At 46.9% G+C, this 142,373-nt stretch overlaps 4 protein-coding genes, 2 long non-coding RNA genes and 1 pseudogene across 12 annotated transcripts in view; 3 read left to right on the top strand and 4 right to left on the bottom strand.

Moving 5' to 3' along the window:
• LOC148653978 (uncharacterized) overlaps positions 1 to 977 on the bottom strand; it is a 4,329-nt gene extending 3,352 nt beyond the window's left edge. The window contains exon 1 of the mRNA XM_088597112.1: positions 110 to 977. Within this exon, the coding sequence (XP_088453238.1) occupies positions 110 to 252 (143 nt within the window). The 5' untranslated portion in view covers positions 253 to 977. The remainder of the gene's footprint in view (positions 1 to 109) is intronic.
• Positions 1 to 38,649, top strand: part of cysltr1 (cysteinyl leukotriene receptor 1) — a 48,259-nt gene extending 9,610 nt beyond the window's left edge. For 3 of the 4 annotated variants that reach the window (XM_088597116.1, XM_088597114.1, XM_088597115.1), the window contains 2 exons: positions 10,705 to 10,823; positions 33,993 to 38,649. In XM_088597116.1, coding sequence (XP_088453242.1) covers positions 34,015 to 35,052 — 1,038 coding nt within the window. In that variant the 5' untranslated portion in view covers positions 10,705 to 10,823; positions 33,993 to 34,014 and the 3' untranslated portion in view covers positions 35,053 to 38,649. Of the gene's footprint in view, positions 1 to 10,704; positions 10,824 to 23,039; positions 23,235 to 33,992 lie in introns of those variants that run through there. The other variant, XM_088597113.1, reaches the window with a different exon arrangement.
• Positions 38,650 to 43,741: 5,092 nt separating this feature from the next.
• Positions 43,742 to 81,725, top strand: LOC148653976 (fibronectin type-III domain-containing protein 3A-like; annotated as a pseudogene). The gene is made up of 26 exons (XR_015924895.1): positions 43,742 to 44,306; positions 54,529 to 54,652; positions 60,948 to 61,023; positions 62,032 to 62,108; positions 62,712 to 62,931; positions 64,359 to 64,598; positions 65,273 to 65,325; positions 65,482 to 65,636; positions 66,299 to 66,358; positions 66,467 to 66,605; positions 66,846 to 66,899; positions 67,330 to 67,451; positions 68,027 to 68,201; positions 68,696 to 68,782; positions 69,047 to 69,185; positions 69,420 to 69,488; positions 70,022 to 70,140; positions 70,652 to 70,757; positions 71,212 to 71,387; positions 72,090 to 72,203; positions 72,559 to 72,708; positions 73,110 to 73,393; positions 73,867 to 74,079; positions 75,055 to 75,222; positions 75,452 to 75,573; positions 76,033 to 81,725. The product of XR_015924895.1 is annotated as a fibronectin type-III domain-containing protein 3A-like (transcript).
• Positions 81,726 to 82,344: 619 nt separating this feature from the next.
• Positions 82,345 to 86,245, bottom strand: LOC148653975 (growth hormone secretagogue receptor type 1-like). Its single transcript, XM_088597518.1, has 2 exons — positions 83,863 to 86,245; positions 82,345 to 82,676 (listed from the first exon to the last, which is right to left on the bottom strand). Exons 1-2 carry the CDS (start codon positions 84,599 to 84,601, stop codon positions 82,345 to 82,347), a joined length of 1,071 nt encoding a protein of 356 aa, XP_088453644.1. The 5' UTR covers positions 84,602 to 86,245.
• Positions 86,246 to 89,269: 3,024 nt separating this feature from the next.
• Positions 89,270 to 98,690, top strand: rraga (Ras-related GTP binding A). 3 transcript variants are annotated; one of them, XM_088597109.1, is made up of 11 exons: positions 89,270 to 89,423; positions 90,395 to 90,466; positions 90,635 to 90,783; positions 91,509 to 91,608; positions 92,073 to 92,139; positions 92,834 to 93,056; positions 93,789 to 93,884; positions 95,826 to 95,948; positions 96,858 to 96,949; positions 97,150 to 97,265; positions 97,777 to 98,690. In XM_088597109.1, exons 3-11 carry the CDS (start codon positions 90,757 to 90,759, stop codon positions 97,878 to 97,880), a joined length of 948 nt encoding a protein of 315 aa, XP_088453235.1. In that variant the 5' UTR covers positions 89,270 to 89,423; positions 90,395 to 90,466; positions 90,635 to 90,756; the 3' UTR covers positions 97,881 to 98,690. The 3 variants fall into 3 exon arrangements, with proteins under 3 accessions (XP_088453235.1, XP_088453237.1, XP_088453236.1); XM_088597110.1 differs by lacking the exon at positions 89,270 to 89,423 and adding an exon at positions 90,091 to 90,230; XM_088597111.1 differs by lacking the exon at positions 90,395 to 90,466 and having other exon boundaries at positions 89,292 to 89,423.
• An 11,929-nt stretch (positions 98,691 to 110,619) lies between these two features.
• On the bottom strand, positions 110,620 to 120,645 carry LOC148653973 (uncharacterized). The gene is made up of 6 exons (XR_015924894.1): positions 120,240 to 120,645; positions 118,890 to 119,424; positions 115,006 to 115,062; positions 113,668 to 113,732; positions 112,871 to 113,112; positions 110,620 to 112,238 (listed from the first exon to the last, which is right to left on the bottom strand). It is a non-coding gene; the product is annotated as an uncharacterized LOC148653973 (long non-coding RNA).
• A 13,431-nt stretch (positions 120,646 to 134,076) lies between these two features.
• LOC148653972 (uncharacterized) lies at positions 134,077 to 136,274 on the bottom strand. Its single transcript, XR_015924893.1, has 2 exons — positions 136,152 to 136,274; positions 134,077 to 134,259 (listed from the first exon to the last, which is right to left on the bottom strand). It is a non-coding gene; the product is annotated as an uncharacterized LOC148653972 (long non-coding RNA).
• Positions 136,275 to 142,373: the final 6,099 nt, after the last annotated feature.

Raw genomic sequence — 142,373 nt, 5'->3', positions numbered from 1 at the left:
AAATCAAGATAGATTACAAAAAGAAAACACATTGGCTGGCTGTTTTCTATATTCCTGGATTTAGAAACACTAAATAAACGATCCCTTGAAAAACCAGACTTGTACTTACGCCTGGTGGTGAGAGGAGAGTTTGGCAGAAAAGTCTCTCATCAGTTCCATGGGTTTGGCAGTTTTCCCTCTGTGTTGCTGTGTGCTGTGCAGTGTTTCCAGTGAGTGAGTGCTCAGCTCGATGGCAGCCCAAGTACAGTACATCTCCAGAAAGTCCCGCAGCTCTTCAATGTGATTCCTGACTTCCTCCTTGGCTCGTAGACAGGGAGGGGATCCTGTTGGAGTGGGCTGACTGACTAACACTCAGCCCGAGGTCCCGTCTGTGATGGTTTTATTTTCATTTTTCTCTTTGTTTTTTCTCCCCACTTGGCATTGCATCACATCATCCCTCCTGGATTGCTTTTTTTGTTGTAGTAGCAGCTGTTGCTCTTATAAAACCGCACGTTACATGTCCTGCCACACGTCCTGTATGCTGGCTGGGTTATTTCCCTGTTAATTCAGACCAGTTTCATTTTTTTAATTGCCTAGCAATAACTGGGAGCAGGTTTCTCACACGTTTTAAATTCCTTTCGCTGATGAGTCATAAGATCCACCTGGAGAGAAGTCTTTCGCCAGTTAATCACTGTAGTGTTGCGGTTAAGGGCTTTGGGCCCGTAAGAGGAAGTGGGTTCCAATTCAAGGTGGGATGCCGGCGTTGTCCCCCTGGAGTGTGATGCTTCACTCAGATTGCAGCAGTGCAATGCCCATTTGTGTAAATGGGTACAGGTATAAATTTCTTTGAATAAAAGCCTGCGCCGGGGAGTTTTACCCTGCCTCTGTCTAAGACAGGATCCTTTTCCAAACAGTCCCTCTCGAATCAGAACCACAGTGTAAACGACATCAGAGTTGAAGTCTGTGGTTATTAGAAACGGAATTGAGAATTAAAATAACAGGACTGAAATTGCATGTGCAACAGGGCTCGTTGAGGCTGTCCAAAGGTGCCGCTATCCCTTAGGAAACTGGATGGTGTTGGATTCTTCCTCGGCAGGAAGCCAGGCTTTCCGCCCTGGCGGAACCGGCTGCTGGGTGTGGCTCGGAGCTGGGAGGATCCCTGGAGTCCGCGAGCCAGGTCTCGAGAAGAGGCAGAGCCGCGCGCTCATATCAGCTTGTCCACCGCGAGAGAGTGGCGCTTTCACATCCTTGTTCCGCCACGAGCGTTTCACGCGCTTCAGGCTGCGGGCCTCGCCGTGCAGCGTCGCAACGGGCCTGGGCAGTGGTGCGGCACCTTCGCTGCCAGCACCGTGGCGAGGTCTGGAGTACGTCGGTCCAAGCCCACTGGTGTTCTGCCAGTTGTGCACCACCCAGTGGGAGATCCCTGTCACAGGCTTCCAGCCTGCAACCCCAATGAGAGCCTACACTGGCTGAGGCAGACATTGAGAGCCATCTGGGGGGGGGGGCAGCCCACCTCACAAGCGCTGCAAAGGCAAAGCATTATAACTTCGTTTGCTCACATAGCAGCACAGAATGTAAACCAGGATTCGGGGATACCGCCCCTGGACTACCTGTTGGAGAGATGCGTGTACCCCAAAACCCCACTCCCCTCTCCCTCCAGTCAGCCTCCTGAGAAGGTGGGTAGTGGTGCTGTCACAGTATTGTTACACCAACCACATGTCCCCGATGTGTTTTTGCTTTCGTCATTGTTATTGTTTTCCACTCTGACGCAGAGAAAAGGAAAAGTGCATTTCTAATTTTTGCTTCAGTGCCTTCACGTTCCTACAATACCTTTCGTGAAAGTCGTGCCAGTAAAGCATATTGTAACTTGACACACAGAGACAGTGAAAGTTTGGCACTGAAAGGAAAGGTTGAGGGAACACGGTAAGGGTGGTAGGAGTTACATTTAGGGTTTTGCGAGGGATAGAGGTCGATTTGAGGTTAGGGTTTAGAATATTGTGTACAAGTTTGGTCGCCTCATACAAAATAGTATTGCAGCTCTGGAATCACCCCAGAGAGGAGCTGTTAAATGCATTCGGGGACTTAAGTGTCCTGCTCTGACACAAGAGGCTAAAGGACCACAGCCTTTTTAGTAGTCTTGAATAGAGACAGCCCTAACAGGCACTGTCAAAGTCAATGCTGTGGATTTTTTTCTGAATAAACCTGGACACGTAAAGCAGAGGACACTTGTGAAAATTACATGGAAGTGCATTTTTACAACAGGAGGCGTGTCTTTTTAAGAAGGTTTGTGGGAGTGTAGTGCCAGCTACCCAGTCATGTTGTTGAAGCTGATACCCTGGCCTTTTTCAAGAAATGACTAAAATACATATATGGATCTATTAAGTACTAACTACCTAATAGGATAGATTGACCATTCTTACGTTTGTAACTGTTCTTATGTTTTTAAGTCAATGCAAAAGTTAGCATTGGATGTGTAGGATAGATATAGTCCTGCCATAAGAAACTGGGACTTGACAGAAGTATTATACCTAGGAGCATTATACCTAGAGACGTTTTTAGCCAGGGATCGTCAGCGAACGTTCAGGGTAACCCCAAAACAAAGGGCATTTTCACCCTCAAACCCAGCAGTGTGCAGAAACAACTCCCAGATCTCTATTTTTTTATATATGTAACAAATAACAGTGGTTTTGTTTATGATATTTGTATATTTAAATTGGATCCTAGGGATGGTCCTTACTGAGCCTGACCTCTTTGAAAAGGGCTCTGTGAGAGAGAACTGCTTAAGAAACACGCATGACAAGTGTGAAACCGGGCAGGTACAAAACTTGACCGTCTTACCCTTGTACATCATGGAAGGTCTGATATACAGTAGACATTCATCTCATTGCTGCCTTTTTTACAACTGAGCGTGAAGCAGCCGTGGGGAAACTAAAGCTGGGCTGAGTTGTTTTCCATCACGTTTCCAGGGGTGGGTTTTCACCAGATGTGCCGAATGAAAAGAGAGGAGGAACTGCGCAGAGAGCAGCCTAATTTTTCCATGGAGAAGTATGGCATACACTCATACACTGCGACTCTTCCTGTTTGGCGCAGTCAGTACATTCAGACTGTATTCCACTCCCCTCTCTTTCTCATGGCTCAGTTCTATGTACAGTAGTGCTGGAAAATATTCCCTGTAAGTATTGCATCCTGGATTTTTCTTTACAGTAAGTAGTGTGTGTCATTGTTTTCCTAAGCACATGAAGGAATTCCCCATTCATGGAGCAGGCCTGAGCTAGTTCTGGACAGCATCAGCCTTCAACCTGAGTCACTAGTATTGGAAAGTCATCCTATTCGTCATGGATCCTTCCCAATTGACCAGTACCTCTTACCAGGAAACAAGCCGCATGTATTTCATTTTTCCATATTTCCATGCCAGTCGAAACATCCTCTGGGTTTTTGCTCTACGTTGTATAAGAAGCTGGACTCATTGGCAACGGAAAACCCATTGGCAAAGAACTTGTTTCCATTTTGGAGGAATGAAATAAAATCACCACGTGGGCATAAATGCTGGTTGTTAATTCAGTCCTTGAGGAAAATGAATGTCCAAAAGGAATTCTTGAAGCTGGTTGAGCACAGGATTTTAATTTTTGTGGTTTGGAGTTTCTCAGGGTCTTAAAATTGAACTCTAACATCAAGAAAATGATAGCTTAAACAAGTGATGTGAAGTGTGCAGTGTTTTACATTTTTGGGACATGAACACCGTCCTAGGCTCTTTCATGTGGGCTGTATGTCTGCGATATTTTGTTCTTTCTCAGAGTGCGCTCTGAGTTGTATACATTACAGAGCTGGGATCAGTTCTGTGCTCTGCAGCAGACCCACGAGTGTCCATGTTGTGGAGCACCGAGCAGCCTTGTCCTCAGGATCCGCATGAGATCAGCACGGCTCAGCACTTAGCATCAGTGACAGCATGGCAAGCTGGTAATAAATCACATGCTCGCAAAAGTGTGCAGCTACTGAAGGATTTATGAGTTAGCATCAAGTTCCATAACCATAGCTTAACGGAGCCTCATTTACTTAATTGGCCTTCCTGCTAAAGATCGCTTAAGGAAGTAGGCATTAGCCCAGGGGTTCCCAGCCCTGGTCCTGCAAAGCCCCCACGCCTTCTGGTTTGTGTTTCAGCTGAGCTCTCAGTTACATAGCTGAACCCTTCACTGACCTAATTATGGACCCAATTTGAGTTCTTTTGTGTTTTTCGGATTCTAAACCCGCTGGAGGTTGCCTTTTTATCAGTGGAGCAGATCTCCAGCTTTTGAGTAGAAAAACAGTTTGCAAGGGTTACAGTCAAGCAACTTGTTAACATATCTATGGGTTCAATTGAGTAAAGGGTTTACAGCCAGCTGGACCACAGCTGGGAACTCCTGCATTATTCAGAAGGGGGACTTGTAATGGATTTGGAAGGAAGTGGTAGGGCTGCCTTTACCCCTGCAGCTCATGGTCTCCTCTCCTCCCAGCTTTCAGCTTTTCTGTTTGCAGTCCGAGAATGAAGATTTCCCTCAAATACCCAGAGACACATAACACAAAAGCAGGGACGCAGACCTCAGCACACACTAACAATTCCCAGAGCAGTAGCAGGAAAGCTTCTAAAACTCGCAGAGTGGAATGTATTTTCTGGACTTTGATGACGAAAGGCCTGTTTTAAACTGTACAGCAAGGGGCAGTTTACAATACTGTGGTTCCATTATTCTTCCCTGCAGTGCTTTAATGCAGCTAGCATCTTAGCTGTGAGATCAATTCCACTGATTGTCAATTAAATTATTAAGGGGTTTTAATGGAGTAGAGATCTGGAAAAAAAAGCAATGTATTAAATGGGCTGAACGTACTTGATGGTTTCTGCAATTAAAAAAAAAAGATTCATGGCTCAGGCTACGGCAACTGTCACATTTTCTTTCTTTGGAGGACTCCTGCTGAATCAATCGGCCACATCAGCCTTCCAGATGCACAGATGCACGAGCTGTTGACACTCTCCTTCACTCTTCACCACGAGAAAGATAAACAGGGCTTTGTCTGACACACTGAAATACTGGAACACAGCTGGAGTGGCACCCAGGACACTTGCACACGCATTGCCCTCCATATCTGGTGCATAACTTAGCAACAGCACATGTAACTCTAATTGCATGCGGAGACACAAAGTGAAAAAAGAGACTACTACCCCCCCATCACAGTAAACACACCAAGAGACCCCGATCTGACAGGCCAGCTGTGGGTGTCGGTATTTCTCAGGGCCTCTTGTGAACTCTGCTCACAGGGACATACCGAGTGTTAACGAACTCTGGGTCTTGCAACCAGTTCGTTGATTTTCTCCATAAAAGGGGTCGAAAATGACAAACCAAACAAATGATGTCTAAAACAGAGCTCATGGGCAAAGTAGGAGGTCTTGGTAAATAGGCCATTTGAGGGTGTCTTATCAAGATGATCACAGAAGATAAAAGCCTTTCCTCATGGCACTCTGTCAGACCACAGCTGCTTCCTCTGGTCATAGCTTCTGTCAATTAAATCAATGAGGTTATTCCATTAACAAGAAGAAACAACTATGTCATCGCCATTGCTTGAGTATATACTGGAGATAAAGCTACTGATGGAAATGTACAGATGCTTAGTTCAAAATGATAATCACATCAGGCCCTTTTAATACGATTTTAATGTTTTTTTCTAAACCCTCAAAAGCAAAAAAAAAAGTTTCCTTTAAGGTCTGAGGTCAGGACACAGATGAATATGCAAACAAAGTAATTCTCTGGTTTGTTGTCTAGATCCAGTTGTTAAGTGCTTTCTTATCTCTTATCTTATCTAAGAGCGGTGATATATTATATTTTGAAGTGAACGACTATGCTAGTGAAATCTAAATACCTGAGCCCTTTCCTTGACCTTGAATTCAGTGGCAGTAATAACATTATAAAGCTTTCCATCTGGAAATATTCCAGAACTCTTTACCATTTCATGAGGGAAACTCATCTCACTGAAGGGCAGCCCCACCCATGCGACAGGCAGGAGTCGTTTTGAACTGGCAGCTCTTCCCTACAGTAAAACCAGGTGGAGAAGTCAGAAATGACTCCCCCCTTGAATTAAGGGAGGCCAGTAAGATTTACAAGCCCAGAGCGAAATACTGCAGTGACAGCAGGGTTGCACCCCTACTTTTATGAACAGTGTCATGAGATCTTCCCGGGTGAAGTCCTCAGGACCTCAGTTTAATGTCACATCTGAAGGACGGCACCTCCCGCAGGGCAGTGTACGCCGTCGAAAACACTGGGGCACTGGTTTGGGGATTCTGATCCCGAGGGAAGAGCGCCACCTACTGGTACCTCAACACAACGAGCAACCTGGTTTGCCCTGCAGGCCTTCGCTCACTTGGGGAAAGATCAGGCTGCAAGGTGGTAACACTGCTGTAACTAACCCCAGGTTCAGAGGGGGGCCTTCAGCCTCAGGCCTCCTAGCATTCATCACTAAACTCCCCTGTGCGCTTGCGATTCGTGTGCAAGTGACATGATGTTCCATTGCAGAAGCTTTGCGGACGATCGGTTTATGAACCTGTTCCGAAAAACACATAAAGCATTCCTCCTCGTGCATGCTGTCTCTTGGGCAGAGCTGCCTAATAGCTTTCACACCCGGGGCCCTAGATAATAGGCAGTGTCAGGGGTAGAGAAAGCAAACCGTTTTTTTTTTCTCCATTCTGCCATCTGCATCCATAATAAATAATCACATGTCAGGCAAATGTGCACAGCAGAGCCACTCCCAGATACGTGCACGGCACAGGGGGTGCTAACGCTGGTGCAGCTTCTTCTTCAACAAGCCCCAGATTCAGTCTTCTTCTTCTGTTGAGAAGGTCAAAGGACTCTCACTCAATAAAGGATCAGATGTTGGCCAGCTAGGATCGTTAAGGCGGGTTCATTTGACTGGCATTGAGTACACACTGTAGGTTGAACAGTCATGGTTTTAGTTCATGGTGGTTTTGATTTTATAATAATAATAATAATGTTTCTTTATTAGCCCTATACAATTTCTTGCATTAGGAATTCGTCTTTTCACATACCCCAGCTTTTCTCTATGGAGACACATACACACAGACAGGGAGAGAAGCTGGGGTCAGAGCGCAGGGTCTGCCATTGTACGGCGCCCCTGGAGCAGTTGGGGTTAAGGGCCTTGCCCAGGGGCCCAACGGAGTAGGATGTTTAAGCACTTCAGAAGTTTTATTTTGTAATACTTTGTACAAATTTGCTTAAAAACACATATCCTGTATATAACAATGTACACGGCCTCTGGTACAGTTCCAAGCATGTATGTAGCAGTCAGATTCTGCTTTGGAAGGCAGTCTGAGTCTTAAGGCAATGTAGTGTCTAGCCTCAAAATCCAGAGTAACCACAGTCCACACTGGTTTTCCCAAAAGCATTATACAAAGAGCGTTGAAAGATTCTTATCACTCCATTCTGGAACCAATTTACATTTACTAACCTATTACATGGAAATATAGCAGTTATCTTTTGAAGCAGATGCACTGACATTTTATAGAATAGACCTGACATGTGTTAAATTAGGACGTTATTTACATTTGTCACATGTATTGACCGACAAGGAGTCTACTGTGAACGTTACAGGCTTGTAGCGTCCACAGCTGGAAGAAACAAGCTGAACATCTGCGCTGCATGCTTTACACTAGGCTGCAGGAAAGCAAACGCCCCATCTCTGCCATGGGCTTGGCTTGGCAGTTGTATTTCCAGTAAACAAGCCGATCTGTTTCTTGTTAATTTCATCGGTAATGGTGTGCAATTAGCCAAGACCTTTCTAACTATGCAGTTACAGGAAATGTGGATGCAAAAATAAGATGTCTGAAGGTTCTCTCTTGTGTTTGTTTGTTTTTCACCATAGTGAGGTCAAAGGACTGAGGGGTGATTTAATGTCGTCCTAATTTCTTCGTTTTTAGGAAATTTTACCGGTTTGCTGTTTACACTTGATCTCCATTTACTTCCAGCGTATTTAACGTCTGAATGCCCTGTAACACCCAGATTAAACTGGCTCTCAGTAGGGATACAGATGAAAGGAGGCCATTTGACCTGTTTGGCTCGATTGGTCGCTAGCAGATCATTTAAACGTATGACATCCAGTAATTTTTTGAGAGAAATAAGGGTACTAGCTTCAGAAACGTGGCTTGGTAGCTTATTCCAGACACTCACAACAGTTTGTGTGAAGAAGTGCCTTCTGCTCTTTGTTTACAATGCCCCTTTGCAGTGAGCCTATCTGCCCGTTGCCTAATTCTGCTTCAGTGCACATCTGCAGCCTCAGTATCTTGCTCACACTGTGTTCAAAGAGATTTTGTCATTCCTAAGACTTGAAAGGGTTTAGCACACTTTGTAAGGGGTAAGTTAGAAATTTGATTTGGCAGCTTTTCCTCTTGGTTTTTAACAGTCCCAGTACTCTGCTGTTTAAGCAGACCATGGTGCTGTTTGCTGATTGCTTTTAATTATCATCTCACCCCACCACTGTTTCTAAGTTCCTTGTATTTCTGAAAAAAAGATTCTTTGTTCGTTTTATATTAGTTTTATATTATATCAGTAGTTTTTAGTTACTCATACAGTACAAAGTCATTTCTAAAATACAGTATGTCTAAGTTGAGGTTTATCTAATGCTTTGCAGTCAAGATTTTGGTCTTTAATGTGCATGTAAATGCTGATAACATCACTTCAGAGTGAAAAACTGGTATTTATTTCCTGTATATGCTCACTTATAGCCATTCTGTTTAAGGAATGAAGACCTCCCTGTGTGTGTGTGTGTGAGAGTGCACATCAGGGCTTGATTCTGGGTGTCTGTGTGTATCATTGTGTAGATTAAACTTTTTACTTCTGCCAAGTTTACATTTTCAACATATTTTTAACTCCCTGCAACAAATATGAAAGGAATGTTTGGATTTTTTTAATCTGTGCTGTCAAATATACATTATATATACAGTATGTGTTTTTTTTCTAAATCTGGTTGTTGTCTTTTGTAGGGTTTAACATTTGTGTCAGATCTCTTTGAAGTTCGAATGTTAAATATGACTGTGAAAGGATTTGTTTTTTAAAACTTAAATCTTAAATTTAACCCGAATACATAGTTGAGATAGATTTGTACGTCCTTAATATATTTCTTTATGTACATTTTCCTAGTCTCAGGTGTGATTAACTACATATTTACTGTCATGCTTATAACAGCCTTAACACACCCTGGTAAGAGACACATAACAGAGTTTTACTTTAAGTTTTATTTTTGTTTTCATTTAAGCATCTTTATTGCAATCTTGTAGGTGAGCTTGAAGGTTGAGTCTGCTAACATCAAAAGCCTTCTCTTCAAGAGTGGTCATTCCTTCTGTTTTTAACAGTGATGAAGCTTCATTTAGCATTGGGTTTCTGTCTTTTAACTAGGCCATCTGCAGTGTCTGAAGACACTTAAACATGTAGGTTATCTGCCAGAGCATCATTGCTACAGTCAGAACAGTAACAGAAATAACATTTCACGTACTCTAGATAAAGAGAGATCAACCATGTGAGAACAGTTATCATAACCTATATCTTTCAATTTCAGGGACATTTGCTGTTTTGTTCTCCATTTATGTAATCAGTTTCTGCTCAAGGTGAAATCTCCTGCTATCTTTTTGATGTCAAACGCCAGTACACCGCACCTATCACAGAAACTGATCGCAGTTCTTCTCCACATCTGTAAAAAAGCACCTCAACTCGTGAGTCAGAGAGCGCAGCCCTTTCTTGCTGTTTTTTTTTTGCCTGTGTGGTTGGATCTTATTCTTCATGTTTCTTCATGTTTCGCTTTTCTTTTGAATTCGGAGAACCATTGATGGGTCAGACCTAAATGGCACTGTTTTCAACAGCCCTTGGAAAAAAACTCACACCACCATTGTTCGGCATGCAGACTATCAACACTGTACAGGTTTGTAGCCGGGTGGATGCTGAAATTACTAAGCGGTTTCCAAAGAGCAGTTTTATCTCACCACTGCAGTTCAGGGTGTCTGCATGGCTGGGGACTGTTGTAAAAAAAAAGTGTTATTTGATTTCGCACTTTGTCCGTTCTGGTCCAAAACTGGATTCCTGCTCCATGCTGCAGGCTGGCTGATCCAGACCCTCTGGGGCGCGTGGCCTGTGTGTTACAGCCCCCCTGATGGAACAATCGCAGGACAGTCCAAGCCGAATGGACTGTCTTTCCCTGTCTGTCAGCCCATCTCCTCATTTCTCCTCATTGAGCATGCAGGTTACAGCATTCCTAAGACGTGAAAAAGATGACGCTCACTTTCTGTGCACCGGTTCAGAAATTCTGTTTTATCTGGTGTGTCGTCCATCTCTGATTTAGCAGCCCATCCCTCTCCTCAGATATGTAAACACTGTCACTCGAACCTCCTCCCCTCCTTTCTCTTGTCTTGGTCAGCTCCCATTGTCCATTATATTGTTACTTGCTTTTAATGGTGTGCTGGGCTGTTTTTTTTATTAAATTCTAAAATCCCAAGTAAATAACCGGCAAAGTTTACTTGCCTAAGTGGATGGCTTCTTGAACCTCTACAGTTCTACTGCCTCCAGGAGAGACCTCCGAAAATACGTACCACCAAACAAAATCAAGAAAACACGAACCAAATTCAGCTTAAAGCACAATCTATTTTGCAGTGCAGTTCAAAGATAAAGTGTTAATTCTGATCTTTCTTCTCTTCTGGTGCAGCCCCCAGAGAATGAGAAGCACACAGGAAAGCAGTCGTGCATCAAGTGTAGTCTGTTGGGATCCTCCGATGCTCTGGTGAAACTGTCTGGGAGAAGCATTGTGCCTTCAAGGAACAGAAGGTAACTTGTTTTGGAAAATGTTTCCTTTCTGATATCATCAAAGAATTGTGGACCTCATAAAGTGACTCCAACTCTGATGTTCTTATAGGGATGTTTTAATTATTACCAGCTAAGTAACTATGATTTTTGGCATGATTGCTGGCATTGAGGAACTGATAAAGTGGATTGAAATAGATTCTGGAAAGGGCTGTCTGCCAGGTTTGATTGGGCTGATGTTCTAGATCTTTGTATGTTTTTACTCAATTCCCACAATATTTCAAAATCTTAGAAGGGTCAAGATTTGCACTGAGCCACGGCAATCCATTGCATTTCATTGCTATTTTTGGTAAAATGTTTCGGATCCTGGCTTTCAGAGAATTGCGTTTCTGAGTCCAGAATGCCTTCCAGGGAGAATTAAACATCAGAGACACATCTGCCTTCTTGTTAAAGGGAGTTTGAAGAAAATTTGGGATCTGAAAAGATGCACTGCACCATGAGTGTTTCCATTCATTTTCAAAGAGAGAAGCTGTTCTTTGTCTGAAGCTAAAAAAAAAACAAAAAAAAACAAAGGACCAGGAGTTTTGTCACAAAAAACAGTGTTATGCGATGCTCTTCCAGACAATGAAACTGTCCTTGTTACCTCTGGGTTTTGTCAGTGACCAGTCCTGTGCAGAATGAGGCTCGTGTGAGTTTTGTGCTAAGCATGGCGATGTGATCTGTTTTATCAGACCTATAATGCAAATACCAGAAACACCAGTATCACTTTGAATGTACTTGCACAGGCACCCTGGGCCAAGAAAAACTAATGATCATTTAAAGGCAAAAAAGACAAAGTTAAAAAAGTAATGAACCACTGAGACAATGAAGTTACAGCAGACATCTGTGTAGATACTGTTCATCTACTCATAATTCAGAGTCCCGTTTTATTTAATTTTTGATTATTCAATAGTTCTGGGAAAATACACAGCATACATAAACGGAAACTGAACTTTAAGAATATTCTAACCATTAGAATGACTTGCAAGATTAATGTACTGATCTGCTATTAATTTTAAATAAATATTGTTTAAGAAGGCTCCTTAATGCGTTTGCCCACACATGGTTATGGATATGGTATTGAAAGGCTCCGCAAGAAAAAGTCTCATTTAGGTTAGTGTCCAAAGTGCTGTGTAATTGCTAGGAGCCAGCCAGGCTAAGCATTCAACCCCCTTATAATGAGACATTATTGACTTTCCTAGCAGATGTCTGAAATTGAGTTACAGTATACAGTATCCTAATGGAGCTTTATTGTTTGTCTAGATTGTTTTAACATTTTGATTTATATGGAGTATATTGCACACAGTATATTATGTATATTTATTTATTTACTCCTTAATGCACAGTGTTTTTCAGACCTTTTGGCCGGTGTCAGGAGAGCTGGGTTGAAGTAAGTGATATTATCAGGTTCAGGATTTTATTTAATTAAAACAACACAAAGCAAGGGAGAAATTCTCATGATACCTCACAATATCCCAGTAGGTACACCCCTCTCTCCACACTCAAACCCCACCTACAACCTACTGCAACTAAATAAGAAATCGTGTCCTGCTGTTTCTTGGGAGAAACCTTGCAATTGCAATCATCCAGTCCCCTACCGCCCTTTGTGTAAAGAAACTTACCTGGGACTAGAACCCAGGACCTTTTCATTACCAGCCCAGAGCTCCTAGCCAACACATCCCACTCTGTCCCCACAAGTGGCTAATTAAATAAGGCACTAGGTCCCCTTGATATTTTACTGCGTGAGTGAAGGACACAGGAATGAGTGTCTTAGGAGGCACTCTATGGAACTTATTTTCAACCAGTGTGTGTCGGCTCTTGGCTATCCATAAAATCAAGGTGTGCGCTGTAGTCCTGAGATTCACCGCCTTCACACTGCCGAAGAGACGACAGCCTCCTCTTCTGAAATACATTACAGGTCTTAATCGGGTGTTAATGTTGAAATCTGCTGGCAGCTGAAGGTGTCCTTTTTTGTACTCTGAAGCCTGTACAACCCAGATGGTGGAGAGTTTCTTTTGCCTGATAAATGAGCTTCGAACGCAGGTGCAAAGCTCCCGTCTAACAGGGCTGAAATACAGGAGTTTGACTAGGTCTCTTAAATCGCCAACTGCTTTAAGGTCTTGAAAAAATAATTGGTTAGCTAACCAATTAACCTGTTACGTTAACAATCACCTCACTTAGTTCAGTACGAGCAGAAGTGGAACAAAGGCTCTCTAGCCTTTGAGAAACTGGAGCTGTGGAGATAAAATATTTTTGTCTTTTTCTGGGCACAGCTGTCTTTTACATCATCAGCTTTGTCACGGTCAGATTTGTTACCATATTATTTAGGTTTAGCACTTCAAATGAATACGTCTATGTATGCTTTAGGATGTGGTTTTAGTGACACTCTTCTTTATCAGGTACCCTGGATTAGGGTCGGTATCTGTGGCATGGAGTAGTCTGAACTACTATCAGCTAAAATCTGAATCAGATGTGATATTGTTTCAGGGGCAGCAATGTGAAGCAGTGCACACACATATTTATAGGCATGGTATTGAACAGGTTAGTGCTGTTGCCTTGCATCTCTGGGGCCCTGAGTTCAGTTCAGAACCTCTGATGCTATCTGTATGGAGTTTCTCCTGTGTTTCCGTGGGTTTCCTCCCACAGGAAATGTACGGATGGATATTATGTCAATCTCAAAAATTGTCTTTTTATCGCTATATGCAATCTTCCCAAAGTGCCCTTGTAAAAGAGGCAGCAGTCTTGATGATTGTACTGCTGGGTAATAAAGACAAACATCATCTCTGGTGGAGCCCTTTGTGTCCAGGAGCACAAAACTGGAAGAGAACACAAGGACCACAGCTAATAATAATAATAATAATAATAATAATAATAATAATAATAATAATAATAATAATAATAATAATAATAATATGCTCCTGCACATCTTCAGTTACATCCAAATATTTGTAATTTAAGCCAGTAACAAAAACATAGCCCTGCTACCTGTTGCCTGCTGTGTTAAGATGACTGGACACTAGACACCGTGTGATTCCCCTCTTAGATGGTACACCAGTACTGTCCACTATTTTCTATTACTTTTTTGTCTTTGTCTCTGATAGATAAGTCCATCTGGCCCAATTAAACCAGCTTTGCCTCCATTTGACTGAGTCTATTCACACAAGAGCCTTAGTGCTTACACGTATGGTGCAGTTATGCAAGGCTCACAATCTAAGATCAGATAAGAAGAAAATGCTTTCATTGCATTACTGAATTTCCCATGATTTCATAGCTTCTTCGGCTGTGTAGCATGTAAACAACTGCTGTACACTTCCTCTTACAGTCTGGGGCCTGTGTCTTAGATCACATCACCAAAATCCCCCATTCATCTCAAACTTCTTAAACTATGTTTCCATATAATTAGCAAGAATAAAATCTATACTAAACACCGAAACAAATACAAATGTAAAAATAAGTAAAGCATAGGAAAAAAAAACTGTTTTCAGACTTTTTTCTAACTTCAAGTTTACAAACTTTTTTATAGTTTGTCAGGAAGATAATACTATGGCTGTTAGAATATTTAATGTAATTATTCATATGCAAATTTCCTTTTAACATCTGAAATGTTACCCTATGTGAAAGTGCATTCAATAATAATTACTGATAGTGTTGTTTAGAAGTTCTTACAAAGAAATCACTTGCAAAGAGTGCAGATGTAAGACAAGCAATGGAAGGAGAAAGAAGAAAAGGTGCTGAAAACTGACCCTGTAGAACTAAGAACTACAGTGCCTTGCGAAAGTATTCGGCCCCCTTGAACTTTTCAACCTTTTGCCACATTTCAGGCTTCAAACATAAAGATATAATTTTTTTATTTTATGTGAAGAATCACCAACAAGTGGGACACAATTGTGAAGTGGAACGAAATCTATTGGATTTTTGAAACTTTTTTAACTAATAAAAAAATGAAAAGTGGGGCGTGCAAAATTATTATTATTGAAGCCTGAAATGTGGCAAAAGGTTGAAAAGTTCAAGGGGGCCGAATACTTTCGCAAGGCACTGTATCTAGTAGAACTAAGAACTTAGAACCTGGTGAAAAGATAGCGAAAACATAGGTCATCACTATTGTTATGTTCTCATCTATGCTTAGTCATAGTCTGTGACACACTCTGAACCACAACAAGCGAAACTAGACAAACTCTTCAGGAGTCGTGTCAGCCTGGAATTCAGCCAGGTGTCTCCACAGGTAAAGATCACAGGGAGGTGCATCAGTTGACATGGGTAGTCCAGAGTGTTCCACTATGGAGCCTGTTTGGAAGGGCCCTGGAGTCAAAGGCTTTGTGCACAGTTGCATGTACATCGCTCTGTGATGGTGCTTCAAAGAGGCATTATAGGGACCAGTAGGGGGGTGCTCACCCTGCGGTCTATGTGGGTCCTAATGCCCCAGTACAGTGACATAGACACTATACTGTAAAAAGGTGATGTCCTTTGGATGAGATGTAAAACCAAGGTCCTGACTCTCTGTGGTCATGAAAAGTCACAGGACTTTTCTCAAAAAGAGTAGGGGTGTAACCCTGGTGTCCTGGCCAAATTTCCCATTGGCCCTTACCAATCATGGCCTCCTAATAATCCCCATCTCTGAACTGGCTTCATCACTCTGTTCTCCTCCCCACTGATAGCTGGTGTGTGGGAAGTGTACTGGTGTTGCATCATCCAGGTGGGGTGCACACTGGTGGTGGTGGAGGGGATCCCCGTTACCTGTAAAGCGATTTGAGTGGAGTGTCCAGAAAAGCGCTATATAAGTGTAAGAAATTATTATTGATGATTAGTTTGCACAGTCACAGCAGCACTCCCACTCCGACAACACTTTTTCACAATCAGCACTTATGTTTTGTTTGTAACGCACAATGCCATCTGCGCTGCTGAGTTCTGCTTGAGAACATCGAGCACTTCTGTGCCCCTGAGGTGTGAATGTGCATCATGGTGAGAAGCACGAAAAAAACACAGTTCACCTCCTGACGCTAGATGCAGGTCGGGAAATGCTTAACAGCACAGGATTCTGTGAGCTGTACCGCTGAGACTTACCCACCTCATGCAATACTGATGTTTCCTCCACCACAAAATGCACCACCCATACAATGCACATCACTCCGAACAAGGCCTTCTGCAAAGGATGGAAAAATATGTCTGTGATTTTCCTGTGATGTCCAAGCCTGTCTCTGGTAATTAGCCTACCCTTGTCCTACCTATAAACCAGCAGACCCCACCTCCCACACCATCCCATACCGGGAAATGTAGTATTGTATGATTTTATTGTTGTTTTTACTGGTATTGTTAGCAGATATTAAATTGAGATTGGATGATGGACAGATTAATTGATTTAATATATTATTGATCTACATTACTTTCACTACTAGCTAATGCTATTGCTAATGCTTTTACATTGCCCACTCTTTTCTGTACCTTCCTTTGATAATGACCTGAGGTATTTTTTCATACAGAGAAGTAGCTGTCCAGATGTGTTGCAGAGATAACCAGATAGATGGTTAGTTTCCAAGTGAAACTAGAACAGGAGTTTCACAGCAGCTGATAGATCCCGGTGCATAAATAGAATTGGAAAGATGCATTGTTCCTGTGTGTATGCCATGCTCTGATAAGGTAACAAGTTTGGCCTGTTCTCAATGCATAATGAAGTATTATTCGTTTCATGGGTTATGACATATTTAATTGCTTGGATCCTGAGCGCTGTTGCTTAGGTACTTTCTCAAAACAAGAAGTGATACTCTCCATTATCAAAAGTGTTTACCTGACGTTAATACACTGCTAATACTATGACTGCAAAGGGTCTTGTGCATATTAAGTTGATCCTGATACACTGTTTAAAGATGTCATTATATATGTGGTAATAATAGTATATTGGTAATAAACTAGCTATCCATCTAGAATACACTAAATGAAAAATGAAAGCATGTTTATGATAATGATTATTGAAAACTATTTTTTCAAGAGTTTTGTCCAAATAAAACCTGCAGCAGATTATTTTTGTAAACATTTAAACCTTATATACAAGGTAAACCCTTTTTTTTCGGTTACCTACATGTCTTTCTGTCTATCTAGAAATGCATGTTTTGTGTATAGACTGTGTCTATAGAGTTTATACAGAGAGTGACAGATTTCCAATTCTGTTTATGTGCTGTCCATTCTACCTCTCATTCAATCTGACAGCCACACAGCTTTCCAAACCCATTGCACTGCTGGGAAGCCAACAATTTCTTCTTTCTTCTGTCCCAAATGATTAATCATAGACTTTTCATGCATATTTCTTTGATGTATCATGACTCTAGTTCTCTCCAAAGTCTTAGCAGCATGTGACATAGTAATACAAGTAATTCTTTGCAGTTCCTAAAGCACTTTCCGTCCCAAAAGTACTTTTTAGTAGTTCTGTCAAATTCTAATAATGGCGAAACAAGACGACAAATATTAAGGTTCTTTACATTTATATAAACTCAAACACACTTATATGAGTCATATAACTCATATAAAGTATTTTCACACTGTGGTGTTATTTCACCCTGCTGAAATACGATCAGCTGTTACAACCCCCTCACTTGTGAGGAATGAGCCAGGGAGGCAGCAGCCAGGGTGACGTTCGGCTGGAGGAAGTGGTACTAGAAAAGATGTTTGCAGAGTTCTGGGATGACAGGGAATATTTATACATAGGAGAGCAAAAGTGCGAGATTACAGATTGACCTCTTCTCAAACTTTTGTTAAATAACACCATTACAAGCAGGAAGGGACTCGCTCCTCTACAATTAAAGTGCAGATTCCTCCTACATCAACATATCAATTCGGAGTGGAGAAGGTGGGCAAGGGGACAGTTTCACCTGTTCAATGTGGATGAAGTCCAGGTAGGCTGCAATGAGCAAGCTTGAATTGGAATTCACCCAAGACACATGGGTTTATACCACAACTTTAACAGATGGTGCCAGATCTTTAAAAGTGATAGATAGTCAGGAGCTCCTACAGCACAGATGACCTGATCACCAATACTGGGGTGCTGGTTTCAAAATTGTGGTTCTGAGAAAAGAGTGCCACCTACTGGTATACAGTCACCAAATCTGCCAGCAGCTTCATTTTCTTTAGAGATCTTCTGTTCATTCACACATGACCACGCCTGATTTGTCTTACATTCTGCGATCAGGTGAGATTATACTTCAGACTAGTTGGACTAGACTCTTAGATGACTCAATGTTTGTGTTGGTTTTTGTGAGTTTGCCCATGTCACTTTATAGTTCCGTCTGCAGTCTGCTACTCGTGTGTCATAATCACCTGACCTCTTCTAACCCTACAGATACCTGTCACCTGTCAACCTGGTTTATTATGTTTCATAATCCTTGTGCTAAAAGAGCAGAATCCTTGTGCTAAAGCTGTGAAACCAATAAACCATTGCGTGACTTGTCTGATTTCAGTCATTTGTCATTGTGTTTTCTGGAAAGAATCTGGTTCATTCATGTTTTAACTATAATGCATTGTGATTTCTGATTTGACGTGTTTTTTTTATCATGCAGCTCCATGGAAGGATTGCCTTTGATGTACCTTTGTGAAATAAATAACTAACTAATGTATTGGCAGTTGTATTCAATTAAATACTTATATAATAAAGAAGCATCCCCCCTCCCACCAATTAAATAATTTAATTATGTGTTATAATTGCTTATAGAGCCAGGGCCCTAAGCATCCCATTTCAGACCCCAGACAAGCACTAAACCTGCTATACCAAAGGTCCGGTCACCTCTATTGGGGAGTTTGAACACTCTCGAAGGTGACTAGGGTATCATTATATAGACATCCTGTAATGAGTATCATGTTATCCTGTGAGACCTGCTATGAGTGGTACAAATATAAACCTTCCTCCTCATAAAGTTTAAGACTATGTTTTAAATTGCTGTAATAAAATGTTCTACATTACAGATCTTGCTGCGTGGATCAGTCTGGAATGAGGAGTGTAGGGCAGATTGACTTTCACTTTTATGCTACTTTTTTTTTCAAATGTTTTTAAGATGTTGGCATCTGCAACAAATAGGACTGATCAAGACAAAAGCCTTTTTTGTTTTGGAATTCCAGGAGTGTTGTGGGAAAAACTACATGAATTCATATTATCTTCTGTATCCAGTGGCGTAGGGGGTTCAGGGAAAAATGGAAGTCTTAAGTAATTATGATCGGGATGTTTTGGCATTGCTGTAAAAGCTGGAAAATGTTGAGGATTACAATGGTCTAATGAGAGTTTTCTTAATATACTCTGCACTCCAGTGTAAAGCTTTTATTAAGGGATTGGCAATTCTGTTTTAAGTAACTTCAAACACTCTCTGTGTCTCTGAAGAAGAGGAAGATAATTGTTTTCCTTCAGAAAATATCACGATACAACTGGATACATTTCAAGTACAATCATTCAACACTGGACGTCAGTATCTGACTTTTAACTTCATGTTCCATTCAAGTTGACCTCTGTGTTGCTGGCTGTGGCTGAAACAGAGATCGGCGTTAATTTGCATTGAGTTCACTGTCCACCCCTCCATTTCCATGACCTGTGCGTTCCTAAACTCAACTCCAACAGCAGAGCATCTCTCTGACAGTCAGCACCGTCAGCACCAAGAAGTGTCTGTTTCTCCAAAAAACCATCCCCCTTTCTTGGGGAATTCCAGTGACACTAATTGCTGAGAACTTATTTGGATATACTTTTATCCAAAGCTGCTTGGATTTGCACCCATTTACATACCTGGGTATTCTACAGGAGCAATACGGATGACGCCCCTTTCTCCAGGGTACAATAGTGGCGTCTCACCTGGGATTTGAACCCGTAATCTTCCAGTGACAGGCACAGAGCCCTGATCACTGCTGCTGCTCTCGGCAGCATCATTTTTCTGTTGCCACGTGCGAGGCGTTCACTGCCACATGAAATAACATTCTCTGAACAAACAAAATATTAAAGTTTTGCTATGGAAATGTTAGCTGTGTGGGTACTGACGTTCGGGGCCCCTAGCTATGGTGCTGTGTAAAGAATAAATATTCTCAGCACAGGGTGCACTGAATGTTGGTTTAGGGTGTTTGGTTCTGCTGGATGACCTCTAGTTTGTTTGAGAGTCCGTACTGCTGGTGTTGCAGGATGCATTGGGGATTTTATTATTATTATAATAATAATAACATCACTTTATTAACCCTTTACAATTTCTCACATTAGGAATTATCTTTTCACATACCCCAGCTTGCTCTCCATGAGACACACAGACAGGGAGAGAAGCTTGGGGTCAGAGCACAGGGTCAGCTATTGTACAGAGCCCCTGGAGCAGTTGGGGTTAAGGGCCTTGCTCAGGGGCCCAACAGAGAAGGATTCCTCTGCCGGCCGTGGAATATGAACCAGCAACCTTCCAGTCACAGGCACAGATCCTTAGCCACAGAGCCACCACTCCGCCCAAATACCGTTACCACATGTGCAGTTTAGGGCGGACAGGCAAACTGTGGAGGAGGCCAGGGAGAAAAATGCCTTGTTACACAGAAACCTGACACAGGAGGATCTAGTTGACACCCTGAAACACTTAAAAAAACCTGCTCGGAAAGTTCGGGGGCTTGATTTATGTGACTGAATGTGACGCAGCTAATTGAAACATGTTTCTGACTTGCCCTGAGGGTTTTCTTTTTTAAAAAAGACTGTTAAGGTAAAATATTTTTTAATTGTCACAGCCATATGGCCGCCCTGAGAAATGGGCTGTGACACAGTGCTGGAAACAAAGCTGTGCATCAATCAGAATAACTCGTTCTGCAAAGTTAATTATTAGATGGATGTAATGGTGCATCGTTGGCCTTTGGCTTAGCCCCTTGAGCTACTCCTGTCCTCCGAGGAACAGAGAATGCTTCCCTTGCCTGAGAGCTTGCAGGTGGGCAGTGTGCTCCCAGCTTCCCCCATCATCCCATCACGTCAAGCCAGAGATGCAGATGGTGGCTCTGGAGGGGAGTTCAAACCTGCACCAAGACTGATGGTGACACTGGAAATCCCCACCTCACCCATTCAGTGAACACTGCTGCTTATGGGCTATTACACTGCAGAGGACACAGTTCTACAGGCTTTTAATGTGAGTTTAATGTGTTAGCATGGTAGAGTGGTTCCCCTGAGGTGAGTTGGAATGGGCACCTTGCTGAGCCAGCGTTTCGTATGTTCCTCAGTAGGGCTTGTGCGCTCCGGGGCCGGCTGCTTATCCAGACAGGACTCTGCAGGAAAGCCTTTGGAATCAGCTTGCCGAGCTCTGCGCAGGAGGGAAAGCAGCCTGTTGTGGTTTTAATTCCTGGCACTTTGCATGTGCTTTTAACAGCAGCACATGCAAATGAATCCTAAACGGTGCCAAGCCACAATGTAATCGCTCCGGTTTCAGGGTCTGTCCCTGTCTCTGTGCTTCCTCATTCCAGCCACGCTTCGGCAATCAAGTACAGGCCACAGTGTTTCGTCTACTGAAAGTAAGATCAATGTCATTCATCCAGCATCAAAAAGCTGCTTATTCCTGTTACGGGTTATGACAATTCAGAGCCTATCCTGAAAGCAAAGGGCACACAGCAGGACACACACAGACAAGCACACAGGGATTATTTACTGAAACTGGAAAACCTACTAAGCACATAAGAGGTGAGGGAAAACTCATGTAGATGTGAGGTGAACATACAAACTCCACACAGAAGGTACCCTAGTCTGCAACCCAGGACCCACTAGCGGTGAGGCAGTAATGCTAATAATTCCACCCCATCATCCAAGACAGTCACTTAAAGGCTATAAACTGTTATGCGAGTCTGCCAAGGAGCATCTTATTGTGGTATTGCAGCATGACCCTGATCCTACTGTACTGTAAAGGCGTTGGCCTGTTACTGTGAAGCAGTTTGCTGCATCTTGGGAGACCCCAGCTCCAAGCGTACCCTGAGCCTGGGTGTGCTCATCGTTGGCTAATCGTGAAATTGCCCCGTATGTGGGATGGAGACTTCCTTCTTAGGAATTTGTGGCTGCTTGGTGAGTTTTGTTAAATATTGCATTTACTGAAATGCTGTGACGCACCATGTGTGAACTCTTCTCCTTCTGTGTGAAACAAGTTTGGTTGCAGTGCCTACAATGTGTTAACCACAAAAACTAAGTGATATGTTTAGAATTTTTTTTTCATGCACAGTTTCTTTTTTTGGGGGGACAGTAAATAGTAAATAGAAACAAAGTGGGGAAACTCATAAACATTTCCAGAATGCTTTTTAATTCGTGGCGTAGTTTATTTTTACAACCAGCTTGGGCACGCAGAATGCAAACGTTTTCAATATTAAATTGTTTTTTCTCCTTTATCAGATGGAGTTGGCCATCTAATCTTGACAAGTTAGTTTAATTTGAATAGGACCTGTTGGAAGCAAGTTGTTTCCTTTCTCTTATGTCAAAGTTCTCTTCTAAGACACAACAGACCCTGTGTATCAGTGTTGTTGATCTTTGGGGCCGGCACTGTGCTGTCACAATCAGATTGCACACTGCAGACGGCAGTTCTGTCAAAGTTTACAAAGTTTTCAAATGGCTTAGTTTAAGGGGAAGAGGAACCACCCTGCTGTGTTTGTCTATCTAAGTTAGAGAAAGCGAAAAGCCTTTTAAAGGTGGACTGAGTTTATTTCAAACATCATCGAAGTATTGTTAAAATGCTACTATCTTGAAGAGCTGCGCCTTTTATCATCCTGTGTCAGAATGTGTTGTTTTCAATCTGCAAGATCTGCAAAACGTTTAGCTGCTGGGTGAAAGAAACGTTGAAAGAGTGTCGTTAACCCAGATTTTATTGTTATCTGTTTCTAAATCTTTGTTCACAGACTGGGGTTCACGGGCGTTTTACAGTCCCCATCCTGTCATTAAACAGACGGTAATTCTGCTGTACAGGCGTCCCCATACCAGAGATGCTTAGTGAAATTAAAAAAAAATACTAGAAATCAGATAAATGCTTAATAGATACAAATGATGTGTTTCGCCACAGGTCCTTCCTACAATATGTAATGAAATACATCTTGACGAAACTTGCACTGGGTGGGAGCGAGGCAGAGGTTCTGACCAGCGCCGCTTTCACGGGGGGGGGGGGGGGGGGCTCGTGTCTCTCGCGCTGCGCGCCCCGAGACCCACCCGTGAGCGCCTCACAGATCCACACACACACACGCGCGCGCGCGCCTTCTTAATATTCAGGAGGTGGGTGTCGTCGTGGGTGTCCATGTGTACTGTAGCTATTACGCCGGGCTCTTGAATTTAATTGCGTCTATCTGCTCTGGTCGTACGGACAGTAGAGGGAATCGCGTTTCCTTAAAAGCTTTTCCTCATCCCCTAAGCAACACACACTTGCCGGCGCGTGGATACTAATTGGACCCTAACGTGAGGTAAGCTTGTGCAGTTGTGGTGGTTTAAATAAAAGTTTGCAGCTTTATTTTCCCGGTGTGTACCTTCGTGGTTGTTCATTGTATGGTAGACTAGATACTGTACGTGCTGTAAGTGCCCCAGAGGCACTAATGAAAGCTTGAACCCCGATTAAAGTCAGCCTGGGGGTATGCTGTACCTCGTAGTGTATACTGCGCTCTGGCTGCCGGCGGGACGTGCATTTTGACTCCGGCAGATACAGGAGGCGTCAGAACTGTTCAGCTCGAGTGCCTTAACATGCCATTGTGCTCGAATGATTGTGAAACCACGATATTAAAGTTGCATCAGGGGTGTATAGTATATATACTTTTTTTAGTAGTTAAGAAGGTGTACGTACTGCGTGTCTTTGCAGTAATGAAGCGCATTGTATCGTCGCATACAGCTCAACATTGCAAAACACGCCGGAGGTAGCGCTACCATTTCTAAATGAAAAGGCACAACCGTTAAGAAATGGCACACGATGCAGTCGCTTTGGCACTCTAGGTACCTCTTGTATTCCAGCTCCACCACAAACGTACTGTACGGTATGGAAGTGTGGAAAGTGTAAATCAACAATGATCGGTTTCTTTTAGCGGGGATAATAAACAGAACAGTGCTGTCGTGGGCACCAAATGAAGAGGGGGCATCTCGGAGCTTATTTGTGTTAGCTTTGTATGTCTAAAACGAGTGTGTCTGTACATTTTCCGACACCGCATGAAGCTTTCTAGGTAAATGTCCGAGTATCTGAATTTGACGGCACCCATCGGTAGTGAGCTGTATGCTTGTTAATCTATAGGTTTATTATTTTCCTAAGTGCAGTTCGATTCTAAGCGAGAACGCTTAGTTTAAAACTCCACTGTCAGTTTCTCACTACAGTATCTGTCCTGCGGGCGCCGTGTTCACAAGTGTGAGTTACTTATAGAAATAAAGATGGTGTCATTTGTAATAAAAAAAAATCTATCCTGAAATGAGAACTGCTGCTATGGAATTGTAGTATCTCGGAATCAGTCCCTGTAATGAAAGTTTGTGATTTTGTAAAGACCAGTCCATGTCAGAAATATTAAACATACGTACTGACGATAAGTGTGTCTGTGCCCACGTGTATATTTCACATTATGTGACATACAGAATAAATGATATGCATATTGTCCTTCACAAAGTAAACTGAACGAAGTTGCAAGACGTGCACCATGATCTGTTAATGAAAAGCTGTAATTTACCGTAATTTATCTGCGTCACATTGTCAGGGTAGAAAACTCTGAGGGACAACACGCAATTGACATGATTCTGTAACTCAGAGATCAGTCTTAAAGACTTTTTTACCCGCCACTGGATGTAGCTGAATTAAAAGTTATTTTATTTCTTGCATCACTATCATTACATATGACCTAAAATAATTATTGCTTAGTTAGTTCTCCAACGGACTGCTGTCTGTACTGGTCATGCGACTATACACGTTTTGATCCCTGCGTTTTGTTTCGTTTTATGCCATCAGTAGCCCATACTGTGTTCTCAAAAGCCCAGCACATTCATTTCTGTGCCTCAGTCTGTCTCGCACAGATTCTTGAATTCTTGAATAAAGAGAGCAATAGTTACAGGTAAACTCTGCTCCAACAGCACTCTCCTAACAAGAAACCTTTGCCCAGAATAAAAAAAAATGATGCACAAGGTGAACTATTAATAATGATCAAACCATATGATTTATTTATAGATCAGTATGCAGCCTCACTCGCTTTTATTAAGCTGCTCTCATATCTGCTGTTAGGAATAGTAGTTTCATAGCTCTGTTATATTTCTGCTGAATTCTTTTTTTGCTGCAGTCACATAGGGGGGGTTCTAATTAAAACGTGATGCTGTATTCGCATGGTACTCTAAATTCAGCTGCACTGATCATTACGTTCTGCTATTGCCCCGCCACAGAGTTTTGCACATCTGTCTTTGGACACCATTTGGCACGTTAGTGAGGTGCGAACTCTGTTGCATAGGGGCTGGTTATGCCAGCACCAGTAGCAGGTGTGGCATCAGTGCATCAGCAGACATGGAAACACATGTTATTGGTTCAGTTGTGGTAGGAGTACTAAATGCTGTTATTCAACAACAGCAACATATAAATGGCTGCACACAACTCTGCGCACCTCCCTCCATCTTCACCCTTACAGCTGCTCCCTGTCTCATTCCTTGTAAGCGAGGGGCCCTGTCACAGCGCTGACTTTTGTCCAGCACTGTCATTTCCTCAGCTATGAAGTTAAGCATGGGCTGTGCTATCCCTTTATCTCTGTTGGCTTCTTTCATCGTTATTAGAATTACACCGAACTAGTGAATGATAATCCTGCTCTCCCAGTTTGGGAGTGCTACTTTGCATTTACATTTAATCATTATGATTCACATTTAATTCTCCAGAAAAATTGAGGCGTTATCAATCGAGTTAATCAAAAGCCTGACTGATAAATCATTTGCCTAATTATGAAGAATGCCATCGATCTGAGGTGCCTCAAATGGGGCTTGTCCTCTTTAGTAAAAGTCTCAAGCTCTTGTGGCAGTTCTTTTTTTAAACTGGGATGAAATACCAAAGTTTCACCTCTTCATTCTGTTTCTGACAAACCCGTTTCTGAAGAAGTTTCAAGTTTGGTAGCTGCTATTGATATTACGAAACAGCCTTTTAATAAAATGCATGTGGGAAATGTTTTCAGTGTTTTTGCACTGTCATTGTGAAAGGCAATGAGAGGGTGCCACTGGGGCTCATTGTATTCATTTAGAAGCTCATCCAGCTGGTTCGTGAAGGATCTGAGGGAATCCGTTGTAGCAACATAGTCTGGGGTTTGTTCCAGACCCCCACCATCCTTTATATAAAGAACCACTTCCTGCTTTCAGGCCCAAATGCACTCCTTCGTAGTTTCCACTCGAGTCCCGAGGTACAGTACAGAACCCAGGTAGTTCTCTGGGTTGACATTGTCAATCTCTTTCAGGAATTTACATGCAATCTCATCTCCTGGTGCAATGTTGGATGACTTCCCATTTGTCCTCCAGAGAGGGTCCTTAAAAAATGAAGAAGCCTGGTACTATTCAATAGAAATCTTTGTGGGGCTGGCTGACGAAAAGGGAAGGGTGTACATCCTTCTGGAGTCATGCCTTTGAAGATTGTGATCTCATTAGCTAGGGGAAACATGCTGTTTCTTGGGGAAGGGCATGAAGCACTAATTCAGCACAGCGTGGATTATAAAAAACTTAGCAGGTGATATTAACTCACAACATTGAGCATATAACTTACAACATTGAACAAGGCACTATAATGTTCTCATAGCATCAGTCCCTCTATAAAAACAGTCCCCGATCACTCAACAAGGCTGAGTCAGAGCATGTATCCATTTGAAACGCAGGCACTTGTTTGCTTAGCTCTACATACAGTAGGTAAAGTTTACTGAGGGGGAGTTTTCGATGAACTTGACTGATAACGCCTCAATTTATCTGGATACAAAAAACATAATTGTGTATTGGAAGCAATGTACTCCTTGTGGGACATAGGCTGATAATGAGCCCTTCACTGTGGTGTGGTGTCATTGCTTGAGACGGATATCAAACCCCAACATAATGATCCCCCCAAAAAAATCTCTGAATCTAGTTTAGACAAGTAAAAGGGTCTGTGGGACTTTTCTGTCAGCAGTGTTTTGCTAGTGAGAAATGTAATATTGTACAAGGAGGAATGACACACTTCTAGAGACAGATACTTTATTGATCTCGGGAGGGAAATTGCAATTATAGAATCCTGTGGTAGTGAATAAGCCTGTGTTAGAATATAAATATCGTGGCAGGGTGCTGATCCTTGAGGGCTGTAGCATCTTCAGGTTTAATATCATCTGAGTTCATAGATATTTAAAAGAATGAGTCATTAGCTTAATGGAACCCATTTAAAGAGAACACATTTGTAACTGTGGAAATATCCTTGTTTGTGCACCAATTTACATTTAACCCCAGTTGGTGCCTTGTTTTCACTCATACTTTTACTGTAGCTTATCCCATATAACAGGTTTCTTATTTGCGTATTTAAACTAATTTAAGGGGCACACACACTGACTCAGAACATTTCCTTTTCAGAAATGAGTCAGAAGCCAAAATAACAAGTTAGCGTGGACAGGCGAAGTGCTCAAGCACCCCCCAGTCTGGAGTGATGAATTTGTAATTAAGACATGAGGGGAGTGTCTTGGCACCTAGAGAGCGTCAGCGGTGTTAGTGTGGGATTGTATTACTGAAAGGTACATCAGTAGGATATCCTGTGTTTGGAGAAAAGGCTGGATAAATTGGTGAAACAGTGGGTGTGCTTGAGAAATGCAAATACTCTTTAACCAAGGATCAATTATGGAAGAGTTTTGTTTGTGTTTCTGTTAACAGATGTACCCTGCGGGTTGTTTTCTTTTAAGGAGATGATGGAGTTATTGACCTCCATCGTCTAGCCGTGGTAGGTGTCATTTGTGAATTTCCATCCCCTTCTGGAGAGAAGGAAACAGGATGGATCTCCATGCTGCCTTTATCCCCCGCCTGTTGTCTTTCCCTGATCCCCGAGGGAGCCTCCATTTGCACGACGGGATGTTCCTGTGCCCTCCGGCATCCTTGCTTGTTCTCGGAGGGTTTTCAAAGGCCTGTCAAAATAAGCCCTTGTTTCAATAATTCAGACGGCATGCCGATCAAAACAAAACCGCATCCTGGAGCCAATCTCTGATGCAGCGTATATTGTACTGGCGGCAGAGCCCTGACGTTTCTCAGACTGAAGGGCCGTTATCAAGGTGATAAAATAGGCTCAGCCGCGGGAGAGCATGCCGACGTGAGCAGACCTCCTTCACGTTTAGCCCTTTCAAAGGGGAACGTTGATGTGGCGTGTTGATGACCGTGACTTTAGTGTACTGGATAAAAATACACCAGGAAAGGGAAGCGGAGGAGCACCTTCCTCACCTCCCTCTGAAGTCTTTCTGTTCTTTAGCACAAGCAACAGTGCTAGCTGGCATTATGCTTTGAGCGTGTCTGTTTTCTTTCAGGAAAATAGCCATTTTCACTGTATGAAATTAAAGGACTATCCAAGCTGGTGCTGGGAAATCCTATTCAGATATTTGACAGGGAATTTTATCGGTGTGTGTCCTACCACACAAATAACAGTTCATGTGAAATGATGACGGACCAATGTGTGACCACGTTTGCCACAAGGGTTCTAGAGCTGAACCTACACCGTGAACAGGGGTTCATTTGGTTTGCCAAGAGTGTCAGCTAAACTCCTTCATGGAACAGTTCGACTCTCTGTGACTAATCTGTGGAGGTTTTTTGAAACTTCTGAAACATCTCCCTTCTCGTCCATTTTGTCTCACGTCCTACAGTCCGGTTTTTGTTAGCGTAGCATAGTCCACTGCAAGGAAGGTACAAAACACAGTCTAGAAAAAGTTGCACCTTGCATTTTCCAGCCTTACGTCCAGTTCGATTAGTGTCATTGAGCCAGGGAAACGGATTGGTCCTCATTCCCGTGGTGCAATGTGGTGGGTTGACTCTGTTTTGCTTCATGATTTCAAAAACGCGAATCAGATTCCCCAAGAGACCTTCAGGGTTTCTAGCTAAAGGAGCTAAATTATCTGAAAATTTCTCTGCAAGAGATTTGTATTTTTTACCACAATGACCGCCCTAAAGAACAAACTGCGGGAGATTCATAGGATAATCTTTTGCTAAAATAATAACGGTATATTTCTCCACATGTTTATCATCATTACAAAAAGAGAGCAATAAATCTAGAAATGATTAGATATTTGATTCCTGTTTCAAGGAATGTACGAGTTTCAAGGAGACGTTGCAGTGGCTGATGAATTGAACGGCTTTGCTTTTTTTAATGATCTATATTTATTTGTATTGCAAAATGAAGGAAATGAAAGAGCACTTCCTCTTTATAGGGTTACACCCCACTTCACACCAGTCAAACAGCTGTGTCCCTGTTTCCTGTCCCTGGATATGTCTGTTCTCAGCCAATGGTTAATAAAGTGAAACAGTCCGGTCTGGCCTTATTTAGCTTTGGGCAGCAGACCTGTGATATCGTGAAGCCTGGACGGAGAGGAGATCGCCTGCTCAGCCCCAGATTATTGTCCTCGTCGTGCACCTACAGTGTGCTTTCGGAAGAATCACCATCAAAGCTGTGTGGTGATGGAGCCCATGATGGCCGCTATTCCACTGAGCTGCTAGACCGTCACCAGGGCTGGCAGGGGGCCTCCAGGGTAGGCCTAGCCCAGACCGTGACTCCTGTGACTGGTGAGAGAGGCGTTGATCCTCCAGTCTGAAACAGCGTTCCTGCTGGGCACTGTGGGACCTGCGGCCTGTTGTGTGACCTGTGGCCGTGTCTGCGCGTCTCCTTCTCTCCTGAGCACTTACGGGGGTCGCTTCCAGAGAAACAGGTCTGAAACGGTTGACGACTCACGATTGGGTACCTCCATCTCAATAGCATGTGAGTCTGGGGTGATGCTTAAATCCTTTACTTATTTGTGTGCCAAATTATACACAAAGGATACAATACTATCCTTTAATGTATTGATCCCAAAAAAAGAGCTAACGCATCCAATAATCAATGCTAACAGAAGGGGTTAAAATGTACCCCTTTACGTATAAAATATATTTTAATTCATGTAGAGCCAGGATCACTAGTAGAAAAGTACCAGTAAATGCCGAAAGTAATTCAGCTGGTCTTGTATCAGCACACAGTAAACTGAAGAAGTACGTTTGGTTGTTCATGCAACACGGCACAGTTCAGTGCAGCTCTGCAGGAAGTTTATTCACAGGCGGCCATCTGAAGAACACAGCAGGCGCAGTGCCTACTCTGCTCTGCCATGGAATCATGTTCAGGGCCCGTTTACAATCCAAGCGCAGCCCCGGCCAACCCCTTCTGTTACCTGAGATGTCACTTTCAGCACAAGGACACAGCGCGTGTTTAAACACAGAATGTGGAAGGGCACGCACGGAATAGCAGCATTTTTAAACAGCAGCACAGAACTCTCATTCTGAGGGCCAGCTGTCTAGGACTGTCACACCCTCTTTCTAGTCAGCTAAACAAGAACTTGGTGCTGTCCGAGTCAAACAAAAGGGTGTTCTACCTACTTTATCTGTCTGATCTGTCTGCATTCTTTACATAAAGGATCTGTATCTTAATTGATACAGGATCGGTCTCCCCAGGTCAGCACGTATTTGTGGTAGCTGTGTGAGAGCAAAACATATCCTTGATCTGAACTAAGAAGAAGAGTCTGTGAGTCAGACACGTAGGTTGTGGGGAAAGGCCAATCTCAAAATTCCCCTTCTTTAAAACCGCAATTTTGACTGTCAGTAATGATTAGAGGACTGATGCATGGCTTAATTTATTTATTTAATTTAGTTTCCGACCTTTTCACGGAATAAAAGGTTCAATTATACTTTTTCTATGTAATTCTGTCCCCTTAAATGTATTTTTTTGTAGCTGTAAAGAAAACAAGGAGAAGCTGGTTAATGCTGAAGGAAGCTTTTGACCTTGTTGTAATCCTTCATAAAATTTCAAGTGTGCTCCAAAATAAACCAGATTAAAATGTGTAATTATATTAAAGCCTATTTGTAGAATCCCCCCCCACCCCGTGTTAATATAGTACTTGTGTACACAAATGCTTGAAATCCTGACTTCAGCAGCAGTTCAAACACTGCCTGAAAAGAGTTGTGTTTATTTTTAATTTTGTGGCATGCAGATCAAAAACACTGCTAAGTGGCGTGTAGTACAGTTACAGTGCATGCCCAGGTGAATCTGAGTGCATCTTGGCAGACAGGATTAGAGTTAGCTTTATGCTATATAACAGTACCAAATGCACACAGATATATGATGAAGAATGAATCTCTGGCAGCAGTCATACCACAAACCACAGGTTTCTTGGGCAGGTGCTGACACCAGGAGCAGACAGAGTCCATTGCCGGTTCAGTGCACAGGCTAGCGCGCTCAGATGGCAGCCTGAACGAAGGCTTTTGAAGGTTAACCTCAAGATAGGAAGTGTGCCTGTGCAGCAGATAGATCATTCAGTTTCCTTCTGCTTTAAGGGTTCCACTGAAGTGTGATCTGAACAGTCTTCATTTGGAGATAGTCTGTGAAAGAGGGAAGATGGGAGGCATTGGTTGTTTCTACAGGACAGAGTTATCTGATAGTAGCAGACCATGCAGTGCACAAGTTTTCTCCAGGGCTTTATTTTCTAGAGGATTAAACCAATACATAAGTAAAGAGTCAGATGTATGGTAAATCTGCCATCTCAGTTGTGGTACGTGCGAAATTTCTGCAAACGTGATTTTTGGCTTTGCTTCAGTTCAAGGTCACGCAGTACGTAAACGTATGGAACAGAATTCCTTTTCCGTCATGAGAGAGGTTAATTAATAAACTCAGTCGCACACCACGTGTTCCTTGAACAGGAAAACAGATGCTGCAGTAGGACCTTTATATGCACTTGAAAGAGAAACACAAAACAATGCTTCCATAAGTAAACGGGTCTCAGTTTGAACTTCTTGAGCTCTAGTAACAGCTTTGCAGGCCTAAATATTCCCAATGCTTTGAGCTGGAGCAAAGTGGTTTACTATACCTGTGAATGCAAAAGCCATCCTAGTGTGAGATCCCACAAGTCACTAGAGCCCTTTTAAGTGCAATACAATTAACTTTTGGCACTATTTAGCCTGAAAACTGGCAATCTGTAGCAGGACACTCTTCTGTCACAAACCACCAGGGACCCCCCAGTCCTACTGAGAGAAACTACAGTGAAAACTCAGTAATAAACAGGAAGGAAATAGATGCCTGTAAGTAAGACGTGTGGTTTTGAAAAAAATGTAATCACTTGGGACTTGCTAGGGAAGGTGAAACAAAGTTAAACAGGCCGTTATTCAAATTAATCTCCAAGTTAGAATTATAGACAAAATTAAAAGCTATGGTAATATGGAGCAAGACAGAGCCAGGCTAATATTGGATAAACTGTGGTGACAAAATCTGTCCGCTCTGACAAGAGGTCTGCCCCAGAATGTAATCCCACTGATCTCGGAGATGCTCCAGCAGCTGGGAAATGGGGGCCAACTCTGCAAGCATGGGAACAGCAAGGCTCTGTATTAGTTCTGTATATGTTCAACTCCTGACCGAACATTTCAAGATGTTTCATCTGTCGCACTGAAGGCTGAAGGACCTTGTGTTTCCTATGCTTGTAGTTTAACATTGCTGGCTAGCATCCTTTTCTCCAGACAACAACCTTGGCCATCTCCTTCAAGGCTGATTTGTACTTGCCTTATGGTCAGAAATGAAAATTTGCACTATGATGTAATGGGCAGGGGTCCATAATTACAAAATAAGAAGATCAATGTTGAAATTGTGTCCCGACACCAGCTTGCTATGCAAGCAAATTCTAAATATTAACAATAATGACAACCCCTATAGTCAATACTAATACTGAGCCATACAGGACAGGGGTCTAATTGGCTTTTCCACCATAGCTTGTTAATGAAGTAATAACCAGGCAGTAATTTAAATAAGACAGACAAATATCTATTACAGTAAGTTACACTAATTTACAAAACTAATATTTGCCTTAGTATATATAGATTATTAAAAATCTGAGTACCAGAGCCCTGCCTTACGACAGACATAGAAAATAAAGATTTCTACCTAAAATTGAGATACAAAACATCTTAAAAGGGTATGGAGAAAACCTACATCCAATTAAAAACATAGATCCTGCTCAGGACTTATATCTTAAACATATGCTAAATGAATGGAAACTCATTGCTGTGAAGTGAAAACGAACCCATTGGAGATGTCTGATTGCTTGTGGGTTCCAGGATAAGACTTCCTTCTATAGGAGACCTCAAGTCCTTTTTTGAGACTTCTGTGCCTCTTACTTGAATAGATTGTGGTTTCCTAATTTGTATGAAGGAGATGTCTATCTCCCGGGCCAGTCATTTCTCCACTAGTCTCCTTTCATCTTTCCTTTGAGACAATCTCTTTAATCGGAGATCCATTTTCCATTTTCTTCTTGTGATGTACAGTATTCTGTTTATCCTGACCTGATGCCTGCTCCCATTTCCCGTTCTTCTGAGGGCTGGCTTACTCAGAATGATCCCGTCACTATTAAATATTGGTGTCCTAAGAGTTAGAGTTAACAGAGTTAACAAATAATACCACTACTGGGTCATGGTTACTGCCTCAAGGACCAAGCAAAGCTGTGTAAACACTTAAGGCCCATTTCTTGAGAACTTCAAACATTTGCGTCACCCCCAAAGCACAGCAATACTGTATATACTAAATTAACACTGAGAAAGCAAACTGCCACACATCCGTCCATCAATCTTGAGAAGGTGGAAGGAGAGCTTCCAGCAGTTTAGACTGTGATATGTCCCAAGCTGCCTTGCGCCTGTTGCTTGCCGGGATGGGCTCAGGCTTCTCCATGGGGATTACAAGTTATTAGAAGTTATGGGAATTACAAGAAGTTGTTAAAAAAGATGGACACAAATAAAAGAGAAGTGGCAGTACTGCTATTTATCATGATCATGGTGGATAATGATAGTGCAGATAACACAGACGGGTTGCCAGTAAGCCCTATTTATGAATTGGGGAAACGAGCACAACCACACTATATCATCTTTTACTGCAGCGGTAAAAGAGATTGTAGGATTTGTGAAGTAACCCCCTGGCATCTGCATGAGCTCTGCGAGGCACTCACTCTTCCTTACTCCCTTTCTTGCCCCAGGGTTTCTCTGTCCAGGTGCAACATGCTGGTTAACCACAGCCTGAGCAATAACACTCAGTGCCCATCCATTGACGACTTCCGAAATCAGGTCTACTCCACGGTCTATTCCATCATCACCGTCTTCGGCTTCGTGGGGAATGGCTTTGCCCTCTTCGTGCTCATCAGGACCTTCCGCCAGAGGTCGGCCTTCCACATCTACATGCTGAACCTGGCGGTGTCAGACCTGCTGTGCGTCAGCACCTTGCCCCTGCGCGTCATCTACTACGTCAACAAGGGCCAGTGGAACTACGGGGACTTCCTGTGCCGCATCAGCTCCTACGCCCTGTACGTCAACCTCTACTGCAGCATCTTCTTCATGATGGCCATGAGCTGCACGCGCTTCATCGCCATCGTCTTCCCCGTGCAGAACCTCAAGCTGGTCAACGAGCGCAAGGCGAAGATCGTGTGCGTGTGCATCTGGGTCTTCATCTGCGCCACCAGCTCGCCCTTCCTGATCACAGGGATCCACATCGACCCCCTCACCAACAAGACCAAGTGCTTCGAGCCGCCGGAGAAGCGGAAGAGCATTTCGAAGCTCATCATCCTCAACTACTTTTCCCTGGTGGTAGGGTTCGCGGTCCCCTTCCTGGTCATCCTGATCTGCTACATCGGCATCATCCGGACGCTGCTGACGGGCTCCAGCAGCATGAAGAAGCAGAAGAGCACGCGCACCAAGGCCATCCGCATGATCATCATCGTCATGCTGGCCTTCCTGATCAGCTTCATGCCCTACCACATCCAGCGCACCGTGCACCTCGACTTCATGAGCAAGCCGGACCGCACCTGTGACGACGTGGTCTACATGCAGAAGTCCGTGGTCATCACGCTGTGCCTGGCCGCCGCCAACTCCTGCTTCGACCCCATGCTCTACTTCTTCTCCGGAGAGAACTTCCGCCGGCGCCTCTCCACCTTCCGCAAGGCGTCCATGAGCGTGGGGCCCAACGTGCGCCGGCAGAAGCTGGACGTCAGCAAGAGCCAGCAGGACGAGGACGAGGCGCTGCAAGGCCCCAGCGACGACTAGGAGCCCGCCTGGCGTGCAGAGGGGGGCCCCTCTCTGTCCGGGATCCTCCGAGAGGAAAATTGGGAAGTGGAGATATGTGGAGGTTGCTTTCTCTCGGGTGGCTGTTTAAGAGGAGAGGGCTGGGTCTGGTCCGTAGAGATCTTCTGTTCGCCAGTGCAGAAGGGCACGTGGCCTGACGTTTGGTGTAACCTGTAGCTCCTCGTGGACTGGAAGGGGGTATATTAAACATGCGGGAGGTTTAAAGAGGAACAATGCTGCGTACAGAGAGTTACTGTCAGAGAGGCTTGTAGTGCAAAGACTAGCTCAGGGTTAAGTGTAAGTTGAGGCCAGGGAATGAGAAATATAACAGGCGTGCAGGGAAGAGTTGGGGAAGCATGCAAGATGCGTTTTGGGAATAATAGAATTGTCTGCAAAGAAGGTAATTGAATATCCAGTGGTAATTAAGTATTTTTCTTTTGCAGGGCTTAAGGCTACACTTACAGTTAGGACGTTGGGGTGAACGAACAGTCCAGCCACGCTTGAATAATGCCAGCTAGTGCAGTCTTTTCAGGCCTTGTGTTACGAACCACCTGGCCGTGCCATGGTCTGTTAATGAAGTTTTGCTTTAACCACAGATGCCAGGTTATTCAACAATTTCCTTTAAAATATTCCTTTACACTTGAATGTGTATGTTTTCCTGTAAATTTGGTTCAGATTTTAAAGGTCTGAAAGGACATAATTGACTACCAGATGTACTGTAGGCCGGCTTGCCTGTAGTTTATTTCCTCTAAAGTTTCTTTTAATATATATATATATTCTAATGACAGAGAACTTGAACTTAAAACAGTTGTGGTTTTTAACGCTTTTTTTTTTCTTCTTCTCTAAACCGGGTTTATTTAAACATGCTCATTGCTTTACTTGCTTGGCTTGTGTAAATACAAAGCACTTCTTGATGTACTTGATGCAAGACAATTCAGATTTTTTTTCTTTTTCCCTATGAGAACATGCAGATAGTCACTGATTCTGGCCTACACAGTATGCATATCCGCTCTTCAAATGTTGCACATGTGAACAGTATTAATGTAAGTAAACCCTAAAAACAGCCCAAACCACACTCTGAATCTGTGTGTTCTGATACTATGGAAATTTTTTCTTGATGGTTTGGTTCCCAAAGTTGTTTTTTAATTTCACAGAAAAAAAAACAACCATCTTTTCATCTTGGAGTCTGTAGAAAAAGAACATCATGACCATATCAAATAAAAAACCAAGATAGATTGGCAAACTGCTCAGAGCCTCCTCCAGTTCTGGGATTCTCTTCCCTCCGAAATCCAAAACTGTCTGTGTCTGGCGTCAGATCTCCCATCGAGGCATACTTGTTTAAACTGACATTCCCACAGATTTTGTAATTGTGTGTAAAGTTTTTTATTGTCTGTTATATTTCAATGTGTTTTATGTAAGTCATGATGTTTTCTAGTTTATATTGTACAGTGTTTTGTAATATTTTTGGAAATGGTACTTAAAGACATAAAGTGTGTTATTGTTGTTTACCTTAGTACTGGTACTTCTGAGCAATGGGATTATGATACAAACAGATAACCGCCCCCTCACACACATAAAGTAGAAAATAATATGGGGAAAGAGAGCCGGTGAAGTTTTACAGGGTTTATACCTGTTCACAGGTAGGACTTATGAATCCTGGGAGCCTCATCTCCCAACCCCAGCTAGAGAGCAGGGTCTCATTTCAGCCACCTTCTGACCTCCCTTGATTACAGCAGTGCTGGATTTCCCATTAGGCAGGGCCTACGAAATGTTTAGGGCCCACGAAGGAGGGAAACAGTAGTGACTCATGAAAAACAAGCTGAAACAACACACTTGCGATCGACTCCAGGTGCTCCAAATCAATAATCATACACTATCAAGCAGCTGTTCCAGAAACTAGGAGGATCGAAGTGATGGGGGCCCGACTCTCTCCATCCATCACGTGGTTTAGCATTAGAATAGTTTAAAGTGATTTGTGTCAATCGATGTAGTTCAATTGGCATTTTCCCCTCTTTATGCACGTTTCAGAGTGAAAGTGCCTAGGGCCAACGAACACCAAAATCCGGCCCTGGATTACAGCAGACACCCTAAAAACTGAGTAGGAACTCCTCTTAGAGCCAGAGCAATTATGACAAAGCCAGGCTGAAAACCAAGAAAAGCTGCTCGTAGACAAAACTTTTGACACTCTTAGACAAAACAAGGGGAGGAAACTGTGAAAACGCACTTCGAATTTAAAGTGTCGTGAAGGATCCCAGTTGGTTCACAAGCCCCACGTGTTGCACGTTTTAATATATAACAAAACTGTGAACATAACTGCCCTGATTCAGAAAAAAAAAACATTCTGTAAGAGCTCATTTCTTTGACCAGTCAGGCATTCAAACTCTTGTATTTTGAAAACGCATTTGTAATGTGTTTTAAAGAATGTAATTTTTAAGAAGTAGCATGAAATTTGTATAAAAGGATAAAATATATGTGGATCTTTTCACTGTGCTTGTATACTGTAGAAAAAAATTGTACAAAATTGTTGAATTCATTTAAAATGTTACACAATTTTTATATATTTGCACTTGATCTACAAATACTGAACTATTAATACAGGTCTTTTCTGACTTCAAGTATACCAAGTGTGTGCACGCTGATTAAGTGCTACACTCTCCACAAGTCTCTTCTGAACTGTCCTTAACAGAAATGCATGGACAATTTAGTATGCAGACACTGGGAATAATCATAAGACACCTGCTATTGTGCTATTGTGTTTTTATTGCATACAGTGGTAAAATAAAACAAAACTGAATGTATATACAGTAGTTCCTGGAGAAATATTTTAAACACATTCTGTACACCCTGCGTTTCTCTCCCTGTGGTTCTGCCAGATGTAATGAGCATTAAGAGATTTCTCGGATGTTTTCTGCCCTGTTTGCTCTTGTCTGAATTGGTGGGAGGAGGAACAGCTGGTAACTGTCAGCGGTCTGAGGATCCAGCAAGATTGTGGTGGCCAATTTTACAGCATCACAACGATGTTATTGTTTTGGAAGCAGTAAGGTGTTATGTTTTGTTTGACGAGGTTTATGGAGTTTCAGGGAGAACTCTGTACTGTATGTGTTGCACTGTGAATGTGCAGGCAGATGTGTTCCCTTTTGGAGCATCTATCTGTCCTTTCTGTGTTTACATCTGGTTTGCTCTGTGTGTGGAAACAAGCCTCTTGTGCTGAGCTGTCCCTCCCCTGCTTTTTCAGAGAAGGACAGAGGGCCGTGAGCCCACTGTGCCTCTCCCTTCATGTACCTGGCCTTGTCAGGGAAGATGGGGGAGGTTCCTCTGGTATTTCCTCAGCTGCACATATCAATGTGGCTAATCTAGAACGCTGCTAACACTTGAGCAACTTATATTAGGCAATGTCTCAACCCCTGAAAGCTGTGTATAGTTGTGTTTTAGTTGTGCATTAGGGTGGAATGTGACGTTGTATCGCAAAATATGTAACAAAAGGTATATTCCTTTGCTGCCAAAATGTTTAATCGAAAGAACTTTTAATTGCAGTTGTGCACATATGTTTATATAAAGTATATGATCTACTCAAAACAAGCATGTGCTCTTGTGTATTTAGTATAATTATATTGATTTTTAACTGCTACAGAAGCATGAGCAAATGGACAGGGAAGAGTGTGCCGTATTCTTCAGGACCTGGATGTTCATCTTTTTTTTTTTTGCAGACTGATTAATTATTTAGCTAACTGGACAATTTTTTTCCATGAGTCTAAAGCACTTGTAATAGAAAGGTCTGGTTATTAAATTCTGCAGGGATACAGACGAGAAATTAGCTTCTCGGTCATAATATGAAACATTGCTTTGCCCGATGAACAGTTCCAGAATTACAAGGAATTAAAACATTTGCTTGTCTGGATTATTTCTCAAACCCACTGAGGCCAATCGCAGAACAGGGGCCTGTTGTTACATCTGGTAGTGTATGCCTTGTGATTAAACAGCCACAGATCTACCCTTTCCTGAAGATCAGTCCTCCTTTTTCCAACTGCCCAGGTCACTCCTAGCTGCTCTTGGGGCTGCAGGTTTATAAAACACTGCTAGACAGGATTATTATCCATCTGCTGAGGGGCCTGGGGTGCACGTGTATTCAGGATGGCCTGAGTAGGACGAGAGCCCCTGTCTTTCCACCAGCCCCCCTTCCACACACACATTCCCACACCATCCTCAGCCTAAACCAGGGGTTCCTTATTACACGGCCTGGGGCACCCCCACACCTGCTGGTCTGTGTCACAAGTGCCAGTTCCAAAGCCATCTCTTTTTGTTTCCCCAGCTAGTGGTACAATTCATTTACGCTTATTATTTTCAAAAAAGGCTCAAGAGAACGGGGATCGGAGGTTCCAATTAATCAATTAAGCTGCTTGGTTAGAGGTTCCGTTAATCCGCGGAGACCCGAGCTGGAGAGAAAACCAGTGTGTGCTGGAGGCCTGGTGACAATCGGTACAAGTGAGCACACGGGTAACAGGCAGGGCACTTGTGCCCTCAGTGAGGGCGACAAGCACGAGTGTGTCACTGAGTGTGTGGATGAGTCACCTCGGAGGTGACACTGGGGCAGGAAACTGCAGTTTCACACCATATGCCGGCTAGCTGTGACAGAGCTCTGGGCCTTGCAGGGTGACCACTTCTGAGTGACTGAAACCACTGATAACTCTTAAGGCCCTCACAAGAAAACAGCCATTGCCATAGCTCCCTCGTTCCAGGCTAATTAGCTGCAAAGTCTGAAAATTTTTACTAGTTTAATATTTACACTGAATCATCACAACATACAATCCCTTATATGGCTACAAAACCATATCCACAGTACTCAAGAGTAATACAGCAGACACGTTGCTCAGGGAAGCAACGAGCTGTTTCTCCTATGACACGACTGAGGTTTAAGTCTTGTTCCACCTACTGTGAACTCAAACCCACATATTTAGTAATGCAGGAATGTCAGCAAAGCATCGAAAGAGTGCAGCCCAACACGAGCAGCCAAGGATGTCACGACAGTGCGAAAAGGAGAGGAGCAGATGTGAGTTCCAAAACTGTTTTCCTTCTCTGGTTGGTGGAGGGAGGGTCCACACGGAAGACTGACACCTACTGGTCCACCTACACCACTTACAACAGCAGTTGCATCTTTCCTTATACCTCTCCCTCCCAGGACTGAGGGCCGGGATCTGAGCAGAGTGGACTCCACACCGGCCGCACAGCAGTACTGCACACGATAATAATCATCAACTTTTTAAAGAATAAGCTATTTTATATAGCACCTTTAAAGGTGGCTTCTCAAAGCGCTCTACAGAATGACAACAACAACAATAAAATGCACGATGAGAATACAGAGGAGGCAGTAGATGGAGGTACTGAATACAGCAGGAGTTGAGGGGTAAAGAACAGAACCAGTTAAGTTAAGGCTCTTCAAAAAAAGATGATGTTTTTGAGTCTAGATTCGAAGGAGTTAAGGGAAGGCAAATCTCAGATTTCCTTAAATGGCTATATCTCTGATATCTAAAGACACGTATACTCATAGTTTCTCCCTCTCATCGCATAGTTCTCTCAATTTTGCCCTATTTCTCACAGGGGAGGTATCAGCACAGTATCAGTCTACAGGATGTTAACATTTGTAAGTAGTTAACACAAATATTTAAAGAGAAGTTTAACATCTGGTGTTAAACCATAAACAATAAGCCTAGATTGCCGCGCATGGTTTATAAACCCATTGCTGAAAGTAAATAATTCCTTAGTAAATAATATAATATCTTGAGTTAACTGATGCACTTCAACCGAGTGATGTATCAATCCCGGAGTACATTTTTTAACTTCAGTGTACTGTTTTTCTTGACCTTTATGATGATTAATTTTTATGGGTCTGGGTTTTAAACGTGCCTTGTGGTAGTCGCTCTTCGGTGATTCTGTTGCACCAGAGCCCTGCCGTCATTGCACCTATCTTCGTACCTTCTCATCCAAAGCATTTTTTAATGTTCATCTCGTCCATGCACAACCCTTTTAGTTTAATTGTCGTTTGGTGCCATCTAGTGGCGCCCTGCAGTACTGCATCCCCGACTTGGCCAGGGCAGGAACATCGGTGCCGCCGCATCTACTGTGGAGTTTAAGCCGCAACGCGGGTTTCATCTTGAAAGATCTCGCAGATAAAAGGCTCGACAGCATATTTGACAGTGGACGAGTAATTCTGAATTTAAGTGAGACCCATTTGAAGGATCTTAGAGGAATTCAAGAGAAAGTGGAAGAAGACTTAGTGGAGGATGTTCAACGTGGACAAGTGTGCAGGGCTTTTGCACAGAAGAAGTGAAACATAAAATACAAAAATGGGAAACGCTGAGCCTCATAAGAATATCATAAGGTAAGGCCTCATTAGAATATCGTGTACAATTATGGCCACCGTGTTAAAGAGGAGATATTGCTGCTCTCGAGTAAGACCAGGGAAGAGTCACCGGGTTCATTCTGGGGCTTCAGGGAAAGTCAGGCTGAAGGAACTCCGCTTGTTTACACTTCCACAGAGTAGACTACGAAGAGAACAGACACGAGTATTCACAATACTGCGGAAGTCCAGCCAGCGTACTGCTCTAGAAGGAAGAGTGGACAACGAGGCAGAGGACGCAAGTGAAAACTAACTGAAAGTGCATTTAAAACCAAGAACAGGAAACACTACTTCACCGAAGGTGTGAGGGAGCACGGAACAGACCACCCAGCAGCTTTGCTGAAGGCGATAACTTGGTTTTTTTTTTAGAAAGAGCTTCATTCAGGACCGGAAGCGTTATTTTTACACAAAGGGTTGTGGGTGTATGGAACAAGCTACCCAGCCGTGTAGTTGAATCCGATCCTTCGGCGTCTTTCAAGAATGGATGAGATCCGTGGACTAATTAACTGACACTGTTAACTACCTGACGCGCTGGGTGAGCCTGAAGATGGGAGATAGCTTCTTCTCCTTTTGAAACTTTTAATGAATGTGCTCTTAAAACAACAAACAACGCGTCGTCGGGCAAGTTGGATTTGACGTGGCCTGAAACAATTGACTCAGCCTGTTAGACAAACGATTCAGGGCGGAAAATGTGGTCGGAGGATTTGTGGGAAATCCCGCGCAGTGATTTGCGATGTTATTACATTGCGACAATCTGTTAAAACCGAGGACGTAGTAGTTACGTCAACGTGACACGTGCCTTCCACGTCAGACTGCGTCATAAGAATCTCCGGGACTTCAGTCGCAAATCCTAAAAACCGGCACTGTGGATGTTACCGAAGGAAATAACAAAAAGAGTTTGTATTAGGTCTGAAACAATGCTATAACACAGTTCTGAAACGCGAACAACGCCTGAAGAACAACGATAAAAGGGGCAAAGCAATTCTGAAAAGGAGAGATGACGTCGAGGTGTCACACTTTTAGCGTGAGCACAGTGTGGCCTCACCGCTTTCCTTTAAAAATATGTCAGTGGGTCCCAACAAGTGCAATGTAAGAGTGTCCTAGTCTCCACTCAACTAGTACGTAGGATTCGCGTTTTTAATTATTGCCGATGACTGGCGTTTACCCAAGGAAAACACGTCACTGAGCACCGAGATGGGCTCGTAAAGTCTCGTGCCAAGCGCGTATGATCGCTTCCTGTGACGTCAGTCGAGTTTTTAATAAAGCACAAAGTTAACCGTTTCCTCCCCGCGCCGGGACGCAGGTGAGACTGAGAACAGGAGATGCTTCTTTGCGCACCTTCTTTGCGGTTCACCGGAGATGTGCAGTTCTTTTTCTGAACCTCTATAAGAATGAATGAACTATTTTTTACCAGGTGGGGGGGGGGGCACATTGCTGGTGGTGGAGGGGAGTCCCGATTACCTGTAAAGTGCTTTGAGTGGAGTGTCCAGAAAAGCGCTACGTAAGTGTAAGAGATCATTATTATTACTTTTCATTACAGTACAGCTGTGCAGACGTCACACACCCAACACGAAAATACCTCCCGCCGCCACTAGAGGGCAGTAAGACTGCGCGCATGAAGACTCTCTTTAAGCATCGCTTCTGCCGGTGTCTGGGAATTTGCTTGCAGTCTTCTCGTTCCATATGTATGCAATTTCCCGCATTCCCGTCATACGCGTTACGAACTTGTTGGTCTGACGCTTTTGCCCACCCAAAGCGATGCGCCTTTGCACAACTGTTTATTTTACGATTGCGACGGCGCGCTCAATGAAGCAACGGTAGGGCTCCACCCGGATTTTGAACCCACAGCCCTGTAGTTATGAACCCGAGCGCTAACCGCGGCTCTACACTTCTGCTTGCTTTCCTTAAAGCAACAGCCCCGCTGTCACATTACACTAAGGGGCTACTTGGGCAAGTTAGGGGCAGTGTTTGGTTTGGGACTCTGGATTTGGCCCCGACTGCTGAGGAACCTTTCACTGACGCACAGCGTCCAGACACTCGATGTTTCACCGTGTGTGTGTGACCCCCTATACTTAACCACTAATCACGACTTTAATAATAATTGCTTCGTGGAGAGACATCTGCTGTGTCACGGTGTTGGTGCTGCCAGCAGACTTGCCGCTCCTACAGTGCAATTCGAAGGCAACCTTAATGACCTCAAAATAATACCGTTTTTGCATTTATTGCAACAGCAATACAAGCGCAACTATACCATTAAACTGACTACAACTGATAAAAATAGTAATTTATTTAATGACAGCAAAGTTGATGCCAGTGCGACTAATAATATAGTGGCAACAATAATTATTATTTTTAAAAAAAGGTCGATATATTCCGATGATCGTTGTAGCCGATCACTCTTCGCAGTTACAGCGCGCATCAGCGGTGCGCTGCAGGCCCGTGTGCCGGGTGTTCACCTCGGCGTGGAGCGGAGAGCCCGTGGATTCCCCCCTTTCCTCGCGCGGAGCTCCCAGACCAGCAGGAGGAGAGGTGGTGGGAGAGGAGAGAGGAGGGGGGGGTGAATCGTGCGCATGCGCCGCGACAGGCCGCGATGGCGCTGAGAACGGGCATCGTCAGGCTCCTCTGAGTCTCCACTCCAGGCGAGGATCCGGGAGGAGGAAGCCGCACTCGAGTGGGATAGGGACGTACGGCGGGACCGCTCTCGGTACGCGCAGCCCAGAGAATCGCATGCGACACCGCCGCAGCCCAGACGCGCTACTCCGGAGGTGCACTTTGCGTTGTTCTGATTCAGCCTGCGCCGTCTCCCAGCCTGGCTGCGCGGACCGCCGGGGAGAAACGTGCGGTAAGGAGTCTCGCTTTCCCGCAGCTGAAAGGCTGACTCTCTTCTCAGGCTGGTGCGCTTCTATCGGCTTCAAGGATCTAACCGTTTCCTGCAAACGCAAAAAAAAAGCCGCAATTGTTTTGGCACTGTCTGTTCTCCTGTCGGCCAAAGGTGTGTTTTTTGTTCCCTGGGATGAGTATATGTCTTTCTGAACAGACAAAACAAAATCTCGTTATGATATATTGTGAGTGGTATAGCGGGGACGAGAGCTGGTCCTTTTTCAATTAAAACTTTCCTCGTTTGTGTTCAAATTCTGACGTGTTCCTTACAGAAAGAGTTTCCTCAGAGACGTCTAGAGAGCATAGGCTGTTTCATAACCCTCGCAAGCCCTTTTGATCGCGATTTATTTTTTAAATACAAAAAAAAACAAGTTACTGAGAACTCCAGTTTATAATAATCTCCGGAAAGTGTGGAACTGGAGTAACTCCCGAGTCATGAAAACCGTCTCAAAACAAAACCGCAAAGCTTTGTCCCTGAGCTGAGGGGTTTTTACCACCGAAATCTGCTCGTTATATCTAATTGCACATGGGTCTGGTAGAATATTTGACTTGTCTGCTCTATGCCACGTATACTGCTAAACTGCCGCTGAAGCTAGAAATTGCTCCGATGTTTTCTTCAAAACTTTAATTCCCGCAGAAACACCTGAACGCAGAAGATACGTGTTAATGAAACGACAGCCATTAACAGCAGTTTTAATATAAAATTGAAATATAAAGACGTAATTGTATAACAAGGGGTTCCACTGTCCATAACCCAACCAGTACATTTTGTTGCGTCACGGTGACGTCATGCTGTGTGTGTACTGTTACAATGGGGGGGGGGGGGGTCCGGCTTTGCTTTGATCTGGTATTACCTTAGGAATCCATTATTATACCGTCCCCCAGTGAGCCGGTCAGCTGTAGTTTTCAACTCTTTGTTTCACCTTTTGTTTCCGAGTACAAGATATTAAAATTAGTTTGCTTGAGAGAAACCCTGATATAGGAATCCTTATCTACTTTGCCGGCCAATGAAGAACCAAATATTATATTCACGTGTTCGTCTCTTTGCACTGAGATGTAGGATTTGACATTTATTATACTGTAGCCCGGATACCGGCCAGTCTCTTCAGTTTAGTTGGAGTTATGATACAGCAGTTTCAATATGATTTCGTCGAAACGTTACCCTTGTCTGAAAGAAAATCGTCCTTGCTAAATATAAATGTTCTAGTTTCATACATTTAGTGGGTTTTAGATTTGATTGAATGTTTTAGTTCTGGTTGGTTGTTGAAGTCCAACTGACGGACTGTCTCTGTATCAGCTCACTGGACACAGGTGACCTTCCAGCTCCTCCTCAGCGATGTCTTGTGGTTTCGTACAGATCAGAGTGATGCACTAACTGTACAGCAGACCAGTCTGTGGGGAGTCCAAGCGTCACAGTCTGGGCAGAAGTGTCCCGTCTCTACAGGACCCCCCGAGCAGTGACTGAGGGTATCCTGACTCCAAGACGCTACACTGATCAAGTCCCGGGAGCTCCTCCTGATGGGAGCCCATTCCAGTCCTCCTGCTGGTTGGGAACGGATCTGGGCCGCTGTGCTGCGGCTGTCCCAGCCCCCAGACTGCAGCTGCACTGAACACGCGTGGGAGGAGCTGGGACGTGTGGCAGCCGGGGCTCAGAGCCCAGAGAACGGGCTCATGCTTGTCCCAGCTCTGCAGGAGGACTGGGTGAATCTGAAGGGTACACCAGGAGCCCCAGGGGTACACTGGGAGCCCAAGGGGTACAGCCTAAATTATCTCCAGCAGAGGCGACTCCTGTACCAGCCTGTGACTTTCCCAGCTGACTCCTTGTTCCTTGTTGATGACAATTGTTAATCAGCATAACACATCTACCTGGGTTGTATCTGTACAATAAGGTGTCAGTGCACCTGCTACAAAAACAAAGGTCGTTTTCCCGATAGTTACTTTGTGAATTTGGTGGCGTTGTAAATTGGAAGTTTCTTTCTCACTCAGTATATCAGATGGTTATGTGCTTTGTGTTCGAAGAGCTTTCCAGTTTGAATGGGTCATCCCAGGTTGTGTAAAAGCTGTGGTGAACTGGTTCTGAAAAGCGATTCACCTGAAAAAGGAGAAGTCTTTGTGTGAGCGTTGCCCACAGCGATGGCCAGCAAGCAGGCACTGACGCTGGGCGGGGAATGTGGCCAAGCTCTGCAGGCTGATTGGCTGCTGACGATGTCGTTCGGCCTGCTTCGGGGCAGGAGAGCGGACTCTCTCTCACAGTGCAGTGCCAACAACACTGAAGCTGGCACAGGGCTTTTTGAAGAAGCCAGTCATTTCGGCTGTGGGCTGGGCTGCTTACACCAGACAGGAACTTGGCATTTTGCATGCCAGGGCTATGACCCGGTCTTCCTGTCGCTCAAGCCTGACGCCTGCTCTGCTGTCCTCCGGTCACAGATATTAGTGCAGCCTCAAAACAAATGGTACAAGTAGACCAGTGCTGTTGACGCAAACATTTTCTCTCGACTCCAGTTGACACAGGGTGGGCCCATGCTGTACATGTCATGTGGTGCTGCCCCCTTGTGAAGGGGATGATAACCACAGCAGCTACAGCATAAAAGCACCCTCTGGCCAAAATAATAGGAACACCCAGTCAAATAGCTGCTTTCAGCAGCAAGCAGTGTGTGGTTGGTTTGAGGGTCACAGGGCAGAGTGTTATTATCTTCCCTGACCAGAATAGTCCCCAGGTCTTAAATCTATTGACAACTGGTGGAACCTGTTCACTCCCACACCCCTGTTACTCACATCATCACCTCAGCTGCAAGAGTTCGTCCTCCCTGTTGGAGGGGATGGGCTGCAAATATTTGATCACAACAAGATCCTAAACCACATCCTGCTGAGGCTGCTTTCAGAAGCTCACATGCGTTGCTCGGTGAAGTTTCCTAATATTTCTAACATTTTGACCAGCGTACACGATAAGAAGACATTCCAGAACTGTGCATCAGTCAGTGCCTTGCAGCACAATCTTCCCATGTTAAGAAAGCATGCCCAAGCAGAGCATGGTTTCACACTCTTCTCTGGAGGAGACGATGTGTGCGAAACCCTGTGTCCAGCCGGACAGCGGGACTGACTTCCAGCAGCCTGAATACTGGAATATCAGCCTGAATGTGGAGGATTTTCTGTATTTCTTTTGGGCACCTCCAGCCCTTCCTGGAAAATCTGTTGTTGCTCCTCTTACCTTGCTGACACTTTTATCCAAAGCAACTTATATTTGTAGCCTTATATGTAGAGGAGAATTTTACTGGAGCAGCCTGAGTGAAGTTCCTTGATCCAGGGTGCACCAGCAGTATCTCACCTAGGATTTAAACCCTCAACCTTCCAGTTCCGGGTCCAGAGCCCTGAATGCTCTAAGCATCAAGAAGTACCGAACAAGTCATTCACTGTTCTGGAGCCCTGGTTTATCATCTGAAGTTAGCAGGGTAGCTGAGACCTGGCTGTTCCAGCACATTCCTGAAGGCAAGTTAACAGACTATTATTAGAAAGCAGAAGGACGCGATAATCTTATCATCTGACTAAAGGATTTTTAAATTTATTTTTGCTCCTCAGTCTAGATCCCTGTGGCTAATTCTAATCCCAGCAACTCTATTGTGCTCACAAGATGCTCTTCTGTGTCTTTTGTGCTGACTGTGCTGCAGGATTGCTGCGCTAGCCCCAGTAACTCTTAGTAATGTCTAGGCTGTTAAAAACCAGTGTGTCTGCATCTTCCTTCCTATTTTGCAGAAGTGTGTTTAACCGAGCTGGGTTAAAACTGCACAGTTGCAATGACATCCTGAATGCCTCATCTGTTCTCTGATGGTTGTTGGGTGTGATTCCACTGATCTTGGATTAACTGCCTCAGCTTTCAGGATTACTTGATGTCCAGATAATTTCGGGAGAACAACGTGCTGGTGTTCAAAATACAGACCATAATTTTGACTTGAGCAGAAATTTTGGCTGGGACTTTTGGGCAGGATTTTGCAGGATGTCGTTTCAGGGTGCTGACCTGACCACGTCCTTCCTAGGTTGTGTAAATGAGCTCGGCAGAGGACCCTGTGCTTTCTGGTTGTTTATAGAAAGAACTGAGTGAGTAAGGAAAGTGCAGGCCTCCCTGTAGAATGGCAGAGAAGGCCTAATGCACAGAGACAGACTCCTGGTCTTTCTCTCTAGTCTTCAGGTGGATGTTTGGGATGCAGATGGGCTGGATTTGGTTTGGAACCTACCTGTGCTTCCTGGGGTCTGCCTGCAATGTGGTGGTTGGAATTGGAACTCCTATTTCCGTTGTCTGTGAGCCATTTCAGGTCTTGGTGGCTTTCAAGCTCTTGGGATGAATCCAAAGGGGTTCTGTGACGTGTGTTGGTCTCTCCAACCATTTCTGCTTTGAAAGCTGCAGTGCAGAGTACTGAACAAGATGCATTTACCAAAGGAGTCATGAGGGGCACCTTCCCCTAGACTGTGCCAACAGTTGCCAAATGGCTTCTTGCTGCTGCTTGCAATTCCTTCAAAGCTCACAGGCCGTCTTGCCCACAGATGGTGAAGGGATCCCCCCCCGGTGTGTGCTGTCGCTGTTTGCACTGTGCAACCATGGCATTTGAATCCATCCAAGACCGTTGTCAGTGAGATACCTTGGTTTAAACCCACCGCCCATAGTTGTGCTTTTTTGTCTTTTTGTGTTTTGTTGTGTTTGGGGGCTTTTGAACAAACGGACCTTTGTTTGTTCCTTTGGGGTTTGAATAGGTCGCCAAACGCTCTACACAGGTCTTTATCAATCACCTTCATCGGTGGCAGGCCAGGAGCCTGCAAGTCGTTAAAGCTGAATTGCATTAAACGGCCGAGGGCTGGCTATTTTGGCGGCCCCCGAGTGGGAAAGCAAGATGACAGCTGCGTTTAGGACACAGGGGCGCTGCTTTGTAGCGAGGCTGGCGAGCAGCTTGCTTTCAGAAACGGATGTGGCGTCCGACCCGGACCGCGTGGCTGGGTTTTTCCCTCCTGCCCAGGCTTCCTGGACTCTGGGGGAAATAAGCCGCTCTTGTTGCAGAGGGAGCGGCTGCCTGTGCTGGGAGCAGGAGTGAAGCAAACAGGCGTCGGCTTTTATCCACTGCAGTATTCCTGACCCCCGGGCAGGTCCGCCTTTTCCCTGTTTGGGTTTCCTGTCTACAGGATCCGTGCATTTGGTGTATGAGAGTGTGAGGCGTTTTTTGGACCCTTTTGTTGCCCTAGGAGGAGTAGAAGTCCTTGGCGGGTGTGAGCTGGTGTGTGGGAGCTGCCCGGGTGCGATGCCCGCCCGGCGGCGCTCCCTGCTGGAACGGGTGCTCTGCGCTCCCTCTGTTCCTCTGTGCTCTCCGTGGAGGAGAGCTTCCTGGCTGCCCCCCCCCAGTCCCTTTAATAATGCAGGATCGAGTGACACATTCGCCACCGCCGCCGCCTGGTCAGACCGTGACGTCACCCTCCTGAAACCCGGGCTGCCTTCATCAGCCCACGAGGAAGAATCTGCTTACTCACATCCTCTCTGGCATTCTTTCCCTGCCGACGGAATGCGTTTCTCCGGAGGATACCGTCCTCTTTGTTTGTTTGGTGTTCTTACCTTTTCCTCTGGTGTAGGAGAATTGGACTGTAACCCTTCCCACCCCCCGTGTATGTGTGTGTACCAGCTGTTCTGGTCGTGACAGAGCCGTGCATTGGCCAGTAGCAGTCATGGAGGGGTTAGGAATCGGTCCCGTCTGAGCAGATTCCATCCCCAGGTGTCCTGCCCTGCCATGTCGCAGTGCTTGTGCAGGATGAGATCCGGTGCGGTCTGGCGTGTGCTGTGTGCTCTGGTCACGAATGATGAGAACTGTGAGGTGAGGCGATGCTCCCCGCGGGCCGGAAAGTCAGCTTGTTCTGAGCAACACACACGATGAGCCAGTGGAGTCGCTGGGGCAGAGGGGCAGATAGCTGTCACTGGGGCAGAGGGGCAGGAGGGCAGATTGCAGTCGCTCGGGCAGAGGGGCAGGAGGGCAGATTGCAGTCATTGGGGCAGAGGGGCAGGAGGGCAGATTGCAGTCACTCGGGCAGAGGGGCAGGAGGGCAGATTGCAGTCGTTGGGGCAGAGGGGCAGGAGGGCAGATTGCAGTCACTCGGGCAGAGGGGCAGGAGGGCAGATTGCAGTCGCTCGGGCAGAGGGGCAGGAGGGCAGATTGCAGTCACTGGGGCAGGAGGGCAGATTGCAGTCGTTGGGGCAGAGGGGCAGGAGGGCAGATTGCAGTCGCTCGGGCAGAGGGGCAGGAGGGCAGATTGCAGTCGCTGGGGCAGAGGGACAGGAGGGCAGATTGCAGTCGCTGGGGCAGAGGGACAGGAGGGCAGATTGCAGTCGTTGGGGCAGAGGGGCAGGAGGGCAGATTGCACTCGCTGGGGCAGAGGGACAGGAGGGCAGATTGCAGTCGTTGGGGCAGAGGGGAAGGAGGGCAGATTGCAGTCACTCGGGCAGAGGGGCAGGAGGGCAGATTGCAGTCATTGGGGCAGAGGGGCAGGAGGGCAGATTGCAGTCACTCGGGCAGAGGGGCAGGAGGGCAGATTGCAGTCGTTGGGGCAGAGGGGCAGGAGGGCAGATTGCAGTCACTCGGGCAGAGGGGCAGGAGGGCAGATTGCAGTCGTTGGGGCAGAGGGACAGGAGGGCAGATTGCAGTCGCTCGGGCAGAGGGGCAGGAGGGCAGATTGCAGTCTCTGGGGCAGAGGGGCAGGAGGGCAGATTGCAGTCTCTGGGGCAGAGGGGCAGGAGGGCAGATTGCAGTCACTCGGGCAGAGGGGCAGGAGGGCAGATTGCAGTCGCTGGGGCAGAGGGACAGGAGGGCAGATTGCAGTCGCTGGGGCAGAGGGGCAGGAGGGCAGATTGCAGTCGCTGGGGCAGAGGGGCAGGAGGGCAGATTGCAGTCGCTCGGGCAGAGGGGCAGGAGGGCAGATTGCAGTCTCTGGGGCAGAGGGGCAGGAGGGCAGATTGCAGTCTCTGGGGCAGAGGGGCAGGAGGGCAGATTGCAGTCGTTGGGGCAGAGGGACAGGAGGGCAGATTGCAGTCGCTCGGGCAGAGGGGCAGGAGGGCAGATTGCAGTCTCTGGGGCAGAGGGGCAGGAGGGCAGATTGCAGTCTCTGGGGCAGAGGGGCAGGAGGGCAGATTGCAGTCACTCGGGCAGAGGGGCAGGAGGGCAGATTGCAGTCGCTGGGGCAGAGGGACAGGAGGGCAGATTGCAGTCGCTGGGGCAGAGGGGCAGGAGGGCAGATTGCAGTCGCTGGGGCAGAGGGGCAGGAGGGCAGATTGCAGTCGTTGGGGCAGAGGGACAGGAGGGCAGATTGCAGTCGCTGGGGCAGAGGGGCAGGAGGGCAGATTGCAGTCGCTCGGGCAGAGGGACAGGAGGGCAGATTGCAGTCGCTGGGGCCGTCTCCCCCGCTGGGTTACTCAGGCTGCTTGTGCTAGTGGCACGAGCAGTTTTGACGTCAGAGAAGCCAACCCAGAGAGCTGAGTCAGAAAACCAGAGGCTGTGACGCCCAGGACCGGGGAGGGGGCAGCGGGAGGGGACGGGATGGGAAATGATTCATGGCTTCAGCTGGGCCCTTTTTTTCCGTGTTTGTTTATTTTTAGGTGTATTTTTTTTCTGCGTTCCGCTCCAGTCTTCCTTCCACTGCTCCGGAGCTTCCTGCGCGGAGGCGTGGGAGGCTCTGTCCACACTGGGGCACAGTCCAGTTCAGGCAGCCAGCAGGGCAGGATGAGGAAGGGCACCAGTGGCCCCCCGCCCTCATGCCACCAGAAACTCTCCCAGGGCTTCAGGGAGAAGCTGGGAAGCAGGCTTAGAAGTAGACTCCACGGCCAGGGCCAGGGTCAGTGATCCTCAGCCCCTGTGATCTGAAAGGACTGCAGAGGTGTGGGACACTGTGAGCGAGCAGTCTGGAGGAGCACGCTTCGGAGAGGTACGGTTGTCTCTCAGTTACAGAAGGAGCCCCCATGTGGAGGGGCAGTGCAGCCTGAGAGCCAGAGGGCTGTCCCGGCCGTCACCTGTGTTCATGTGCGCTGAGACGGCCCCAGCTCTGTCTCCTGGGTCTCACCAGGGGGCTCCTTGGCAGATGTGCGTGTACACACACACACTCACACACACACTCACACATCTGCTGCACGAGGATGTTTATGGGCAGGGAGTCTGGAGCCGAGCGGCGGGCACGGGTGAAAGGGGCATTGTGCCGGGGCAGCAGGGTGCCTGGCGCTGTCAGTGTGTTCCTCAGAGCGCAGCGGTGGTGCTGTGAGCAGGTCCTAGCTGGGCCCCTCGGGACCCACAGAGGTGGAAAGGCAGATGATCGCCAGAGGGGCCCCCGAACACCCTCAGCATCTGGCCGCAGACATAAGCGTTCCCTATTTTGGGAAAATGTTCAAGTCTGGTTCCGGAAACGCGGGCCGGCGGCCCACCGGGAGGGGAGTCGGGGTGAGCCTGCTGGAGCAGGGATTGTGAGCCGGGAAGGTGGCGGGACTGGGGGACGCGCTCTGGCGCAGGGGGGCAGGCGAGGGGCCCGGGGGAGCCCCGCGGGTCTGGACGGGGCGGTGCTTGTGCGTCTCCTGCATGCACGCGGCCGTGAGCGCGCAAGGGAGGGGGGGGGGTGGCGGCAACCTTATTGCATCCAGATGTGGTGCGGAGAGCGCTGCCAGCGGACTGTTGTGATGGTGACGAAAGCGTTTGACACAGAGTCTGGCTGTGTGAAAACAAACACCCCCCCCCTTCCTGATGGAATAACTGTCCAGCTTAGTCTTCCGCGTGACTGTGCCGAGCTCACTGGCGCCACCTGCCTTCCCTATGCTCATAATGTCAAATCTAAGCTTTTGCTGCTGCTGCTGCTGTTGCTGATCTTGATCTTGAATAGGAATCGTCATGTCACTCCAACATGAAAAGCCATTTGTTATCTGACCTGCTGAAAAATTCAATTGCAGTCTGCCAGCCGTGGTACAGTCACATCCTGCTGCTGACGGGCCCAGGTTTGAACCCCTGACCCCTGGGTCACTGTATTATTGCGATATGCACTTGTTTCTGTGCTGCAGGTGTCAAGCTCAATTTTGCACTCTCTTCTCTTGGTCCTGGTGGACTGGTGTGTCTGCAGGATTTCTCTTTAAAGCAGCAGCACCTGATGAGCTGGCAGAAATGCCTAAATTGATGCATTTAAGCCAATGACAGTTGGTCGATTTAGGTCGTTAAGAGCCGAGCTGGAAGGAAAACCTCCAGACTCTGTGGCTGTCCAGGATTGGAGACCCCTCCCCTAAATCTCTAACAGCCTCTTTCTCTCCAGCTTCTTGTCTGGTGTCTTAACAAGGCCGTTCGCAGCCTAGTGGGCACATTATGGCTCCTGGAGGTGTGAAAATCTCCCAAAAAATGGTGGGGAAAATATCTGGGAGTATTTTTGGTCCTTAATCTCTCACATCACCTGTTTGAGCCTTTCTGTCCTCCCTCTCCATCTCTCTTGTAGGAGCCCCCTCCTCTTCTTTTGTGCTGCTTCACTCTCTCACATATTTTACCCCAGCAGCCATATCACCCTGCAACTCACCACTGGCAGCCCACTGGAGCTCAGCAGGTGTGAGCCTGGTCAGTACCTGGATGGGAGACCTCCTGGGGAAAACTAAGGCTGCTGCTGGAAGAGGTGTTAGTGGGGCCAGCAGGGGGCGCTCACCCTGCGGTCCATGTGGGTCCAAATACCCCAGTATAACGACGGGGACACTATACTGTAAACAGGCGCCGTCCTTCGGATGAGATGTAAAACCGAGGTCCTGACTCTCTGTGGTCATTAAAAATCCCAGGGCGTTTCTCGAAAAGAGTAGGGGTGTAACCCCGGCGTCCTGGCCACATTTCCCATTGGCCCTTACCAATCATGGCCCCCTAATAATCCCCATCTCTGAACTGGCTTCATTACTCTGGTCTCCTCCCCACTGAGAGCTGATGTGTGGGGAGCGTTCTGGTGCACTATGGCTGCCGTCGCATCATCCAGGTGGGGCTGGACACTGGTGGTGGTGGAGGGGAGTCCCCCTTACCTGTAAAGCGCTTTGAGTGGAGTGTCCAGAAAAGCGCTATATTAGTGTAAGCAATTATTATTCTTATTATTGCTGTCTGTCTCTTTTCCGCCCCTCTCTGCCCGCCCGCTCGCTCACTCGCTCACTCTGGTCTCTCCCTGCCCAGGCGCTGCTGCCCGTGAATGATCCTTTCAGCCATGATGACGGACCAGCCCCCGTCTCTGGAGATGCCCATGCTGGGTGAAGTGTCCCTCGTCCCGCACCTGCTCAGCGGAGACAGCGTGCAGCAGGTGAGGGGGGGGCGGGAGGTCTGGGAGGAAGGAGGACGTTGAAGAACGTGAGCAGGTTCCAAAGGGGAGGAGGTCATTCTGTCTGTCCAGCCCTCTTGGTCTTTAGTAGTTACTTGATCCACGGGTCCCATCCAGCTGGTTCTTGAAAGAAGCCAGTATATGGGCTTCACTAGCACGGCTGAGTAACTGGTCTCACACTCCCGCTCTTCCACAGAGCTCCCACCTGTGTCCGGCAGTTCATGCTTCACTCTTCATCCTGAAGAAATACGCTGGGTTGACATCTTTTAAGCCACCAACAGGAACCATGAGAAATTAGCTTCCTTTAGGTTCACTTTAAAAGGCGGCACAGTGGCATGGCACTTAAGGCACAGGGGTTCAGGCCTTCTGTGTGGAGTTTGCACGTTCTTCCCAGGCCCCCATGGGGTTTCTCTTAGCATTCCAATTCCCTCCCCCCACATCCCAGAGAACTGACTGAGCCACATTCCCTGTTCCCTGAGGAAGAGTGGGACTCCCTTACTCGCTGTTTTGCCCTGTTTGCAGTGGCTCTGAAGAGGAAGAGGAAGGAGTCGTGTTTTATTGACGTGGCTCGCTGTCCAGAGGCTAGATACCTGTCCATGCATATCCCCACGTTTGGGATGTTGACAGTTTTTCTTTCCTCTGGAAACATGCGTGGCGCGGCTGAAATATCAGCAGGCTTATATGACGGGACGGCTCCCTGGTCTCTGTGTTGGCAGCACTATGCCAGTAATCGGACGGGGCTTACGGGACTCAGTTTGCAGGAAACTTCCAAGGACAGGAAGTGGGCCGCGTGTGCAGTCCGTGGGGCACAGCCGCTGCTCCTTCACAACTGCAAAGGCCTAGAGCCAGCAAAGCTAAAAATAGGACAAAGATGCGAAGGTTCTAGCTTGTCTGCGCCTCCGCATTTTATTCCAGTTTTCCGAACTGTTCCCGGCAGCAAGGGCTCTTGTTACACACGAGGCTCCTGTCGTTTTCCATTTTGCCTGGAAGGAGCCTGCAGACTCGCACACAGCCCTGGGAGCGGCGGGGTCAGAGGGACTGCAGGCTCTCTGGAGCACGGTCAGGCAGGGGCCCGCGCACAAGCAGATGGCCTCCGACTGCTGGGAAGATGGGGGGGGTGGGGAGTCTTAGGGGAGGAGGGGAGGGAGGGAGGGTACAGGCCAGAGGAGACAGAGGGGAGGTTTGCTAAAGTCTCGCCCGCACACACACACACACAGAGACACACACACACACACACACACACACACACACACACACACACACACACACACACACACACACACAGAGACACACACACACACACACACACAGAGACACACACACACACACACACACAGAGACACACACACACACACACACACAGAGACACACACACACACACACACAGAGACACACACACACACACACACAGAGACACACACACACACACACAGAGACACACACACACACAGAGACACACACACAGAGACACGCACGCACGCACACAAACACACAGACAGGCACGCACGCACACAAACACACAGACAGGCACGCACGCACACACACACACAGACACGCACGCACACACACACACAGACACGCACGCACGCACGCACACGCACGCACACACACACACAGACACGCACGCACACACACACAGAGACACACACAGAGACACGCACGCACGCACGCACGCACACACACACAGAGACACACACAGAGACACGCACACACACACTCCTTCCCTCTCCCCCTCCGGCCTCCGCTCCAGTTCACTCTGTGCACCAGCCTGCCAGCAGCACTTCCAGTAAATGTGGGAGGGGGCGGAAAGGGGAGGCTGTTGGAAGCGTGCACATCCGGAAGAGCACGGAGAAGTGTGTGTGTGTGTGTGTGTGTGTGTGTGTGTGTGTGTGTGTGTGTGTGTGTGTGTGTGTGTGTGTGTGTGTGTGTGTGTGGGGGGGGTGATGGCCCATGCTGACTTGTTGAGGCTGGGCACTGTGCGGTAGTTCCTCTGGGCTTCGCTGCCAGGCTTCGTTCTCACAGTCCCCAGAACCTGACCTGCACTTGATTTTCTAGAACAACGATAGTGGGGAACAAGCTCCACGTCTGGCCGGAGACCGCGTCGTCGTTCAGAGCAGAAATTAAAAGGAGCCGCCCGTTCTCCTGTCGGAATGGCTTGGAGATGGAGGAAGAGGAGAGAGTTTTCTCCTCGTCCTCTGCCCATCTGTCACCCTGATGCCAACACCCCGAGCCCTGATGGTGTACCCACTCTGCCGCGCTCGGCCCTTCTAGTTTGTTCGGTGGTTATTAGCTAATTGATCCAGGGATCTCCTCCTGCTCTTTCCCGAGGGAAGCCCGGGTTCAACGGCACGGCTGGGTGGTTTGTTCCACACTCCCGCCACCCTTTGTGTAAAGAAGCTGACTGAATTCCAGGGAGAAATACAGACTCACCCCACCTGCCCCTACATCCCCTATCCCAGAACCCTCCTAGGATTACAGGAGACCCCTCCTTTCCTACCTGAGAGCGAGCACTACTATAGTCGAAAGAGCGAATGAATAGCAGCCAAAATGCAGGTGCCTAGTCTACACAGAACTTCAGTGCTAGTGGGCCCGGTCACTGGATTAATTGGTCTAAAGGAAGAGGGTTTCCAGGCCATCAGTAGCTGAGGATGTGAAGCGCTCTGAGCCTGCAGGCCTTACGGCAGCAGTAAATGTCACTGATAGAGTGCAGAGGGAGTCTGTACCCACACTGGCTCCGGGCGCTCACATTTCTCCCTGTTTGTAAGGTTGCCAAGGCGATAACAGACACGGAGACCAGCTCCTGTGGAGCGGAATGGGGAAGGGGGGGGGGGGGCGTGCTACGGGCTCAGCATGGAGAAGTGGAGGGGGCAGGAGGGAGGAGGGGCGGGGGGGACAGTTCTTTAATAACCCTTCTCTGACTTTGGCACTGAGCAGCCAGGTCTGGGAACTTCAAGCAGGGCTAACGGGAAGGAAATCTGTTTGTGCTCAGGCTGCTGTGTTTCCAGAAGGACTTGGACAGGGAGATAAATTCTTGGGGGGGTGGGGGGGGGGTTTACCTCAGGGCTCCTTGTTTTGTAAGGACGCGGGTTCAGATCAGCTGGGGGGGGGTGGTTGGTATGTGCTGCAGAGTGCTCTTTGGTCCCTACTCTGTGCTGCTTTGCGAGAACAAATATTTAGACCTGCTTTTCCAGCCTAAACAAACGGCGACTGTTTTGTTCTTGATGATCTCTTTTTTTTCAAGGCTTGCTTAGAGATTGACACGCTCTGATGTCTCGGGATGAGACTCTCCTGAGGATGATTTCTGTGTTGCCCTGGCACTGAGCGCCCACAATCAGATATTAGAGTGGTGTCTTGGGCTCAACGCTTGATACTTTCCTAGTTTGGGGCACGGCTCTACTTTGGTGTTCGGAAAGCCTCTCGGAGCTTTTTTTTTTTCCCTGCTACTTGTTTAAGACTTGGCTGTGCAGCGGTGAGCCGTGTACCCCTGTGCAGATGGAGACAGCTACACGCCATTGGACACTGGGCGAGCTCCACAGCTCCTGACGGGCGAGTTCGTCCTGATTGGAGGAGCAGCGGGTCTCCCGATGACATCACCGCAGGCCTGTGAGCGCCCCGCAGCTGGCAGGAGTTTTCGTTTCCACCGAACCCCAGAGGGCCCTGGCTGATGTGGCTCTGTTTTGACTGCCATGTGCTTCTGGTGTTGTACAATCGGGCATGGTCCTGGCTGCGGTCAGCTAGACCTTTATTAGACGGCTCCAGCGGAGGGCTTTTTAAAAAAAAGGGCTGGATCGTTTACCATGCCCAGGTACCTTGGCACAACCAGGTGCTGCAGCATGTATTGGGTTTGGCTGTTCAGGAGTGTGTGGAAGCCATAGTGAGAGGACGACCCACCGGTGTATCAATACCGACCCCCGTCCTGTAGGAAACATCAGCCCTTTGAGACCAGTTCCGAACGAGAGGAGCCATTTGGCCCTTCTAGCTTGTAGGGTTGCTGGTAGCCGGTTGAGACAGCCCTTTCGTGGATGAGGCTGCAGGTCAGCTTCTGTCCAGACCTGCCCTCCTTTACTGCTTCCCTATCCCGCCTCTGGCTCCAGCCCCCAGGTAGTTACTTGCAGAGGATCTGGGGGAATGAGGGCACATTCCTGACATAGCTGCTTCTTTCCCAGCATTCCTTGCACGCCTCTGCCTCCCCCCCCCCCCCCCCTGCCAGGGCCCCCCATGAGGGCCTGGTTTAGGGAGTGCAAATCGGAGAGACATACCTTTGTCACATGTGTAACTGCCTCTACCCCTGACACACACACCTTCATGATATACAGGATTTAAGGATACTTCAGCAGAATACGTCATTTTAAACTTTCCTGTCTTTTGGATGAAGTGTTAAATCAAGGCGGTACATCACTGTTTTGTCTTTAAGGGTCCCAGGGCACTGTTCTTTAGTGTATAGGTGTTAACCCAGTGACTTAGCTAAACTATCCCCTGGGATTTGTACAATATCTGGCCTCCCTTAATTCAGCTGGTGAAGCTCTTGCTCATTTCTTTACCTGGCCAGCTGGTGCAAAATGGCTGCTGTGTGTCACCCAGAGGGGCTGCACGTCAGTGGTAGATAAAGTGAATTTGAAGTGTATGTACAGTGCCCTCCAGGATGGTTGGCACCCTTGGAAAAGATGAGCAAAAAAGGCTATGAAAAAATGTCTTGGTTGTGTATTGGCTTGATCTTACACTGAAAATGTGAGAGAAATTTGAGGTAAGCTTATTCAAAGAAAAAAAAATCCTTATAAAAAAAAACATTTTTCTCAAAAGATCACAATGATTGGTACCCCTAGAAATTCCTGTGAACAAAATCTAATTGGCATATATTCCCCTTCATATTTCTGGAGGGCACTGTATGTTAAGTGCTTTGGGATAAAAGTCACTGTGTAAATGCAAGGAAGTATTGATTTTTATCGTTGTGAAGTGATCGCTGTGCTCTAGTTAAGAGAATAGCAGGTGATTGATTGCTGCCTGGATTTTACTACCTTACTGCAGTGTAAACGCTGCATCTGGTAGTCGAACTGTGTGCATGTGTGTATTCTCACTTGAGTGCGCCACAGTAGAAACCAGACTCCCAGGGCCGAGTTATTTATTCTGTTATAAATGGGTATTACCAGCTGCTGTTTCTTGTACTGCATGTCAGCAGCTCCTATTGTGAGTAACGTGGGGTTAAATAAATACATGTTGGCACTTTGATTTGCTTTTCTGCTTCATGAGAACAGTTTACATAGGAGCCTGCAGCTCATAAAATGTTAAATGGATCAAAGTGCTGCCTGTGTCGGATTGCATTAGCGGTGTGCTTTTTTACACTGTATGTAATGTCTATGTATGTGTGAGTGCCTGTGTGTGACACAGGTCCGGGTTGCATCGCTGTGGTTTAATAGGGTTTGATTCAACTTCCTTCCTTGCCTCTGCGGGTTGTGTGAAGCAGGTCGTGACCTCAGGGGGCTGTCTGGCCTAGTGTACCCTTCCCAGGCCCAGGGAACACTGCTGTGCTGGGCAAACATCCCCTGTGAGTGAGCTTTACAGACAGGGGGAGGGGTGTGAAAATGGTGCAGCACAGCAAACAGATTCCCAGTGCTGATCTGGAGACCTGGCTTGTTTGCCAGGCAGGACAGACAGGACAGACAAAACAGGACAGACAAAGACCACTTCAGACTGTGGAGAAATGCCGTCTTGGGTCGTGGGGGCTGCTCTGTTATTAAACCTGCACATGTACATGCGAAGTGTTTCCTGATTCTGCGTTGGGGGGTTCCCAGGTTTCTGCTTTCTCAAGACTGTTACAGGGACTGTGCTTTCAGTCTCGAGCTGCGCAGCAGTGATGAATTCCTCTGCGCTAAAGGGCCGGCCTTCCGTCGTGTGGGAGATCAGTGCTGTGGGGTGTCCTGGGGTTGGGGGATGCGTCACTGTCACGGTGCTGTGGGGTGTCCTGGGTTTGGGGGGTACGTCACTGTCACAGAGATGTGGGGTGTCCTGGGGTTGGGGGGTACATCACTGTCACAGCGATGTGGGGTGTCCTGGGGTTTGGGGGGTACGTCACTGTCACAGAGATGTGGGGTGTCCTGGGGTTTGGGGGGTACGTCACCGTCACAGAGCTGTGAGGTGTCTTGCAGTTCCACCCTCACTCCACAGGGGAGTTTAAATGAATGGTGCGGCAGAGGTTGGAGAGCTGCAGGGGTCCCCTGACCTAGAGCTGGGGTCTGGTGTAATTAAAGTTGCCCCCTCTTTGTTCTGCTCGTCCTCCCAGGTGATCCTGGTGCAGGTGAACCCTGGGGAGACCTTCACTATCCGGACAGAGGACGGGCATATCCAGTGCATTCCAGGTGAGGAAACATCCCGAGGGCCGAGCGAGGGCGGCTGATGGCTCTGTGCAGGCCTGCTCCGGTGTTGCAGGTGTTTCAAAGCCCCGGATATTTAAAAGGCAACCTTTTCTTTTGTATCCCCATTTCCACCGGACTTCTGGACTCGCTACAGCTGGCAAAATAACGTTCCGCAAACCATGTGCGGAACAATCACGTCTGCCGAGAGAGCCCATATGCAGAGAGATTGTTTCCCTGGGCGGTAAAGATCATGCAAATCATTGCATTCGCAGGGGGGCAACACGAAGGAGCCCACCTTAACACTTGCGACGGATACAGCTTTTGAGGAAGACTTTGTTAGTGTGAATGCATTTTCAGATGAGCTCCCTGTGGGCACAAGAGGGTCTCCACAGAGGAAGGGGGTGTCTGGAGTGATGCTTCAGCTGAGGGGAGGAAGGGGCTCTGGGAAGCATTCCCCTTCTTACAGCAAACCCCCCTCCTTGTCAGCTGATGTGGTTCCCTTTGGTTCGAGGAGTGGAGGCTGAAAAAACCACTTTCACTGAAGTCCGAAATATCACTCGGTCTCAACTCCCATCGGGGCACACTGCTGTATCTGATACTGAGAAAGGATGGTGGGGGTGTAGAACAAGTTACTGATGAGATCCTGGGAGTGATTGGCTACAAACCAGGCAGTGTGTACGAATGTGTTGTGATGAGTAGCTGTGCCCTCAAAGTCTGTAGCCTTTCAGTTGGCTCTTCGTGCATGATCGTCGTTTCATCACAGAGTCTTTCCCCTGCCCAGCCGAGTGCTGTGTGTGAGATCTGCAAGGCGTCACATAGTGAATGGCAGTCTCCTCGGAGTGCTGTGCCTGCTTCTGCTCTTTTCTCTCCCGCTCGAATGCAGCAGTGTGACAGGGTTGTTGCAGGTGCACTGAGGTCAGAAGCAGCAGTGTGGACGAGATGGTGAAAAGCAGAAGGCCCGCTGTCATGTTTGCCCAGCCCTTTGTATCTCTGTGTCTCCGTTTGCCGCAGGTCCTGCACATGTGCCGATGGTGTCCCCCAATGGCTCCATGCCTCCCATCTTCCTGCCCCCAGGGTACATGTCTCAGGTGGGTACTCCGACACCGAGAGAAGAGTCCGCTGAAATGTTACTACAAGGTTTACCGAAGTTGCTGCATTTTCTATGCAGTTCAGTAGTATCACCTGCAGGGAAAAGGAAATGGAGTCCTGAACTAAAAAAGCAAATAAATAATATTTGCTGAGAAAATACTCTGTGATCAGTACTGGTTTTCCAGCCCTTGACATAGCCAGTGTTCCACTGGTTAGTGGTTTAGTTGAGGTTTATGGAAGAGGTCCATAAATCTGAGATCACTCCAAAGTTATACTGATTGTATGGAGCTTAATGTGAGGGCTGAGTGTGGTGGGTGTGTGTTGTGTTCTGCAAGGCTGGAAGGCTGTAATTGAACTGGTCTGTATTTTGCAGCGGAATTGGTTGGGTGGTCAGGAGCTTTTTCTATTCTTGTCATTCATAAGGCACACGCTGTAGATACAAAGAAGGCCAGGCCTTGTACTGGTGCTGAACAGCACAGGTCAGGGGTCCGTCTATGTCTGGTGCTCCACCTGATGGCTGGAGATGGGGACAGGTGAGCCGAGGTGCCCAGGTGCTCTGAGACCTACCCGTCGTTGACTCTGCTCTTTCCCGCCCCCTGCAGGTTGTGGAGGAGAACGGCATGCGGAAAGTGGTGGTGCTGCCCCACTCGGCAGAGTTCCACCACTCCATGGCTCACCCGCACCCCCACGTGCCCCCTTACCTGCCCCCCCACCCGGCCCTGCTGCACCATCACCACGTTTACCCCCCTGTGCCTGCAACTGGAGAGCTGCCCCCCCACTTCCTGCCCCAGCACCCACCTCCACAGATCTACAGCGATCAGGGTGAGTCCTTTCCACTCACCAGTGACCATGTGTGTCCTGCTGGAGCCGGTCTCTTCTGTTGACCCCGAACTTCGAGGAAGGAACCACTTTCTCCAGCCTCCTCGCCCTCAGGGCACCTCAGTGATCTTCTTGGATCTGTTTTTCTCAGGGGAGGCTTTATAATACCCACTAGATTCCTTCTACAGCTCTGGTCCTCCTGCTGCTGGCCGTGATCTTTTCTGTGCGGTCCTCGTGTATTCATAGCTGCTAACAACAGCCGTAAAATGTTGATGTCGTTCCACTTGATGAGCGTGAAAGTGCTTCTCGGATCCGGGGCTGCTGACACAGAGCCTCTGCTCGCGTGCGTCAGTGGTTGGTCGTCATTCCTTGGCTGAGCTGCGACCAAGCGATGGCTGGGGGTACCGAGCTGAACGTGAGAGAGAGGCTGGCAGACCTTGTGCCTCTCAGGGCTGTGTGTTGAGTTTCCGGTGGGGAAGGGGGTGTCTGGAGTGATGCTTCAGCTGAGGGGAGGAAGGGGCTCTGGGAAGCATTCCCCTTCTTACAGCAAACCCCCCTCCTTGTCAGCTGATGTGGTTCGAGGAGTGGAGGCTGAAAAAAACTGCTTTCACTGAAGTCCGAAATATCACTCAGTCTCAACTCCCATCGGGGCACACTGCTGTATCTGATACTGAGAAAGGATGGTGGGGGTGTAGAACAAGTTACTGACAAGATCCTGGGAGTGATTGGCTACAAACCAGGCAGTGTGTACGAATGGCCTCCTCTCGTTGGTAACGACTGTGCTCGTAAGTTACAGTATACCCACCCTGCCACCCCTGACAAGAGCGATGATTAGTTTAATACCCTCGTGTCCTGCTCACTGAACATTGACTAATTCAAGGGCAACACCCCCATTCCCCTTCCCCAGCTTTGAAGTGACAGTTATTTGTTTCGGGGACCCTGTTCGGTGTTCCCCCTTAGTGAAGTCATTCCCCTGCAGCCCTCAGGGGTGGCCGCTGTGGTCCCACACTGGGCTGAGCTGGCCTCACTGGGCCGTTCTGCGGCTTTAAGCCCAGAATGGTGCAAGAGTCCTGCCTGTAGTGCCTCAGTGTTGTTGTTGTGTCCTTGGGGCCTTGCTCAAGATTTGGGGTGTTGGTTTTCCGGGAGTCTGTATGGAAGTGCGGGTGGGAGGGGGGTCGGCTCTTGCGGGGTGGGACGTTGTGCTGTTGGCAGTTGGCGTCTGTCTGTCTGTCTGTCTGTCTGTCTGTCTGTCTGTCTGTCTGTCTGTCTGTCTGTCTGTCTGTCTGTCTGTCTGTCTGTCTGTCTGTCTGTCTGTCTGTCTGTCTGTCTGTCTGTCTGTCTGTCTGTCTGTCTGTGCTCGGAACCGGCCCCTGTCTGCCCATGCTGGGCTCTGAACGGGCCCCTGCGCCTCTCTGTCTGTCTGTGCACAGAGGCCGCGGCCCACGGCCGGGGGGGGACGGGCCTGTCCCGGGACGACCGTGCCGCCAAGACGCAGGAGTCGCTCAGGAAACGGCTGAAGGACCGCCCGCTGTGCGCCAAGGCCGGCGGCAGCCCACCGCCTCTGCCGCACAACGGCTGCGGGAAGGGCCACACTGGGGCCCCCGCGCCCTGCAACCCCAAGAGCGCCGCCAGGCCCCGGGCGACCCCGCAAGCAGAGGGCGACACCACAGGTGAGGGGCGCCAAGCCGGAAGTACCTGGCACTGCAAGACCCGAATTAATCCCGAATGCTTTGTTAAATTCACACATTAAATGGTGAGACGTAAAACCGAGGTCCTGACTCTCTGTGGACATTTAAAGTCCCAGGGCGTTTCTCGAACCCTGGTGTCCCCCCTGGCCTTTACCAGTCATGGCCTCCTAATAATCCCCCTCTCTGAGCTGGCTTCATCACTCTGCTCTCCTCCCCACTGAGAGCTGGTGTGTGGGGAGCGTAAATCCATAATCCAGGTGGGGCTACAGATTGGCTTTACGTTACCTGTAAAGCTCCTTCGGTGGACTGTTCAGAATAAAATCATAAATCTGATAAACAGCAGCTTTGCAATTTACTCACCAGGTTGCATAAGGTGGTGCATGTAAGTGTTGCAGTGTGTTGCCAGTACCAGAACTTGAATTTCAGTCACATTTCAGTCATTTCTTCTGTAGTGTGGGAGCGCCCCCTTCTGTCTGACAACTGAATTGAACTTGCTTTGATCAGACGTGTTGGACAGGCCTAGAACCCTGAATCGTAAAGGATGAAATACAGCTGCAGAATTGTATGGAAACTGCAGAATGCTGGCACACCTGTGTGGGAGAAACAAAACTGTGCCCGGTGTGTGTTGAGATTGTCTGCCGCTGGTGCTGTTTCAGAGGCAGAGGTGAAGGGGCTCGTGGAGCAGCTGTCCAGTGTGGCCAAGCCCGTGGTGAGTGACCCCCCTGTCCACCTGCGCTGCCCTGCCTGACCCGCTGCTGCCCCCAGACAGGGCAGCTGAGCATCTGACTGGCCGCCTCCCCCCCCCCCCTCTCTCTCTCTCTCTCTCTCTCTCTCTCTCTCTCTCTCTCTCTCTCTCTCTCTCCAGGTGTGCAGCGTGTCCCCGCGCAGCGTGATGCTGTCCTGGAGCTCTCCCCTCGGCCCGCGCGACAGCGACAGTGAGGCCCCCAGCGCCCACTCGCTGTCCTACGAGCTCGCGCTGTCCCACGCCGGTCGCAGCGCCGACTACAGTCCCATCTACGTGTGAGTCCCCTGCTGCGTCTCAGCCTGGCTGGTGACCAGGACGGATCAGCCCCTCGTTTCCTCTGAGAGCTTGCCAAGCTCCGTTAGGGCCTTAAGGCAGTAGAGACCGCAATAGTGCTGCGTTCGTATTCGTCAGACTCCAGCCTTGATTTAAAGGCAGAGGCTGTAGAAGCATCTATCACGTGTTTTGAGAGGTTGAATCACTATTTAGGGGCCCTGCAACTTCTGGGAACCCCTGTCCTTGGACTGGAGGGCTCTGTGTGCCTGTTCCTGCTCTGCGTGGGCTCTAAATGAAATGAGAATCTAGCCAGTTTAGAAGGGGTCTCTCCTAGCAGAGCCCTAGGAGGGTCAGAAATAAGAGCAAACCATTTAGGTCATGTAGCTTGTTAGGTAGTTAGTACCTAATTGATTTTAGGTTCTCGTCCAGCTGTATCTTTAAAGAAATCGGGCTATCAGCTTCGACCACTTGGCTGGGCAGCTTGTTCCACCCTTTGTGTTGAGCTGCTCTCGGTTTTAAACGCACTTGCACGCAGTGTCCGCTGCTGCCCCCCGGTTTCGCGTTTCACCGGTACGTTCGGCAGAAATGGCGGCTCGGGAGCGTTCGGGAACAGACACGAGGGGCTGGGAACCGAGACCCATCGTCTCCTCTCTGTCCTCTCCAGGGGCGAAGACACGACCTTCACAGCGTCTGACCTGCGACCGGCCACAGATTACCATGTCAGGTGAGGCCGCAGGGAGCCCGTCTCGGCACCCCCCCCCCAGTGTCCTCTCATTCTGGGATTATTGTGGGCCTGTCGGTTGGGACACGCCTCTGTGGTTTTGTGTTGCAGGGTGTGTGCGTCGTGCAGCTCCGTGAAGGGGCGCCCCTCGGAGCCCGCCAGCTTCACCACGGGGTGCTGCGCCCCCGAGACCCCCGCGCCCCCCCGCCTGCTGGCCCGCACCAAGAGCTCCCTCCTGCTGCAGTGGAAGGTAGGCCCGCCCTGCCTGGCCCGGCCCGACCCGTCCCCAGGTCCGACCCGCGGGGAGTGCGGAACAAGGACAGGGTCTGACGAGGGAAGCCGGTTATCGTTTGGCCCTGCGGCAGCTCTTCTCCACCTGACTGCTGCCTCTCGTGTTCTTGTTCAGGAGCTCAGCCTTTCCTTCTCTTCCCGGAAAGAGAAAGAATAGAGTCTGTCTGAGTACAGTGCGTATCTCCCCCTTCTGTTTTAGGCTCCCAGCGACAACGGCTCCAAGATAGCTGGCTACCTTCTGGAGTATGACGAGGTAGGTCACGATTACACCCACATCTCTGGGGTCTGGAGCCCTTCCTTTCCTCACAGAGGCTGAATTGTTACTGCTAGTCTTACTTCCGATAGTGATATTATTAAACCTAGTAATTATGCTTATGCTTGTTTTATTTATTTTGCACAGTTCCGTTTTGTAGATCAGTCTGGGTGATGGCAAGCAACGCGTTGTTCAATAATATATATATCCGTTCATGTTTATCACAGATCGGGCAACTTTTAAACTTTTGTTTCCTGGGTTGTAGATGTACACCTGTGAGCCTCTAGGGTTTCATCCCTTGTGTCCAGTCTGTCACCTCTCTATGGCCATCGCACAGTGTACTCTGGGTCCTGTTTGTTCCTCTGCTTGTTCTCCCTGTATTAATTGGTGGTTTGTTTGCCTGTCTGTCTGTTTTGTCTTGTGTCACCAGGGAAATCAAAGTGCCTTTAAGGAGGTTTACTTCGGGCACATGAAACAGTTCAAAGTCATCAGGCTTACTCCCTCCACGAAATACGCCTTCAGACTAGCTGCTAAAAATGATATAGGACTGAGGTGGGTACCGGGGTCCATCAGAGGAGAGCTTTCAGTCATGGTGTTGTCTTTCTCCCTGTTAAAGATTTTTCCAAATTAATGATGAGTCTGGCCCTGATCTTGGTCATGTGTTGTACAGTCTTGTATTAGGGTTGGCTTTGATGGTAGGACAGACCCCGCTCGGCGTCTGTCTGGCCTGTGTCCCATTGCGGGGCAGACCTCACTCGGCGTCTGTCTGGCCTGTGTCCCATTGCGGGGCAGACCCCACTCGGCATCTGTCTGGCCTGTGTCCCTTTGCGGGGCAGACCCCACTTGGCGTCTTTCTGGCCTGTGTCCCATTGCGGGGCAGACCCCACTTGGCGTCTGTCTGGCCTGTGTCCCATTGCGGGGCAGACCCCACTTGGCGTCTGTCTGGCCTGTGTCCCGTTGCGGGGCAGACCCCACTTGGTGTCTGTCTGGCCTGTGTCCCATTGCGGGGCAGACCCCACTTGGCGTCTTTCTGGCCTGTGCCCCATAGCAGGACAGACCCCACTAGGCCTGTGTTCTGTCGCTCCCTCTGCTGCCCCAGTAATGCATGTGTGTGTCCCTTCCTGCAGTGCGTTCAGCGAGGTCCTGACATGCTGCACCTCCGGCTGTGTCCCCTCACCCCCCGCACCCCCCCGCCTTGCTGGGGCAGGTGTGTCCTGGCTGGCCCTGGAGTGGAGCACCCCCAGCGGGCTATCGGGGGAAGAATCTCTGACCTACACACTGGAGATGGAGGAAGAGGGCTCGGTGAGTCCCCAGCCAATGACCAGACACTTCAACAATCTTCAACATTTAATCTGTGGAATCAAACCAATTGCCTGCACTTCAGGCAGCCAAAAATCATGACCCCCGATCTGAAGTGTTATATAGCTCAGGTAGATACTGTATAGGGTACCTGCACCACCTAGCTGGTAAATGCTTAACCCGGTGCATATTCAAGTCTGACTCTGTTATCAGAGTGGACCTCTGCAGGACTGTCTGTCAGGTTCAGGGCATGTGTTGAGAGCTGGGTCCTGTGTGCTACATGACTTGAAGGGTAAAATGTCTCCCAAAATTAATACATGGAATTCAGGTCACAGTCAGCTACTGCAGTAGGTGTTCGCTGTGTGAACCGACATGTTCACAAAGCAGTGCTGTGAGAATATGTAAGTAACTGGAGGAAACAGGCAGCTCATAATTCAGTAATTGTGCAGGGCTACTTCATGATTTGGAGTTATTTTCAACACTGTTGTGTCCTACAGGGCTATGGCTTTAAACCAAAACACAACGGGGAGGAGCTCTCATGCACTTTAAAGAATCTCCGAAGGAGCACCTCCTACAGGTTTCGGGTGAGTTTCAGGACGTCCCATTTCATCCTCTGCCTCCCTGCCCCCAGCCAAACCCAGTTTTAGTGATGCAACAGCACAGTGGTTGGCTTTAGCATGTCTCAGTAACAGTTGCAAGAATAGGTAGCAGCACAGTTGCAGTGGAGACTCGTGACTGCATCCTGGATCAGTATAATTCCCGAGCTGCAGTGTGGAATGTGGGGATGCAGCATTGAGCACCAGTGAGCAGCCTCTAAGGTTGTCTGTCTGACCCTTGAACCCTTACAGCTGTTTGCTGCCAATGTGGAGGGCCGCAGCCAGCCCAGCGCCCCCGTGGAGTTCAGCACCAGCCCGGACAAACCCGGCCCTCCCGGTCGGCCCACGGTGAAGGGGAGAGTTCACGCACACCGTGTGCACACTGTCTGGGGTACGCGCCTGGGTTCAAGCACACACGCAGTCCAGCTCCACCTCTGCTCTGTGCGTGCTCGGTTCACCCTCACTTTCCTTTGTGGCATGAGATCATTTGACGGAGTCTGTGCCCGTCCTTGCAGTACATTGCGTCCTTCGTTTCTGAACTTTCTGGACATGCTCCACAGCGCCCAGTCTGGCGCCTGCCTGCATCCTCCAACAATCCCATCTTGTGGCTGTCTCCCTTTTCCAGATGCTCCAAGGGACAGCGGAGGCTCGGAAGTCACCAAGTACGTGCTGGAAATCTCGGAGAATCTGAACGGTAAGAGACGCTGATGGCCGGGGATAAGAGCAGAAAAGTCCATGAATTGATCAGAGCCATTGATCGGGAAGGAAACGGCCCCTCCAGGCTGAAATCCTAACTGGAGTCCTCTGCAGCCAGCGGCCGCGCTCCTGACCTGCATGTCTGGGGGGAGTTGTGAGGAGAGGTGGAGAGATAGACAGTCTGTTTCAGCACTGGATTTATTTAGCCTGTCAGTCATGCATTGGTAATTTACTGCAATTTTGTACAAAAGACTTGAGTGTTATTACTTTATATGTATTGCTGACGTCCCTTGCTTATAAGCTTGGATGTTTTAAGCTTGTTTATTTAGGGGTTCAAGATTAACCTGATTATAGCCAAGTCAAACGGAGCCGTGGAAAAGGTCTCGGCTTCATTCCCAGCCACTCCGGCTGAGATCCAGGAAGTGCCTGGCACGCTGGGATGCAGTGTGGAACAGTGGGACGGAAGGCTGCGTGTTGTCAGCTGTGGGCTAATCGTGAAAGCGCTGTGTGCAATCGTGTGTGTCCCTCCAGGTAACCCGTGGGAGATGGTGTACAGCGGTCTGGCCAGGGAGCACGTTTGTGATCGGCTCAGTCCCGGGTCCTGGTACAGGCTGAGGGTGTACTGCCTTGGCGCGGGGGGCCAGAGCCAGGTACGCAGCACGGCACCGGCCCACAACAGGCAGCGAGCACGGGCTCCAGCCTCCACCTATCGGAAAAGAAGTAACTTGTATCGTACTTGTATCTCACAGCCCTGTTTCGAAATATAATACATTGGTGCTGAAGCTCACCTTCAAACCTCACAAAAAATAAGACAGAAGAGAGGTTGGTCTTAGTTTGCTTTTGAAGAGCTACTTTTTATTCTCCTTCCAGCAGAGCCAGGTTAAACCTTCGCTCTGAAGGGAAGGCTGCAGTGAATCAGGGTCAACAGGGGGCTGTGAGGGTCAGCTTTGCTACCTTGACATCTGGATTGCATCGCCTTTTAACTCTGATCTACCTTGGAGGGTAGAAAATACCAAGCCTCAGAGCTTTTATAGCAGCCTTTTATAGGAGCTGCTTTGAAGAGTAATCTGCCTTCGCCATGAAACGGATACCAAAGTGCTATAATCTGTCGGGGCAGCTCAGTCGTCTGCTGCGATAGTGATCTGTCTCTCTCTCTCTCAGGCCTCAGACGTGCTCACTGTGCAGACTGCCGCGGTGCCTCCAGGACCGTGCCAACCGCTCTGTCTGGCGGGGAGAGCCAAGCCCCGGGAGATACCACTGAGATGGGGTGAATAGTCAGCGCATTACCCTAACTGGCTGAACTCTCTTTCTTTAGATAGTTGTGATTTTATTTTGTATTTTTCCTTGCAGCAGCTCAGCACCATGCCTTTTAAAAAAGCCCCCCTGAGTTTTGTGAAGTTCTCGCACCATTGTCAGCACTCTGCTTGTCGGATCTTCAGGTCGGACCGGGCCCGGTGCAGTGTACGGGGCCACGCACAGATACATTTGTGCCTGGGGCCCTTTCGGGTTATGGTCTCTGCGACAAGGCTGCACATTCGCTCATGACGTCCCTGCTGGAAACAGAGGGGTGGAATGAACATCTGAAGCGGGCGGTGTTGATGATCTCCAGACCGCTGGGCCCGCGTGAATGTGTTTTTGTACTGAGAAACGGTGGACACTGCCGATGTTCAGGTTATGTCAGGTGCAGGTGATGTTCTGATGTGGGACGCTCTTGTCCACAGGCCCTCCCCTCCAGGACGGAGGGGCCCCGGTGTCTCAGTTTGCTGTGGAGATGGCGGACTCGGCACAGGGCCCACGCCAGCAGCTGTACGAGGGCCCCGAGAGGGAGTGCACCGCAAGCGACCTGCGGCCCGGCCGGACCTACTGCTTCTGGGTGAAGGCGGCCAACCAGGCGGGGGTGAGGAGAGCCGTCACTGGCTGATCCGGCGCTGGGAGGAGGGCGGGTCTGCTGCCTTCCCCTGCAGCTGCTCAGGGCCGTGCCTTTTCAAGAAGAGCAGCCCTGAGCTTCTACCACGGGTGTCGGCGTTCTGCGTGGCCGTCTTCCTCAGGCCTAGTGCAGCGCTTGGGGCCAAAGGCAGATGCATGTGTGTCTGTGGCCTTTTCACTCGAGTGACAAGGCTGCACATTTTTTCTTTGATGACAGCACAGTTCACTTTTTTAATTTTTTTTTTATTTTCGAGAACAGATAAAACCATTTTAAGTACAACCGTGTTACGCAACCATCCCTTTCCCACACAAATATGCAAATACACATCAAACGTGAGAATTTAGTTTTATTTTTGTCTGCTCCCTGCATATTTTACAAGTATTTTACTCACCTCTTGCCAAACTACATTCAAGATAGAGGAGGATGCTATGTTAAGATTATGAAGATGAAGAAAAGGTAAATAAGACATTTTTAATTCAAGTTTCTGTTATTCTGTATCTCGACAAATTCAGACTTTAAAGGTTTAATGTAAAGTTCAGCGAGATTGTTGTGGAAATCCAGCTGCTACAGGGTGCTTTTCACAGCTTTACGGATGGTGAGAATCCAAAGGGAATGTTGGGTCCTGCCCGTGGGTGTGTGTGTGGTCACGAGTGCCCGTGCTGTGTGTTACAGTGGGGTCCCCTCTCCGAGATGTGGGAGACGCCCACAGCCCCTGGTGCCCCAGAGCAGTGCGATGCTCCCCAGCTCACCGTCAGGACCGCGACGTGTGTTCTGGCTGCCTGGGAGGTGAGTGTCAGGCGGGAGGGGAGAGGTAGCCTTCCTGTTCGCTGATGTTCTCCGCTGCCTTTGTTTTGCCTGGTGCCAGAATTGAAGATGTGCACCATGCATACAGCATCTGTGGGTGGACAGCACCCAGACATTAATTGACACATTGATTGCCAGTAGTGTTGCCAGTCTAGCCTTTGGACTGCAGTTGAAGTGTCTCTCTGTTAGTGGACAGCAGTGCTCATTTATTTTTGTTCTTTAAACCTTCTCTCTTTGCCTTCTACTTTCTCCCTGCTTGTCTTTCCCTCTCGTTGTGTGGCTGTTTGCTCCCGTCCTCCGTCCTCCATCTCTCCCCTCCCTCCCACTCTGTCTGCAGCGCCCTGGCTGTAATGGAGCAGAGATCAGCGAGTTCAGGCTGGAGTGTGGGGCAGCGCAGGGCTCTCTGCAGCTGGCGTACTGTGGCCCGGCCTTGAGCTACGAATTGAGAGGGCTGACTCCAGCCACCACTTACTTCTGCAGGGTGCAGGTAGGGCTCGGGACCTGCTTCCACACCCCTTAGATGATCTGAGACAGCAACCTTGAGCATGCAGGGCTAGTACGTGTTTTAACTCGGTAATTTCAGATGCGTCTCTTGCAGTATCTGAGTCAATTATCTGTTCAATATTGTATGTGCACCTTTCCAAAGGTCCCATGTGCTGTTTGTGCTCAATTTGCTGTGTTTCTATATTCCTAGTACAGCTCAGTCCTGTGGTTTTCCATTTAGATTAATCAGTTGCCAAAGAATATTGCTGGAAAGCAGCTTGTTTCACTTTCTGGACTTGTATGTGCAGGTTGTATTCACGTTCAGTCCAGATGAAAAGATTTTGAGATTTGATTGAAAGGTTGATAAATGGATTGTTTTGTTTTTTTTCTTCCTCCCCTTCGCAGGCAGTGAATGTGGCTGGAGCCGGGCTCTTTGGAGAGGTTGCCACGGTGACGACCCCTGCCTCCGTGCCAGCTGCCGTGCCATTGGTGGAGGAGCTGGGGGAGGAAGCTCTGCCCGCCCCCCTGCCCTGCCCCCACACCTGCCTGGCGGTGCAGTGGAAGGAGCCCTGTTGCCATGGCGCTGAAATCACCGGCTACAATATAGATTTTGGGGAACGGCAGCCCCTGTCTGTGGGGAGGACCAACTACTGCGTGCTTGAGAACCTGCAGCCAGAAACCCCTTACAGGTGATAGTCACTGGGCAGAGAGTCTGCAGTGCACACACGTGCTCACCTGAATCTTAATTGCTTCTCTTTAGGGGGGTATTCCTTCTAATAATCCACACATGGTCAAAGCAACATTTTATTTGGAGTATCTGTCTTGAGTCTAAACCAAAGACAGTCTTTGCAAAGTGAGGTTGTTGGCACATGACGTGACTTTATCTCCTCGCTCACGCTGTGTCGGCATGCAACGCACCTGGGCGTGCTTAAAGAGCGCCCCCCCTGCTGGGGAGAGCCGGCATCACCACGCATGCTGCAGAGACTGGCGCCCCAAAAGGCTCTGTGGGCTGTGGGTAGGTGGCACCCCACGAGCTGGCGTTGGCACCTCTCAAAACCTGAAAACCTACCCTCCTGGCTCTGTGCTCCTCCTCTCCATCTGCTGGATTTTAACCCCTCCCACCTCTTCCTCCTAACGCTGTCTCTCTCTCTCTCTGTCCCAGGGTCCGAGTGCAGGCAGTCAACAGAGTGGGAGCCGGGCCCTTCAGCGCTCCCCTCAAAGCCAAAACCCGGCCCTTGCCCCCCTCCCCCCCGGCCCTGGAGTGCACAGCGTTTGGCCACCAGAGTCTGAAGCTGAAGTGGGGGGAGGGCCCTAGTCGGACCCCGCTGGGCGGAGCCGTGCAGTACTGCCTGCAGATGCAGGACAGCCTGGGCAGGTGATGTGTCACATCAGCACAGGAATGTTCAGCAGCTCACAAACCTCGGCCGCTTCGGTAGCTAATGGTTCACTGATCCCAAGATCTCATCCCCCCCCACCCCCGCCCCCCGTGGCTTGAAAGAAGCCAGGGTATCAGCTTCACCAACGTGTGGGAGCAGCCTGTTCCACACTCCCACCCCTGTTTGTGTAAAGTCGTGCCTCCTGTTCTTGATTTTTAAATGCACTTCCATGTGGTTTCCCTTTGTGTCCTCTGTCAGTGTTCTGCTCCTCATTCTGAAGAAATATGCTGGGTAGTCAGTGCCTTTGAGGCACTAACTAATAATCGCATCACATTCCATTTCTTTAGGTTAGTCCAGCCTAGGACTTAGCATTTTTAGTTAGTCCAGCCTAGGATTTAGCATTTTTGCAACGGTGGATAAGATTGAATGATATTTAATACGATTTGCTAGTTATAATAACCCTGACTGGTGAACTGATAAAATTATCCTCCAATACAAAGGGCACTATTGCAGAAGTTCTCCAGCTTCCTGAGATGCACCTCTACAATCTCACCAGCAGAGAGGGCTGTGAAAACACCTATTCTCTTGCAAATAGAGCTGCTGCTATACAGGGTAGCCAGCCCTGGTGCTGCAGGAATTATTGACCTGTAAAGAATTGGAACACATGGGTGTTGTTCAATTCAAATCTCTAAACAATTGAAATAAATGTCTGATGTGTGAACCCAAATGAGGTTCCAAAAGTGTGAAAACGTACAAATTAAAGGTGATCGATGAAACCTCCAGGACCAGTGATTTAAATATTCCATCTCTCTCCGTGCATACATTCTCTGTGTGCCTGCATAAGCAAATCATTCTTGCAAACTTAAAGCATTGAACTGTGTTCTTTATACAGAGGTGGGAATAGTTGTAAGTTGGCCCTTCTTCCCTTGACTTGAGTTCGCTTGACCTTGACGGTCTGCCTGTGTCTGCGGCAGGTTTGTGTGCATCTACAGCGGGCCCTGTCACACCTACAAGCTGCAGCGGCTTGGCGAGGCCACGGTCTACCACTTCCGCATCCAGGCCCAGAGCGAGGCAGGGGATTGGCCCCCTGTCCCCCGTCTACAGCTTCAGAACCGCCAAGTCGCCCCCTGCACAGCTCAGAGGTGAGAGACGCTGCCACTACTGCCTCACTGGAGGAGAGAGGAGCGCCCCCTGCTGGTCACTCGGCAGATGGTCTGTATCGGCGGCCTCGTGCAGAGTCGCGAGTTCAGCGCACTCGCTCCTCTTGGCCTCCATCGCGGCCAGCGAGGAAGCTGAAGATCGAGGGAGTGTATCGGCCGCCCCACCTGGGGACGTGGCTGGTTGGCACTGACGGTGTTTCCTCTTCCACAGCGCCCAAGGTGCAGCACCTGGATGGCAGCCTGTGTGAGGTCACGTGGGAGGGCCTGCCGCTGATGAGAGGGGACCCCATCGTGTACGCCCTGCAGCTGACCCGGGGCCGCGAGGCCGAGCAGGTACAGTGTGTGTCTGGGGCCCCGTGTTGGCTGATGGGGAGCAGGGTTTGCAATGGAATCGAAAATGATAACGCGTCGCGCTTATCCACGCTCTCTAGCCCTGGGTTCGATTCCAGGCTGCAGAGTCTTCCGTGAGGAGTTTGCATGTTCCCTCCCGCCGTCTACAGATCTGTTGCCGGCGCGAGTGGCCTTGCGGGGGCGCTCAAACCCACTGGGCTTGACCTGGGGACAAGAGCAGGGTGGGAGTTGCCGGAAATGAATGGAAGGAAGGGTGTGTACTTTGCAATTGGCAACCGTACGGGTCCCCTGGCCCCGACTCCTGTGCGCGAGGGCATGGAGTGTTGACGTTCCTCCCAGGCGCGCCCCCAGAGCCGTTTGCAGGCTGGTTTGGTGCCATGGGCGGAAACTGGAGCACTTCCTGTGTGTCTTGGGCCGACGCCCTGTGTTCTCTCCGCGCAGCTCTACAAGGGCCCGGACAGCTCCTTCCTGTGGCGGGGGGCGGCGGCCGGCGGGGAGTACCGTCTGCGCGTGTGCGCGGCCCGGCGGTGCCAGGACAGCGGCGAGCCGTTGGAGCTGTGGGGCCAGTACAGCCCCGGCACGCTCTTCTCCTGCCCCGAGCCTGCGGGGGTCCCCCCGGGGCGCCCGGCCACCGCGGCGGGGAGGGGGCCGCCGGCCAGGGGGGCGCCCCTGAGCGACGAGCAGTTCGCCCTGCTCCTGCTGCTGGGCTTCGCCGTCGTGGCCGTCCTGTTCGCGGTGGTCATCCAGTACTTTGTCATCAAGTAAGTCCTGCCCTGGCCTGCGGGGGGCAGCGTGGAGCCAGGCGGGGAGGTGGCGGCTGAGGAAGCGAGCGCGCAGAGACCCCCCCACGCCAGCACACAGCCTCATGCACGCACAAGGAGGATCTGCTCTCGAACCCTCTGTGTAATGGTTTTATTATTCTGAGTCGTTTTATTTTGCAGATTATTGTATTTTTTATAGGAAAAGGTACTTTTTCACATCTTCTTTTCCCTCCTATCCAAGACCGATGAGAACTGTGTGGTCTGGGAGGTGGAGCCAGCTGCCTTAAACACACGGTGGTGCTGGAGGGGTCAGTGTGAGATTCTGGCCCCCAGTTTTGGGGTGACCGCCTAAAAGTGTACTGTCAAACGATCTGGAAGTTATCTGCGCGTGGGTGGGGTGTGAGCCTGTGCATATTTGACTTTTATAAAGTGGAGGGAAAAGCATTCCACATTGAAAAGCTTTATATTCTGTGTGCTCTGACACAGGGTCTGTGAATCTCCCACCTTTTTTATTCGTGCATATACAGTATATATATATTATTTATATATGTGTATAAATTAATTACAAATATAAATAAGGGAGAAGGTGCCAAAGTTTTATAGATTCTCAGAGAAGACTTATCTCCCCTACAAGGACTGGGGCGGAGTAGGTGCTCTCTGTCACTTTTAAGTACGTGCTTGTTTTCAGCAACCCAGTAACCCAGAAGCTACAAACAGACTCCCAGAAATCAGGAGTTACTTGGCTGAGACACTGTCTTGAGCACAGAATGTTCTCTACGTGCATATCTGAAAGAAAATGAGCATCTTAACTGTCATTAAGAGACAAGGTTTTTTCTTCGCATTTGTTTTGCTATACCCAGCATGTATATATATATTTATATATATACATATGCAGAATATATCAAAATGCATTTGTTAAAAATGTTTCACTATTTGGCTCAAACTGAGCAACCTAAAGTTTGTTTTCTGATGTTTTTATCTTTTTAAGTATTCGTTGATCCGTACATTTGTATGTATACAGACTGATGCGGAAATTTTAATATTTTAAGATTGTTCCTTGTGTCCGTTTCCCCTGAGCAGTGTTCTCTGGTTGTAATGAACACATTACAAACTGTGCTGTACCATGCACCAGACAGAGCCCCAGTTGCAGATAAATGTGTTTCATCACGAGCGTTTCTGAAATTACCAGGGTAATCTCCACACACCTTCCCCTGAGTGAGAGCTGCCCACAGCATGACCATGTCCTGGAGAGAGTCTGTAATTCCTCAGTTGAAAAGCATGTGGAAGAAAACATTATACCTGGGACAAGTTCTAGTTTAATCTTTCATTTGATGTAGAATAGTTTAAGGGCAGCACAGTAGGCCGCATGACTGCCTTGCAGCGCTGGGGCCCTGGGTTCAATTCCAGAGCTGGGATGCTGTGGGAGAGCTGTCTGTGTGGAGTTTGCATGTTCTCCCCAAGCGATGTGCCCCAGTTTCCTACTGCAGTCCAAAGACATACTGGTAGGTTAAGAGGAATCTGGGAAAGTTGGAAGTTGGTCCTGGTGGGAGTGTGCGTGTGTGTGGCTTCTACTCCCCATCCCCTGAATAGGATGAAGAGATTAGAAAATGAATGGATGGATGGGTGGATGGAATAATGTTGTGTTTTAACAAGGCAAACAAGGCTTGAATAGTATTTAAAGACCTTGATCCCTCCATCACCTTTCAGATCTGGTGAGTCCTCGGAGGGGTGTCATGAGGCAGGTCCTAACCTAAACCAGCGCGGGCCACAGGTCTCTGGCTCAGGCACCAGCCAGTCTACTGCGCACACAGACATACACCAGGCCATTTAGCAACAAGAAGTAACATAGCATGTTACTGCATAGCAAGCCATCAGCCTGTGGGAGGAAACTGGTGTACATGGGGGTACACGCAGTCTCCACACAGACAGCGCCAGGTCAGACTTGAACGCATGCCCCACAGCATGTTGAGGCTGTTTGAGTTTCAGCCGACCGAGCATCTAAGAAAACCTGAAAACATGGGACTGTGGGTCTTGGATCTTTGCTGTAGAATATCTCAGGAGCTTCAGAACCATTGTGAAGAAGACGATAGAGACTGAAACATTGTATTAGGTTCCACTTTTTCTTCACACTCCACAAATGCTACATCACTTTTTTTTTCCTATTCCTATTCCAGTGCTGGGAAGACCACATTCAAGACATACCACATCACCCAGAGCGGGTGTACTCTCTTAATAACTGATCAAAATCAGCAACATAAATATCCTTGAAGGAGGACTTAAGCAAAAAAAAAAATCGGATATATTTCAGAAACATTTTTACATTTTGTTTTGCACGAGTCTTTTTGTTCCACTGAGTTGAATTGAAAAGTACAATTGGCAGGCTTCTAATTCTAATTATAATCTTAAATTGGGTACTTCCACTTTGAGGAAAAAGACCCAAACTGTTTTAATTAAAGTTCTCTTCAATTTAAAAAAAACAACCTTTTTTGTGTAAAGCATTTTCATAAATATCTAAATGGTCTAGCTTTTTACACAAGAAGCTAAAACGGCAGTATTTATAGTTCCATGCTTATATTAATTCACCTCTCGGAGAACGCCTGCCGGCACTTTGTTCTTAAAAAGACTACTTTCTGAAACAAACCGCGGGTACATTTTAGTGCTCGGCTGCTCTCAATTAAGAGCACAATGTTGAGTAATCCCAGTGTTTATAAACCTGACAGGACTGGAAAAAACACCACTTGGAAACATTTAAGCCAAAGTCTGCTCAACATCCTAAATCTGTTCTGCCACTGACTCAACGGGTGTTATTTGGGCTTAGATCTTAACTGAGAGAGTAATACTTAGCATAGATCTTTTTTTCTTATTTAATTGAACTCTCACTGATTGTACCTGGTTTTAGAGTGATGTAATTGCAGAAATAATAGATTACCATCCAAGAAAACATTATTTCTGGGCTGATGCTCCGTCTTCAGATGTAGTTTGCAACTTTTTAAGGGATCGCTTCCCTCACACCAGTTAGAGTCTGGCAACTGCATAAGCCTAAAGTAGTCTTAGACAAAGCGCTAACTTAAGACAAGGTACGTCTGGGACTGTACTGTCGTAACTGAAGCGTTGACTTTCAATCTCGATGAAGAGAGAGGGGGAGAGAGATGAGTGTGCGACATGCCAATCACTTGACCGTTTTGGGATTTAAAAATGACTCTCCTCGGTGAGAGCAATCGCATTGAATTCCCCTAGTTAAGTTTTTATATTGTCACTTTCAAAAAATATATTTTAAGCATATCTTAAGTTTGTTTGCAGGTTTGACAGTAACGCTGTAATCTTTAGCTGTATTATCATGCTGATTAAGAGCGTATGCAAGCATAGTAAGCTAGCCACAGAGTAAAAACCTGTTTTGTGCAACAACCTGATCTTTATGGCATTTCTACACTGTTTACAAGTCCCCGTTCTGTGCATCTGCCTTAATCAGACAACTAGTATAAAATTTGGCTCCTCAGTTTAGCAGTAGACAAGCTGGATGTTAGGAGCAAACACTCATTCCAAAGATGTTTATCCAGTAGTGTCTACTTGTTGTATTTTATGTGTCAAGACTGTTTTCTTTTTTGTTTTACTATTACAGGGGCATACCTATTGAATGTGCACACACAATACAGAATCACTCATTCACATGCGAACATCCAGAAACCTGCTTTTACTTAACCACCAGCATCTTTAAGCATGAGCACACAAACACATACACAGCTTGGATTCATCACGCTGGAAGCACACTGGAGAATGGTCGGACTCTCTTTGCACAATTAATCAGGGGTCCAACAACAGGGCAAAAAAATATATATGGTCTCCTGTAGGGTGCCCAGCTGGGCATGAAGCTAAAGACAGTGCACAGCTCACAGCATTCAGACTGCTGAAAACAGAGCCCTGCAAGGGAGGACTGGATTGTGGACTCCAATCCTTTGCTCAGAAGAGGGTTTTCGAACTCCGGTGATGGTGTGGCTCTTTTCCGCATGATTGCGGTGATTACTACCCCACTTTCTGTGGAAATAGCTTTGATTTGACGTGTAGCTGTCACAGTGGTGGGGGGGGTCATTCTTTACTTCACTTTACTTCACGCCACGCAAGATCAGAGAGTTTGGTGCCAGGTTACCCGAAGCTGCTAATTAATATTTCAGTTACCTGGTGTTTCTTCTAGATTTCACAAGATGTCAAATTCAGACCCGTGAGGAACATGGACGCTGTGCCTGTTCAATGATTTTTTTTTTGTTAGCATCCTGAAGGTTTAGGTGACTAGGTTTCCTAGTAGCACAGTGAAGACTTCTCATGGATGGTTCCTGGTACTGAGTAGTGTTGAGCTGTCATCATCCAGAGCTTCCAGACAAAGCCGCGGGGTCGGACCGCAACCTGCGGCCTGCTTGCTCTTTTACTTTATAGAGTAAGGCCAGTATTCCGTCTAGTCCACAGTCTCCGGAGTTGTTAAATATAGAAGCCGGAGTTAATGCTCTGACAAACAGGGCCAGTCATGCCTTAATCTGCCTCGTTTCTATCCCCGCTGTGCCCTGAGCTGAAACCATGGCGACCACTGAAAAGTCGCCCTGCAGAGCTGGTCAGCTTCTGGTTTTTCTTTTCTTGTGTACATCTCCCCCCCCCCCCATCACCACCACCCACTGGGCTGTTTACCATCTGGCACGTTTGCAATCTCTGCGGCGCCACACAGGTGTCTCGGCCCCGACTGGTGGAAGAGAATTGCGGCGCTCGCTGATGTCGCAGCAGGCTAGCAAAGTTGCAGGGGCTGCTGGGAGCCGAGAGCACCCTGGCCAACTAATCCCACCCCATTGGTACCTCTGCTGTGGAATCCTGGTGACAGTCCCCTGGCGACGGTTGCCTGGCGACAGGATCCATGCCCATTCTCAACAGGTTGAGATCATGGAGACGAATGCTTTGAGCAAACTCCTTAAGTAGTTATTGCCAATTGTAATTGATCTAGAGAGGAGGGGAGTTAGTGAGGGTCAATAGTCTGAGTCCTTTTTGATATCCAAGTGTTGCCATGGCGTTGTCTGGGGAGCTGTTTCAAGGCCCAGCTGTGGGACCGTCAGAAATTGCCTTTTTCTGTTCTGCGCTTTACAAACTCCTCCTTTGTAGCAGTCCATAGTTTTTGAGGTGGCACTTTGATGGCATTTCTCGATATGTATCATACATTCCAAAACCATTGTTCTGTATCAGCATTGTCATAAAGGTTGTGTTTCTTGTTTGTATGTTTGAGTACTTCTTGAGGTATTTCATAAAGTTGTGTTAAACTACCATGCATTATGTAACACTAAATTGTAACTATCATAGATAATATATTTAATATGGCAAATAAATTACAGTCCTTATAAATTTGAATTGTTCCCTTCTTTCTCTAGCATTATTTCACAAAATCAGGGCAGAAAATGAAAGAAGCTAATTAAGGTACAATCAATTGTTTGTGTTGACCGCATCTCTCATCCTGGTTATCCAGATACTGCATTGGTGGTGGTGACTGGCATTTACAAAGCATATGTCCCTCAAGTGCTGTGTTGTTTTTTTTTTTTCATTTTCACCTCCAGCCCTATTCAAAGGTTCTTTAATAAAGGTCTTCCCAACAAACCAACACTGCAGACAGGTGTTTTAAAAGGAGTGGCCGGCGCGTCTCAGACTGGTCTTGTCTGCCTTACTTGGCCAGCTCGCTGAGCAGACTGGACCTGTATCCTGCCACATTGCTGTGTTCTTACTCTGCTTGCAGTCTGGCTCCCAGAAGGATTTCCTGCGTGGGAGCCTGTACTTTTTTGCTGTTTGATTTAGTTATGTACTTTTGAATTGAAACGGTCGCTGTGCGGGTGGGGGCAACCGAGCTTGTGCAGAGTATGTCTGCCGCTTGATCTCCATTCAAGCATTGTTACTGCTCTGCAAGAACGAGCCGGATTCGCTGCAGCGTGCCGAAATGTCCAGCGGCTCTGCAGCCCCCGTCCCTGCCCCATCACACACACGTGCTGGCGTCCGTGTCGCCGGGAGGGGTGACGCGGCTGCTCCGGCTGCAGGCGGGGGCGCGCGCGGCGGGGGCGCGGCCCGCCGGCCGCAGCAGGCGGCGCAGCGCGGCGCGGTAGCGCGCCGACAGCAGGTTGTAGAGCACGGGGTTGACGCAGGCGCCGAGGTAGAAGAGCAGCATGGCGGCCAGGTTGAAGCTCTGGGAGGCGGCGTACAGGGACTCCACCTCCTGCCCCGCCCACGTCGCCCACGCCACGCTGGAGAAGAAGATCCGGCCCACGTAGAACGGCAGCCAGCACAGGGCGAAGGACAGTACCGCCAAGACTGGAGGGGACAGAGAGCCGTTCAGGACAGCTGCCACACTTACAGAGCGAGGGAACCAGTTGCCCCTCTACAGCAGTTCTGCCCACCCAGTGTCCCTCTTTTAAACACTTCTGCTTTATTTGACATAAACAAGACACAGAGCTGCTATCTGGCCACAATTTACGTGGTTTATCAGCGAATTGACCCCATTTGAGTAGCAGCCTGGAAACCACGCGTCACTGAGCAATGGAAGTGAACAGTTATTTGCATTTAACTGCAGGCTGGGTTTCCATGCAAACCTGTAAATCGTGGCTCTTATGCTTAATCTGTTACAGTTACTCTCGCCAGTTTAAATTAATCATACCTCAAACTACAAAATTCTAAAAAAAAACCTTTAGTTTTTCCAATACAGGTGAGAGCTGAGAAACACTAACTAAAGAGAGACGTATGATTCCAGCACACACAGCATCAATGAACCTACAGCCAGAAAAATGGAACCGCAAACTCAAGATCAGTCTCCAAGCTGGTATGATTAATGGTGGTAAATGATTTTAATTTGTCCTTTCTGGTGCCTAGCTTTTACAGCACCTGTTAAGTGCCTTGGGTTTATAACTGTGTTATCTTGCACAATCATCTCGTTGATGCTACCGCAGTATATAAAATGTTTTTTCTATTAGGTCTGCGTGATCTTTCGTCCAACTCAATAAAAAAAACAGGCAATATCAGAGCGTGGCTCTAGTGCATGTTAAATAAAAGCAGGACTGTGGCAGTACAGCTTTTAATCGGCAGTGGCAGCGAGATGGACAATGTGCTTCATTAGAGGCAAGGTGCCCTCAACATTAGGGCTCACCGAGATAAAACCAAGAGGATAGACGACGTCTGTTCGTTCAGTCAAGAACCAGAGGAGGAGGAAGGGCTGCACGGTGGTCAGCTCACGATTTAAAGGCGTGTTAGTAAATTTGACAAGACACAGAGCCACTGTAATATTTGGCCACTCTTCATGGGCTTGATCAGCGAATTGTCCCTGTTCAGAAGCGTGCCTAGAGACCGTGCTTCACTGGGCTGGGGAATCGAACAATGCTTTTCCCTCATTCAGGACCTTCACGGCTGGCTCCCAGTCCCAGCCCGGAAGTCTAACTTTGCTCCGCGCCAGAAACCCAAGCGCCCCCCCGCCCTTCTGCTTTTTCCCCCCCCGGCTAGTTCTTACCCAGAATCCTGATGGTCTGCCGGTGGGACCTCTCCCGGCCGCGGGCCTGGGGGCCGCCGACCTGCCCACGGGACCTCCACAGCTTCCTGCCGATCAGGCCGTACAGCAGGGAGAGGCAGGCCAGCGGCAGGAAGAAGTACAGCGTGGAGAGCCAGGTCAGGGTGTGCAGGAGCCCGGAGGTCACCGCCTCTTCGGTCTGCCGGCACTCCTGGCCCTCCGTGTGAAACAGGAAGAACACGGGCCCTGCCGTGGCCATGGAAACGGCCCAGAGCGCCCCGATGACCCGCTGGACCCGGTCCTTGGTGACCAGGGTCTTGGCGTGCAGGGGGAAGCAGATGGCCAGGTAGCGCTCCATGCTGAGGGCCGTGACGTGCAGGATGGTGGCGTAGGTGCAGGTCTCGCTCAGGTAGAACTGGAAGCGGCACAGGAAGTCCCCGAACGGGAAGGGGCGGTACCTCCACAGGCGGTAGAGGTCAAAGGGCAGCCCAGCAAAGATGAGAATGTCGGAGAGGGCCATGCTGGACAGGTAGAGGTTGGTGGTGGTGCGCATCTCCCGGAAGCTCCAAAAAACCAAGAGGGTGGCTACGTTACCGCTCACCCCCAGCAGGAAGAGCACCACGCAGACCGCCGTGACCGGCACCAGCGTGTGTGGCTCGAACAGGGACACGGGGCCGAGCAGTGATTCGGCGGAGTCGTCCGTCTCGTTGAAAGGAAGGCTGAGGTTCCAGACAACATCCATGGAAGGCTGGGGAGGTGCTGCTTAGCTCAGAGTAGCACAGGGTGTCCCTGCAGTCTTGGCTGTTCCATGGACCAGGGTTACAGACTATGCAAAGCAACAAAGGCACCACTCTCCAGGAGCAAATATCTCGAGTCTTAGCATGGCTTCTATCGTTGTAGCAGAGGCCAGAGGTCCGAAGCCAGAGCTGCGCTGGAGCTCAGTTGGCGCACATGCAGTGGCAGCAGGAGTGGTTGAACGGCTGTGCTCTTGCGGACCACTCATTAAATATCAACGTGAGCACAGGTTCGCTTATGGTGCTTGCTGTGAATCTGCCGTCAGCTGTCGCTGATGCGCATAACCATGATGTTTTCACTGGCTGCTGGAGGAAGGCGTATCCTTCAGAGTGGTTTCTTTACCCGTGGGCAGGACATCCCTTGTCAGGGCAGTACCCTTTCTTGTAGCGTAGAGTTTCACAGCTTTTAACGAGAGAAAAATGCCCTTTTGCGTGCTCTGCTCACTTGTGCCCCCTCCCACCTCTCTAGCCAAATCCTCCTGAAGATCACAAACAGGAGCCAGACAATAAGACAATAAGAGTCAGACACAGACAGCTAGCCCATGGGCTGTCGACAGGACAGTGTGATGATCACTCCCACTGCCTCGAGTCATAAAGACGATTGAAGAAACAATCACTACTCCATCACATCCAAAGGCTCCACAAGAGGAGATTCATGTTCACTCTGCACTCTTTGTCCGGAAGATGTAGGCAGCCAAAATCCTGATAGTCCACAATCCACACATTTTATCTTTATGGAAAAGGATATCCTCTCTCATAATATCTCATCCGATTCCCCCCGAAGGTTTATGGTGCTCCCCGAGTTTCCCTTTGCTGCTTGCCGATGCAGAAGGATGAGCAAGAACAGATGGAACTGCACCTTAATGTCTCAGACAGCTTTATGAAACCTTATCTCTGCAAAGTCCTGCAATAAGGGGACTCTCAGAGTGCACTGAGCCAAATGCAGGTCTGTGCCATGAGGTGGGGGGAGTTGTAAATTTCCTTTCACGTTTCCCAGGGGATGCAGATGAAATTCTCCCTGTGTCTGCGTGTCGCACAATTCCAAGCAACGGATCTGGATGTTCCCTGGCTTTCACCCTGTTGGATGCTGAGCATAGAAACCGTCCTTTTTTTAACACACCCGGCTTTACCATTCCAGTGGAGCAGAGGTGGAATATTCTCCAACGGGAGGGAATAAGAGGTGGAGACCCCCAACGTCTACCTGCCAGAGCAAGAAAGCTCCGGTCCTGCTTCCTGCCTGGCTGTCTTCAGCTGGTGTTCCCCACAGGACACTGACGGGCCATCGTGCTGGTTTTAACGTGACTTGCTGTCTTCCAAGTCAAGGCAAAAGGTTCAAAGAGACAGTTAAGGGCAGTAAGATCCATTAGAATAGATTCCCCGACAAAGGAGCAGTAGGATGGCGCGAAATTTAATCAACGAAGGTCGCCGACAGCCTCTTCCAATATGACAGGCACAAGCCTGTTTGCCACAAGCTGTCTTGCTCTAACGTTTTTCAGTGCCAGAACCAGCCGGTTTCCCTTTAAATGACCTGGGTGACGTGGCCGGAGGGCTGTGGAGCAGGAATAATCTCCCTGATGTGCTCAGCACACCCCTTGGGCACGTCCCGTCTCCCCAAGAGCCTGTCCTCCGGAGCAGGGCGCCTGCTGAGAGTGAGCCGTCAGCTGGCGCGCTGTTCCTGGAGAGCAGCGGAGAATGAACGCGCCTGCTGTCAGTACGAGTTCAGGCAGCGCCAGCCTCCCTCAGCGGGGCTTTGGGCATCTCCACAAGCTGAGGAGGGGGATAAGGTAGCATTTTGTTACAATTGGTTGTTCATAAATGTTTTGCAAGGCGATTGATTTGGACTTTAATGAGCAATTAAATGCAGGGTGATCCTGAACCGCTCTTTCCAGTTTTTTCCATGTTTCCATGTTTTTTGTTTTTTTTAAAGGCAGCCATACCCTGCTTGACTATTTTTTCAGCAGTGGTTTCCTTGTTTCACCATTTCTTTCAAAGTCCATGTTCTTAGAAAGGGTCCACGCCAAGAGGAGTCCTACTCCCCCAAGGAAAAAAAACCGCACAATGTACTGAGTCAGACTTCCAGAATGCTTCCAGTCTTCTTAAAGGTCACCCATGTTGGACCTTGCATACTGCCTAATTTCAAAAGATCAGACAGAAATGTGTTTTTGCGTGCTCCGTTTTGTGCTTGATAGTTGGTTGCCCTAGCATCATCTCTGAATCAACCCAGTTTAATTTGGCTGGCCTCCGGCCAAGATTAGACCAGGCTGTTAGTGTTTTATTTTGTCATCAGTTCCCTTCCATTTAATTGCAGGGCAGTTTGCAGGCGAGTGGCAGGAGGCATTGTTTGATCACGGTGTATTTGGCAGGGCTTCTCGACATCGCAGGGGCGGAGTTCTGTCTGCGCGGGGCGGAAGAAATCACACAACGTTAAGACGATGAAGCCGCAGGGTCGTGCTCGTCGGGCCGCGAGGGGGCACGTCTGGGTGATTTAGCTGTGTTTGAGATGCATCAGATGCGGTGATTTATCACTCTCGGGGCTGACGTTGTTTTTCCATCCTCTGGGATCGGCCATCGCTGTGCTGCAACACCGTGAGGTTGTGTAGCAAGAAAGAGCACAGGGCCCGTGCGTCCACAGTGCTGATCCTGCCCCTGAACGGGCTGGACTGAGCTGATGTCACCCAATCCCAATCCCAATCCCAATCCCAATCCCAGAGTCCCACTGACAGCACAGGGCCCCTTGTGTCAGCAGAGCTGTTCCTGCCTCTGAGCTGGGTAAAGGTCTGGTCTGTTTTGTTCTGTACTCCCTCCTCTGAGGGTGGTCTTAAGTAAAAATATACAAAACATTTTTTATTAAAACAAGTACCCCCTGTTCTCGGCTTTGAATACAGTGGTCTGTCTCGCTATTCAATTGAATTTCGCTATTCAAACTGAGGAAGAGCACAAGCCGGGGACTGTCACACCTGGAGGGGGAATTTATCAGGTCTCCTCCTAGTCCTCTCTGTTCAAGACTGGAGAGGTTCAGTTCCTCCAGGCTGTCGGTGGAGCTCTAGTGGAGTTGTGAAAACACTGTCTACTCAAGAAATCAGCCCCACAGAACAGAAGGCAACAAAGTAAAATGGTAGGGCTATGCATTGCTGGACACCATACTGGACATACAACCAATATCACATTTACTGCTTTTTGGATGTACCCTGAAATAGCCTAATTCTACTGCTTTGTTATCAAAATAGACTTTGCCGATGCTAAACATTAGGCATCAATTAAAAAAATGCACACCTGAAGAAGGCTCCACAGCCGAAACATTGTGTTTTCTTCCTTCTGTTTTTTTTCAGCATGGAATAACCCTATTACTTGTTCCTTTGCAGCCTACGCATGCTGACGCAGCCACCCACCTGAACTATCGATTAAAAATGTTGCCTTCCCCTAAAAGAACTAAAAAGTTTGTCAATCCTGAAGCTTGGCCACAGTGCCATAGCAACGAGAGATTAAAGAGGACTCAGGCTGTCTTTCTCAGAATTCTCTGCGTTATTTAGCCACCTGTTAATAGCCTGGAGATAGCAGAGCAGTGTGTTGATGTTGTTTGGGGGGGCAGTTTCAAGGTCATTAAATGTGAAAAATGGCTCATTTCTCCCGGGCTGAGATCATTCTCCAGATAAAAGGAATGTTAATGTCTAAGCCGAAAACGTGCAGGATCAAACCAGGGCTCTGCTGAAAGAGTCCTGGGGCCCGGGCAACAGGCAGAATACTGCTGATAGACTAACCTGGCCTCTGGCCTCCAGCCTCAGCAAAGAACAGAGGACGTCACTCAGTGTCGTGAGATGATTACAATAATCATGACAACTTTTAAAAACAGAAATAAAATGGAATGCTAGCGACTCACAAACAGCTTTAAACAGCAGTTCTATCCTTGCCACACAGTCTGGTGCATCATAATCAGCAGTATTTTCAAATAGGGGGAGGTCATGTGTTGTGTTATATTCAGCAGGAGCCGTCAGAAAGGGCAGCTGACGAAGGGACTCTAGAGAAATTGTTATCGACCCAGCTGGCTCAAGGGAGAGAAAGCTGAAGGAGAAGGTTGGTTTTTCTTAGAGGGATGCCAGCTTCTTTGCTCTTTAACAATGGAAAGGCCTCAAATTAACAAAGTTGACAGTCTCTCCAGTTTCAGAAGTGATATCGTCTACATAATGTATTTATGCCTCACTAACTTGTTTATACGTACAGCTGCCTAGTGAGGAGTGAAACTGTATGGAATCCCAATTACTCACAAAACACAGAGTACAGAGGTAAATATTATCGAGCAGGGCTGCATGAAAAAATACTAGTTCACTATATCTCAGACATAAAAAGTTTCAACAGGGACATGTTTTTTTTACCAGGTAAGTTAGCGATAAATCATTTAATAGATATTACATGAATAAAATTTCCCTGCCATCAAGATGAGATGGTTAAGGTTTGCAGGTTTAGACCTTCACAAAGAAACATATCTTTCGGTGTGAAGTGAGCTACAGCCCAGAGGTGAAGACTTACAGGAGATATCAGTTGTAACGCTCAAAAAGGGAATTTGGGGGGTATTTTTGTAATGAACGGACTAAGGCATTTACGCATGCGTCTCCTGCTGTCTGTTGAAATCCACTTCCGGTCCGTCTCACGTGATGGGGGTGGTCTCTGGGGCGTCACGTGAGGGAGCGGAGAGATTCCTGTTTTGGGCCTGACTGAGCTTTGCGGATACAAAAGCTTAAAGAAATGGGACACTCGAAGACTTAAATAAACGAAGTAAGCGAGTCTTGTATGATTCAATCCTTTTTATATGAAGGAGTTGTCTGTTTTTTAAAATAATTCTAAGTACGGCTTTGATACGATAGCTTCGGAAGAGCTACAAGAGGCTTGTTGTTGCTCTGTTACCGTGAGACAGTGCTGGTCGCTCACTGTATTTTGACTTTCGTAAATGCTTTCTTAATACTTACCAGTTTTATAGTTAGGACGCACTTACTGAGTTGTTTTATACCGGGTTCTTTATACATACACTGAAATTCGTAGTGGTTCAAGCACGCCCGTATCAATTTGCCAGTGTCTTCCGTGACAAAGCGCTTGTTTCTCCCGTTGCTGCTGTACATGAAGTTTCAATCACGTCGTCCTCACGGTACCCACCAGTTAACACACAGCTGCCGGTACGGTCTGTTCCTGTAAATCTGTGGGTTATTTGTGTAATTCCGTCAGTCAGTTCAAAGTTACATAATGGAGCTATTCGTCTTTCAGATGGAAACTGATGCTCCCTTTGAGTATTACCGCCAGTGTGTAGTCATATTCTAGGTGTTTACAGTGAAGGTAGCTCAGTGGCAAGAAGTGTAGAATTAAATTCTATTTATAGGCTATACAGGCTTACCCTTTGTAATCAGACGCCCCCTGGAGCTTTGAATAAGCCACTACACTACAGTCGTAGTCATCAGCACATGATCAGTCAGCTTTGTTGTGGAGCGCGGTTGTGATCACCGGACGATAAAAACGGATTGATCTGTCAGAGAGACCCGGGCGCTGAACTTTACATAGGGGTTTTGTGAGTCCGGACATCTGCCAGAAGAGGTCAGTATTTTTTTTTTTGCCAAAGATGATACCCCAGTTCTTTGTAAGTGTGCAGTGTAATGGTGGATGGGGTACCACAGTTCATTGACTCTGTGTGCGCGGTGCACGGTCTATCCCTGTGAAAGCATTCTGGGAAGCTAAATTCATGGGGCTGTCTCTTGCAGATCTTATGCCAGAATGAGGTCATAGACGGGCCTGTGGATTGCGTGTAAGTGCTATCCTTCCATAAGCTGCAGGTTAGTATTGCGTTTCCTGCATTCCCCTGTGTGGCTCCAGCAGACAACTGTGTTCTGCAGGGCGTCTCTGGACTTTGATAGTTCAGTTGCGGCGCCTTGAATTCCCCCTCACACGTGCGCAAGCTCCATCTTTCTCTTCATTCTCGTCTTTCCCTGCTCTCTTCTTAGCCGAACCTCGGGGAAGCAGTCGCCTGCCTGGTAGCAAGAGACGGGGTGCAGCAGAGAGACCGGGGGTGCTCTTTGGGGACGCGGGGCGCCGCAGGTTCAGTGGAAGTCTGGCCGACGAGGCCATGTCGAGCACAGCCATGAAGAAAAAGGTAGGCAGGGGTGGAAGACTGTGGCCGGCACTTTCTCCACAGGGGGAGCGGGACGCATCTATAGTCTGCAGCTGTTATTCCAAGATTACCAGTCCTGCGCACCACATCACCACTGGCGTTAACACCAAAGGTTCAGGTGTCTCTGGTTCTGCTAAAAGCACAGTACGGCGTAAGGACATCTATCTCCATTGAGAAATAGCCTATTATTGAACAGATGCTGCCGAGATCTTAAAGGATCCCAGGGCACTGTTCCTATGAGCTGGGGTCTTAACCCGGGTATCCTAGCTGAGTCCCAAGAATGTTCTTGCACAATTTGACACCCCTAAAGGTCCCTCTGTATTCAGCTGGTGAGTCTTCTGTGTATTAGGTCTGCCGGCACAAAACTGGTGCTGCACTTCGGTGTACCCTCCTATTAGTGCTTTGAGATTAAATGCACTATATCGAATCTCATTGTTGTTATTATTGTACTAAGTCCTTCTTTAGCTATCCTATAGGTGCCATTCATTCTACTAACAAACATGATAGCAGTGCAGAGCTTGTCTAGTTAAACGCAGTAAACTTGTTTCAAGTTGAACCCTGAATACTGAGGGGGGAAGCGGAGCTGGAAAGAGAGACCTAAAATTTGTATTGGGAGCCAAACAGTGATTTGGAGCTTCGGATTCAGATTGTCCAGTAGAGCTGTGAAATCATTGTCCCTCATTGTCTCTGCAATCCTTTGCACACAGGTGCTGTTGATGGGAAAGAGCGGGTCTGGGAAGACCAGTATGAGATCGATTATCTTTGCCAACTACATCGCCAGGGACACCAGGAGGCTGGGAGCAACCAGTAAGCACTGTGCTAACAAGATATAGGCCGTTGTCCCTATAGCCCTATAAAAACAAACTAAAGGATGGTATTAGAATCCTTATAATGAAGTGAGGATTACATCTGCTGTTCTGTAATATATTTTATTGCCCCTGTTTATCGGATTGTTAGTTTAGAGACATCAAATAGTTCAGTCTCAGATCTGGCTCGTGCTGTTACCTAATATTGATCTCCCAACCTGTTTTTTTTAAAATAAATTTGATTACAGATGTTTTTGAGGAAGTCATGTGCTGTTGGGAGCGTACCCATATGTTAGCACTTTGTGCTCCCTGTTTCGTATTAGTCCTGGCTACCAGGGGAATGTGAGTTCAGGTGGGTCATGAAGTTCAAAAGGAAGATCAAAAAGAAACTACAGAGAGATTTATCAAAGTCATTAACTTTTTGAGCACTTGGTAATTAAAACCCGTTTCTTTCTTGCGTTTTAGTTGATGTAGAGCACTCTCACGTCCGCTTCCTGGGTAACCTTGTGCTGAATCTGTGGGACTGTGGAGGGTGAGTTAGCCACATTATCCTGCCCATGAGTCATTTTTGACCCCTTGTCCTTTGAGACACTTACACACCCCTCATCGTCGTTTCACTCCGTCTGAATACGAATGGCAGTGCTTGATCAGGTACTGTGCTAACCTTCAACACTGCCATTTATTTGCAAAACTGAACAAGCTTTAAAAGAAATGTGGCTCTATAAATGGTTATATTTAAAATGTAAGGCATTTTGTTGCAAAAAAATATAAGTATTTGCCACCCCCCCCCCACACACATCCTCTTCTGCACTGTTAACATTGGATTTCACTTTGTTGCGTAACAGAGTCTAAAGCAAAACATGAATGATGTATTTAACCCTTCCCAGAAAGCTAAATGCTATTTAATTCATGTGGCTCTGTCTAGAATTGCATAACAGCAATTGCATAACAGCTGAGTAGTCGGCATTGAGTGTGAGCCACAAGGAGCCTACTTGTCTCAGACGCATGCCGATGTATTGAAGGGCAGAGTGTGAGCAATAAGAATGCGGGTGACCTGAGAGTACAGCTTTATGTTAAAGAGGTCCTCAAAGCTAGTGCTTACTGCTGTGGAGTGCAAGCACGTGAAGCCATTGGTCATGCAGGTTTGAATGCCAGTGCAGTGGAACTAATGGGTATGTCTGTCAGTGTGTTTGTTTTAAATGCCATTTGTTCTGTTCCTCTCCCAGGCAGGACACTTTCATGGAGAACTACTTCACGAGCCAGCGTGACAACATCTTCCGCAACGTGGAGGTGCTGATCTACGTGTTTGACGTGGAGAGCCGGGAGCTGGAGAAGGACATGCATTACTACCAGTCCTGCCTGGAGGCCATTCTGCAGAACTCGCCCGACGCCAAGGTCTTCTGCCTGGTGCACAAGATGGACCTGGTGCAGGAGGACCAGCGAGATCTGGTGAGCAGAGCTGGGCAGCCTGGTCCTGATGCCACCGATGGGGACTGAAGGCCTTTCTTACTGTCTTCTTTCACTTCACTGTGTTTGCTCTCAGTGCAGCGGACCTTCTGGGGCTCATTTTGTCTCCCACCTTTCTTTGACATTGAGATGTGAGTGCCTCTCTTGAATGAGACCTAGCCAAGGAAATAAGCAAGTTAGCTGAGAGTCGGGCAACCTTCCCAATAGATCAGAAGGAAAAGGACAAAAAACAGAGATAGCTGCTGTTAAAAGCTATGAACAGGTGTGGGTCATTTCCCCTCTACAAAGGGGTTAAATGTTTTTATTGAGATCATTACTACTTTACTACTGCCTGCTGGGTATAAATCATTCACTCCTCTGTCCCCCAGCAAAGCGATGAGCACAGATGAGAGATGAGAGATGGCTTAAACTGCACATTCCCCCACTTCCAGCCCTTTGCCAGTACGTACCCCTGGGGAACCCTTCAGTCATGCAGTACAGATAATACTACTTTGTGCAGTAATGCAGTGAACTTGTTATTTCCGGTGATTTATTTTTCTCCAGTGCCTGAGCAGATCCTGGAGACAATGTGGTGTAGCTGATGTGTAACTGAAGTCAAAGGTTATTTTTTTTAGTGCGTGGGAGAGCTGGGCCTCTCATTGGTACAAGGGTCCAGCTTTTAACCCCTTTCTTTCTCCTTCATGATTCCCCCCCCCCCCCACTGACTGGCTTCAGATATTTAAGGAGCGTGAAGAGGACCTGAAGAGGCTGTCCCGCCCCCTGGAGTGCACATGTTTCAGGACCTCTATCTGGGATGAAACTCTCTACAAGGTGAGGGCTTGAATGTGTGCTTGTATCTCTGTACCACTGACTCCTGTTGGGTTTGTATGCGCTTTTGTCTTCTGATGTATTGGAGCTTAACACAAGGGTGACCGTAGGACAAAAGCATTATTTTTGTCTTGTCGAGGTGGTGAAGACAGGGCTGTTTGGCTTTTAAAAATGTATAAAACTGAAAGTGCAAAAAGTATGTGTTCTCTGTTTCTATAGTTGCTGTCTTTGTAAGATAATTGTTGCCATTTGATTAAAACTTACAATTAAAATGAGTATGGAGTATTCCACATGGGTTAAGCATGCTCATTTCTGTAAATGACTGTGGTCAGACTGAACCCCTGACCCCTGCCTCCCCTCTCTAGCATGAGGCAATGCAAAAATGAAAGAAAACGTACTTTCCTTTAACAAATCTCTCTGCAATGCATTGTTGTCACTTAGTAATTCAAAAGTAGCATAACCACCTTGTAGCCTAATTTCTGATATCCTGGAATCTGGATATTCATCTGGAATTTATCAAATTCCTGGATATTCATCTGGAATTCATCAGTTTCCCTTCGGGATCTATAAAGACTTATCTATCAATCTAAGGTTTGGAGAGCCCCAAGTGAGACTGTTGCTGCTGTTAATGGTTTTGGGTTACCAGTAGGTGGCAGGAGTGAACATGCTTGTTTCATGCATGTTCACTGCAAGACGTGTTACTGTCTTATTATTGACATGCAGCTTGTTGACATGTTTATCAGTTGTTCCATGCTGTCAAAAAGTCCTAAGTACTACAACAACAACCTTTATTCAGGGGCTGTCCATCTGTACGATAATCAGCATCAGTATATCATTATTTTACCTCGATAGCCACATTATCACCGTTCATATTGGGATGGAAGACCTCAAAGGAACACCAGTTTTTTTCTGTAATGGATGTTAGTGCACTGGTGGGCCAGTAGGTGGCAATCCTTCCCTGTGGACTAGAACTCCAATCCTGTGCTCCAGTATGGTAAAAGGGGACACTGTTGTAGGAGATGTTGTTTTGGGTCATGCATTAAATCAAGGTCCTAACTATTTGGTCATTAAAAGTCCCATGGCTCTGTAAGTTTAAGGATTTTAGCCTTTGTATCCTGGATCAGTTTCTAGTCTGAGTGTGCATAACATGGCCTCCCTAAACCTCACATCCCCATTAATTCATCTGGTGTAAGAATAATTGATCCAGTTATTCTCACCTCCACGACAAACAGCAATATCCTTTTCTGTATAAACGTGTGTAAGTTTGCAATCAGAAACATGTACCTCCAATGAGCCCCACAGCTGACTGAGAGAACTGTAGTTGTTCCTACACACCTGATGTGTGTGCTGTGTAGCGGAGCTCTTGGTGCACGATGGCAGCCAGGTGGGATCTCCACCTTCAGTGGTGGTTGGATTTTGTTATCTCCAACACGTAAAACACTAACACTGTGTGATCCTTCCAGGTGACAAATGCTCTGGGAATGGAAGGAACCGTTATAAAGTTTGCAAGAATCAGTCTGTACAGGTTGAGCCATGTGTGAACCCTGGTTCAGCATCCCAAAAATGAGTGATCTGGAAAAACTGCAAGCTGAGACTCTCCGCATTCCATGTTCTCAGCCAGCCAAGTTATTGCATCCTAGATGGCTTTGTTTCTGACAGATACGCCATCTTGGTTAGTAAAAACCCAACAAACAAGTCCTGCGTTTTCTTGACATTTTTGACACTAGAATAGACTGTAGGAAATGCAAGAATGTATATAGAGGATTTAAACCAAGCCTTAGAAAGCACATCAGTGGATTTTTTTAATTGCATCTGTTGTTATCGTTGCCATATGTTACCAAAGCATGGTTCAGCTATTTCTTTCCAAGGTATGTGTGGGAACTGGGGTTGTTGTCCTTGCCGGTGCTGCTGTTTGAACACTGTCCTCGGATCTGTCCCGTCCAGGCTTGGTCCAGTATTGTGTACCAGCTGATCCCCAACGTGCAGCAGCTGGAGACCAACCTCCGCAACTTCGCCCAGATCATAGAGGCTGATGAGGTGCTGCTGTTTGAAAGAGCCACTTTCCTGGTGAGAGCTGGGGCCTCAAACCTTGTAAACAGAGTGCATGTCTGCTACACCACGCTGGCTGTGCAGGAAGATGTCAGGGTCATGTGAATGGCAGAGAGAAGTAGGAAGGAGGAAAATGACCAATAACCGCGTAACAAGTGCGAGATTTAATCCCAAGATTTTGGTTTGTTACGAAGTTTAAATCCACACCAGATAAACTCTACCCAAGTCACCAAATTCTTTCTCGGTTGAAAAATATAGAGAGTTTTTCATTTTTGTTTGTTAAATTCGCACCTTGTATAGCTTTTCAGTTGCATTTAGAAAGCGGAGCAATTCAGACACTGGCTCTCAAAGTCTTGAGAGTGCTGGAAGTTGTGGCTGTCTTAATTTCTGGCTGAAGGCCTGCAGTGAAACGCTCATTTTATGGATACCTTTAAAGATCGGCCGAATCCTTGTGTCACTTTGAACCTGGACTTGTTTAGCCCTAATACAGAGGGTGATAAATTTGGGAATGTTCCACATACATCCATGATTAGAGCTTGGCACTCCCAGCTGGAAGTCGGCACCTAGCATAAATAAACATGCGGCTGCGTCAAGCCAAGAGTAACAAACTTGTCCCTCTGAAAGCCAAAGCATTTTTTACAAGCAGGAAGAAGGGGGTAAGTTGCCGAAAACATGACTGCTTTTGTGAAAGCTGTCTCTGTGCAAAATTATGGAAAGTGTATTTATCCGTATATCTCCAGGGCATCTTTAAAGAAGAAAAGTAGGAGGAATGACTTTTTCAGTGAACCAGTTACTGCTGGTTTAGGTCCATTCCATAACCCTGTTATAATTGAATCCGAGTGTTTTAAATCTTGTCGGAGGGGAGACTCTGTGGAAGCTCTGTGGTCTGGAGCCGGCTGACCTGATGTGTCTTGTCGTGTCCCTCAGGTCATTTCGCACTACCAGTGCAAGGAGCAGCGAGATGCCCACAGGTTTGAGAAGATCAGCAACATCATTAAACAGTTCAAGCTGAGCTGCAGGTACAGTTCTCTTCCCTGCCAGTGTGCGTCGTGCTCTCTCTCTCTCTCTCTTCCCGTCTGTTCGCTCCTTCTCTTCCTCGCTGCCCCTCGAGCTGGATCAGAGACGGAACAGAAAAAAAAAGCCACGAGGCCGCCTCGGCTGACACGCGGCACTGTGGCGGTGCTTTCGTTCGTTTGATCCGTGTCGTTTGTTTTCGTAGCAAACTGGCCGCCTCCTTCCAGAGCATGGAGGTCCGCAATTCCAATTTTGCGGCTTTCATTGACGTCTTCACCTCGAACACCTACGTGATGGTCATCATGTCGGACCCCTCGATACGTAAGTACCCCGTGTGTTAGGAACGCCGCTGTTTTGGCATTTCGCACTGTGGCTCTGTAACAGCATTTCTTTGATGCAACTCTAAAAATTCCCATTTCCCCCCCAGACATCACAGCATAGCCTTGCAGTACTCGGACAGTGTCCCACCTTTACAGGACACGCATGAAATGTGGCTGGACCTCCTAGATTGAGTGCAGAAGCTCTTGAAGTGGTATCTGTTTCCAACAGCTTATCCCTTTTCATTAGACAAGGGAGAAGATCAATTTTCCAAAATCAGGTGCAGGTTATTGACACAAGAGTGAAACTGCAGCTCAAGGAAAGTGGCTTCAATCCCGTCCCGTGGCTAGGCTGTCCTCAGATCAGCACCCCTGACACAGTTTTAAATTTTTACTTCGCTTCCCATTGTGCCGCCTGGAAACACGGATTTAAAATGTTTTTCGGGTGGGTTTTTCCGTTAAACCACCACATGGCGCTGTTCAGTCTCACACACCCGCCCTCTTTCTCTCTCCAGCCTCTGCGGCCACGCTCATCAATATCCGCAATGCCAGGAAGCACTTCGAGAAGCTGGAGCGCGTGGACGGGCCCAAACACAGCCTGCACATGCGTATGCGCTAGGTAACCTCCCCCCCCCTCCTCGGCAACCAGCCAGCCAATAAGGGAAGAGGGAGAGGACGGGATTCCTGGACTCAATCAGCCAATCACTCATGCACTCAGCTGCAAGTGAGAGGGGAGGGGTGGCGGCCATGCTCTGAAATTCGCTCACACGAGCTGGAGAAATCCGAGAACCTTACCTGTATCGCTGTCCCATTCAATCATATTGCGTTTTGTACCATAATACTAAAAAAACAAAACTTTTGTCAGCCTACAGATTTGCATAGAAGTGTGTCTTCAGCTTTTTTTTTTCCTCTCTCATTATGTTTATTGGGATTATGATGTGACCTTTTAGGTATGTTTATAGGAGTTTATCTTTAGATTTAACGTCCGAGAATTTGAAAAATAAATGTCACAGTGAAAATGAAGCGCTTTCACACCCTGTCGCTTTATTCTCTAGGAGTTTTAAGGGGAATTATTTGAACTTTGTGCCACGTGTCTTGGATTATATAGCATTGTGCACTGTTCTTAGAAAATGCCAAGTGAATGTTCAGGTTAAATCATGGGAGGGGTCTCTATTGGCAGAACTTGTTTACATTTGCAGGGGTAGTCCTGAGCGTACAGAATGTATAGATATTGGCAGGAGGACTCTGGATAGTTTGGAATATGGGGTGGGTGGGGGGAGATGGGTACTTGAGGGAAGAATTGGCGTGTTGCTTTTTTTAGGACTTGCTCATTCCCAGCAGACTGCTGAGAATGCCTTGTACTGACTTTTTTGGACCTTGTGCAATTGTTTTTCTTGGACTGCCAAATAAACATGCAAATTAAAAAAAATACAGCGAGAGTGCTGGATGGAGTGTTGGGTTTTATTAGGTTGTTTTTTTTTATGCTCTGGCACTGAAGGACAGAGAAATTTGGAGCAGAGGAGCTTGACTTTAGTTGGCATACTCACCTGCATCACTGATGAATGTGGTCCTGCAACCTGTGGTTCTGGCTGAGACTGGGCCTTGTCAGAATGGACTGCTTATTAAGTAGGGGTCCTGGAGAGACGCAGTACATCACGTTTAACAGTTCACCTGAGTTTCCAAAGTTTGGGGAAAAATGCGCAGGTAGTTTGTTAAACTCCGTAATTTAGTTATCTTTCAGAACCAAATTATGAGGCCACCTCCGCCACCTGGGAACCTGAGCACCCTTAAGCTATCAGGTTACACCCAGAATGTAGTGCTCCCCAAGCAGAAATGGATTACCTATTGGATTAATTGGATTAAGATGTTGCAGGACCAGGTCTGGAATCCCCCGTTTTACAAATGTGTTTTTGGCACACGTCCATCCGTAGTAACAGAAAGGAGAAGCATGAGATGTTCTAGTCAATAAAAACTGTGGCTCTTCAGTTATAATAATTGCTTACACTTATATAGCGCTTTTCTGGACACTTCACTCAAAGCGCTTTACAGGTAATGGGAACTCCACCACCACCAATGTGGAGCATCCACCTGGATGATGCGACAGCAGCCATAGTGCGCCAGAACGCTCACCACACATCAGGTGTCAGTGGGGAGGAGAGCAGAGTAATGAAGCCAATTCATAGATGGGGATTATTAGGAGGCCATGATTGGTAAGGGCCAATGGGGAATTTGGCCAGGACGCCGGGGGTACACCCCTACTCTTTTCAAGAAACGCCCTGGGATTTTTAATGACCACAGAGAGTCAGGACCTCGGTTTTACGTCTCATCCGAAGGACGGCGCCTGTTTACAGTATAGTGTCCCCCTCACTATACTGGGGCATTAGGACCCACATGGACCACAGGGTGAGCACCCCCTGCTGGTCCCACTAACACCTCTTTCAGCAGCAACCTTAGTTTTCCCCAGGAGGTCTCTCATCCAGGTACTGACCAGGCTCACACCTGCGGAGCTCCAGTGGGCTGCCAGTTGTGAGTTGCAGGGTAATATGGCTGCTGAGTTCTTGGTAGTTCACAATTTCAGCTTAATGCATATAATATGTAGAAGGGCTGTCCTTGTAAAAGCATGAGGAGCTCAAAGGGAATTTCCTCTTTTGCATTCATGTGCTAACCACAGTATATGCTTTTAATTTTTTTCTCCCAGAAATGCAGCTGAAAACCACAGGTTCAATTTTTGGTAGGAAAGCATTGCAACCACTACACTGTTGTAGTTTTTTTCCCCACTCGTATTTAGACACAGCAGTGGCCTCAAGCTTTTGTTGGGTTGCTGTCCTGAAGCAGGCAGGGACATAGTAACATCTAGAACAGTTTTATGTGGGTTACAAAAACTATAATATGGCCAGTTTTATAGTTACCCAAAATGGAAGTTTTGGACCTCAGCCTCAAAAGAGAAGAGAACACTTTTGCAATGGGTAGGAAGTGACTGGTAACTTCAGACGTTACTTCTCCACTGGGCAGATTACTGTTAGAGCTTCACAAAGCCAATCTTGCAGTTAATGTGTAAATGCATCCATTGCAGTGAAAACACTGGGAGGGCCCACATTTTTGCTGGTTTCCCTCTCAACTCGTCTCTGAAGTCCCCAATTTCAGTCCTTCCGGGTTTATCTGGAGCAGGAATTACTGGTGCTCTGCAGAGCATGGGTCTTTAAAAGACCTAGAAAGCCAGTCCATGGATTTCATGTCTCCACTCGCAACACTGGGCTGTCCTGCTGTAGCCAGTTTATGTTCACATCTCTTCTTTAAGACTTTTGCCACAATCTGTGGAAGGAAAGCAATGAAAAGGCAGAGCCTCCATATTCTTTTCACTCCGATATTTGGTGGGATAAAGGTGGCTGAGACTGATACAAATGGAGCTGCATATTTTAGTAAAGTACATTGGAATTTTTTTTTTTTCAGGCCATAATTTTCCATGCTCTCTGCCTATTGGTGTGCGGTGAATGGCTTTAGTTTTGTCTTCGCTTCCTGTGAATTTGTCACGCGATTCAAATGTATCCTTCATAAACGGAAACAGTGTGACTTGTTTTGGAAATGAAATGTTTTGTTTTGTTTCCTTTCAAATACCAGTTGTATGTGTCTGTGGTAGTGGGGGGAGGGATGCCCCAGGTTTGGTCAGGTCTCACAGTCATCATGTCCCAAAAATGTGTGGCCTCTACTCCTGTATGAACCTGATTTTGCAGGGTGTTCGGTGTGAAACATGGGAGTGCTGGTTCAATGGCCTTGTAGTCAGGAATTGTGACTGAGACTCGGTCAGGAGTATGAGTCTGTAGCTGGGATCTGTTCTGTTGAGTGCCATGCCCCCAGTGTCTGCTTACACTTTCAGAGTTGTTCATGTACAGTTACTGAGGTCCACAGTCCAGCGATCTGAATCCTAGCTCACCTGACTAGCTTGTAAGGTCCCAGCAGAACTAAGTATTGGGTTCATTAGCAGAGGATAGTAGCTGGGAACTCTTCTCTTTGCTGGGAGCTGATTTAAAGAGATCAAGACATTCTGCTGGCCTTGATCGCCCCCTGTTCTTCTTAGAACATAAGAACAGTAATGGGTAAGAAGACTGCTCTGCTTCATTTAGTAGTTACCAAACAAGTAAGGCTAAAAAGAACATTTCTGATCACATTGTGGTTCTTTTGTGGTTCATTGTGGTGTTTTTTTTGTTTTTCTTCAGCATTGTTTGGCAGTCATTGTAAGAAAGATGGTGCCTGGCAGTGTTTTAGGCCAGTGCCTAAACTCGAGTGGAAACAGCAGCCAGAATTGTGGTCTCCCATATGCTAACCAGCGAGAGTGAGGTTTTCTTTCCCTGCCTCTGTCTTCTTTACCTTATAGCTTGGACTCAAATGTCCCAAGATTTCCACGACACCAATATTTTTGATTATGTGGACTGGTTGATTCCCAGCACTCTGAACGTGTAGAGGTAACAACACTAAAGAGGTTTACATTGGTTAGTGTTGAGGTGAAAACTGTAGAAACCTTCTTCACCACAGTAGCTTTCAGATTTAAAGAGCATCAGAACATTTTTTCGCCTATCCTTTACTGGCTTCTGAACTGTCCTGGGGGCAATGGGAGTTCTTAAACTACAAAGAATCAATTAGCTTGATTGAACTAGATTGATTGTGTTTTTTATGGATATGGAGTAAACTTTTATTATCGCTTTCACGGCAACAGGGCAAGCAGGGTTAGTGAAAGTTCAGCTGGAACAGAACACTATTTACGATGCCTCGTTAAAAGATGAGGCCCTGGTGATTGGACATGGGTGAAAAAGTTATTTAGTTGAGCAACTGTCTTACCTTTGTCTACCACTGAGTCTAGCCTAAACAGTCTACTGCAATTAATTCATGATCCATACCTGCCTCTTGTGCACAAGTCCTTTTCACAAAGCACCAATTCTGTACTAATGAATCAGATTAAAGGCTGTAATTTGTATTCTTTATCTGTCTGTAAATAAACATAAGAAAGGTATGTTGAGCATTACAGACCCAGGAATGCACCTGGGTGCTCATTAATGGCCTAGTGCAGTATGTTTTTTTGTAAGTGGTGGCCAAGATGACAACACTTAAACCACAGAAAAACAGATTGTGATTGTCTAAAATGTGTAAGTCAGCATGATTTTAAAATGCCTGGTTCCACCCTGCCTGCTCGGATAAGACGCACAATTCTTGCTGTAAAATGATGGATGATGTGATGGTTCCATCACACTGCCTAATGCTCTCTTGGTGCATGAAGCTCAAAAACCTTGCGTGTTATAATAATGACCTAGCAAAATTAAATAAATCTGTTTGACAATGAGCATTTCCTGCTAAGCTTTGAGTGCCAATTATACAAATACATACCTTTCGATAACCAAGAAATATAAAAAGTACATTCTTTTGAACTGGAGCAAAGCAGAATGACATATTAATCTCATTAAATATGTTCTAACCCCCTTTTTTTTTGTTTTCTGCAGCACTTGGCATTGAGAACATGATTAACGAGGAATTAATTTCAGGTTTTTCTTTTTAAGATGGATTTGTTGGATACAACAGCTATGTGATTAACTGGAAACAGACTTTGCTCTGTGAAAACTAAAACATTAAAAGCTGTGGTCACCAAAAGCAGTCATGATCTTTATCAGCCTTTTGTGGACGTCTTCACAAATGTATTTTCCGTCAGCTAAGCCATGTTAATACATTATGTGGCTTTGGATGAAGATTTGAGAACCCAAAAGACAGACTGTTGAAGGAGGCTTTTGCTATGACTTTCCCGAGTTGTTCTGAAGCAATATAACAGCCAAAGCAAGGCTAATTTGGTTTGATTTTGGACTGTTTGTTCAGAGCACTGTCTTCAGGACTTCTTGACTTCCTGAAAGTGAAGCAGAAAGTGCAGACCTGCTGCTCAGCATAGTACAAATGTGCATCGCATTGATAGAAACAAACAAGTCACAGTATCCCAGATAGGTTGATCGGTAGTTTGTAGCCTTGGGGAAAAATTGGTCAAAATGAACTACTGACCTCTGCACTGAGTTCTTTTGAGTTACTGGTTAGCTTTTGTGTGTGTCTGAGTGTCTTCCTTAGGGGCTTTTAAAAAATCCAGCCTTCCCGTCGTTCCGATAAAGGTCTTGGAGGGTCTTGTTGATGAACTAGGAAGCTCTTGACCCCAGGTGTCCTGGCAAATGTATTTTCCACTTTCCCGCTTCTTCTACGGAAGCAACAGGGGGCCATGTTGTGCAGGAGAGAGAGAAAGCTCAGTATCAGACGATCTCCTGCCAAAACACAGAGCTTCTCTCTTAATACGGAGGAGGAATATGTGAGTTCCACTAATGTGATGTATGTCCTTCGTAAATCTACTGTCTCCTCACTGATGACCCTTATTGCCCAATCTTTGTTGTAGCTCCTGCCCTGAGGACGCTGAGGTTACTGATCACCGGGTCATGCTTGAGTTCATTTCTGTGCCTACCCTGCTGCCTTTACAAAACACAACCATGTAAGAACAGGACTGGGAGCAATGGGTGTCAATGTGGGGCAGTGGCTAGGGGGCCAGACATCTGGGCAGAGGGATGTGGGTTTGAATTCCCATTAGAAGCACCTCCTTTAGCTCGGCACTTTCTGCAGAATGCAGCATATACTGTACTTTATAAGGGAATAGCAAAGCTTATATGTTCAAAAACCTGGTAGTTGTATTTCATGTAAGCTGCTTCATATAAGCAGCATCAGGTAAACTGATCATGGGGTTTTAATGCTTTTTGTGTTTTGTCTCATTCAATGTAAAAGCTGAGACCCTTCTCCTTCCCATTAGGTTGTTTTCCATTTGTCATGCAAGCGATTTAAAGCTCTCTAGAATTCGTGTATGGCTGAAGTTTGGTAGACTTGGCATAGGGAGAAAGTAGCTGAATTGGTAGAAAAATGCGATCTCAAAGGGAGTAAACAACTATGTCACAGGCACCAGGGAAAAGGATCCCTGTGCCAGTTTTTGCTTTCATAAGAAAGTAATAAATGTGGGAAAAATACAGGAACAATATCATCATGCAAATGACTTAAAAACTAAAGCGAATGAAATAATTTCTGAGTCTCCAATGACCTAAAAATTGTAGCTTTGAAATAATAACTATAGATGGACACCGTGAAGGCTTATTATGAAATAAGACCTGATCTCATGGCGTCCACAGTTTTCTGGAGTTTCCCTTTTGGTTCTTTCTTTCTAAAGGATATAATTAAATATGTTAAATCATCTGGACAAAAAACAGAATTTAGCAGTATTTTATTAAGGTAGTTGAAGCTTGACGCTGGGTTTTGGTGCTTGTTGTTTTGTAGAAGGAAGTGATGTATTCACAGGGAAATATCCTCAGGATAAGAGGCAGGCACACCCTCTGTGTGGAGTTTGCATGCTCCCCTATGTGTGCATTACGGTTCTCAGGCTGTTCTGGATTCCCCTGGTGGTCCAGTCATGCTTTGCAAGTTAAATGTCATCTCTAAATCTTGTGTGAGAGAGAGAGGGAGTAACTTGTCCCTTTTAAACACCCACTAAAATACTTAAAAAACATTGATGGATGAGGAAGGACCTAATGAAAATACACTGTTTCTTCCAAGACAAAATAATGAAAGCTCTGGGCCCAGCTTTGGTAAGTCCTGGTTCTTCCTGCTCCACGAAACTGGTGCTTTTCTGATGCAGTTACTGGTACTGGTGCTGTCACTGTGAAGCAATGAACTAGGGCATGGTGTGTGTTCTGGACTGGAGTGAAAATCGACTTCTCACATTCTGATCTGGAGAGTTTGTTCCTGTTATAGCAGGGTGCACCACACATTAAATGAAGATTTCTGCCATAATGCACTGGAGCACAAGTCATAAACTATGTCAGCTACACTTTCTTAATAAGGAAAACAAATTTGCCATTGTTACAAGAGCAGGGAGATGATGTTAAAATTGCACATTTGGAGTGTTATATCTGCAATCTGGAAGACAACTGTGTACCACAGCAACAGCCCTGGTTCAACAGGTCTCAGAATCATGAGTTACTGAAAACAAAACCATTTACCACTTCAAGCAGGGCATGTGTTTATTGAAGTATTATAGCAATATCTCACATGAAAACCCTACAGCCTTCCAGGACTAATGCTGTCAACTCAAATCACTTGGTAAGCTGAAGAAAAGCTTAATTTTGTTCTATGTAAACTGATAAAACTGGCAATGAATGAGGACCAAGGGTAGCCTCAGCTGCTTAACCATACGAATGTTTTCCTTATTTGCTCTCAATGTGGTCGCGCTGTGTGATCGGCCTACAGCCTTCGCTGTCCTTCACTGCGTCTGCTTTGGGAGTTCAGGCTCTGTAGCAGGGCCCTGGGGGAACCCAGGGGTTCACCCTACTGCTTGAGGCCCCATATTTGGACAAGAGGGCCTCTTCCCTGAGGGGATGCAGGCTGATCAGATCACACTGCTCTGCCTGCGAACAGCTGTCTCAACATCAGTCTTCGGCTGCCTCCTGTCACAGATGAACACAGAGTGTTTCTTTGCAAGACAGCAACAAGGTGGGTAGTACGTGGGGGGGCTGCGAAAACCAGCCCAAGTCCATAAAGCCAAAGCATATGCATTTTAGTTATGTTAACTCCAAACAGAGCCATTAAGCTCATTTTAAGAAGAGGTACAGCAGCAGCTGACCGTGTCTCCCCTGTGATGCACTTGCATCCCATTCATGGTGTATCCTGCTTTGCACCTGGTGTGCACTGGGATAAACTCCAGCTCCCCTGTGACCATGTACTGGATAAAGTGGTTAGAAGATAGATGGATGGATGTACAGTACCAGCAGCCAGGAGGCTAAACGGGGAATGAGTGATGTTCGGTTTCATCATGGTGAAACTGCAGTAGCTGCACTCTTAACAGGGTTATTGACATTCTTTGGTTGTGGTGTGGGCGTCATTTTCTGTTCCCAGCGGCTTCAAAAGAACTTGAACGTCAATCAGCAGCCATCTGTTTCTGCTTCATGACATGCAGATTCACTAACATGGCAAGTTTTTTTTTTTAGACTAAGATATGCTCTGCTTTTACACCATGTGGACAGTTTGCCTTTTCTCAGTGCGTTCAGATACTAACAGCAGAGGGTGCCAGAACGTTTTTTCCAGGAAGCGTCTGACACCAGCCCAGGTTCAGCCCGCTGCTCCAGCAGGACTCACTGGGCTGGTGCGGGTTAAATTCTCACTGGGCCACCTTCCCTGCTGCCAATCATCCTTTTATCTTCTATCCATGTGTATTCCCAGTTCCTTCAAAGGCTCTCTGTGACGCAGGCTGGGGAGAGAATGAGACCAGGCGGCCCTACTTCTGGGAAGCTTTTATCCACTGTGAATCTTTCCCTAAATCAATTGAAATGCCAACTATTTTTAACGTAGGTTTATATATAGCCTGCGTGTGGCATGACAAGACAGGAGCAGATAAGAGAATCTGTGAAAGGGGGCCTTTATGTAACAAAGTTTTCCTTGCATTCCTAAAAGTGTTTCATCTTGTAGACCTGCAACATTGCTCACATAAATCCAAGGAGACAACTTTGGTGACTTACCACGTGCTGCACATTCTGCTTTTACGACTGATTTGTTTATTCCCAGCAGACAAGGTCGCTTGTAAATTTGCTCACGTTGAAATCGAGCTTTCCGCACGCCTGCTCTTCTCTCTTTTGGGACGAATTGTTACGGCTGCCTCAAATGTGCCTCCTAATCCGCCACCTCTGTGGCATTACCTTTGACATCTTTACTCCTTGTTCCCGCATTTCCCTGTCTAACTGAAAGTGAGAAACAAAAGCCTGGCACAGATCTAAAGGATTCTGTTTTAATCCGGAGCAAACCACTCATCCATGTCGTACAAACTCATTTGCTGGGATCCTTCTGATAAGAACAGGAAGAGATCTGTGGATCAATGATGCTTGCTAGCAGATGATCACAACGGATCTTGCATTTTTCCTTGTGCTCTTATTTACTGGAAGTTTTCCTTTCTTTAACTGCATGGAGCTCACTAGGATAGGAAGAGTGAAATCATCACTAGAGTAACCTCAAGTGTTCTTTTCTTTGCTAGCTTGGTAGTGACAAGTTTGTGAGAACTGGTTTCACACTGAGGGGTCACAGCTGCTTGGCTCCAGAGCTTAGTGAATGTGTGCCCAGGACCTCTAAGGACCTCTGGGCTGTGTCCTGTCTTACTCTTCTTGGGGTTCAATTCTGTGCCCAGGCTATGCCACAGAACCCAGAGCCTTCCTCAGGCGTGTAGGTATGCAGGGTGTACGCAAATTTCACAGTATGACCTACTGTACAGGTTAATGAAGGTACTTTGAAAGCAGCTTCTAAGCTCAGGTCCCACATCTTTTGAGATATGAAAGTATAAAAGTATCAGATGGAGTGAGCTTTTTTGGCTCTGAAGTCAATGTTAGCAGCAAATTTAATCTAAAATGTTTCTGGACATCTGAGAGCGGGGAAAAAAACGTGCACTGAACGTGATCTGGTCAATATTCTGGACAACTCCTTAAACTCCCAAATCCTTCGCTGTGTGCCTTTAAAAGGAGGCTTTGTGCAGACTTCATGCACTGAACCATATGAGAGCTACATAAAATCATGCCATAAACATGTCAAGATGAGAAGTGAGACAGGATTCACAACCATGAGCTAATGAATTTATGAATGGTACATAAAATAGCCAGTCTTGGCCAAAAGAGATGACCCAAGAAAGGGAAGCAGTCCGTGATTTACAGGCAGCACTTTGAAGTGAGGTCTGGATGGTGATTGTTCCATCTGAGCATCTTATCATTAATCTCAGTTCAGTGGAGGATGGGCGAGGAATGGAGGTAGCCCTCTCTTCCACTGTTGAAACCCAACTCTTCATTGGAGGCACTGAGGAGCAGGACACTGATAAACAAGCCCATATGGCCAAAACTGGCATCAGGACAGGAGCCTCAGTTAAAATACTGTGAGGGATCTGCAGCTAGGTAATAAATGCATACCACAGCCAGCTGACTGCACGATCTTCCAAGATCAATTACTTTTATGTAGTGTTTACAGACAGACAACAAAATCTACAATACATCATGAAGACTGAAGAACTAAGAATTTAAATAAAGCAGTCGTTAATAACTGTAAACATTATCTAGAATATTGCATGTGTTTTTGGTCAACGCAGTATATAAAGGCTGCTTTATAACTGGAAGATTGTCAATGAAGAGTGTCCAAGATAATTCAGAGGACATGACTGTATGTACAGCGTGAACCAATTCCTTCATTTCCCATTCATGCATAATGATCTCATTTGTTCCAGGGCCAACCAAACTGTCATAACATAACTGCTGCCACGTGTTGAACACTTTTACAGATTTGTTGCTCATAAATTAGCATGTTTCAGAATTAAACAAAGCAAGAAAAGAACAAAAGAAGATTCACTTCACCCCCTCACAAGACCCTCGAAATGAAATCATTCTGTAACACTGGCCTGACCCGGTCATCAGTCAGTAGCACTCTAAACCTCCAATGTCTTCCACCCAGCACCATAAATCTGAGCAGTAGAGGGCGCCATATATGTCAAGAGAGGCCAGGGGAAGGAATGTAGTGATTTTATTTCTGAAAGCCATTACACTGCAAAATTGCAGGGAAAAAACAGCTTTGACATCATCTCACTGACTAACTTCCTTCCTAACTGACTTGCCTGGTGAAGGTTGATCAACACCCAAAGTCTCTCAGCAGCTTTTTGTTGTGACTAGTGGATGATGGGTTTGAGGTGCAACTCCCCTCTGTAGTTATTTGCAGCCGTGCCTGCTGTAGTGGAGTCTGACAACAGGTAATGACAACATCCAGACTGCTCGTGGTTGTTAAAGACTCAAAGAAACTCTTTGAAAGAGCTGGATTTCTCAGAAACAAGTTAGGGAGCTCAAAATTATACTTTATAATGTTCATATAAACCAGATGTTCATAAATTTAGAAAAGCACTGAACATGGAACAGTCTACCTTCTGTCAAAAACAGACAGGTTTAAGGGTGTGACTCAGGCTACCGGTTTGTTATAAACATGCAGTTAATCCACAGTCGAAGTTGTAGTTATTGCTGTATAAGAACAGTTACAAACCAGACAAGGCCATTCAGACCGTTTAGCCCATTTGATAGTAGTGATCTAATGATCCCATCCGGTTGTTCTTGAAAGAAGCCAGGTTATCGGCATCAACAACATGGCTGGGCAGCTGGTTCCATTCTTCCACAACAACCTGGGTAAAGAAGAGGCTCCTATTCTTGGTTTTAAATCCACTTACCTGCAATTTGCACTTGAGTCCTCTGGTTTGTGTTTCACTGTTGATTCTGGAGATGTCTGATGGGTTAATTTAATGGCTTTGAGGATCCTGAATACTTTAGGTATTAGGTCCTCTTATAGTCTTCTCTGTTCAACACTAAAAAGATTCAGTTCCAGCATAGGAGATTCTGTTAAGTCCTGGAAAGTGTCCGATTGCTCTTCTCTGGATAGACACCAGATCTGTGACCTTTTCTATAACATGGTGACCGAAACTGTACACAATATTCGGAATGAGTGCGTTAAATAATTCTACCATCACATCAATTTAATTAAATTATTTGCTTTTAATTGTATATCCTAGTTTTGAGCATTTCAGTATTTATTTATTTATATAAATCTCTCCACTTTGTACTTCCTGAGTGGCCTCTCTGCCTCTCCTCTCTCCCTCCCCCTCCACTTTTCCAGCTTTTGTTCTCCTGTGCTATTTAATCTTTGCCGTCTACCCTTTCTCACACCCGAACAAGGCTCCACAGACGAAATGTTGTGTTTCCTTTCTTTTCTTTTCAGCATGAACTACTATCCATATTTATGTTGCTTTATTAACATGTTCAATCTAGAAAGCATATAGAAACGGTGTCTGTAACCCCTGACCTGAAGTGTTACTGATTTCTCACCCCAGTGTCCTGGCTCAATTCCAGGCTCAACTTTCTCACTTTCCTTCTGTTTTGACTGATTTGGTTTGCTTGGAAAATGACACCACCACAGCCCGCAGCCCTCCAGGGCTAGATAAAGTGAGAGCCCTCCTACTTGTAAAGCCCTTGGGGATCTATTGAGGATGACAAGTGCAATATAAAGCCAAAGTGTGATGTAGTAATTACATGAGAATCTTGGCCACGCTTGGTCACTGGAGAAGACGGATAGAATTAACGTTTAAAGTCAGTCAGCAGAAGCAATATTGGCAGGGAAATCAATTCCTCGGTAGCAGTTTGACTGGCTCACTGGAACTGCACATGCTCGTTTTAAAACATAGCTCTGCCTGCACTCGTCTTTCCGGAGGTCTCACTTTCCCTTGTCCCGAGACACTACGCTTCTTGCTTTGTAAAAAAGAAACATCTGATGCTTCTTACAGGACACGTCAAGGGGATTGAAGAGCTGCAGGGGCAGGGCTGGTCAAGACACCGGCAAAGAGGCTTGGAGTTCAGTGTGCGCTGAGAGGACCAGAGCCTGTCCTGTCAGCAGGGTCATTTGGGGAGAAGCTCATGGCTTGTTTCCCAGCTGTTTGAGCCCTCTTACCACAGCCAATGAGCTGTAAAGAAAGCCTGCCAGTCTCTGCCTCTGTCTCCACCACCATTCGTCTGCTTCGCTTTCGCAAACATCGGGCTGGACAAGTCCCGGCAAAGACAGCCACTGCCACCCGGGATCGAGATGGCTGGAACGCCTGGCGTGTGCCAGCCTATGCCCATGTGTGTGTGCATGTGTGCCAGCCTATGCCCATGTGTGTGTGCATGTGTGCCAGCCTATGCCCATGTGTGTGTGCGTGGTGTTTGTGTGCATGTAGGGAGGGTGTGCGTCAAGAAGACGGACTCCCAGTAGGCAGGCGTTTGTGTGCTAGTGTGAAATTCCCCATGCCTGGCTTCTTAGCTCGGTTTATCAGGTCACGTTTTCTCAAATTTGTCTTGGGGTTGAAACACCTTTTTGGACTCCAACATTCTATCATCCTGAAAGAAGAGGCCAGCTTTGTGCATCGTGTCCCGGCTTACGACTTTCAATTCCCACTGAAAGAGAAGCTGGATGGTGGGTCAGACGCAGACAATCGGGGGGGACACCACACGAGGGACACCCTATACCAGGAATCGGCAAACTTTTTAGAGCAAGGGCCACTAAACATTTTTTTTTACTCACCTTGCTGGGCCATCTGAGTGAAATCCTCTATCTAGCCGATAAACTCACCGACTGGACTAGGTGGGGTTTCTCCGGGCACATCTCCTCCGTGTCCTCTTGCATACACTGCTGAATAAACTCCCCGTCCGTGAAGGGTTTCCCAGCTGCTGCTAGAAGCTGTGATACTCGAGGGAGCTGCGGGCCACTCAGAGGAGTGCAGCGGGCCGGATTTGGTTTGCCGACCCCTGCACTATACATTCGTTACCACCCTGGCCGTCAGGCCTCACTGCTAAATGCGTTTCCCAATACGAGAGGGGGTGAAAGGGGCTCTGTGCTGTCCGCAAACTTGGAAGCCCAAGCCTTGTTGGAAGGGCGTTGTGTGCTGTAGCAGTAGGGATTTTGCACTTTACTGCTGATTTCCTGGCACTGCAGATGCCCTCAGTGTTGACTGACAGCTCTCATTCAGCTTGCCAAGGTCTGATACAGCACAAAGGCCAGCTGTTGAAGCGGAGAGGCTCTGATCCGCACTTTCCGAGCAGGGAAGGGGGAATGCAAGGTGGTCACATGCCTGTGGGATGTTCTAACATTTACCATCTGTTAAGGCAGAGCTTTCACAGAGAACTGTATCAAAAGCTCAAGTCAGGCGCCCCGGAAGAGACACGCCGTGTGCCAGAGGGTACACCCTCGTGCCCGTTCCTCCTCGTACAAACATCAGGCTGCTCTTTAGCCTCTTTGTTAGGCTTCCAGACCCAACAGTAGAGCCCACTCTTTACCAGGTTCACCAGGTCCATGTGTCTTTGCCTTCTCAATAGCATTGGCCCAGGCTGGCCGCTGCCTGGAAAACACAGAGATTTGTTTAAAGGAACATGAGTGCAAAAATAATAGGAAAACTAAATAAACTGCATTCAGGAGATGGTGGGGCATAAATGAGGCCCACAAAGCAATACAGCAATGTCGAACGGGTTGGAGCAGCATCATATCAAACTTCACAGACATCCCGTGTGTCTCTCTCCAACTCTGAGCTTCCTGAGAGCTACTCACCTGCTCCTGCTATTCTTCTGACAAGCCAAAACTATTTTTTGAATTACTTGGAGGCAATGCTTTGTTAGCAGCCCCACGTGTGGCTCTGACGTGTGAACAGAATTATAACATTAGCCGCAAACTTACGAGTGGAGTGGGATATGCCCGTCATGGCCGGATAAAGTTAAAATACACATAAAATAGACAGAAATATTGACATATACAAGGGAATTCCATGACAAGCCCTTAAAATACCAGGAAACCTAAATTAAGGCAACTAGTCAAATTAAAGAATGACTAATTAACACTTAACCATAAGATAGCAGGTTAATAACTATGGCATCCTATTTTCTTAAGTACCCATTATATATACAATCATGTTTCTTATAGGAAAAAGTGGTCTTGGCCTCTCATGAGGACCCAATTGTGTTCCAGGTGAGTACTAACCTAAAATTGTAAAATGACAATTTCTTGAGGACAAGGGGGTCTGCAATTCTTTTTTTCGAAGTTTACCGAATTCTTCATTTTTGCAGCTTCTTCGCTCCCACTTAAGGACTAAAAGGTCAATATGTCCTGGGAGGGCAGTATGTATGCACCGTAGGCGTCTGCTTGCGTCCAGTATGGGATGGGCCACTGCAGCAAAATCCCAGTGCCTGTATCTGGTCAATAGAGACCCTCCCATCAGAGCCCTTACAGAGGACAGGGAAAAGAAAATGGGACAGAGCAGATTAGCTGCCAAAGGTCCAATATAACCAAGGTACGTTTCTGTTAATTTTTTCATATTTATTTCTCAGAACTCTATTGCCCCGAGAGCACATCAGAAGACACTGTGGCCGTTTCCCAGCATTCTTGCCTCAGAAAAAACAACAACAATAAAACAATACAGAACGAATCCAGCATAAACAAGTGAAACACTGCCCTTGTTGTTTCCTGGGTGTCATTAATCATCACAATCCCATATCTGAGCTGGCTCTTGGTGACAGGCCACATGAAAGGCTAGATCAAGCACAGCACAACCAGGGAAGAGAGACCAGAGCTGTCAACCCCAGCCCCTAGAAAGCGAGTGGCACACAGGGAAGCTGCAGAGGAAAGGTAACTGCCTTGCTCACAAAATCAGGTCTGAATCCCATACCGCCACATGGACTGATGTTTTTGCTCGACTGGGAGGGCTGCATGGCTGAACAAGCACCAGATTATCAGGTGAACCCCCCATCCCCTCCACCCCCAGGTTTCCAGATCCCCACCTCCACGGCCAGTGTTCCAGATCAGCTCCAGCTGCGAGTCTCCTTCGACTCGGGGCTTTGCAACCCTGAAAAAAGGGAATTGACAAGATTAATTCCCACAGTTCCTTCTCCTCCTCCAGGAACCATGGTCCAAGGCAACACAAACGGCAGCTAAGTGTGTGCGTGTGTGTGTGTTTGTGCAGGAGAGGGAACAGGACACATTTACCCAGCCCTCCTGTGGATGTTGATTCTCTAGAATCTCCCCGAGATAATCAGCTTGTAACCTCCAAACACAAAGATGGGCTACAAGCACCTCCTGTGTGATCTTCCTTCTTTAATTTCCTGTAAACTTTTGGCTGTGTTCTTACAGGTGTCGCGCCAAGATTTTAGCCTCAGTGAAATTACACTGAAGTAAAGTGCTAGACAGCGGAAAGGAACTATCTCACTGGCTCCCAGTTAAAAAGCATCTGCCTTGTGACTTGCACTGTTTCTTCTCTTGCTGATTTTATAAACCACGGTTGTGGGCTCTTTGTATAGACAGGTGTTTGCAGATTAGTCAGATGGATACTTGAAGGTGTCAATTACCTGGCCTACCATTCGGCAGATAAGTAGCTGTAGATGGAACTGGAATAGCTATGGCATTGTTAGTCTCAGATGTAATCATCACTTGCTAATATAATTGCTAATAACAATATTAGTGGTGCTGTCCTTTTGGAATTTGACATGTCTGTTTAACACTGAGAAATTGGTCAAACAGTGCTGTAGAAATAGTGGATTGTGTTTAGGTTTTGTAGCTAAATGAAACTAAAATGTCATCTAATTAAAAGTGTTAATAGTCCAGACCTCAATCACCTGACAGAGAAGCTTTTTCCAAACACCCATAACTCTTTGTGTAAAGAAGCATTTACTGTTTTCCCACTTGTGACCATGTGCACTTGTTTGACTGCAGAGTATTGTACTTCCCTACAGTAACCATGTGTATCCACCCGAGGATCCCTTAACCTGTCCACTATCGACAGTCCCCTGAGACCAGTAATTATTCCAACTGCTCTTTTTCAAGCTCTTCTAAGGCCACCCTATTTTTGTTGTGATATGGTGACCCAGCGAAATCCAATATAACAGTCTAGGTGAGGTTTGTGCTTTGTAAAGCACTGGATTAAAAAGTTAACACTCTTTGCTCTGCACCCAAGTATTCTCAAAAAAGTTTTTTTCCTTCCCTACATTGTCTTGATGCTTACATTAAAGAATCTACATAAACATCCAGATCGCTTTTGTGTGTAGCTTCCTGCAGTTCACAATGACCTACGTGATTTGTAAAGTTTGTGCTCCTGCTACAAGAGTTGAGCACTTGGCACTTACCATTTGTTAAACTGAATCTGCCAAGTGTCTGCATGCTCCATGATTTTGTCTGTGGCTCTGTGTAAAAAAAGAGCTGATGCGTGAGATGGCGATTATGATTTTTTATGATCATACATATTCACAATTATCATATCATATGATTATCAGCAGTTGTGCTTCTATCTTACAAGAAATCTGGGTTTACAGGACTAGGCAGAGAAGAAATAAGGCAAGGTAAAATGAATAGTCCTTTTGTCCCGACAAAAATCCCAGTCAATGCATAGCTGTATGGTAAATAGAAACAGAAAAGGCATTTCTTTAAAACATGAAATGCCTGAAATGTCGAAACTGTCCAAACATGAAATTTGGACAGTCACCAATACCCATACCAAAAAGGACAGGTAGTGATTTATTTCTAAATGAAGCAGTTCTTACACAGTTGAAGATTTGACTTTCCAATAACCTTCATCAGTACCTTGAAATGTGCACGGTTCTGAGCAGCAGGTAATAACTAATAAGATGGAACTGAGCCCATCATGAGCTCAACTGAGGCCTGATTAAGTCAATGACAGCTCGTGCAGAATCTCCAGCTCCAAGCCTCCTCCTTTCTGACTTTAGACCCTCTTCCACAGCATCCTGAGCACAGCTACCATGGAGATGACCCTCTGTACTGGGATTTGGGAAGGAAATCCCAGTATTCTTCCCCTCTGACAGGAAGTGCTTTCAATCAGTGGCTTTGTGATATAAATGGGTCTTCTTCTCAATTTGTTGTTTTTCTTTTCTTTTAATAGCATCAGAGCTGAGAAATGTGTTTATAAATAGACCAGTGCTGGAAAAGGAGCAGGGTGTCTCCTGCAGTAGTTTCATGGTAGCAGACGTGCATTGTTAAAAGTCTTTCTTTTTTGAAGTGGTCAGTGACTGTGTGGAAGCAGAACCTGCTTGATCATGCACAAGGCAAGGGTGTGTCCCCCCAGTATTGTAGCTGCAAGGTGCAAAATGTTCAGAAGTTTGTTAACGCAGAACTACAGCGACGTACTTCTTCAGCCTGTTCAGTTCCCAAAGCTGCCCACCAGTTCAGTGCTTATCAAGTTCCGCCCATTGCAAGCTCAGTGGTCACAAGGTGATATGGGGACAGGCTTTGCCTATCACTGCCTTATATGCCATGAAACTGGTGGGAAATTTCTACACTTTTAGCTTCATAAATAAAAACACAAGAAACAGTAGGAAAGAGAAAAGGAGCAGCTTGGTGGTAGGGCATTTGGTGCTGCCACCCCGCAGCTCTGAGGTCCTGGGTTCGATTCTAAACTGCAGCACATTCTGTGTGGAGTTTGCATGTTCCTCATGTTTCTCCAAATGTTCTTTTTTTTTCTTCTCCCACCTGTCTAAGATACACTGGAAGGGTGAATTGGTGCCTTCCCTGTTTCCCTGTGTGCTTGTGAGTATCCCATCCCAGTGAGGGTTTCTTCTGTGGGAGAGTTTCTGCTGAGTTTCCACCTGTGATCCTCAACAGAACTAAGCAGCTTCCTGGTGATGGATGATGGGAGAGAAGAAGGTTTTGCCCCTGACAACCTGGCTAGGTACGTAGCTCCAGTCACCCATGGGTCATTGTCCAAAGAAATGCCTTTCATCAGTGTTAACTGTATCTGTTCTTAATTTCACTTTTTTTCCTCTTAATAACACATACACATGCTCTGGTGTAAAGCACTTGAGTTTGGGCATAACCTGTGAGTTAACACTGAAAATGTCAGTCCAAATACAAACTACCTTGAACACTATAAGCATGAGTCTCTTAACAAGAACAGGCTCAGTGCTCTCTGAGCTCCTCAGATGGATTTTACCCTGAAACCTGAGGCTCTTTTCTCCTTGTCAGGATCAATAATCCGGCAGTCTTTTTATCCATTTTGGGAGGCCTGTTGAAAAGCAGTGTTTATGCGTGTAATTATGAACAAAGTGGTGTCTGGAGGCCTGTGTGCTCTGCTGAAGCTGACCGCGGTTCATACAGTGGCCTCTGTATCTCGGAAAATATCATCAGGCTGGTACTGGGTCACAAGACTGCGCCTCATGTGACTGCAGGGTCTGCCAGTCCAAACTGTATCCTATACAGCCATGCTCTATTGCCAGAGCACATATCTCGAAAGCTACACATGTCTGCCTTTGTACACACTGTCATCACATTAAGCAAGGCTCCAAACAGAACAGGCAAGAAGGTTTAGAGACTAACCTCTGCAGCTTCTAAAACTAAGAATAGATTGCATTTAAATAAGGTGCAGGGTTCAGGAATCCCTTCGTTGATGCTAGATTGGCTTCTGGACTGAACTCAAAACTCAGATGCCTAAGGAATTGCATGCCGAAAAAAAGAGAAGAAAAGAAACACAACGTTTCGGCTGTGGGGCCTTCTTCAGGCGTAAAGAAGAGGCAGGTGTGTCGCAGGCTTTCCAGGCCAGGAGGCCCCAGTCCTGTTCCTGGTGGCGCCCCACAGCTGCGTGGTTTCATTACAGCTATCCTCTGTACTCTGTACTCTGTACAGGTGGCTCAGCTGCAAGCTTTGCAATTCGTTTTTTTTTTTTTCTGCTCAGATGCTGGAGCTCTTAGGTCACGTAATTAACGCAGTAGTCAAAAAGGCAACCTCATACATATTTAGGAGCTGAGAACAGTTGAACAGCTGAGATGAATTAAAACTGTTGCAATAATAATAAAAGTAAAGGGTTCAATGAATAACTTGCTTGTTCTGTCAGGTGGAACACAGACCAGCAGGTGTGGGACCCCAGCACCAGCATTGGGAACCCCTGATCTAACACTGGGGTTCCCAGACCTGTTCCTCAGGAGCCCCATACTCCTGCTGGTCTGTGTTCTAGCAGAGCTCTTCTGTATGAGACTGACCGTCTTAAGTGATCTAATAAAACAATTAAGTGGGCTCCTTGCTTTCAGCCCTGAAGCATGTTGGACTGGAAGCAACAGAGCCAGTGCAAGGGTGGCAGGGAATAACCCCAGCTGGAGGGTGGAGGTCCAGAGAGAGGTCAGCAAAGAGTGCAGCTCATTTAGAAGAAGTAGGACTAAGTTACAACTGCGCTGGAATTTTACCCGTTTTGAACATTTCTTCCAGGCGGATGTAAATCCCTGAACGTGTCATCACGTTGACTGACAAAAGGTTATTCCAGTTTGCCACTGGAGTTGGGCAAGTATTGCAAATATACTGTACATATACTGGTAATTATTCTCTCTCTGACCACCCCCCAGAGCAGCAGATTCTCTTTGACAGTGAAAACTCGTGACTTGAGAGGACACTGTACTACCCGTGCGTGAAGATTAAAGATACCCTCCATTGTGAGGAAGATTGCTCGGCATCTGATCTCTCTCTCTCTCGATTCAATTCGAGGCGCTTTATGAGCATGGCCGACGGGTACAATCAGTGTTGCCAAAGCAAATAAAAATCATTAAAATGAACATGAACCAAAACAAAAAAATAAAAGTCAAATAAAATCTACAGACATATTACAGACATTTACAACAAAGACATATCATAAAATATTTACATATACTGTAAACATATTGAGCATTATCAGGAGACAGACTCACTGCTCTCTCTCTCTCTCTCTCTCTCTCTCTCTCAGTTCAATTCAGTTCAAGGTGCTTTATTAGCATGACCGATGGGTACAATCAGTGTTGCCAAAGCAAATGAAAGTAATGATATTTACATTAAACAAAACAAAAAATAAAAGTAAAATAAAATCTATAGACATATTACAGACATTTACAACAAAGACATATTATAAAATATTGACATATACTGTAGGCGGCTGGAGCATTATTGGGAGACAGACTCACTGTTCCTCAGGCTGTTCCCCTCTCTCTCTCTCTGTAGAAGGCTTTAAAAATATGTTTTTGAGCTAATTTCGTCTACTCACAGCTTTGGCCTCCGGGGAATGCTGTAGTTCTTCTTAACGGGATCTTTAAAAGACTGCGGCGATAACGACAGCTGACATTTATTGCCGATTATGAAAACTTGTACTGAGCCAGCCACTTAGGGGCAGCACAAGGAGGCCCATTTTATTCTCTGCCAGATAGGCTCATGTGCCTTATCTCGGAGGTATAAACCGTATCATTCTATTCACGCCGGAATCGTTTAATCAGTCCGCTCCGCGCCTCCTCCGGCCGGGCGGACACGCGTGGAAGTGGGGTTGGCTTTCGGGAACGCGGACCCAAGCGTGACCCACATTTTTGTCGCGCCAGGGCTGACGTAGTGGGCGGTTCATTGGTGCGGAAAAGAGGATTACATCGGACACGGAGATAGACGTGGAGATTAAAATTAAATGGTGTTTTGGGTCAAAACCATATGCTGCTGCCTGTAGTTTCAGTCCATTGGATCTGTTGTTGTGCAGAGATGCCCGTCAACTGGCCGGCGTCTCCACACAGGTCTTCTTATACACTCCCAACTTCCGCCTACAGTTAAGAAAGTAAAATTAAATACATTTGCCTGACATATTTTTTATGAATATAAATCTAGAAGAACTACATGACAGCAGTACGCTATTTGGGTGCATTTTGTTATTTCTGAAAATGTGACGTTTCCCGAAACAATATGTACGGTAAATTTGGTAAAATTGGAACTAAAATTGACCTATTGGGATATTCTGTTGTCCGTGCTGTGAAGATCGATAAACTGCCGTCGACTGGGTATCGTTCGCCTGCGGCATAAATTTAATGACGATTTCCTTGATAAGCAACTTTCTTAAGTTCGGCTCTTAGAATCAAACGGAAAATTGTTGACAGTGAAATACTGTTAACCTGTCCCTCTACACGTGTTAAACGGTGACTTGTCAGCGCATTTCTAACATTTCTCCTCTGTGGCTCAGATTTCAAAGCAGCGCCGGGCTGTTTATTAAGGTATAAATCCATCCAGCCATTCGGTGAGTCACTTATTCATGATCATAACATGGTTGTCATGGTTATAACAACTTAAGAGCATCCCGTAAAGATGTGCTGTCGTGCGGCTCCTCTGTGCTGGAAACATCATCTCACCCTGGGTCTCTGCCATCTAACTCGGGTGCTCGGAGGGACTGAAGGGCATCGAGGATGAATTGCGTTGCGTTGGAGGCAGTGGAGAGCTAGGCTTAAAGATTCTCGTGAAGAACTGCGAACAATGAAGCTTTTTATGAAATGTCACTTATCAGACCGACCGTTAAAACCGCTAAAAAAGCTCTCTGGGATAAACAGTGTATAATCTGTTAGGTTTTCGTGAAGCAAACACTGATTACCTTTGCGCGGTTTAATGCGCTCTTACGGTGTAATCCTTATTTCCTTATTTACATAACATCCGATCGTAACGTGCAAAAAAAAAAAAAAGAACAGATTTTCTTGTTGTTCCTATTGCGACAAAGTCGTTAGGATATTTACAGCATGTGGTATACAGACTCCTGAGAGCCAGAATGGAGTTGACGACGGAAGGTCGGCGGTGACAGCAAATTCACTTCCACCTCTCACTCAGTCTGACGTCATTTCCTAATTAAAAAAAAACTGTAGCCCAGGTCCACCTCCCTCCTCGACTCCCATCTCCACCTTGGCAGCTTCCCCTCTCGATTCACACCCCACACCGCGGGAGGGCTTCAGTCTCCGCAGCCTCGGTGCTACAGGCAGGATTCAGTTCAATCTGAGGAGAGCTAAACACCAGCCAGACGTTGTCAGCAGGTTTAGCTCTTGGGGCTGCTGTCAGTCCTGGCAAAGGGTGGAACGAGGAGTTCGGTGCAGGCTGTGGATGTGGGTTTCAGTTCCACCAGCCCAACGCTGGACACTGGGGGACTCTTCCATTTGCAGACGGGGGCTGTGAAGGACTGGAGTGCCCCAGGGCCAGTGTGGAGGGAAAGAGCAAGGTCTCCTTCCCCCTACAGCCACTCAGTGCTTCTGAGGGCCACATGAAGCCCATCCATCCAGTTTCAAACCACTTCATCCAATACAGGGTCCCCGGGGAGCCAGAGCCTATCCCAGCAAGCAACGGGCGAGAAGCAGGGTGCACCCTGGACAGGACACTAGTCCATCTCAAGCCACAGACGCAGTCTCTGGAGGAGACCCCACGTGAACAAAGGGAGAACATGCAAACTCCACACAGACAGCACCCCAGGGATTGAACCCGGGCTCCCAACATTGTGACGCAGCTGACATTTGGCTCCGGACACAGCAATGCAAAACAATGACTCTCACTTCCTGTATAAACTGCTGGTTATTTTGTAAACATTTTACTGTTAGTTTAGAAACTGTTGTTTTAAGGGGGTGAAATTATCAACGGTATGGAATATTTTACAGTTCAAGTGGTGAAGATACAGGGAGCGTGGTTAGTTTACGAAGTGCACAGCGCGTTTCTAAAATCCTTGACTGTTTAACAGCAGCATTTGCTGATTTCTCTTTACTGGAGCCTCATACCTGATAGCAGAGAACCCCCCTTTCTGAACAAGCACCCCAGAGCAGATGTGTGAGGTGGAGAGAGACTGGACGTGTGTGTGTGTTTGGGGGGGGTGTCTGTGTGTGTGGTCTCTGCAAGAGATCAGTGACTGTCAAGAGACGGTGACTGAGAAGCACCTGAAGAATTCAACAAAGCAGTGTCCAGGTGGCTCGTCAGGGCTAGTTCTTCTCTTTAAAAAGCTGTGGGATCACATGTCGGACAACTTTAACCTTTGGGCCTCTAAAACACCATCATCTGTAGCGATGATGCTTTCCTTCAGTGAAAGGAAATGCAGTTTGCTGACCTGGCTCACTAGAGTGCTCTGCACGTCTGCAGGAGTGGGACATGCCCAGAAAGGCATGTCATGCTCTTGTCCCAACTGCTGCCTGGCAGACAAATTCAGTGGCCATTGTCGGGCTAATATTCAAGAGCTGTAATTAGCGTCCGGAGAGCAGGGGAGCTGAGTGCTCTCGTCTGGGGTCAAGTGCTCTGAAGTGCCGCTTCAGAAGGAAAGATCCTGAACGGGGGGCAATTCCCAGCCCCGAAGGATGATCGACCAGGGCAGCTTCTCCCTCCCAGATCCAGCTCCTGCCTTTTCCAAGATCTCCCAACAGAATCCGAATTACAAAAACATGTGAGAGTGCATAATAGGCTGCCAGTGTGCAAGACCGCTAGAGGTAATACTTTAGTCAGCACTGTGCATTGAAGGAACAGGAAAGGATCATTCAATGCTGAAAGGTAAAAAAGAGAAACACGATGTTTCAGCTGTGGAGAAGAGAAAAGGATAAACGTTGTGCTTCTTTTCTTTTCAAATGCGCACTGTTCATTCGATAGCAAGATCTCAAACAAAGGGTTTTTTTTAACAATTTTGTGGGATCGATCAAAACAGAAATTCAATCAAATGTGTTTGAGTTTCTATTGTACAACGTAAATGATCTGCACCAACATTTTTTTTTGCTTCTACTGTATACGTTTAATGAGCAATTCACACAGACAGACAGCAATAAGCCAATTTCGAGAGCTTCTGTACCATTAGCTCCGCGTAAATGATATGTCTGTGCTTTTTTCTAGTTTGTGTTTCACAAAGTTGCCATTGTGCTCCCATTTCTTTATCTCATGATCACTGGTCACCCAGACTTCATCAGGGATACTTACGACCCCTCTCTACACACAATAACCTGATTGTGTAGCACCCCCACTGCTGTGGGTCCTTATAACAGGGGTAGTTCTGGAATCCTGAGGCATAATGTTGGCATTGTACCCTGGTGACCTTAGGGACCCTGCCTTTTCTTTATAATACCCGTATAACTGAGCCCTCTCATTTGAAGTTACTTTGTCTAAGCACCGATCAATATCACTGTATTCTAAGACAATCAAGAGATTCTTTTGTGTATGAAATTACCTCAGATGTCCTTAATAAGCTTTTTCAATATTAATTTGCACTGCCATGAACAATACAATTTAAAGCTAATAGTAATGCTAATTTTACGCTACATATACTGTACATCTTTCAATTTTATTTATTTAGTCTTTATTTTAAGATGGCCGTTTTATAATTTATACATTTACATATTATGGTCATATTAGAGACAATACAGTTAACATTAAAAATGCTCATCACCTAAACATAGGTTAATACATTTTTTAAACGCTTACAATAAAATCAGTTGATTTTCCAGGGTGAAATAAATCCAGATGTTGTTCATTGATAAAGATTCAAACTATTTTTTCAAGATGAATAATTCATGAACAGCATGGGTATTTTCCGAAGGTTTAAATCTTAAGCAGTCTGGTAAAGTTGCCACTGGTACAGTATATGTGTTTATTTTCATGATCTCATGGAAAAGAACTCGTACCGTGCGGCAGAAGGGACTTACAATCAACATATCTTAAAAATAAACCGTTTGTGATGTTAACTATCTTTCTCATGACAATAACCGTGCTGCTCATGGCTTAACCGTCCCAGATGTGAATGAACCAAGCTGTTGATGAACTGTGCAGCCATGAGAAGGACATGTAAACAGCGCACAGAAGGAAATCTAATTCAGTATCCAAGAGCTGCGAGGCACCGACTCTAGCCGGTACACTGCCCCAAGCTGACCATGTTGTTTGTGAATTATCCATACTGCATGAAACTTAACTACAGGGTTGAGACATTCACGAGTGATTCTCATGAATGCCTTTTCTGCAGATGGTCAGGATCCACTCAGAGTCATCTGTGAAGTGCACAGGAACCCTGCCCAAACCAGGAAATGAAGTACTGTCAGGCAAGCTGGAAGAAGACTCGCCAATTTTCAGTTTGTTGCCTCTTTTATGGATCCAGCTCTGAGACAATGTTCAAGCCCTACATGCCTACTGACAGGAGTTACAGGGTTTCCCTGCGTTTTCTCCAGCCTGATGCTATGCCAGAGAGGTGTGGGCACGCAGTCCCACCTTACTGCAGAAACTTCCAGCTGTGTTTTTTCTTAATTCTGTTTGTGTACAGCTGATGGGAAGTTGTGTAAGTGCAACAATGCCTTCCCAGGGACTTGTAGCTTGAAATGGCAGAATGGAGGAAAATGTGAAACAGATGGGAATATGCGAGCCCAATTAAAGTGTCTGTTTCTGACCGTGCAATATTGAGCCAGGCCTGATCTGTGGTTTCAGGACACTGAGGTAGGAAGACAGTAGACACCAATGGTTCCATATGGTACTCCAGTAGTCTGCCTGTTAGCCTGTTTAATATAAACCTTCAGCCTGGTATAAAAGGTGAAGGTGAGCTACAGAAGATGAGCTTGGCTCTGTTTATCACGAGCATTTTAGATCTGAGACATGGGGAAACTCCTTCACTGGAATTTCTGAATCAGAGAGATCACACAAAACAAGCATATCTGATGTCTGCTGTGAAGTAAGCTCTTCTGTCTATTTTTGTAAAAAACACTTAAAACCATTTTAAGTTCACTTCCGCGGAAGACCAAACCTCGCAGTTGACAAGTGGAAAAGAAAGCTATGGACTGTAAGAGGCAGTACAGTAATGCTAAGCTTAGCACTGTTTTAAATTCTCGGAATTCAGGATTTCTTTTTTGTATTAAACTAGTGGTGGTGTGAAGAGCTCTAGAAATCTGGACTGATTCGCTGCGGAACAAAAGACTGACATTCAGCCACACATTGCTTTTATTACCAGGGGAGTCTGACCAGATGAAGCGCTAAGCCTGATCTAGTGTTAATATAATAATTCATCTGTTGTTTAAAAGAACTAGCATGTGAACCACACATTAACAGCTACTGCTACAGAGTAACTGCCACAGGACCAGGGTTTTACATCTCCGGCGAGGGAAGGCGAAAAACGAGTTACTACAAAGTAACTATACTGCTGATTATGTTACTAATAAACTGTGAATTTGACAATTTCTGATATCACTGATATCACATTGAGCATTTCACTGGTGCTACTGAGGACCTGTGCTGTCAGAGGTATAAGTCTGAGGTGAGACAGGCTGTACTGGGAGCTCGGACAGCTTGTGTGTAATTAGCATCTGCAAAAGCCAATTATTAGAAAGCTGCGCAGGATAAGACAGTAATTACAAGAAAGAACGAAGTGGAATGTTGTGTGACAGAGTACACTGAGGCCAGGGTTAACACTTTCTGCGAGCAGTGCTGTGAAGTCTTTCCAGGGCTTTATCTATGCCAGAGAAGAGTCTTGTCAGAGGGACAGTAATAAAAACATTCCCAGGAAACAGGACCCCCCCTCTTAGCCAAGAACACATTGGGGTCATCAGGTCAAACATGCGAAAATAAATAATGGGGGATTCTGCTCTCCACACGGAGAGACCATCCCTGACCCCGTCCTGGGTATCTGTGGGCAGAGCACAAGCCTGTCACTCATGGGCACACTGACTGATCATTCCTGTCTCACTCTTCAGCATTACTGTCTCTCTCTCACTATTCTGCACATCTTCCTCCTTGCAGACTGTTCAGAGTGAGGAGATGACTGAAGAACAGCTAGGAAATGTTCAAAACAGCTAATTAAGCACATTCAGTGCATGCCTAATAAACACTCAGCACTGCTGCAGTGAAAAAGGATACTGTCACATGCATGCCATCCAGTACAGACCCTGCTGTGACCCACCTTCCAGGCCAGCTGAGCCTTCTGACAGGACAGTAACCGGACTGCCTGGTGAGATCAGGCGACCTGGGTCTGACTCCCAGCTCATGGATATCTCGCCAATTAGACTCAGTCTGACCTCAGTGGAAAAGTATGAGAGTTAGCAAACACTGTTAAACTACTCTGCTCTGTTAAATTACTACTGGCAGCACAAGACCACCAGAGTAAAAGTAGCACATCAAAATTGAAATATATGCATCTTTAATATAAAAAGCCTTACAAATTTGCAGAGGCCAGCTGGACCGATTGTACCAGCTCTAATTTCTGTTTTCAGGATACCCCTGGGTCGTGGTATTGTTTGCAGAGCACATTCACAAACCAATATGAGGCAGCCCGTCAGAAGATGAGGAACAGACAGCTCCCCGAGGAGAAAGGAGCGTGGACCACTTACAGTGAGGGTGTGACAGGCACCCCGGGGCTTTCAAAATCGCTTCGCAAGACACGTGACAATTCGAGAGCTCCACAAACTCATTCCGAAAAGGACAGCCCGATGAAATGGCTCACCGAACCCAAGGCAGCCGTTGTCTGCAGCCAGTTAGAAAACAAGGCAAAGGGAGCGCAGGGGTCTGGTGTAGGAAGACCTCCGCAGCAACCACATGTAAAAACCAGAGGAGCCGCCACTCTCTGTGGACTTCACACTGAACACATCGCAGCACACATCCCTCCAAGAGCGAGACCAGCTGTGAAATACTTCATCTGAGACGAGCAGTTGTTTTGGGTTTTAAAGGTCACTCCTGCACATTGACACTGTCTCGGGCCCGCGTTTACTTGCTCCAACGGTAGCCTTCAAGGTTGTGTTACATTGGCGATGCGACGTGTCTTCACATCCCTCCATCCTGTGTATCTATGCAATGCCATCACATTAGTCACTACTGGACTGAAGTCCTCCCTGCCCGAAGGAGCTGTCCCAAAGGGAGGTGTCAGAAGAATGAGGAATACTGCTAAATGAGTTTCAAACATGCCACTTTCCCAGCACGGCAATAACCCTCCCTCTCTCTCCTAAGACGCATGCACGCATTTTTAGCATTAGAGGAGGCCCTAGGATTAAACTCGTCATTCTCCAGTACGTCTTCGGCTCTGAGAAGGACCAGGGCTGAGGTTCCTGGGGAGGTGCAGTCTAGTATTACCTTTTCAAAGAAAATAAGAAAAAAAATATTTCTTCCCCCCCCCAGACTTCCACGGTCTGACAGCGGGCTGTGGCTGGGTTTGGGGATGGGAAACAGGCTTGGCGTGTTCTGAGGATTTCTCCCATGGAAACTCTTCACAGAGGGTAAGAGAGTAGGTTAGGGGGCCCAGAGAGAGAGAGACTGAGGATGGGAGGGAGAGAAAGGAGAGAGAGTGGTAGGTAGGGAGAGAGGGAAAGATGGCCGAGAGACACAGAGAACAGACAGACCGACAGAGAGTGAGAGAGACGCCCCCGTGGAGACCGAAAAGTGAGAGAAGGGGGCCCGGAGTGCAAGAGACAGAGAGGGAAAGGGCGAAGGGTCGGGATTCTGGGGGTTCCTGGCCAGTTTCTGGAGAAGGGGAAGAGTGGTGCATGCTGGGAAGATGTAGAAGATGTAGTATATGCACTGTGTGAGACTTCTCACAGCCCAACTCTCCAAGGTATGCAGCTGGCCTGGCCAAGAGAAGGCCATCCCTCAACCCTGACAGGGCTCTTTGCTGACCGATCAGGTCCAGAGAGGATGCTCTTGGCTGGGCTTGGACAGAGCAGGGTGTGCCAACTCAAAAAGCAGTGAGACTAAGAATTCCGTTTAATGTAAACCATGCAAACCTCCTTTAAAAGCTACATTCTTGCTGTGAACAGTTATCTGGGGGAAAGGTTTGAATCTGGGCTCGCTGCCAGGATCAGTGAGAACAATCTGTCAGTCAGAATGAATTAATAGAGAGGTGACTGCAAGTCTCTCTTTCCAGATCTTACAAGGAACACAATCCGCATTAGCAGCGGAAATTAATGTTTCATCACTAGTTTCATAAAATCATTAACTTTTAGAAAAATGCTGATAACGCTTCAGAATAGAAACCACTCACTCACTCACAGAAACATAGCTTGTTCAGTGCAAGTAAATGCCTATTCAATTATACATAAAACTCACGTGCTGTGTTACTCAGTTATTAATGACAACAACTATTAAGCACCTAACCAAGAGTCATGAAGCTGTTATGCACGATGTGTTAGATGCTCGCGTGCCAGACTTATAGAACTGAGTTGCCTAGTGGTGTGGGATTTGGCACAGCTGCCCTGGGGTTCTGGATTCAATTCCAGGCTGGGGCACCTTCTGTGTGAGCATGTACACTCTCCACACTTTTATTCTTGGCTCTGAAATGTCCCACCCGGAGTTTGGTCCCTCGTCCCCTCTGGCTAACTGAACCTGGCTTGTATTAAGGGTGATCGCACAGGCCAGACACTGGATAGAAAGAGTCTTTAATTACAGCACCACAATAATAAATCTGGAGAGTCAAATGCTCCCGCCCTCTTTCAGCTCTAAACTGCTGATGTGCTTCCATTTATAGAGACGCTGGCCTGGAAAGACTATGTTTAGGACTTTTCATTAAAATGTATCTTAACTTTCTACCTGGAGGCAGTCGTAAAAGAAAAGCTGCCTGGACTAAAACTCAGTGAGGAAACTCCCCAGATTTGCGCACCCCCAAAATCTTAAGAGCCATTTAGCTGGGACCCTCAGTACAGAGATGGTTGTAAAAAACCTCACCTCACAAAGTCTCTGTGAGGACAGGGAGAATGGCCCCTTCACAGTGGGATCTAGAAACGTGTTCTGTGCACACTGCGTGCAATTCACAGTTTCAGGGGCGCTATGTTTGTAGAATCCTGCCTTGATTTCTCTTGGAAATCAGGAAATCTCTTGGAAATAAGATCCTAAGGAATGGTAAGGAGATGTACTGTATGTTTGAAGTTGTTGGGAGCTGATTGCCTTTGTTGCACCTGAGCATAGGGGCTACAGATTCATGTGTAAATCCATTATAACCCATCATTTATTATTCATGAAGAGACCATTAATGCAATTAACAGCCTATGTTAATAAAAACTGTAATAGTAACTATGTTTTGCAAATGGCTGCTTGCATGGTTATTGATTGAAGTCAGATGTATATTAATCCACCCTGAATGGTTCACTGTTGGTTATGCAAGTGTGATTCGTACCCTCTAAATGTTTTTCTTGGAACAAAAAGCGGCCAGAAAGACAAAATCGAAACCATTCACTGCTGCCACATCAGCCCAAGTAGCTCTGTATCCCCCACATGCTGATGGTGAACTAGTGAGCACGATAAGCGTTCCTGACCCTGGCCTTTTTAAAATATAAGAACGTTTATTTTGAGGAGCAGAGGGATGAGTTCCTTGGATCAATTAGTCGTTGGCAACCAAACGTTAGTGAAGCTGAACGGCCTCCTGCCTTTTGTAATTAATATGTAATTACAAATTAGGCTGTGTAGGTCACTAGATTGTGCTGAGCAGACTTAACAGACTTTTCCACACATTAAAATTATAATACAAAAACAATAACCTGAAATCGGAAGTAAAACACAGCCAATCCCTACAGTCTGATCCTAATTTAGCATAATCATTTCCATTTTCAGGAATATGCCTGGCTATTATTAATATTACCTTCTCAATGATTCTATGGTTCATAGTTTAATCAACACAATCCTTTACGTTATTAAAGGCATTATCATTTCCAGAACTTGCGGATTATCTTTCATTGTTTTCTCATCATAACTATGTGAAAATCTGGTTGCGATTTGTGGCAAAAACACAAATATAATCGGATTCATTCACGAAGTTGTCACATTTGCAAGAGTCACAGAATTACCTTTCACGTCATGGCACACTCTGGGCTCAAGACGTGTTTAACTCATTTAGAGGTTTTCCGATCTAATAAAACACAGAGTCCCTGCTGGCTTAGAAAAAGAAACAGTGTGAACACAACACCTTTCTATCTGCTCTGGGGTTTGCTAATACAAACCAGGACACAATTCTTTCAAATTCTACATTCATCTTTGTGAAACAATTGGAGAGAAATTATCATGGGCTATTCCTTCTGTAAAGCATCTCTAAGGAAGTCCATGCAAAGTCCGAGCAGGGTAAACTCTGGACACGGTGATTACCAAATTATGTCCTGCCCGTGATTGATCATCTTAAATTTGATGGCACGATAGAGCAATTGGACACCCATGTGCCCCATTTTTGCAATGATGCAAATACCCAGGCCACTATAAGCAGGCTCTGAACAGAAAAGGCACTATGCACAGACACCAGTGCATCAAATGCAGCAGACACAAACACATCCTTTTCTGCTAATTTGGCCTTGTGCAATCAGGCATATATAGTATGGATACGATGTATATCAGGGTCTTTGGGCCCTCTACAGGGACTAAAGCAGAAATCCCTATTCCCTGAGCTCAGATCTGGGGCAGGGAAATGGACAAAAGCAAGTGGTAGGACTTGGAGGGACTCTTTCATTGAGCAAATTCGGCCCCATCGTCCACTTGCACTGACTGCTAATGGACAAACCACCTGATTTAGGAAGTTCTCATCTGATGCAAGTTTGATGATTTGTTAGAGTGTGTACTAATTGCGAAATGTTTTTTGTGAAATAAAATTTTGAAAAAAATACAGTACACGGCTAATACAGTATACTGTATATGCACACTAATGTATATGTATAAATGTGTATATACAGTACATGTGTGTCTGTATATTAAAAACACAGGACACCTCTTGGGGTGGCCAGTAAAGCATCATATCACATGCTCATTGAGTAACAGCACTAAAACAGGAAATGGCTGTGTTCCAGAGTACACCCAAACAGTCAGTCAGCAAGAGCCAGATGGGCAAACTGGGGAAGAAACACAGGCCGCCGCCACGTGTTGGATCAGTTCTCTGACACAGTGCTCACAACTGATGTGATTCGTGGCAGGGGGCCTGACAAAGACGCTCAATCTGTTCTGCCAGGGATCTGCATGTAAAGTTCTTCCATTATTTGTGGAAAGACGGGGGGGGAGATTCGGGGGGGTGCTCATTTTAATATGGCTGGGCTGTGGCACCAGTCGCCTCTTTATCCGTCTCGTTGCGTCAGCTGCGCGCCCTGGGCGGACAGCCAGGGAAACAGGAAGCACGGGGGGGCCCGGCCCCGCGGACGGAGTGTGAGAACTGCACACCCGCCCGCTGATAAAGAGGGCTGTCTGTCAGTCTCTTGAGTCACTGCCCTCGTCGAACTCATTCTGATACAGGCCGAAAAACACAGGTACCGGCGGAGGAGGCTCCCCGATATCTGCCTCAGCGCAGGAGACTGGCTCTGAGGAAACCACTCTTGCCAGGAGCTAAGTGAGGCTCTGAAGAAGGAGGACGAGTCGGAGCACGAGGTGGATTCCTAAAGGTGATTTGATCGAATGTGTTCATGGAAGGTCAAGTCAGAGTCAGGTCAGTAGGGGTAAAGCCTTTTTGCAAGGCATTACTGGAACTGTACGTCATTCAGCACATGTAGCACTTTTCTCTTTCCTGAGGGTAAACACACTCATGTATCTTCCCAGGAACCACTGCAGCTCTTTTCTAAAAACCATGGAATTGCTCGTGGCCCGAAACAGGCAAGGGATCTAAACCAGCTCAAACTCCAGATGAATATTACAACTTTTTCTGTTGCTGGTGCCGAGATGCTGCTGTCGGGTCTGGAAAGAGCAAGAGACAAAAACAGAAGCGGGATTCCCGAAGGGGAGAGAGAGCAGGGAGCAGTCATCCCTGATCCCAGTTAATCAGAAACCCCTTCATGCTGGGCGTGGGGTTATCCAACGCCGAAAAAACATCTGGTCAGCCCTTCCTGCCGAAGCAAAGATATTATTATAGAAGAAAATATCAGAAGAAACACAAAGGCCTTCAAATTTTTCTTGACTTCAGTCCCTGGATCAGAAGAGGTCAAGTAACCCACATAAACATAATGTTAACGGTGTTCTAAAAAAGGTGGAAAAGAGAAACACATTCTCAACTGAAACAAAGATACACGAGTAAAGCGCTCTCTTTTCTCCGCCTGGCACTGGCATCCCATGGATTCCAGGACACACTCTAAAATGCTGCATCTTTAAGGGCTTGAATAGTTTGGCTCCTGGCTACATCTGTGAACGATCATCTGCTTGCACAGGGACCCACACGGCGTGTGCGCTCGCTGGACTCTCAGCCTTCGGAGCCCGGGCTGTCTGCTCTGCTGCTCCAAGGCATCAGCAATGATCTTCCAGCCCACAGCACACTGTGCAAGCCAGTCTTCAACCTTCCTCCTATAAACTAGCCTTCAATCCTCTTTCATTGTGTTTGGCAAGTGATGTCATGATGTCAAGGGCACTATATGAAATTAAAATTATTCTATGACATAAAAAGCTTTTGCAAACAGCTGGAGGCCATGTAGTGCATCTAACTCTTCTCTTTAGTAGCTAATGGATCCAAGCGCATCATCCAGCAACAAGATTGTCTGTCCCACACTCCCAGTGCCCTTTGTGTGAAAAGTGTTTTAAGCGCACTTCCACAAAGCTTCCAGTTGCGTCCTCTGATTCATCTTTCACTGGTGATTCTGAAGACGTCCGCCCAGTTTACTTTGGTTTTGGGGAATTTTTAACTCTTGAACTAGGACACCGGGTGACACAGTGGCACTGTGGTTAGTATGGCTGTCTAGCAGAGGGGGGCTCTGGGTTCAATTCCAGACCTGGAGAGCTATATGTGTGGAGTTAAGATGTTCTCCCTCGGTTCGAGTGGGGTTCCTCTGGGTGCTCCAGTTTCCTCCCATAATTCAACAGCTGGTAGGTTAATTGGCCTCTGGGATACCTGGCCCAAGGTACGAGTGTGCAGGTGTCTGTGTGTGTGCCCTGCGATGGACTGGTGTCCCATCCAGGGTGTACCCTGTCCTGTGCCCCAGGATAGTCTGAAGCTCCCTCGTTACCCTGGGTAGAAGAAGCACTTAAAAAACGGAGAGGTGAATTAGGACCTGTTTTGGTCTTCTCTGTTTAAGACTAGAAAATTCATTTGTATTTTTTTTCAAAATCAAGATGTTTTTTTGTTTCTGATAGTATTGGAATTTCAGTTCTGGAAGAATGAGAAGCTAAGATATTTTAAAACTGTTCAGAATTAATATTTTATTATAATTTAATATGGATTCAATAAAGCCCTAAAAGACTACCACAGATTCCTCCCTTTCTTCTCTTCTCTCCAGCTGCCTGGTTTACCTGTTTGACATTCCCAGTGTTTCCTGCTCACATTCCCAGGGGATCCACCAAAAGCCCAGGAATTTTTCATTTTGTGAAGTGATGGAACTGTGTGTAAATGGGAGTTGCACGGTCATGTGGCTGGTGGCCCCCTGGAGCTGTGAAACAGCTGGTCAGCTGCCTGCCTGCCATTACCCACAGCGTGCGGCTGGTTACAGCTCAGCCACTGTCCATCCTGTTCATCATCGCAAGGTCAAAGGTTAAATGAGCGCACGGCACGCGCCGGGCGCGTGTCTCACCCAAAGACGTCACCACTGCAAATTTCCTACAAGCGCACAGTCCAAGGGTTGTGAGCTACAAAAAGAAAAATAATAGAATAATACCATTGTGTGCTGTCATGGAAGAACAACGGCAAAGACAAAAAGGTCAACGGGGGAAAAAACTGATATTTACTGACTTTTTCATTCAGTGGGCAGGTAACACATCAGCCCAGAGGGGACAGCTCTCGGACTGGACACCTGCTACAACCCACAGGCACCATGACACCAAATGGAGTTCATGTTTGGGAGGTCAAACCCTAATCTCGCCCACTTCCGCCTGCCTACTGTACATATAAATGTCACGCTTCCTCCTGACTCAGTTCTGGGTGTCATTATTTCCTCCCTCCCTCTGCCTCATCTTCACCCCTTGTATCTGCTCCCCTGGGTGTTCCCTCCTTAGCGGAGAGGGAGGTTCTGACATGCTCCCCTCCCACTTTTAGACGATTAGCATTCTCTTCAGCCAGGTGTTCAAATTGCACCTCTTCTCTGCCTTTGTTAGGGCTTGACTGAACTATGTGAATTATCAGTAAGCCTGCAGAGGCATCGAAGTAGAACAATCATGCAGGTCCTGAACCTGAATCTGCAGGATCCAGTATGATTGTCAAAGCCTGGTTTTCTATGTCACTGACAAAGAAACTGAGCAACAGAATCAAAGACTGGCGGACAGCAGACAGCATGTTGGACTCTCCTTAACAACAGACCCTCCAAGAGACGGTTTCAAGTCTGGAACAGGAACCAAAGGACAAGAGTGGAAACTACTCTCATGCTGCCCTTATGGAAGGCTTACGTGGCGTGGGCAGTTGTGTGTGTACTTCAGAACAGTCACAAACAAGAACAGGCCATGCCATGCACACTGCCTACACCTCCAATAAGGGCAGAGTGACCACACCACTGACAGCTCGTCCCCAAACAGTGCAAGAATGATTTCATTTCAGTGCCTTATCTCAACCTTCTTTATGTTTAAAGAGAGCAGAGATGAACTGCTAAACACAAGTGTCTCGGTCACTGGGAAATGTTTAATAAAGATGTCATGAATTAGGAGCCTTAATCGGTGCCAGTGCCAGCCGGGTGTTTAATTCTGCCTGCTCTTCAGTGCCCCAGTTTCCTCCGCACAGCTGCAGTGCCCAGGACGAGCTGCAGTGGGCAGGCTCCGCAGGTTGTAAAAAAGGACACAAGCACCTGGCAAGATGTCAGAACAAAGAGACTGCAATCACCCTTTTTGTCAGGGAATGTCTAACACTGAGAGGCTGAAGTAGCTGCTTTTGTCTGGAAGAGAGCAGGTGGCGAGGGAAGATCAGAATCCCCAAAGATACTGATTGTCAACCCAAGAAACTTCTTCTGTGTATAAAATTACCTTTGGGATCCTCTGGAGAGAAAGTCATTCATTTTATCACATTGAAATAGAACTAGTAAAAGTGACAGGAAATGTGTTTAGCTGAAAGGTTGCTTGTTTTCAGACTGGAGGTTTTGAGATGCAGAATGTAAGTATATAGTGTGCCCAGCAGGAACACACACATGCAGGACTCAGCAAGGAAGCAGGGGGGTCTGATAATAACCATCAGCCTGTGGCTTGACATTCTTGATGAGCTACATGTTCAGAATATCCAGCTGCATGGAGGACAGGGCAGATAGGGATTTGATAATGTCTGAATGAGATGCCATCACAGAACTGCTAAAAGCCACGAGCAAAAGCAGGTGTTACTCGGAGACATGAGAACTACGCACATGTGAGTGTTGGATTCTCCCCTGCGTAGGATCTTATTCCAGGCAAACCCCAAATTCCCTCAGCTTTCTTTCCTTCGTTTCTGTTTTGGATTATTATGTTTGTCAGACAGGTCTGCCCAGCTCCGAAGAGCTTGCTCAGTGTATCTCAGTCCCCGTGCCCAACGCACACTCGCGCTGATCAAACGGCACTCCCGATGACTTCCTGTTGTTTACAGATGCAGCTGAGCTTGACCACATGTGGTGCGGGGGGGAGGATGAGGGGTTTTGAAGCAAGGCCAGAATAGCCCACTCAGGCTATCAGATTGGACCAGCCCAGCACAGAGAAAAAAGGAAGAAGAAGCACAAGGCAGGCAGAGCAACAATAGCCACAGAGGAGCAGGAGGGCCTGCTGGGAAGTGCATCAGCTGCTCTCCTCCCAGCACAGCCCTGCACGACTCCCTTGCTCTGCAGGCTCTGAGCTGAGATGCACAACAACTTCAGTTGCTCTTTTCTTTGCAAAAAAAATAAACACTGGTTTAACAGGGGATTTTCTTAGAAATTCCTTTTGGCAGGTGGTGTGGGGGGGACATCTTATCTATTCATTCTTGTTGTCTTTTACAGCCACTTCTTAGTTAATCTCGCTTGTAACAAAAACAGCAGCTTGTTATTTCATGAAAAAAAACGAAGGCAAACCGAGCAGACGGCTTTCAGTTCTTACACGCCCACTTCTCTGACACAGACACATCTGACATCCCAGCATGCATCTTCAAACTACATGGGATACCGACTACGCTCACCAAAGGAGAGGGTGTTAAGACCATGGGGGTGTGGTGTAAAGTATCGGCAGGGCTACACAAATCCATTACTTGGACTGATTTACCAGGCGCTCTGAGATTAACTAAGAAGTCTCTGTGTGGAGCTTCAAGTAGGTGTGTTGCTTCTTCCTGTGGACAAGTTGCCAGAGTCCTGCCATAATGAAAGATACTTCCCTTTTAAATTAAGAAGAGCTGCATTTGATTGGAAATAACTAGTAAACACAAGCATGTGTAAGAAAAAAAATCCTATCCTCTCTGGCCAAGAAAAATCAGTTTCCTTCACTGCTTCCCTGATAAATCAGTTCGGATTAATCAGTGTGTCCTCCAGCTTGACTGGAGGACACACAGACTCCCATCAGTAACACAAACACTGTATAAAACAGATATGCCACTGAAGACTGAAGTTTAGACAAGCTGAACATGTTAGGGAGAAGATCTGCAATAGACACAATACTATCACAGCTGTGAGTTAAAAAGAGACACGTGATTTGACTGTGTGAGAAGAAAACATGGAACGTTGCATGTTGTAGACCATTCATAATGCACACTCACCTGTACCCTTTGGTGTGCACACAGCTGAATCAGAGCCAGCAGTGTAAACCACACTTTGCTAAGTGCTGCACCTGCAGTCTGCTGCCTGGGCACCTGGTCCCTATTGTTGTGTCTCAGTTCTGCGACACTGTGAAGTCAAATGGCAAATGTGTTAGGGATGTCTCTGTCGCTCTGCTTGTCTGATTGACCAGTTTTCTGGGCAGGTGCTTAAATACCGATTTGCATTGTGAGAAAGATACTTGTAATCGTGCTGTCGGCTGAATGATCTTCCATTGCTCTGACTGCACCAATTGGGTATAAATCCCAAGCAGCAGTCTGTCTTTGCCCATAGACGAATTACTAGTCCCCTCTCCCCTAGGAACAGGCAGCTCCAGATACAGTCAAACAGCAGGGGCTCGACGTGTGCTAACAGGTATGAGCAATTAAGTTCACCGATGCTTTTGTTTGAGTGTTATACAACACTTTAATAAAACTCATTAAATATAAGAACCAGGAAAGCTTGGGATTGAGAGGGGGGTCAGTTGACCCAGCCAGGTCACAACACAAGTCTCAACACCTTGTTCCACACTCATTAATTTTCATTGCGGGTGGATCATACTGATTCACAACAGATGCTGAAGGAAAAAAAAATCACAGCCACATGCCTGTCACCACAACACTGCTGCAGCTGGAGACTGGAAATCTGAGCGTGCGCTGAAAGCGTCCACAGTCACCCCAACGTGTCACCCTGCTCTCGCAGGGCTTATTTCCACCCTTTTATTTTTAACACTTCTGGTTCGGTTCAGGAGAAGGGAAGTACCCACCTATCCTGCGATCCTCTCTCATTTATTTTTTTAACAGGGAAAATGAACTGTTGACCCTGGCACAAACCCTTCCCAAACTGTCCCAGTCACACACGTGGGATGTGCCGAGACGCCCCGGACGACGGACGCCGTGACGTCCGTCCGGACCCCGCATCCAGTTCCCAGTTTCCCAGTAATCCGTGTGCTCTCCTGGCCGTCGCTCAGGGGGCTGGTCCTGACGCAGGCTGAGGCGCCCCACCTTCCTCCGGATATCTCAACCCCCCGACGCCCCCCTGCCCCCTACAACCCCCTGTTGTCCTGCACACAAATTGAGCTCCAACAGCATCAGCCTCGGTCTTCCAAAGCCCCCGCCACACGTTCTTCAACAGCACAGCCTGCTAGCCCACTCGCGCTTCAGCACAAATACAGGCAGCCATCCTGCCCACTCAGAGCCTCAGGGCGGGCAGGAAACAGGCCCCATAACCCCACGAACAGAAGAGGGCAGCCATGGGGCCACTGACACAGCCGCGCAGGTGAAGGGTGTCTGGATCGGAAGTCAAAACAGCTGCCTACCTGGCTGCACAAAAAAGTCACGACATGAATGATAGAATAGAAGCAAAGCCAACTGCTTTGACAGACATTAAAGGGAGGAGCAGAACATCTCATTCTGTCAAGGCAGGTCACCACAGGCAGCTGTGTCGCCCGCAATGGGCTGGCAGAAGCTGTGACATTAATGCAAAGAAAAAATAGATTTGAAATAGGTCAATGGAAGATTAAGAATATCTAAAGAGATGGATCCATCGGGGTTATACAGTAACTGGTTCTGGAGGTCTTTCTGTCTGAAGCCTATAGACTTTCTGATGCTGTAATTGGTGGACGTATGGAATGGGACTTATGGTTGGCTGCTCATTTTCGGAAAATTGTGATTGTTTTCAATTTGATACTGGCTAGTAGCGTTATTTAGTTGTCTGACACAGAACTGGAAGGTGATTTTAAACTACCTGAAAAAAACGGGTTATTCTCACATGTATCAGTGAGAACCCGATACGTGGACTGGTTTTCCATGCCAGGGATACTGGGCTCAAACTGACCAGAGGACTGGTTTCCTCCCCCAGCAGGAGACAGCAGCTCTCCCTCAGCGGGCAGTAAGGTCCAGAGAGCTCTGGAGCGACAGGGGGAGGGAACTCAGGACCATTACATTTGGTCTCTTCTAAACTGGAAAGAATTTCCGTCTGAATAATTCATGCCTGGGAAAATGCAGCAGACAGGTTGTGTGTGAGATGGAGTGGGGGAGGAGGGGAGTTGTTTGTCTAAAACACCCTGACGTCCAAACAGGGCCCCCAAATTACTTGTTAACTGCACCATCCCACTCTCACACCCACACACACACACAACGGCTGGAGCCAAACACACAACCCAAAAGAAGCAAGCGACAGGCTGGGACTGCCCGGGAGCACCAACACGAGGGTCATCGGAGATCACTTCACCAAGAACACGCCAAACTCGACTCTGCTGCACGCCAGGCCACTGCCAGCAGGCCTATAGCAACCACATGTGTGTCTCTGTACGTTGCCTTTTTCCTCGTTTGAAAGTGGTTCTTAAAACGTTCTACAATAAAGACTCAACAGGAGCCCGGTGGGCAGGCCGGAATGCGGCCTTTGTTGGCCCGTTAATTGGGTGTTGTGCAGGCTTTTCCCCCTCCTCCTCCGGCAGGTAAAGTTTCAAGCACAGCAAACCTGCAGGATCTGTGGCCGAGATCTTTGCACCCATCTGGTTTTACCCACGGTGAAGCAACAGGGCTGCTGACTGTACATTGTAAACTTGACACGCATGGTCTCTGCAGCTCTGCGCGCTCCACAACACGCAATAATAAGACAGGGGTGGAAACTACACGTTCATTTCACTGCATTCCGTCCAGCTGTCGATTTGCAGCGTGCAGGTTCAAACAATGTACGCTCACGGGGAGGCCAAAGCAGAGAATATCTAATGCGATGCTAATCATATGCTTGTCTCTGCAAATTGACTTAAAGCGAGGCAACAAGCATAAGCATTGAAATTCAGCATCTGTTTTTGGCTCCGACGCAGAGCCTGAAGCCGGCGACTCCTGCGACTGCTCCGCAAGTCAGCGCGCGATGGGTCTCAGAAGGGGAGGTGGTGACGTCACTCCACAGCGTTCACCGCCTCGCTTGGGCCGGACGGACCGGGACATCGGAAGGGTGCTTGTGATGGAGCTCCAGGTTAGCGGCACAAAGGAGGTTTGAGAACAAGGCATCTTGTGCCACGCCGCCACGATCCTTTATTTAAAGACGCACCTTCCTTTTTTTTTTCGGTTTGAAACACAATTCGCTTCGGTTTCAAAGAGTTGTACAACATTCGAGGTCCCACGTCACGTAGTTTAAACGTAACAGAAAGATAGTGAGATGACAGACTGGGACGTGTTGAGACTCCGTGTTAAATGGTACACTAACACAGGATGGGATGTTAGGACTCTCCTTAAACAGCTGCTCATTCTCCCCTCAAAGAAATGGCAGCATTACGTTCTTATTGGAGATACTTCCATCACCTGTGCTATAGCTGTTTGTTTTTTACAGTTAATAATCTGACAGATGCCCCTTTTTAGCTTTTAGCGGCAAGGCATCAAACGGAAACGACCTTTCCTCAGACAGAAGCCAGGAACAGAGACCTGCACACCAGTGTGAGAAGCGTTTCACGGTGCTCTTTCGTTAAGAACCCGGGAGTGGTGATTCTTAATGGATCAGTTACTTAAACCGTATCAGAATGTCCTGTGACACTCGGGTTCAATTACCTGCGAGTATGAACAGTGCAGCCGGACGTCCGAGCAGTTTGCCGGGCCGGCATTAAGGCGCAGATCATTTCTCCTCCACGGTACCCCCCGGAGCGCGCTCTCTCTGCGCGCGTCCTTCTATTAAAACCGCAGCTGTGGAAAGAACACCCTCCAACGAGACCTGGACGAGAGCTACCGGACACAACCCCTCATAACCACATAACGCTGTGCCATTATATTTAACACATCACTTGCATCGACTGCAGTGCGATAAAAGTAAAACAACAAAACGCTACAAACAATGAATAAGACGTGAAAAAATGAACCTATCTGTAGATGAAATGTGTGCACTGAATTAACAGGCACTGCTGGGGATGATATTTCAACGTAAGATTTTAGTTCCAGAAACCGCTCCGCGAATCACAATTAGCGGGATCTTTCTCTTGAGTCCTGTATACATTCACTAGTTTATCATCCGGCGGCCGCAGGCTCGTGTCCTGGTCTGTGCTCCCGTGCACAATCGTCAGCACCAGGCGTCCGTCGCGGGCAGCCATTTTCATCAAGCCTGCCGGCCACGCGCTCTGCCGTGCGTCACGCAGGACCTGCACGAGGCCACATTTCTCCCTTTCCTTCCTCTGGTCCTTTCCATCTTACCGGCGAGCGGTTCATTCATGTATGATGGCCAGATAAGCTGAGCTGAAGTCCCTGCATCGATGGGTGAGCGCTGTGTTACACATCTCGAGTTTTCAGGCTTTGAAGAGCTGCGCCTCTGGAATCGATGATTTGTCCAGTGTATTGCGTGTGTTCTCATTCTGAGTTGCTGATACACCTCTTATACCTGCCTGTCAGTATAATACCTAATGCTAAAAGCTCTGTATTACAGTCCATTTATGCATGCAAATTGGTAGTTTTTTCACGTTTGATAATTGGGAATGCATCGTTTTCAGGCTATAAAATTAGATTGCATTTGTGCTAGAGATCAGCCACGAGGTCATGTTCTGTGGTGCCCTTTGTGCTCTTTCTGAATCACCCTCCAGAGTGGAAGTTATTGGAAAACAATCGGATCTTATTGAAGCAGAATCTGGCGGTGCACCCTGGGAGCACAGCAATTTGGTAGCAGCTCCCTGTAGTGAGGAACAGTAGGGGGCTGTTGCTGCAATTTAATTCTCCTTTCGCTCAGGACAGCAAGTAAAATTGTCAAATGAAAACTTGAAACGCTAGGCAACTTGAAATCTCCATCATCACTCCCACCGTGCAACTGCACCACCGTGGGACCCCTCTAGAAGAAAAAAAAAGCAACAAACAGCCAAAGTGGAATTAAAAAAAATGCATAAGAGTCAGGTGATGTCTGAATAATGGGGTTGCAGTGAAAACGTAGCACTGCACTAAAAACAAAAATATGAGAGTGTCATGCCTGGAGGAAGGTATTTGTCACCTGTCTAACTCCACGTTGGCTCTATTGCCTGACCAGGAGCCTCCACTCCATGCTCACTGGGAATCTCGGAGGCTCTGCCCAGGCAGCTCAGGAACTCCATCGGCTCACGACGAGCCTTGCTGGGGTTCCCTGCTGCACCCTCTCTAGGCCCTCACCCCTGCAGAAGCAGGCCGTCTGCGCTGCAGGGCAGACACCTCGGCGTGTGTGAAGGTCACTGATCTCCCCGTGAGGTCTGAGAGTATAGAGAGTATAGAATAGAGGCATCATTTTAATTAATTAATTTATCCTGAAGTTACAAATAGTTACAAGGCTGTACCTGACTGAATACAATTAGCATTGAAGTTAAATGTAGGTCTTGATATAGACTCTGAAAAACGTGTACTTCTATTGAAATTCACTTTGGGGCTGTGGTATAAATAGATGAGAATCAGGAACCGTGAGTCTGTCTCTCAGTTGTTTTGTATGTGTTGCATGCTGTATGTAAATATTCAATGGCGTGTTTGCGCTGTAAATGTCTGTATATGTCGTGTTGATTTTTCCTGCTTTGGCAACACTGTAGCTCAACAGTCGTGCCAATACAGCTCTTGGAATCTGAATTGGAATGAAATGCCACCAACTCCTTCACCCTGCAAAAGCGACACAAGACACCTCCCCACCTCCTCTCTTCCTCTGCCCCCTCCCCCCCCCCCCCCCTCCTTTGTCTATCTAACCCCCCCTCCCTCACTGCCTTCCTTTCCCTCCCTGGCTTTTACTTCTGCACTCTGGGCAGGCCTTCACTGCCTCATGTGTGCATGTGATACGGTAATGTTATGAGCAACCCCTTTATCTCTGGAATAGAAAATAAAGACCCCCCCCCCAGGCTGGACCTAAAGCGTGTGAAATTCACCGTGAAACCAAGGAACACTTTGTGCTGAGTGATTATGTAGCTCATCTCGTTGTTTTTTTTCATCCTGTTATGCCTTAGCAAGCTGTAGATCACAAGGTAATAATGTTGGATCACCCCTCCCCCTTGTCTTTATCAAAAACAAACCTTCCACCCATCCTTTTTCCGAGCGCTTTATCCAGTACAGGGTTGCAGGGTAGGCAGGGGAGCTGGAGCATGTCCCACCAAGCAACAGGCGCAAGGTGGGACACACCCTGGACAGGACGCCAGTCCATCACAGGGCAGACACAAACACAGACATGCACCGACAGCAGGGCCAGCTTTCCCAGAATCCAAT

This window comes from Lepisosteus platostomus, chromosome 10, assembly GCF_059453375.1.
Source record: "Lepisosteus platostomus isolate fLepPlt1 chromosome 10, fLepPlt1.hap1, whole genome shotgun sequence".
NCBI lineage: Eukaryota > Metazoa > Chordata > Actinopteri > Semionotiformes > Lepisosteidae > Lepisosteus > Lepisosteus platostomus.
The sequence above is the reverse complement of the archived record's forward strand: the minus strand, read 5'-3'. Positions and strand labels throughout refer to the sequence as shown.

What these genes read in the sequence shown, in the direction of transcription:
- LOC148653975 (XM_088597518.1), bottom strand. Translation starts at nt 84,601, where the DNA reads ATGGATGTTGTCTGGAACCTCAGCCTTCCTTTCAACGAGACGGACGAC. An exon ending in GCAGACCATCAGGATTCTGG is followed by an intron (nt 82,677 to 83,862) that starts GTAAGAACTAGC and finishes TGTCCCCTCCAG; the next exon opens with TCTTGGCGGTACTGTCCTTC.
- rraga (XM_088597109.1), top strand. Translation starts at nt 90,757, where the DNA reads ATGTCGAGCACAGCCATGAAGAAAAAG. An exon ending in AATCTGTGGGACTGTGGAGG is followed by an intron (nt 92,140 to 92,833) that starts GTGAGTTAGCCA and finishes TTCCTCTCCCAG; the next exon opens with GCAGGACACTTTCATGGAGA. An exon ending in TTGAAAGAGCCACTTTCCTG is followed by an intron (nt 95,949 to 96,857) that starts GTGAGAGCTGGG and finishes CGTGTCCCTCAG; the next exon opens with GTCATTTCGCACTACCAGTG.